Source organism: Gymnodraco acuticeps, unplaced genomic scaffold (genome assembly GCF_902827175.1).
Source record: "Gymnodraco acuticeps unplaced genomic scaffold, fGymAcu1.1, whole genome shotgun sequence".
Classification (NCBI taxonomy): domain Eukaryota; kingdom Metazoa; phylum Chordata; class Actinopteri; order Perciformes; family Bathydraconidae; genus Gymnodraco; species Gymnodraco acuticeps.
In genome coordinates, this window is record NW_022989835.1 from 726,526 (window position 1) to 833,611 (window position 107,086).

A 107,086-nucleotide genomic window follows, 5' to 3' on the forward strand; every position below is an offset into this window, starting at 1 on the left:
TGCCATTATAGCCAATGTAAACACAATACAAAAAAAAGACTTGTCTGATAGGGAGAATTCTGGAATGTTTCTGGGGGTTATTGATGATGCTGAATCGATTTCTGGCATTTAACAACATTTCAGTTTCAACCAGAAAGTGGCCGTATATTTACTTTCTGTGGGCTGATTTTGACTACCATGAGTACTTGCGACCATTGGATATAGAGCACGAGATGAAAATGATTACCTTTACTGTTGACTAATATTTTTCAAATAAATAGGCAATCTATCCAATCAAAATCATCCCCTAAATCTTCAAAATCGAATTAAAATAAATATGGGGGAATAAAAAGATGTTGACTCTTAAATGTAGCAGAAAAAATACCCCAAAAATGACAAATATCAAAAAGTAGGCTAGATACAATAGTTGATTACATAGGCTACTCAGTTACTTTCTATAATGACCTCAGTTCGATATTATATTATTTTTGGGATATGAAACAGTTTTTGAAAAACTTCGACACGTTTATATCAACGCCGTGAATCGATATTTGCTCACGTGTGCATAACCGATCTGATTTCTGGTACATCCATGGTAGTAGTGAGTGACTGTGACAATGCCTTCGTCTGCAGGTTACACGTTTATATTATACATCCATGGATTAGACGTTATTCACACGTTTGAGGTGAATGTGATTGACAGGTGGATCCGACCAATCGCGGAGACGCATTGGTAGCTTTGATTGGTTTACATTTCTGTCTGTTAATGACACGTTCGTAATCAGCCAATAGATATTCGAGTTGAGGAGAGAATGGGCGGGCCTAGTTGTTGTATAAATCCGAGGTAGGAGCCGATGAGCTGCACTCTGCACATTGAGAAAGGCGCAGTCGTACATTCAGACTTTTACCCCACATCGAGAAAAAAAAATGAGGGAAATTGTGCATCTTCAAGCCGGCCAGTGCGGCAACCAGATCGGTGCTAAGGTAAGTCCACTTGTATTCGCCCTGAGTGAGTAATTTTCATTCAAAAATATCGTGTTCTCTCCTCTGGGAGCCGGTGCTTTGTGCTCTTTCGGGTGGGGCGCCGCAAGGGGGTGAAACGATTCTAAGGGCCCGTGACTGACAGGGGCCCAAACTATTTTAGAACATTAAGAAATGTTTAAGTAACCAATGTGATATCTTTTCATGGGGCCCAAAATTCCTGGCGGCGCGCCATGACCACGCCCTTGCAACATCAAATTGGGCCTGCTTGTGAAAATTGCAATTAGATTTTTAGCAAACACTTACAATTGTCAAGGGTTACCGTTATAATTACAATTGTTCGTTCAGCAGCGGTTACGCCTACATCAGATGGAGCGTACTTGTGAACATTGCAATTAAATGTTTAATAGAACGAATCAAGGGCGGTAAAAGGTCAGCTTCTTGACTAATAAAATGATTTTCGCCATTTGATAAAACATGTTTTGACATAAATATGGATTCTGTCCGTCCGCTTGTTGCTTGCAAACACCGCTTTATCACTATTGTTCCTTCGGCAGCCGTTACTGCAATGCGTAAAAAGGAAGTGAGTAGGCTACTGAAAAAAAGAAAAGCACTACAAACTAGTAACTTTGTATTAAAACTACAATGACGTTGGTAGTTAAAACGTAATTTTCTTCTTTTCTTTTTTACAACAGGCACGTCTAAATCAGGCTTACTGGGTTATGCCATACCGAGCTGCGTCGTGCTTTTGCATGAAGCAGGCTTGGTGGTACAGTGTCGAGTGGAATTTTTCAAATTCATAACCCGTGAGTTAATATAAGGGATTAGGGCGCGCGTGTCTAAATCGGCACAGGCGGGACAAATAGGTTCATCCCCGACAATTTATCAACGTTTAGAACAGGCTGATAAATACACAAACTGTAAATAAAATGGACGAATCAGAAACCGGTTTATTCCCAAGTGGGTTAACACATACGAGGAATGTGTCTTGATGTTATGGTGCATACATTTACATGCATGAAAATAAAACAAACATTGGAACTGGGTGTTGAAAGTCATTTTGGTTGGAAGAAATAGCTAACTGTATTTGTTTGTGTCCTATAGTTTTGGGAGGTGATCAGTGATGAACACGGTATTGACCCAACTGGTACATACCACGGTGACAGTGACCTGCAGCTGGACAGGATCAATGTCTACTACAATGAGGCCTCGGGTAGGTTCTAAACAGCCATGCTTTCTTACTGGCTATCATGTAAAAAAACACATGTGAAAGAATCTTAATTTTAGCCATGTTCCCTTACTTCTAACCTGTGGTTTCTAGGTGGTAAATATGTGCCCCGTGCTGTGCTGGTTGATCTTGAGCCAGGCACCATGGACTCAGTAAGGTCTGGACCTTTTGGCCAGATCTTCAGACCAGACAACTTTGTGTTTGGTAAGTGATATTTATTAGGATTGTTCAGCGCATGGCAACTGATTGATCACACGGAATGCAGCATCTTCATTTATGATTCTTGTCTTGCAGGCCAGAGTGGTGCTGGCAACAACTGGGCCAAAGGTCACTACACAGAGGGTGCAGAGCTGGTGGACTCTGTCCTGGATGTTGTGAGGAAGGAGGCAGAGAGCTGTGACTGCCTTCAGGGCTTCCAGCTTACACACTCCCTGGGTGGTGGTACGGGCTCTGGTATGGGAACCCTGATGATCAGCAAGATCCGTGAAGAGTACCCTGACCGCATCATGAACACTTTCAGCGTGGTGCCTTCCCCCAAAGTATCAGACACTGTTGTTGAGCCCTACAACGCCACACTATCAGTCCACCAGCTTGTAGAAAACACAGATGAGACCTTCTGCATTGACAACGAGGCCCTGTATGACATCTGTTTCCGCACACTCAAGCTCACAACCCCTTCTTACGGTGACCTGAATCACTTGGTCTCTGCAACCATGAGCGGCGTCACCACATGCCTCAGGTTCCCTGGACAGCTCAACGCTGACCTGCGTAAGCTTGCTGTAAACATGGTGCCATTCCCCCGTCTGCACTTCTTCATGCCAGGCTTCGCCCCCCTCACAAGCAGAGGCAGCCAGCAGTACAGATCCCTTACTGTGCCCGAGCTCACCCAGCAAATGTTTGACTCCAAGAACATGATGGCTGCCTGCGATCCACGTCACGGCCGCTACCTGACAGTGGCTGCCATCTTCCGTGGCCGCATGTCAATGAAGGAGGTTGACGAGCAGATGCTGAACGTGCAGAACAAGAACAGCAGCTACTTCGTTGAATGGATCCCCAACAACGTGAAGACCGCTGTCTGCGACATTCCTCCCCGTGGCCTCAAGATGGCTGCTACCTTTATTGGAAACAGCACTGCCATCCAGGAGCTGTTCAAGCGCATCTCTGAGCAGTTCACAGCTATGTTCAGGAGGAAGGCCTTCCTCCACTGGTACACCGGTGAAGGTATGGATGAGATGGAGTTCACTGAGGCTGAGAGCAACATGAATGACTTGGTGTCAGAGTACCAGCAGTACCAGGATGCCACTGCTGAGGAGGAGGGAGAGTTTGAAGAGGAGGGGGAGGAAGATCTGGCCTAAAATCCCTTTTCAAAAATCTAAATGTAAGATTTGAAGTTCTTGCCACATTCAGTGTTCTGTCTGATAATGTTGGCTTAAGATGGAATGTTGTCTCAGTGTTCTGTCTGAATAAAATGTAATGTTCCAAGATCTTTCAGTGTTCTGGCTGCTGTTCCAGTTAATATATTAATCTGCAAGTGTAGCTGCTTACTATTTTCTCCCGAAATTAACAAATGCACTCAAATGTAGGTTCAAAGATATCAACTGTGTATATATGACAATACCATACATGAGCTCATTTTTAAATAATTCCTTACATTTATTATACAAATATGTTTAATAAAGGAAATACACAAGCAGAACATGACAGGAGAACAATGCTGCAGCATAAACAATGGCTTCCTCGTGACCATTCCAAAGGCTGAAATTATCCTTACACAACGTATCATAGTTGTCAGTAGTCATGTGAATAATACAGATTTCTATAGTTAATTACCGATCCGACACGTTTCTACCAGGTTTCTACACACTTTAAAAAGATATATGAAGTCATTTACATATTGCAGGCAGCTCACTCCTGCAGGTAGTGGCAAAGGTCACTAGATGGCAGTGTTGGCTAAGTAGGTTGATGCTGAGGGCCAGCGCCAGCAGAGTCCAGCCGCATCCTTTCTTCACCTGGCCCACCAAGCCCTGCTTGTCTCCAAAGCGTGATATAAAACCATTCTGTCAGAAGCAAAAGAGTAGATGAAAGTTTACAATTAAAAGTTTAAATTTCACTACAATCTTTACTGTGATATTTAGATTTCCTGTTCAAAGGATACACCATTAGGATCCCATCAAAAACAGTATTTAGGGAGGATTTGCTTCATGGAGTAAGAGAGCAATCACATAACGTTCAGCGTTGTCGTTGGGCGTGAACTTATTTGGATCAGTTGTTCTGTAAAAGTGCAAATGGTGGCTCATTACAAACCACACAGTGTGTCGATGTCCTCCATCGAACACTATGGAAGTACAGTGGAGGAAATAAGTATTTGATCCCTTGCAGATTTTGTATGTTTGCCCACTTACAAATAAATTAACAGTCCAGAAATTGACATTATATAAAAAAAACAAATTGATTTGCATTTAACTGTGGGAAATATGTATTTGATGCTCTTGCAAAACATGTCTTAGTATTTGGTAGAGAAACCCTTGTTGGACAGCACAGAGGTCAGACGCTTCTTGTAGTTGGTCACCAGGTCTGTGCACATCTCAGGAAGGATTTTTGTCCACTCCTCTGAAGAGCCTCTCCAAAACCTGAAGGTTTTGAGCAGGGGCGTCGCCTGGACCTGAAAACATTCGGGGCTTAGCCCACAGTGGCGGCGGCCGCGGCGCTACAGTGGAATTTTCTACTGCAACACTCCCCACACGCACACACAGTACACCCGCGACTATTACAATGAAGGCTCGATAATCAGCTCACGGCATATAGGCACGGATAAAACGCTACTTTTTATGAGTGGGGGGCGGACCTCACCTCCTCTATGGGGGTCCGGGGGCATGCTCCCCCGGGAGGATTTTTTAAAATATTGAAGTTAAAAGCATCAATCTGGTGCACTTTGAGAGCAACATTAAGAGATCGATGGATACATCTCTCAACACCCATATGAAACAGAACTGGAAACAGATTTTCTTTTTCTTTATGGATATTTTACAAATCACTCCCCTTTTAAACTCTATTCTTGTTTTACTGTCATATAGTATTTCATAACTGTTTTTCCTTTATTCTCTTATTGTTTTTATAACTATAATGATCATATGGTGTGCCGCGGAAATAATATTTTGAATAATTTGTGACCAAACCGTTTGAGACCCACTGAGATAACTTAGACTAAAGTTAACTATCTAAACACTCAGAGAGTCCTTTAGCTCACCTGAGCCTCTCAGTCTGAGAGGAGAGGACTCCCCTCCAGCTTGTTGTGGAACAAACAGCTCCTTATGTCCGTTAGTGCAGCTAGCTAACCAGATGCTAACAACACGGTCCCTGCTGGCACCGGTCCCTCCCTCCCTCTCCCTCGAGCTTGAATGACACTAGAGAGGTTTCTCAATTCTTAAATGTCCCCTCCTCGACTCCCCTCCTCGAGACTTACGGCCCCTACACACGGCGGCGTGCGTTGCCGCTTGGCGGTGGGCGTGTCTTGAGCTTGGGGAGTCAACGCGACCAACAACCAATCACATGAATGTCCCGCCCCGGACATACAAAGCAAAGCATTCATGCTACATCCATGCTGGCTAAATATACTGTCTATGTGATGTGATGTGTGTGGTTATAAAGAATGTCCTTTTGTATCAAGCAAATAAAAAAAACAATTTTTACAACCAATTATATTTATATATATATATATATATGCAATTTTCGACAGATACAGCCCACTCAAAAATATATTGTTTTATATCAAATTAATTTATATATATATATATTAGCTGTACACTTTACGAATATAATAGTTTTTTATGGACAACTTTACCATTCAATCTCGTCCAACTGATATTGCTGCCGTCACTCCTCGGCTCTTGGTAGTTCAGGCATTTATCAAACCTGGCAACTCCGGGTTTCCTGGCAGCTGTCAATCAAAGTCCAGTGGCTCCGCCCCAAAGTGCCAGAAACTTTTCACGCGCGCGTAGACAGACTCCGCGAGGCTGATACTCCCGCGAGCAAGCAAGAGGGCTGTCTCTCTCGCGTTTAATCTGCGCGCGAGGGTCATTTTATGCGCATGTAAAAGCACATTTTCCGCTCGTGAGTAGCTTGTTTTACGGGCTAGAATATTGACCCAAATCTGACTCCATATACATTGGTCTCTATCTGCAGCCTGAGAATAAATGAGTGCTCAGGGACCGTCTGCAAAGTGCAACTCCGAAAAAAGAGAATACAATAATATTCAATCACTTCACTATTATACAGTATATTTCTACCAAACTCACTACACACATCAATAGTCTCATGTTGCTCATAGTACAGCAGAGAGTTTGGAAGAATGTGCTATTGAATAATTTTGGTGAATATTTATAGTGTAAAATCTTCAATAAATATGGCATCATCTTCAATAACGACTATTATACAGTATACATATTCACCAAAAGTATTCCAAACCATATTCTTCCAAACTTTCTGTAATGAGTTTGGTAGTAATCAGTGGCGTTTCTATATGTACAAAAGTGGTGGGGCACAAAAAACGTAGATGTCTATATACAAGCTTCTGCAGTGAGGTTCATGGCTGGCGAGGCACTGGCACTGACTCTTCAGGTTTACAAATATTATATTTTGACCTAAATCAAAATATGATATTATTTTCAAAAGCCTCTTTAGTCTGATGCTTCAATTAATTTTAAACAGACAGTTCAACAGAAGGATACCCAAAAAAATTGAATTTTATCATTTAAATATTGAATTGTTCTCTCTTAGTAAGATCCCATTTTCAATAAAATTGTGGTCTTACCTTGACTTGAAGATGAAGTCCATTTGCCTATCCTTCTGGACAAAAATCTCTATTACTTTTTTGTAAAAGTCCTCCTTATCTTCTTGTAGTTTCAAAAGTCTATCATAAATCTAAATGATGGATTTATGATTCGAAAATTATAAAAGTAGGGTAGACATGTGGATATTATCCAGCTGAACAAAACGTACATTTATCTAACAGGTACGTTTCCCACAGATCTTATTTGGAGCTATTTTCTAAAATTCTATGGAGAAATCTCATTGCTTTTTTGTGGAGGGAAGCCATGCGCAGCTTACTTCCTGGTTTTAGGATGCGTCTCTCTCCTCCTCTTCACACCACTCTTTTCACGGCACACGTACTTACAGCCAATCAGCTCTGAATGATGTGAGATGACGTATGGTGGGGATGGCAGCTCTATGCCCCTATGGTCATTATTTTTTGCCACACACATTAAATAGGAAAATACTCTGAGCATGCGCAGTGTAGTTTTTATAGTCACCGTTCACTTAGACCAGGGGTGCCCAACCTTTTTTGAACCGAGAGCTACTTTTAAAGTTGCCAGTCTGCCGAGATCTACCAGTCCAAATAGAGAGGCGTAGCCATTACTGACAGCCTACAACCAGGTAAATACACACTACTTGTATAAAAGTGACCTTTGTACGATTAATACTTCATAAAATACTGCAGATCCTTTATCTTACCTCTTTCTAATCTACACACATACAAGTATTTAACTGAAGTTACACAACAGTGTTGTTGATACATAGTTGGAGTTTATTCACACGTCACATACTACAGTGGGTAATGTTTTCAAGAAACATTGAACAGTGCTGCCACATATGACACAGGGAAAAAAGAAAAGACGCTGAACCCTTTCTTTGCCATTATATAAAAATAGTGTTGCTACAAAAATATAAATTAGGCTTACTAATAAGACAACTCAGATCTGAAGCTACACAGGAATCTGCTGCCAAAGTGCAATAAAAAAGACAAAATTAATAGAATCAAACCCTTTTTTGTAGCATTTTAGTAGATTATAAAAATAAATGCCTTTAAAATAGGATGCAAGCAACACTAGTTTCTAAACCTGAATTGATAATAGACTATAATCAATTTAAACAGAACAGATCTGAATGTTTGCATTCTTATACCATTTTGTACAATAATTATAATGAATAAGTTCAAACAAACTAAAACTTACAGCTGATTAATAACGGTATCTAACTTGAGTTTTTATTATATCAAAAACCTGTTGAAATGCTTCTGTTATTTTTACTGTCCCGAAAAAGCGCGTCGGCAGCCTCCAGGAATGCTTCTTACACAACTTCACCGTCTTTGAGAGACTTCATGTGTTTCGCAAGAACGTGACTGACACGATAAGATGCTATGGTAACAGCCTTGCTCTTGTTGTTGGGCCTGGTGAAAATTGACTGCTGTGTAGGGAGGGAATTCCATCTCGTAGCGTTTGTGCACTGTTTTGAAATGCCGCTCCTAAATTACCCTTCTTCGATAAAGCCACGCTCGCATTGCAGATGAGACAGATGGACTTTGAATTGGAATAGATACAAAAATAATCATCCTCCCACTCGGAGTGAAAATTATATATTTTGGGCTTTTTTGCTTCTGCCGTAATTGCGGTCTTGTGTGTGTGCGGACTGTCACTCCTGTTGACACGGACAACGTCAGCGAAATAATGCCCACTGCCCACCAGCCACGCCCCGACACATGGGGTCACGCCGGCCAATCACAAAGCTTTGATGCGTTCAAGTGCATTATTCTGGCACAGGAAGATTATGTTACAGGACATTAACGATAAAACAGAATGTTGTTGTTCTAATTTTAGACATATCTCTCGATCGACTGGGAATCTCCCCGCGATCGACCGGTTGATCGCGATCGACTGGTTGGGCACCCCTGACTTAGACAGTGAGAAGGAGGGGCAGGATCGGGTATTGTCCCACATGGCTCTAAACAGCTAAATAGGCACACACTAATTAGAAAAACACATACTAAAACAGCAATGTACAGACGAATCAGATGATTAAACATGATCTTAAAATATATTTTAATTTATTTTTGCATTTTGTTGTAATCATTATTTTCATACTTTCTGCTGACACTAGGTGGGGCTGTGCCCCTAATGACCAGTCCCCACTGGTAGTAATATACTGTAGAATAGCGAAGTGATTGAATATTATTATATTCTCTTTTTTCGGAGTTGCACTTTGCACACGGTCCCTGAGCACTCGTTTCTTCTCCGGCTGCAGATAGAGGCCCCGTCTCTGGCCGGTTAAATTAAATCCTTGCGTCCCTCACTTGCGTCGTTTCCCTGTGACTAGTCCCTCCCACCAGTCCCTCCCACCAGGGAAGCATGGAGGGACGCAAGGAAACCACGAGAAGCAGGGAAATTAGTTTTAAGAGCAATGGGACGTCCTTTCCTCCGGAGCATCACGTGAAGCGACGTCCGTTTGTGATGACGCCGCACAGCTGTTCGTCTGACAGCAGGGTTGCGTTCCAATAGTCCATTTAGCTTAGGAACCTTCCTAACGGAGTTTAATGACCCGGAAGTCCCTCAGTGGCAGCCATGATAAGTGCCGTTCCAATTCTCTAAATGAAAGGAAAGGAGGTTTCAAACTTCCTTTATAACCTCCTTTAGCTTAGGAACCACTGGACCTCCCTTGACGAAAGGAGAGGAGAAAATGCTGCCCCACAATGCCTTGCGGCCGCAGCATTTGCCGTCACACAACAGTCGGCCGTTCACGGAAACAACCGATTATGACCGAGAAATGATATCATGAAAGTTACGGTGCTTATTAAGCATTTTAAAACGTATGTGGTAAGTTGCCAAAGTGCTTTGTTTTGAACGTTCATCAGTATTATAATCAAAAAGAGAAATATGAACGTTAGTTTTGACTGAAATTATCAAATAAAGTCAGCATTTCACAGTCTACTGAGCTGTGTGGGGTTTGTTCAACTTTGAAAAGATGTTTGAATGGTGATATGCACACTCATAGATTTTAAGGACTTACGTTTATAATAAATACATCTGTATATTTTCATAGTTCATACAATCATACGTATTGGGATCATTTGTAGGCCTATTAATGTGGACCGGAGGGAGAGGGTGACGAGCATAAGTTTCACTTTCCTTTTTTATTTAAATTCCAACTTTGGTCATGAAGAATATGTTTCTCTGTTGTCCACGTTCATAAAGCATAAAACAACAGCATCAGAGCACGGTGCAGAGTCTCTAGATGAGTTTACAGTAGTGACTAGTCCCTCGTTCTTATTATACATCCATGTTGTACATCAAATACTTATTTCCCACAGTTAAATGCAAATCAATTTGTATATTTTATATAATGTCAATTTCTGGACTGTTAATTTATTTGTAAGTGGGAAAAATCTGCAAGGGATCAAATACTTATTTCCTCCACTGTACTTCCATAGTGTTCGACGGAGGACATCGACGCACAAAAAAACCATTAGTGTAATATGTCGAAGTAATGCAATAAAAATATATATTTTAGTATGTCGAAAATCTCTTAAAAACCACATATGTTGTATAGTATGTCGAAAAAATGCAAAAGTAAGTCGTATTATAGAATGTCGATTTAAAAAAAAAAAACGTCATAGTATTATGTAAAAAATAGGCAAAAAAAAAAACACAGGATAGTAGCCTACATCGAAAATAACAGAAAAAACGACAGTTCAATATGAACAAAAAAAACTGTGTCCACTCCTGTCCCTTAAGTACAGTACTTGAGTAAATCTACTTCACACCACTGCAAGTAAATGTCATTTTTACATTACACCCCTGCTTTTAACACATGTAACATCATGGAAGCCTGGGATTATCACGTGAAAAGAAAGACACATATCAGGTCTGTTTTCCAGAATATGGCAATGAAGTGTTTTAATATGTATTTTTTTGACAAAGAAAGAAACTTTACAAAGTAACAATTCAACACTAGACTCAAACTATTTGTATACTGTCTGTTATCAAAGACTGCAGAAATCTGACAATGGGGCGAACTTCAACATGTTAAGAAGTTCAGCGGTTTGGGGGGGGTGCTACATTATCATGTTAACAGGCTCCCAAAGTATTCGGGAGGGGGTTGGGGCAATTACTACAGTTTCAGTTGTTTTTCCAACCATATAATTAAGTTTGAGGGTTCAATAAAGACAAAGCAGCAGTTTGACAAAACATTTCTCAGCACAAAGTCAACTTGAAATGTTCCAGGGCTTTCAGCCTCACCTTATGGTCTTCTTAGTTACTCAGAGCAAGGCTAATACTGGAATTAGAAGGAAATACTGATATCTATACAATAACTCATCGACCAATATTCATTTTACACCAAGATTATGGATCCCTTACAATTAGGTGACCAAATATGTAAAGAGTTTGACATGTTACAGTTGAACACCTGTCAACACTTTCTAAATGATATAGATAAATTTAAATTTCCTTTAAAATGTGTATATGAATCTCCTGTTATTAAGAATTCCAAATGTTAGGAATACATTTTTATTTTTGAACATTTGGTGATATACAGTTGGGAAAGAAATACTGCAGAAGGATATTTGATGAATTCCAAAGATCCAATGTTTGGCCAATTCCTTTAAACATATGTTGATATTTCAATAACACATTTGCTTGTTCCTGGTTTGCAGCCTCAAACAAAACACCAACATCAGATGATCATATGATATGAGCGATCTCCATTTGCAGATGGAGGCAACTGAAATGTGGACACTTTTTGATAAATATTTTATAGAGTTTCCTTGAATAATTGCGACCTGGATATGTGCAAGTAGGATATTTTGCAGCGCTATCTGGTGGACAAGGAGTGCACCAGCAGCCCTGTGTCCTAATGACTTTAAGATTATGCCTTTCTAGATTCACATTGTTCTCCATCTATCAGCCAATACTGATGTGTGAGTCAAAGAAAAACACATTTTGATACAATGTCGTACTGCTGAAAGTAATGGAAAACCAGATTATTGAGCAGAGGAGTCAGCACCGTTGACATGTGACAACATCATGCTATTCAGTAAAGCGAAGCCACTGTGTACCAGCTGTCAGCATGCGCATGGAAACTAGATGGGAACTACATCATTTTTGTCCACATACGTATTTGTAGGCAAGGCCATGCAGATTGAAGGCTAGAAAAGGTTTCAGGTGCAGTGGGTGGATTGGCCTCAGCATGTTGTGCCTTGATGATAAAGGACACGCTCATGTTCATTCTGCTGGAGAACAGGAAGTCAGCTTTGTATGCATTTCCTATGAAGTGAGATGAACCCTGCAGCTCGGTGCATGTGGCCCAAAGCTTTAGTTGAACACGTCCCACTGGCAGTCACAGTGGATTATTACACATCACATCCTATGACTCAACAGATTTCACACTCTTGACTTGATATGATTCAAATAAAAAGGGACAAAACATGTGTAATCTCAGAATGTAAAGTGAAAAGGAAAAAACGAAAGGCACAAAGAAATACTGCAAAATGGAATACGGCTGTCTCGTGGTGAACAGAGCATCTGCACGGTATACATACTTTTAGATTTTAGACAGTCATGTGATAAAAAGGGCTGCGGACACTTTTCAGAGCCAGGATAAACAGACTCTTCAGTAAACTGATGTCACACACATTAATTCCATGTCAGAAATTGTCATCTGGACCAGTTTTGGATTGCAGATCCATGAGGAGAATGGAACGCAGCGTGATGTAAAGCTACATGCTCACATTTACTCTTTGTGATGTAACACACAGGTAGCCTGTGTACTTATCTACTGTCGCTTCTGGTGTTAAAGAAACCAAGAGCCATGAATATAATGTGTTCTCCATAATCTTCCTGCCATATTTATAGAATGGCTAGTGACCATTAAGAGGGACTATACCTTCCCTCATGCAAGAGTGTGGTACTAAGATACGAAAGGAAAAGCACTCCTTTAGCACCACTTTAGACCGACGCTGACTGAGCGCTCTTCTGTAGTCCTGTCCACCTGCAATCAATACTATGGCCACTAATTGTTTACTGAGGTTCAACTGCATCTGGTAACATGTAAAAGCTGCTGTGACCATCGCTGCTGCAAGGGCTTCTGGGAGATGGGTAGGATGCATGTGAAGTTGTGATTAACTTTCTGCCAATCAAAAATGTATGTTGTCTTTAACAAATCTATCTCGGGACAAAAACAATTAAGTTGCTTCTGGAGCTTCACATGATCTTCATCAGCAGCCATATTTAAAAAATGTCCCAACAGATACATAAAGCACACAGCTAATGTTCATAATGTGTTTTTAATACTAATGGTTTGCTTTGTAGACGTGGCGGGGTCGCTGCAGCTATCTTTGGTCACTAAAGCTCTAAATCAATCCCACAGTTAAATGCAGGACTGAAGGTGTTACAAACACCCGATGGGACAATAAGCGAGGCATCATAAAGAACATCAAACAGTCCCATGGGACAGGAAATGGCCAGAATTGTGTTTACACACCTCAGGACAAAATCCAAACAAACAACTACTCATAATCAAAACCTCAAGATGTGGAGAAGAATCTAACAGTGAACATCTGGTCAAAAATAATCTGCCGACTCCTTTTCTCTGCGTCTCCATAGTGCTCAAAGCTTTAAGAAGTTAAACTTTTCACAGCGTGTGCCATTCAAGAACAGCAGGAGGTTCAGCGGCGACGCTGACTCTGAGGTTCTCTCATTCTGGCCCCTCTGCCTGACACCAGCATCCCGCCCACCCAGGCTTCAGCATGGTACAGTACAGTGACAAGCTTTATCACATGGTCCAGCACTAAATCACTAAAGTACAAATCATAAAAAAAAAGTCTAAAAAATAAGAACAAATCCGAGACAAAAAATATACACTCTCACATGAAACCAGGAAGTACCGTAAAGCACGTTGTGTGTCAGGACACACTCGTGCTGTTTGATGGACCCGGCCTCCAGTCTTTATTCACACAGTGCACCTCAAAGGAAAAAAAGCTCAACAAAGGCAGAATTAAGAATATACACATCTCTAACTGATGAAATCATTTATGTTTGAAAAGAACAAAATATGGTAAACAAAATAAATTAAGGCATGCAAAAGGTATAAGGTCAAATCTTAACATTTGGATACTTTTTTTTTTTTAAGCCAAACATCCTATATTGTTAGAAGATCTTCCTGTTTGGAAGAAACCACTCACTCCTATTAAATCCTTAGAACAAAGGTAGCTGCCAAAATAAAATTCAAACCCACTGGAATATCACTGTTATATGCCCGAGCATTTAAAAGCCCATATTTACATATTTGCGTTCTGTGTTGGAGCTTCTAGAGGCCGATATTTACATACATGTTCATGCGGATTCAGCAGCAGTGCAGCAAAACAAACAGCGAAGAGTGAGACAGACAGGAGTGCTTCTTCGAGCATCCTGAATTAGAGAAAATAAATACCACGTATCAAAATAAAAAAATGTACATCACAAACATTAATGTCGACCTCGATCAGATCCCTCCTTTAAAAAAGGAAAACTGAGGCCGAAACAAAACGATATGTAGAAAAACTAAAGATAGTAGAAAGTGAGACGTAACTTGTCTGTTGGCTTGTAAGGTGACGGTGACCATGAGAAGTGAAGCAGTGCGGAGCAGAGGGAGCTGTGGGTCTGCCACAGTAAGGCTGTGCACTCAACACCGAGCTGAGATGCTGCTGCTCCCTCCAACGTACCAACTCATGTCCACTCCAGGAGAGAAGCCGGCACGGACACAGAGAAGACATGCAGCGACTCACCCATCACACACACACGGACACAGGCACACACACACTTACACACTGGCACAAACAATCAACAGTTCACTTTGAGAGACTTGCCACTGCCTCTTCGTTTTCTGCTCTTTTTTTGTCGATTTGGATTTTCATTTTTTTTCCCCTCACTAAGTTTTCTTGGCAGCATTACATGGTGCGCCTCTTCAACCCTCCCGGGTCCGAGCCCCCTCCTCTCCTCCGCTGCTGAGCAGGAGGCCAGGCTGGAGGGGAGCTGGGGTGTGGTGGGGGGGAGCTGGGGGTTGGTTGGGGCAGATCAGTAGTCTGAGATGGGGGCGAGCTCGGGATCCAGGTCCACTGTGATGTTCTTGTAGAGGCTGCTGAGGGAGAAGTGGGGGCTGTAGTGGAGGTTGTTGAGGCCGTCGAGGTGTTGCCGCTCTTTGGAATACCTAAGCAGTTTATACCTACAGACAGACAGACAGACAGATGTCAATATGCATCCTGTCATGCATCTCCTGCTGCTTCCATCTGCAGACTATAGGTGCAACACACAAGGTGTACATTAACAACTAAACCATGCCATGTAGCCTTCGGACTGACACTATGTACCCTTTGGTGTTTTCTACCATTAGCTACAGTTGGCCAAGTAGCTGCAGCTTTCATACAGAGGTAAACATTTGGAATATCTCAATTGTATATTTTATGAAACAGAATGGGAAAATATTCTGTTCTCTCTTTTTCTTAGATTTTCAGGAAATTAATAAATCAAATTCCATGTTTTTCCATGATGTGGCTTTTTCTTTCAATATGTATGTCTCCATTACTAAAAAGTTATTTTCTTAAAAAAAGCTGTTATTGCAATTTTTAGTCTAACTCAAAATGGACAGAACAGTGCACTGGTTGGGAACTAGTTTATTCTGTGGATGAATACACATTTCAGGGCTCGACATTATAAATGGCCCGCTGGCCCGGAAGCACTATTTAGACACCCCGGGCCAGCATAACGTACTTTCCACTTACCCGCTCGGGCCACTAAAAATATTGCTTTAAAAAAAAAAAAAATGGTCCTGTGGTATTGCTATTTTGACTAGCAATTGGGTTAAATTGTTTCGTTTATTAATGCTACAACATAGCGTTTCGTGAGGCGGTTGTGGTTGTTGGGTGAAAAGCAAACAGCTGTTTGCTGCAGAGTGAGCAGGCTCCCGTGAGCGTGAGCGCGCTCGCTCACTACAGACTTTCTCGCCACCTAACCATTCTCCAAAATGTTTTTAATACCAGCGGTACCGGCCAAGCGCCGGGCAAAAAACAATCTTCAAATAAAAGAATATCACCGGAAGAGTTAAAGGAGAGTGACAGGGAGCATGAGAAGAAGAGGGAGAGAAAGTTTCAGCCAGCTTGATCGATGGAGTTGGCTTTGATATGATGCCAATATAAACAAGATCTTTTGTCGGCTCTGTACATCAATGCCAACCTATTCTGAAAAGTGAAGAGTAGAAAATATAAAGGTATTGGCTATAGGGAAGTGTCCCAGCAGTTTAGGATAATGAAGGTTCTAATCAAATCAATTACATAGCCATTACATTTCTAACTCCTAATGAGGAAGGCAGAAAGTGCATTATACAAATAATAATATACTCATAATAATAATAATAATAATAATAATAGCAGACATTTTTTTCCTAATATAATTATTTTAATAAACCAAATATGAACAATTGAGGAAAATGAGGAAGAACTGATGATTCAAATGTTGTAGTACAAGTAGTAATGTAGTTTGTGCATAAATTACTATTGCAACAAATGTGTTCATTTTCTTCATTATTAGTGGTCTTTTGGATGAATGCTCTTGGGCCAGTGGTTACAATGGTGGGGCCAGTGATAATACAATTACACTGGCCCTCCCTTAATGTCTACCCCTGCATTTGGTGCACTATTTGTGGCTGCAGGACTGACCTTCAATCCCACAAACAAAGTAGTGTGTGCGTGTGTGTGTTCATGTTGATTAAGGAACATGTCAGACCGAGCAACAGGGACGCTTACTAATGAGTGATTACCCGGTATGCCAGGGCAGGTTTGCCTTCACTAACTGTACGGAGGCTCAGTCATTGGTACATATTTATCTATAAAGCCATGTTGGGTAAACTACCAACTTATATCTGCTCTTTGATCTCACAGAGAGTGGCAAGTAGCTATTGCCTGAGATCCCAGGATGTGTTTTTATTAGGGCTGTCAAACGATTACAATTTTGAATCAGATTAATCACAGCTTTAAAATGAATTAATCATGATTAATCACCATTCGAACTATGTCCAAAATATGCCATTTATTTATGTATATTGTTGTGGGAATGAAAAGATAAATGAAAGAAGGCGGATATATCCATTTAACATACAGTATCTATGTTTATTAAAACATTTTTCTGCGTGTCAAAATGAAAGACAACCCACACACCTATCAATCATCAAACCGTGGGGTCTTCATTCATTACGTGTTGATTTCTATCAACGGGGGAGTACTTCAGGAAAGTCGACAGAGGGGGGGGGGGGGGCTAGTGGAGTACTTCGTGACCACAGTGTGAACGTTGTGATCAGCTGTTTTAGCGCAGTTCTCCAGTGAAGGAGGGGAGTCTCCCTCCGCAGCCGGTTGGCGTAGTTTTGGCACAATTCCGTTGTACAGACCGACGTTAACAGCAGCCCTGTCTGCACACGGAGACCGACTCTGTCGTCCGGTGATCTAACCGCCTTCTGGAAAAGCTTCACAAGTACGTCGGTACGCAAATGCGCTTTGTGACACAAGTGACGGTACGCATTTCAGATTACGCACATAACCTGCGTACCAGTTATGTGTTACTCGTACTACAGCAAAAAGTATTCTCCGTCGGGACTTCCTGCAACAACACCACGCCGTTATCAAAGATGTTCTATTGAGAAGACGATCACTACGTGACAAAAGTTTTCAAAACCGTGGCTACTGAAATCAATCTTACTAACTGCTGTCTGTGCAATTTACTCTGCGCGAGTTGGCAGACTTTATTTTGCTTACTTTAACATCATTTTTCATGGTGGGGCTAAGCCATTTCTGGTGTAGCCTACCCCAGCCATACCCTGGCGCTGCCACTGGTGGCACGTATGGGGCGGGCCATTCTGCACATGCGTTAAATGCGTTAAATATTTTAACGCAATTAATTCAAAAAAGTAATTACCGCCGTTAACGCGATAATTTTGACAGCACTAGTTTTTATTACATGTGCCAAGTGCTAGGACTGTTTTAGGTACAAAAGCTTTTATGTGCGCTGCTCCTCTAGCTTGGAACACTATGCAATTAGTTTTTAAACTGAGCATTTTGTTATTTGATACCTGTCATTGTGAATAGGTTGTAATTTGTACCCCTGTAATTATGGTGTATGATGTCCTTTTTGTTTTTATGTGTAACCAATGTGCTGCAGGTCTTCCTTGAAAAAGAGATCGTTGATCTCAATGGGATTTTACCTGGTTAAATAAAGGCTACAAACAAATATCAAGCTTTTAAATGATTTCATGCCAATAAGAAAAAGGAAAAAAAGGAATATCACAAGCCTAATTTTAGGTAGGCTTACAGTGCTGAACTATACAAAGCTAATTTGCTTTAAACTAAGTTACCATTAATTCATTTAAAGTCAATTTGAGACCGAGACATAAATCTGTCTTACCTCCCGAGAAACTGCACCTCTCCTCTGTGGTGGTGATGAATGGACTTGTACTTGCCGATCTCTCCCTCTGGTCGAGTCACATTCAGTCCAGCATAGTGAACCCTGAGGAGAAACAACGCTGAATTACTGTACAGCTTGAGTCGGCAATAGGCGGCTCGCGGGCCATTGGTGGCCCGCCAGCAATAATATTTGGGCCGGAAAATTATTTTGAGAATACAAATAAAAAAAAAAAAGATATATATATTTTTACAATATCGGACCGACAGTCGCACATATTGGCTATAATGTCCGAATAGAGAATCTACCTACACCGGAAGAATGCTTATTGTACTTTTATCCATGTTGAGAATGAATGACACACAGCACAGGCACAATCTGGTAGCGGGGTGCACTGACGCTGATAGTGGATCAATAAATAGGTGGACAGCGCGTGGTGCTGAAATAGCCAACATGCGGTTTGTGGTTTGAAAAAAATAACACCAGCTCATTAAATCATTCAAACGTAATGTTTACTTATATGTGAATAGTAACAAAGTTTAGTCAAAACATTGACAACAACATCGGCCGCCTGATCGTGGAGGGCGAGGGGTGGTGGTGCATATGCTGCCACCCCAGTTGGCAGCTTTGTTTTGAAAGAAAGGTTGTGGCTCATCGGACATTTATGAGAGAAAATCCCTAATGTCCGAGAGCAAGTGAAAGCAGCACAAGACGCGAGCCTTGTAACCCCTCCCCCGGCCCTGGAAATGTGATTGTCATTTGAACGGGACGGCGCAAAACGAGAAGCATTGGGTCTACAATAGAGATGTTAAGATTCACCGATTCGCATCGGTGCACCGGCATAAACGTTCAAGATGCGAGTGCACCGGTTGAAAGAGTGCACATCGGCTACAGTTTGGGTTGAACTGGGTTGAACTCGCGATGCATCGATTGCGTAGCGTCTTTGCATCGGTAAAAAAACGATTCATTCATATAAAATCCCCTCATCTTGTCAACGCTCAGCAGAGACGATCTTTGATATTTGCTTCGCCACTACGGAGGCCGAGAGTCTCAGTTATCAACACACACGGAAGTTGAGGAGAAAGAGAAACACAGCGCACCGAGAAATACCTACAAATCAAACGTTTGCCAAGACTTCGGATTGTTCAAGAAAGACGGTGTAATAGTCCTTTATGCTACATAGTTGACCGCAGGTCATGGAGAGTAATAAGGTATCCGTAGACCTTTGTATGAGGTATCTTTATTACTTAACAGGTCTACAGCCATGATACATAGATCCGTCCTAGATGCGGGCTTGCATACACACAGTATCACTCCGCAGCCGCACCCCATCAGTAACGTCCTGATGGTATATGTGCGCGGCACTATATACTACAGACGGTCAACTTGAAAAATCGCTCGCAAATTGTAAACGATGCCGAGCCGCTTTAAAGTACACAAGTAGTACGAGGAACTTAGCGACGCACATAAAGAGGCGACATGGGGTCTGCGGCTGAAAAGAGAAACCTGAAAGTTAGACATATGAGTTAAATCACTCAGTGAGGTGTTCTGTCAGAGAGAGTGGTGTTTAGTTTACAGCAGCCTGTGACGGCCAATAATAGTTTAAATGTCTTCCTTACTGTAAGCAGTTATGAAATACCTGTTTGTGAAAGGTTATTTGTATTCTTTATTGTTCTGCTCACTGATGAGTTAGCCTATGAATGAGTGTTAAGCACATCAGGCTGGCAGCTGGATGGGCATTGCACTATGGTAGCTGTTATTTGCACATTGTTAATCATGAGCAATACATCCTTACATTGTTTAACTGTGAGGTGTTATACAATTGTACTCTGGAGAGCTTTTAAAGGTAAAAAAATAAACGGCATGATGGGATGTGCAGTACCAAATAGGTAAAGCACTTTTTTGTTAATGTATGATTTGCTGCATATAAGGAATAAAACAAAAATCCTCTGTCGTACCATATTGAAGTATCATTATTTTTGCATCGTGTTGAATCGCATCGTATCGCACCGAATCGCATAATGTTGAATCAAATCGTATCGAACTGTATCGCAGCAGGGGTGAATCGTATCGTATCGCATCGCCTGGTCTTTCAAATGTATCGTTAATGTATCGTATCGTGGCAACGTATCGAGATGCGCATCGCATCGGCCTCAGTGATGGAGATGCACATCCCATAGTCTACAATGACAGAGAAGAGACTGTCAAGTTTGGCTGTACTCAGCATTGATTCAAAAACGCACTAAAGGATCTTCATAAGCTTGTGAGCAGTGGCGGACTGGCCATCTGTAGAATCTGGAGAATCATAGAACGGCACCGCCGTGAGGCTCCCCGCCATCTAGTGGCTCAGAAAAAAATTGGCCCAAAGCCAAACTTATTTGCCGACCCCTGCTGTACAGCAATAAATCAACATTTAGTTATTTGCTATATTTCAATATAGTGATATAGAACAAATGTGAAAACAATGTAGGCTATTGGTCTGTTGAAACTGACCATGGAGCTCATAATGTTCTTTCTTTTCAGACGTACAAAGAAAATGGCAGTAATATCATTGTTTAGAGCCTCCGGCCGCATACGGTCCGCGAGACCATTTGGTACGGCCCTCGAGGTAATTTATAAACACACGCAAAAAAGAAAAAAATTAAAGAAATCTAGAGCGCAAAAGAATTAAACAAGCGAGTGCCTGTTTTTCCTGGCCAAGGTCAGGGTCCTTGAACACAGCACGAGCCTAACGTGTCATCACGTGGTATATGTCTCGTCTGACAGGGGTGGAGTTCTGACGGAGAGCAACAGAACGCCACTGTCAGTACCAGATATGTTCGGGTGTATTTCCGTCGCATCCGTCATCCGTCATATCCGTCTACTCACCTCCCTCTGCTCCCAGCGCTCTGCTGCCACACACCGGCCGTCTGCGGAACTGCAGCCGGAGGAACTCGGTACAGCTTGTTATGTGTGTGTACTTGTGCACATAAATAATGTTTCTAATTATTTACAATTAAAAAATATATATATTCTGCGTTACTTTAGCCAACACTTTTATAATATATAAGCCTGATCATGTCGTTGAAAGCAAGTACAGATGTTCTCCCTTTTCCACAGTTCTGTGTGAACTTCATCTAGGCAGATGCTTTGCTTCTGCACCAGTTTAGCAGAAGTCTGTTTTGTAAGACTGGTTTTGTTGCAGTCTGTTCATGCTATGTGTTTCTTGCGTAAGACTATATACACACGGAACACATGTATTACAGGGCTGTACCCAGTGTGCTTCATAAAACATTTTTGAAGCTTATTTTTTTAAATTAAGCCGTTTCCATGTTATAACAGCATCTCGTTAAATCAATATCGGAAACAATAATTGTTTTTTTGTGGTTGTTTAAATGTAATTTATGGTGCTGTTAGAATGCTTATAGACTGACCCGTTAATACAGATGCCCGCCCCCCCCCCCCCCCCCCCTCCCTTTGTGTGCGGTGAGCTGGAGAGAAGGCAGTCTATTTATTGTGGTGAAAATGTTGTTTAAAAAATATACATACATATATGGATTGAATCAGAATATTGTGTTGGATCAAAACATATTGTACATTTTGAGAATTCTTACATCTATTACAATACATTTTGAGCTTTGGACAATGTTTGGATCAAACGAGCCAGAAACAACCTTAAGCAGCCACCACTGGAATATTATTGCAGTAATATTATAATACTAGTAGCCTTATATTAGTGTAGCCTAATATTGATCGACAAATATTTAGAAATACATCTGGTTCTGCCTGCCTGCCTCATCGCACTCTGCCCTGCTGCATTACCATGTATAGTATTTACATTCATAATGATCCTTTTTTGTTGCAGAGCTTTAGAGGCTTTAAGAGATGAACTGTCAATGATATAAAATATTACATACTACCTATGGCACGAACATTTCGCGGTCATTATGGGGAAGCGGAGGGATCTAGATCGTTCACACATAACAAGCTGTACCGAGTTCCTCCGGCCGAGCAGAGGGAGGTGAGTTGACGGATATGTCGGATGACAGATGCGACGGAAATACACCCGAACATATCTGGTAGCCCGAACATATCTGGTACTGACACCGGCACTTCAGAAATTGCAGTACCCATAAGGAGCCGTACACATGCCGCAGTTTTTGCGCGAATGTGGGCCCTTCTCACTTCTCTTATTTTTCATTTCCTCGCTCCTCGATCTCGGTCTCACCGGAAGTTGATTTTTCTGCGCCATCTTGAGTAGCGTCCCAATGACCTTATTTTTGCCGGAGGAGCGAGGAGTGATAATGGAGGAGCTATAACCGAGGAACCACCAGACCATCCTTCGATGAAATCCTCAAACACTCGCCCCGCCCCCTTACTGTGTATCGCTCACTGATTGGACGATGCAGTGCATGCACTGATCTGATGCTTCTTGACATGAGAGCAGTTTCCCAGCGGAGTGAAGAAAACACATGAACCTCACGGGACTCACTCCTCAGTTTATACCGTGTTTTGTTTCAATTAATGTATCATTGTTACAAATATGTGATATATCTGAACAACAAAGTGGTCAAAAATCATTTAATTCATTTTTTGGAAACATTTTCATGATCGCTTTTTTCGTTTTACATTTTCATTTATTGTCATTTCCATTCAGTCAGTCATTAAGTGCTATTCAAATGTTAATGTGCTACATATACAAACAAACAAACAAAGTGTGCAATCCAATGAATGTTAATCTAACTGGGTTTTGATAGATAACATATCTCTTTTTCTTCTCTCAATTATTTTATTTCTATCGTGCACTCTAATCAATATTAATCCAACTAATGTTCGTTTATACATTTTAAGAATGGCGTTTATCTTTTTTGAGAATGAGTTCTTATTTTATGTTATTTATTGGAGTCTACAACAGATGATACAAATGTTTGTGTCAGTAAATGTGTGGCGGGGGTGTTTGTGAAAATAACGGGGACAGAGCTGCTGTCAGACGATCAGCTGTGCAGCGTCATCCCTGCTTCTCGTGGTTTCCTTGCGTCCCTCCATGCTTCCCTGGTGGGAGGGACTAGTCGCAGGGAAACAACGCAAGTGAGGGACGCAAGGAATCCATTTAACCGAAGTGAGAAGGGCCCTGTGTCTTTAGTTGAAAGCCCAGTGGCGATCTGTTCATCTGTCATACTAATCATACAGTCAATAACTTTGTTGTTATTAGCATCTGGTTAGCTAGCTATGCTAACGAATAAAAGAAGCTTTTAACAACCAGTGAGGTAAATGCACATCTTTATGATCATTATAGTTATAAAAAAATAAGAGAATAAAGTAAACACGTATAAAATACTATATGACAGTAAAAAAAAGTTGTTATTAATAAACAAGAATACAGTTTGAAAGGGGAGTGATTTGTAAAATATTCATAAAGAAAAAATTAAATCTGTTTACAGTTCTGTTTCATATGTGTTGAGAGATGTATCCATAGATCTCTTCATTTTGAAAAGCTATTGACAAATCAGTATCAAACACTATGTTAGACTATCAACCTCTGAAGACTGAAGCTGACATTTTGAAGTCTCCCGACACCCTTCTCCTCATCCTGACTCTGATGATGAAATATTTGCATAAATACCTTTTGTTTTGTTTTATTATTTTGTTCCGATAGTTCCTGGGATTTTGCGTTTGCACCAAAAAGAGAACTTAGTTCATGAGAACTTTTCCCCCCTTTTCAGTCCCTGCTAGAGAGCAGGTACTTTCCTGGGGAGAAAAAAGTTCCAATTTCTGATTGGCTGGGCGAATTGCAAACCACGCCCCGTAAAACTCTGAAAAGTTTTGTGAAGCCGCCATTGTATTTGCTGGCATTAGCATTATTAGCATTAGCCCAGCGCACCAATGGAGAGAGACTAACTTATGGCAACTCAAAAAAAAACATGGGAGCGGTGGAATGATGAGGAGGTGTCGGCGTTCTGGCGATTTACTCGGAAGGCTTCAGTAGAAGCCAGTCCCCAACTCCGGGGACTTCCGGCCGGGAACTTCGGGTGGCAGTATACGCCATGAAGTTGTTTGCGGCCTGCCAGTAAACCCAAAGCAGAAGAAGAAGTAGTGATGTCAGTGGCTTCATTTGCGTAATCTTCCCTCAGGGACTTATTCCGGTGTGAACGCGATCTGCTCTTTAGTTCCATGGGGGAACTAAGTGCTGGGAACTAAGTAGGGCAAAGTACTTGGTGTGAAAGCGGCTATTGAATCCTTTTGAAATTGTAATGCTGATGAAGGTAGAAACTTGTATGATAAAATGTATATAACTTCTATATTTGTGATCAATATGATCAGAAGTGTGGAGTGTAATGGAAAATGATATCATGTTGAGGGAGCAAGTAATTTCCAACACAATGATTGACAGGTAGCAGTAAAATATCCTAACCTAAATGAGTCGTTAATAATGTTAGAGCTATTCTAAGGTTAATGGTCTTGTCCTTTTATGGAGTGTAGACACGATAGGAGCTTTCACACTTGAGTACTTTTCCCCGTACTTTTCCCTTTTAGTTCCGATGCTTCCTGGGATTTTGCGTTCACACCAAAAAGAGAACTTAGTTCATGAGAACTTTTCCCCCCTTTTCAGTCCCTGCTAGAGAGCAGGTACTTTCCTAGGGAGAAAAAAGTACTAAGTGCTGGGAACTAAGTACGGCAAAGTACTTGGTGTGAAAGCGGCTAATTATTTGCAAGCATGTGTGTTTGAAAGAATCGTATATATGGTATGTTTATCTTTTTTGTTCCGTCTTAGCACCTCCTCTTCTATTCTTGGTGTGAAAATGTGAATATAAGACCCTCTGCAGACCTCCTGACTTTTGTACTCCGCTGCAGACTGCTTGACAATCTGTAATGATTTACCTTCTTGCAAGAATAAACTCCCTAAAAGACTGTTTACTTCAAGACTCTTCATCTCGGTATAATGGAAAGGTTTACCCACCATTTTATTATTATTTGTTAGTTTGTCTAACAACATTTCCACCACACCATATCCTAACGTTAGCTTTTTACCTCTGCCGATTGCATTATGCTTCCAAAATCATAAAAGTGGTGTTTAATATGTAGAGATTATCCAGCTAAACAAATGTATGTATGCCACGGATCTTTTTCTGCAATATTCTAAAATCCCTTTTTTCTTTCTTTCGCGATGCTCACTTCCGGGTCAACCTACAAAAACACATCATTATTGCACCATTCTATGGGGCAATGGTATATGAGAACAGTGGTAATGACCACAACCATAGCACATCCAACAATATCAGACCAGGACATAAAACTACTCAGTATCAGACATTACTGAAGTGGTAAAAACATCAAATTCAAACTGGAAGGTTTGGGGAGCAGATGAATATCATAGCAGCAGCTCCAACCCCTCTCAGCTGTCAGAAGTCCCAGTTGAACTCTCAGCAGGATTACTGGGAAGAGAGACGCTTGATAAACACAGGTCCAGGTCTTTTACCACAAAGACATTCATGCTGCCTATATGGGTGAATACATTACAACTGGTATCTAAAAAGGTATCATCTACTCCTCTGGAGATATCTACACTAGGTTAACTATGGTACTGTGCAGATACCTTCAGTAGTAACCATGGACACCACAGGGAGCCTGTGTCAGGGTCTGCTGTTGTACTTTCAAAAGAAAAGAAGAACACCAGAAGTGTATCATAAAGTGAACCACATTTCTGCTATGGTCCTGCACCAAAGATGCTGCACACACACTGCTGCAAACATCTTTCTAATCTTTCTCCTAATATTATTTAGAAAAGAGAGGATTGATGAAGCTGCATCACAAGACTTCCAATTGTCTCAACCATGGCAAAACAGCTTACAGCTCTTTTCTTGGCTTAAGGTTGATTAATGCTTAAAATGGCAACCATAATTACGGAGTAAATACGTTACCTTTAAAGTATGTTCTAGGAAACATGGTGCCACTTTCTAAGGCAGAGGAACATATTCAGCTCATTTTTCAGGTTCATATTTGTATTTTGGGGGGAGGATCCTTTGCAGATCATTTCGTTTGATAAATGTAGATGGAAGATGCTAAAACAATTAGCCTCTTGGTCCGCAAGGTATTTGTCATCCTACGACGATGGTTGCCTGTGTGTGTGTAATGTGAGCGATATCGAGTTTCGATTATCTATCAAACCTCTGGAAGGAAAGACTTAACATCTAAGCTTTCCTGAGGACCGAGGGGAGTGTTTTAGTGCCACGCATCATGTCATAATAGATTTGTGGTTCTAACAAAAACGGTATGCTTGGCCGGACTTTGGTTAGCGCATCTAAAATCCACACTAACGGACTTAAAGGTAGGTCTCTGCATGCTGTATGTTTTCTGTCTCAATACACCCCTTATTACAGATCACCCGTTGTGTTTCTCTTTATGTGAAAGCACAGAAGAGAAAAGCAGTCCGATGACCAAACAAGAACACAAGCACTGCTGAGTAACTAAATGAAGGGGTCTGATTACTTTGAAAAAACCTTGTTTGTAGACTAACCTGTTCCACAAGTCGTCATCCTCTCCTCCCCAGCCCCAGAATGCATTGGGAAAGCCATTAATCTTCCGAAACTGCTCCACAGTGAGTTCCCACTGACACCACCAAAGACTCGCTATATGGGAAAGACTGGAAACAAAAACCAACAAAGTGTTAAAATCAAACATGATCTGGATAGTTTCATAGCCTGTCCAACACTTTGAAATCTATTGGTCATTGCCACCGAAGGAAATCAATACTTAACTTAAGCAGGACAAACAGTTTATGTTCCTTTAAAAGATATCTGATGACACACTCACATGTACATGTATTTGTCCAGCTTGGCAGCAAAGTGGCGTGGCATCTGACCGCAGCCGTAGTAGTTTCGGTCATTCTCAGGGATGTGGTCGACGTCATGGAAGATCAAGCAGTCCCAGTCCAAGTCCTTCATGGCCTCCAGGAATCCCACGTTAAATAGCATGGCTCTGTTGAAGGGCTGGCTGCCACTCTACACGCCATGAGTTGTGTACACGTTAATAAAGCTGTCTTGTAATGCACAACGTGTTCATACAGCAGCATGCAGTGCGGGCCACACACCTGTTCGATGACGTAGAAGGCAAACTGCAGCCGCTGTCTCTGCAGCATGGGGATAAGATGTTGGAAGAGGATGGGGAGATGCTCGTGACGGTTTCTAAACGGAATCAGGATGGCCACCTAAAAGGAAAATATTAGAGCAAGAAATAAGAGCCAACCTTCGACTAAATTCATCTGCTTTCTTGTTGTTTTTCCCCTAGAGGAAACTATTTGCATCACTGGTTTAAAAAAAGTTTGAAGAACATATATTATTTATACACTTCTAAAAGGCCTACCTTCCAGCGAGGTCTGCAGTCTTTTGGTTTCCAGTGGCCTCCAAACTCAATGTCAAAATACTTGGAGGACCTCAGTTCTATCTCCTCCATGGGGATCTCTGTCATGTTTACTTCAATAAGGCCCTCTGTGGAGAGAGTTTTGTGTGTGTGTGGGGGGGGGGGGGGGGGTACATAAATCAGCTTCACATTAAAACAAATAACAACTTTCTACAGAGTAAAACATAGGGCTTTGTTTTTCTCTCATTCCTGTGCTAATTAGCTCATTGGTCTGACCGCTATTAGCTCATTCTCATTTATTTTATATTTGTGTTGTATTTTTACAACAGAACAATTAAGCAGCAAAGCTTGAAGTGCAGTAGATTTAAATTATGGCTTTCCTGAAACGACATGTTAGAGCCCGTCTTTCAATTTGTAAAAAAGGTCAAATATTGTCACCGAATCGTGACCTCAGTAGTCATGGAAGTATAAAAGACTACATTTCCCACGGCGCAAGCCTCTTAAGAGACACAGAGATAGGCAATCTGTGCGAAAGATACAGTGAGGAACAGTTTTATACCGTTTTAGTAATATTATCCTACACAAGTAAGGAAGAAAGACGATCTAAGTTGTTTTATGGGAGTTTTGCCTCTTTTGTTTTGATTTGTTTGACTATTTTAAAAGGCCAATTTTCTTTGTTGAACATGTGAAAAGTTTGGCATTTTTCCTTTTGACTACATGCAGGTTGCAAAATATCAATCGGAAGTCAAACAAGTAAAAACAAATGAATGAAAGATAACGCCATTAAAACTGTCTGTTTAAAGCGTCTACTTGCTTAATGGAAACAAAGGGAGGAAGCTGCGACAACCCTTTCCTGTTTCCTGTCAGGTAAAAGGTCTGTACTCACTCATAGAAGGTAATCGCTCCGGACATGGCAGGTGTCTGGGCGTAGGTGAAGTTCTCGGGGAGGTACGTGGTCGGCTGCACCAGGTATTCACTGGAGTTTGCTGCCATCAGGATAGTCTGCAGAAAAATCAACCAACATCTAGTATAACAGCAGGACTACTCCAAACCACATCATTGACATCAAATGATGATGACAGGGCTTTCAATATGGACCCCCATTTCTCATGATTGTGTCAAATGAAAACATTTTAGGAAATTGGTACCGCCCTGGAGCAGAAGACGCGCTTAACAGCCTGCAAGGTAATCCTATATAAAGGCCCTGCCCTGTCAATGACTTTTCACCTTAAGTGCCCGTTCTTTCCACTGACAATCTCAGATTGATATTTTAAACCTACACACATTATGGAAAGGAACCTACAGACAATTCAAGAGTTGTTTTCTTCATCCTTAACTTGATCCCCAGCCGTTTGCATGTGACTTGTTCGTTTGTGAAAACAGAAGGTGGAAACACGAGTGACAATCATAGAGAGGAATGGCTGTTTTCACGGTTTGGAGTACAGATAGCGTTGAGAAATAAAAATATTAAAAAATATAAAAATATTAACTGAATGGCTGAATATTAATGCGATTTTCACAATTTGAATATGACCATAAGTTGAGAAGGAGAATTCTCTTTGAGCAAGACGTAGTCAGACACAACAAAAAAAAGAAAGAAAATCAATAAAAACCTTTTTAATTCTTTTGTAGGCCCCTTTCCATAATTACAACACCACAGCCTTCCAATCTGCACTCTAACCCTTGGTATGTCATTTTTAGAGATCTGCACCTTAGATTTTCTTTGTAAAATGTATTTATATATTCATTACTTCTATATAGGCTATCACAACTGTGTAATAGGGATCGTGTTGAAAAAACTCTTTACTTGGTACGCGTGCTCCAAAGAACAAACAGCGCCTAAGTAGCCTAACTGAGGTATGTGAAACCTGGGACATACATATTCAATGGGGTTTCTTCTTTATTGAGGCCATGCCATTTTTATTTTTTTAATGCTGAAATTGTTAACGTGAAATAGTAGGGAAGCACCCAGTTGCAAATGTATCAGCCAATACTTGATGTTTAGAATAACAATATGACCAATGCATTTTTGTTTAATTTTTGTTGTCTGGTTGCCCACAAGCAACTTTCGAGCAGGCGCTGAACTTGTACACATTAACAAAGCCATAATGATCAAAAAGATTTAAACTTAAAAAAGCCAAAAATATCCCTAGTGAGGCACAAGGTTGAACTAATTTGAGTATCTAGGAAGTGAGCTCTATAAATACAACATTAACATGGTCACTGTAAATGTGCCAACTTATAAGTCATACCATTGGACGATGGTTGTTGTGATGACATATTTGACATATTAACAGCAGCTTTTCCATAGGCTTTTAATCTCATGTACAATGCATATATGTAGGCAGTGTGGCCATTCTCTTTGGTACATTTCACTTAATGGATACATACTCCTCCATCTGGTCAGCACCTACTTTAAATGTTAATTCTGCATGCAGACTCATTAAATGTAGCGATGATAGACTGCTAAACAATCAGCCGTATGGTGAAAATGTATTGCTTTACTTACCTGTCCCGTTGAGTGTGCTGTTCTTGTTAGTGTACAATCGAATCATCTGGCCAATGGTCCTCACATTGTCCCTCAACATGATGCCCTGGGCCTGCACCATGAAGAAATATGTGTTGGGCTGAAGGACAGACAAAAACAAAAAGTGGGAATTACTTTTGGCTTATATTTGTCTACGTTTGCTTTGTGTGGCAATATTGCAACAACTTTTATATGACAAAACTTGTTTTACAACACAACTTGTGAACCATATGAAGGTTAAAACACTTATCTATCACAACACAGCAGCAACCCACACGTTATAGAATCCGCTCTATATCTTTTTTTGTTTGTCTTGCCTACTTATTTACTGAAATGAATGCCTACACTGACTCAAGGCAGTATAAACACGTTCACTACTAAAGGTTCTGAAATGTGTCCATTTGGTTTACATCAATGTTGCAACCACAATGATCTTTCTACAATATTTTACTGGCGATTATTTCATTATACCATTTTGTCAAAAGGTTTGCACTTAGTGAAAAGAAAAGATGGTAAGAAGGCAGACATTATTTAAATTATATTCATTTTAAGTTTGGTAAAGTATGATAATGATAATATTCCAATAATTCCATTGAGAAAATAACATGACAGTTGCTACAGTGCTGTCATCAGGGCTGCATATTGCGGTTATTCAGATGGATGGTAATTTTTGAAACTTTATTCATGTTATATGAAAAACATTTAAAATGATCATGTAGTATTTCTTTAAGAGGATATTTTTACAGACTGGGATTTCTCTGCAGCACCTAAATACTTACTTCAGATATTTGAGCATATTTTGCCTTAACAAAATATTGCACTTAAAGCAATTTGGATTACTACACTTGTCCATATTGTAATTTCTGTAAAATATCAATAGAGCAGCCGTAGCTGTCATAACATTTTAAGATTACCATAAATCTGCCGGTTGATTTATAATATTAAATACACTGTTCTTATAGAGGCACAGCATTTAAAATAACAGCTACCATGGTAAACTTATTTTCTCTTCGGGTTAACACATTAACAACATCATTCTATGATACCGTCGTCTAGGGCTGCTCAATTAATCGTATTTTAATCGCAATTACGATTTTGGCTTGCAACGATTATGAAAACCACATAATCGAAATAAAACGATTATTTTTTTATTTTCAATAAATGGATGTTTTCAAAGTAAATGGATAATTGTTTTTAATAATCGTGATATCAATTATTGACCCAAATAATCGAGATTATGATTTTTGCCATAATGGAGCAGCCCTACCGTCGTCACATTAGATCACCCTAGTGTCAGTCTTCCTATTGGCCAGAACACTAAATTCAGTTTGTGTGTAAGCGGTAAACAGCAGTGTTCGGGGATGATAAGTCTTATCACATAATCCAGGCCCCATTGGTTGATGAGCAGGTGACGGGGTTAAAATAACAAACCGTTCAAAGATGGACAGTTAGCTGCTGGATACAGAAACAAAGTTTGCCACAATACCAAAAAAAGTATCATCCTCTGTTTAGGGTTTACAAATGCTTTTAAAGCTAAACACTCCCTCTATATCTGGTGCCAGGCGTAACTCAAATCAATATGTTCTGCGCTTCCGTGCTTGAAAATTGGTCACAGGGAAGGCAGAACAAGCAAAGCATGAAATGACTGTCCTGCATGACTGGGCTGCACAATATTGAAAAAATAACTACTTGCAATTATATTGACTGATATTGCCTTTGCGATATGATTTGTTAGATCTAACTGTATGATCATTATGTAATTTATTTTAGAGGATTAAACTATTTTTGTATTAAATCTGTATAATACCATTTGTAGGCTAGGATTTCTCTGCAGCACCACAATACTTTAGATATTTTTACAATTTTGAATCTTGCACTAGTCATTTTTGCAATTTTGATAACATGTCGGTAAACTAAGCAGCCCTAGTCCTGAGTTCTCTAATGTAATCTCAGCTGGATGTTGAGTAGAGGGTGGAATCCAAACAGCATTACCGGATGACCCAGGAAGAGCCCAAGCACATTAACTTTATCAGAAACATACAGTAGGCGACATCACATTCTGTAAAAAAGCAAACATTCACACCACTGCTGCCTTCACACATAGCTCAAGCCAGATACTATAGGATCATATTCTCCTCTTAACTTGGTGAATTGCAAACATTACTTACACCCGTAACTATCTACAGCAATGAACTGCAGATGTATGAGAAAAAAAATACACCACAAGTACTGTGCCTCTTCGTCATTGATTTACAACATGCGTTATGCTCAGTCTCAACATTACACAGAGGAGCAGTAAATGATTTATATTTGTGAAGAGATGCGTTTGTCTCACGGTTACTTCACTCAAGTTTTTCTGTTGTACAGTAATACATCTAAGGCTAAATATAGTGATAGAAATTATTCTCAATACACCAGTAAACATTGTGCTTTTCGTATTTGGAACGAGATGCAGCCTGTGGCCTCTAAAGCAATAACTAAAGTGTCAAATCTTAAAACCCAATGGATCCTACTATTAGCGTAGATGTGTAAGAGTTAAAACACATCAGGGATTGTGTATTTGTGGGAACAGTACTTCAGTAGCATGTTGAATATATTTCCAATATGGTGTTGGCAATGAACAATATAGCTTTATTAAAGCGAAGAGAAGATGTTTTTGTTGCTTCCACCTTGGTCAATAAACACCAATACAAAACTGGGGAAATCCCTCTCACACATGATAGTTGCCTTGCTTGATTCATGGAAATCACAATAACCAGTTCCCACAGAACACAAAAAAACCACCCGGTCTTGTCTTGTTATCTCTTCACATCGACAATCATGACATATGTCTTCAGTTAAATTTCCAATAACTGCCTCTCTTTCCAAGCATGACTAACAGTGACTGCCAGTAAAAGTCTGCACTATAATTATATAATTCCTGTCAACAAAATACACTTCCCGCGGCCATGTAATCACCAGAAGGCCAAAACAACCACATCGCTATCCACACCAAATGTTACAACTGAAACAAGCATCATCTAGCATCTGAATCCATGTAAAGATCCATAAAACATAGTTATCCTTACTTTTTTTTCTTCTTTTTAAAAAAATATATAAATGCAGTGGGATAGGTCAGGAGACCACCTGATTGGATAAACATCAAGAGTGCATTGTATTACTATATTGTCAATACATTGCTAATGGAGTGATCTTTACAACTAGTGCAACGTAAAAAGAGCAGATTGAGCAGAGATTAGTGTACAATAAGTGTAATTAACCATTAAATCAATACTCTGTGATAAACGCAGTCATTGGATAGTCAACACAACTACAGACATGTGGAGATGGGAAACTACTGACACATGGCACACACAATGTCATTCAGCGGACAGGCGGTGTGGATGCTGGGTTCACAACCTGAGAGTAACACCGACGTTGGCAGTGTTGCCAAAGGTTTAATTAATTCAAAATGGCAACACTGCAACGCTAGCTAAAGCTCATATCCTCCATATATCAAACACAAGGGGACACTATATAGAGAATATTTTCTACCGCTTGCCGTTGAAGAGGCAGGCAATTTGCTCTTTGACATCGCAAAATAGCGAGGGCCAGCCTGGGCATCATGGCCTGGGGTTGGGGTGTTTAAGCAGCTGGATAGTTAGCCGTTAGCTAGGCATCCATCCAGTGGTGTTAACATGGGCTGAGACAGCAGCTGGAGCGTGTTAGGCTGCGGAGGATAACGGTAATCCAGACATAATCACATTAACTGATGCCCTGTAAAGCGTTTAGTGTAAACCTCTGTGTACTGACCTATTCCCGGCGCCACATAAATAAAGTAGAGACAAGTGGTGGACATGGAAAAGAAGAATATGAAGGCCAGAAATGATCGGTTGGACATTCGCAGCAGCCGCCTCCAGTTCACCATTTTGGCTTAGGGCCCGCTTCCCATTCGCCGATATGAATCCCATAAAAAATGTTTTGGAGTTAAAAAGTCTTCGAATTGATAGACAACAATGTCAATAGTGTGGTCGTGGAAAATTCTGCACCGTCGAAGCCAAGAGCTGCAGCGGGGAGAAGGGCAAACGTTAGCGATGCTAGCCGGCCTGCTTTCCCCTGCCAAGAAATTTCCAGATGGAAAAAGCAGGCCTGTATCGTTAATATCAGGCCACTGAGAGCCGCATGGAGCACCGCCGGTCGGGCATGTTGAAACCGTTAACTACGGGCTGAGACAGTAAACTACTTAAGGGTACTTTGTGGTAGCCTTCCATGGTTGCGGTGTCGGCAGCGAACCCTTATCGCTAGCGCTGCAGGTTGGTCATTGAAGGGGGCAGGACCGCTGAGCCTTCACCCACAGTCTACTCTCGGCCGAAGCTGTGTGGTCCAACACAGTCGGCGCACTACTTCATCAAACCGCGCGCACGGGAGTTCCTGTCATGCCACCGGGTGCCTCCACACTGTTTCTGCACGACCGTGGAATTCATTTAAAAACCGTAAATGCAGAATATTGTATGAAAAAGGCAATCAAAGAGATATCAGGTCGGACTCCTTTTCATTTTCTGCTGGCACTGCAGAGACCGTTTCCGGTGGGTGTAACAACACGTCCCCCTCCTCCTTTGTCGCCATGGAAACGTGTGTGCGGTGCGGTGCGGTGCGGCTGTGTCTTCCTGTAGTGCACATTGTTTTTCTTCACGTTATTTGCGCCCATATTCAATCATAGCCTACATATTAAAAAATATTTAGCTTTTACAATTCTTGCAGTATGTATGTCCTATGTCCATGTCCTATTTATCCAGTTGTATGCACACTATTTACCAAGCACATGCTTGTTTGCTAAAACTTTGTAATTAAAAAAGTGTTTTAGTGGGCAGCTTCCGCTGGAAAAGGGGCAGATACGTTTTCACAGGGATAAAAGCAGTGGCGGAGCCAGGACATTTCAGTGGGGTGGCCAGGATGGAACCAGTGATCATTTGGGGTGGCATTGAAATCACTATTATATGAACATAAAAATACATCTCACTATAAAATAAGGGGTTATTTAAGGCACCAACAACACACCTCTACATTATTTGGGATTAAGTGGTGGAATAGATAAAATAATATTCAGTATATCTAACTATTTTTTTCGTATTCCCGCAGGCAAAGTATCAACGAAGCTTACATTATACAAATGTAATGCAATATACAGACTGTTTAGCTTATGGTGATCAGCAGCCCTATGAGCTCATTCTCTCAGTGTATCAGGATCAGGAATACAGAGACACACACACATAATTTAAATAAGAGTTATTAAATTAAATGATAGGTTAAAAATGAACATCTTAAAGTAAATAACAATAAACAATAGCCCTTAACCTTGTAAGGCCCCCGGTTGTAATTTTACAACATTACTTGTGTTGTGTCCCGTCAATTATGTTAGTTTGTTATGTATTTGTCACGTTCATGTTTGCTTTGTTTGTTTCACTTCCTGTTTTATTTTGTACTCCTTGTCTCATTCCAGGTGCCTTTACTTCCTTGGTTCTTGTTTCCCGCCATCGTCAGCGTCTGCCCCGTCCCTGATTGTTTCCACCTGTTCCCACTTGCCTCTTGTATATTGTCCTGTCTCCCCTTGTCTGTTGTCAGTTCGTCTTGTTCGTCATGCCAAGAAGTCAGATCCAAGCAGCCATAGAGAGACCAAGTACCTTTTGTGATATCCTCCATGAGAGCGTTTTGTTTTGTGACCGTTTTGTCACTCCCTCTGTAAAGAGTGTTTCTTTGTTTTTTGATCCATTAAAGTTTATTTTTCTTCAAACCTTTTTCTCCGGGTTGTGCAATTGAGTCCTCATATCAGTGAGTCACGGTTCCTAACAGAACGAACTGACCAAAATATGGACTCAGCCAACCCCAAGACACTGAGACCGCCCTGTCCGTACAGGGTAACGTCATCCATCAACACCAGAGCAGCTAAAGAATATTAGCCAAGGAGCTTTCAGATCGCCAGGAGGGTTTCCAGACCTCCGTCACTTCACAGGTGAACCATCTGGCAACACAGCTCCACAGGCTCTCTCATCTGGAGCAGCTCCCACAGCTCCGATTCCTGCTACTCCACCTGATGCCAATCCTGCTGTGAATCATGCCTTCCTGTTCCACTGCGGTTGGCAGCACCGGAGAAATACTCAGGAGAATCGAGCAACTGCAGAGCCTTCTTAGTCCAGTGTGATTTACATTACCAACTTAATCCAGCAGCTTTTGTATCTGATGAGGCTAAGATAGCGTTTATGATCTCCCACTTAATGGCAGAGCTGCCGCATGGGCCACTGCGGAGTGGTCTAGAAATTCCAATATCTGTAGATCCTTCATAGCGTTCAAAACACTATGAGCCGCATATTTGATATTACCTCACCTACCGGTGACGCCACTCGGGCTCTTATGCAGCTCAAACAGCACTCAAGGCCCGTAGTAGATTATGCCATAGAGTTCCGTACCTTAGCCATAGACAGTGGCTGGAACACTCCAGCATTAATAGATGCCTTCCGCAATGGACTCTCAGAGACGATTAAAGATCACCTGGCTCCATTAGAGTTACCACAAGACCTCGAATCACTCATTTCCACGTCTCTCCGAATTGACAATCGCATCAGGGAAAGAGAGAGAGAACGACGCCGAGTCGCAACAAGACCTCCCAGCCACCAGGGGCGCTCTCTGGGTAGGCAGTCCTCATGGGATTCCTTGTTCGCCTCTTCATCAGGCCCAGCAGTGACAGCGCCACCACAGGCACCGGAGGAACCTATGCAGCTCGGGAGAACGAGGATTTCTCCAGAGGAACGACGGCGCCGCCTGCAGGAGGGATGCTGCTTCTACTGTGGTCATGGGACACCAGCAGGCGACATGTCCGGGAAAAGGGCATGCTCACCAACCATGAGGAGGGCGTTGGTGAGCAAAATTTCATCTGATTATCCTCCTCGCACACTCACCCAGGTAGATATCACTGCCAATAGTCAGACACACACTATGGGGGCCTTAATTGACTCGGGGGAAAGTCTAGCGCGAAACGTCTTAATATTAAGACTGTTCCGCTCAAACATCCCGTCAATGCCAGTGCCCTAGACGGCAGACTTATGTGTAGAGTCACTGACTGTACAGAACCCATGCAAGTGACTATTGACAATAATCATGTGGAAATGATGCAATTTCATCTGTTCGATTCTGCACAGCATCCGCTGATTTTGGGGTTTCCCTTTAAAAACACACAACCCACATATAGACTGGTGTTCAGGACAAATTAAGGGATGGGGAGAGAATTGTGAACAGTCATGTAAAGCTCCACGTACTGTTGCAGTGGCTGATAGTAGCTCAGACTTTCCTGACCTTTCCAAGGTCCCCTCTTGCTACAATGACATTAAAGAGGTTTTTAACAAAACCAAAGCACTATCATTGCCTCCTCATCGTCCGTTTGACTGTGCCATCGACCTGTTACCTGGCGCACCCATCCCTAGGGGGCGCTTATATTCTATCTCAGGACCAGAGGGGCGGCCATGGATGACTACATCTCCTCCTCTCTGAAAGCGGGGATAATCCGTCCCTCTTCATCACCTGCGGGCGCAGGATTCTTCTTTGTGGGGAAGAAGGATGGGTCTCTAAGACCATGCATTGACTACAGCCCATTAAATGACATTACGGTGAAAAACCGCCTCCCGCTGATGTCTTCAGCTTTTGAACTACTTCAGTCAGCTAAGGTGTTCACCAAGCTCGATCTGAGAAATGCCTACCACCTCGTCAGGATTAGAGAGGGTGACGAGTGGAAAACGGGGTTCAACACACCTAGCGGACATTACGAATACAGGGTTATGCCTTTTGGACTATGCAATGCTCCTGCTGTTTTTCAAACTATGGTCAATGACATTTTGAGAGAATTTTTGAATGTGTCTGTTTTCGTGTATTTGGACGATATTCTGATTTTCTCTCCAGATATTCAGTCTCATGTCAGGCATGTCCGCCAAGTCCTCCAGAAGCTTCTGGAGAATCAGTTGTATGTGAAAGCTGAGAAGTGCGATTTCCATGCAACCACTGTCTCTTTCCTGGGCTACATTATCACCGCCAATCAGTCCAGATGGATCCGTCCAAGGTCAGTGCGGTGACCGACTGGCCTACTCCAGATAGCCGCAAGAGAGTCCAACAGTTCCTGGGGTTTGCCAACTTTTACCGAAAGTTTATACGCAACTTCAGTTCTGTAGCCGCTCCTCTACATGCTCTCACCTCTTCCAAAGTTTCCTTTCAGTGGACCCCCCAGGCCGAGTCTGCTTTCCAGTGCCTCAAGAAAGGATTCACCACGGCTCCCGTACTCACTGTTCCGGATCCCCAGAGACAGTTTATAGTTGAGGTCGACGCGTCCAACGAGGGCATAGGGGCTGTGTTGTCCCAGAGGTCCTCCAAGGATAACCGGATGCACCCCTGCGCTTATCTATCGCGCAAGTTGACCTCAGCTGAAAATAACTATGATGTGGGGAACAAGGAGTTACTAGCTGTCAAAGCAGCTTTGGAGGAGTGGCGACACTGGCTCGAAGGGGCGGAGCAACCGTTTGTTGTGGACAGACCACAAGAACTTAGAGTATGTCAGAAAAGCCAAGAGACTCAATTCACGTCAGGCCCGGTGGTCTCTGTTCTTTAGTAGGTTTAACTTTACGTTATCCTTTAGACCCGGTACGCAAAACCGTAAGCCAGACGCACTGTCTCGTCTCTTTGAGCCTGTCCCTAATGCCAAGAAACCTGAATCAATCCTTCCACTAAACTGTGTGGTTGGGTCGGTAACTTGGCAGATAGAAACTGATGTGAAGCAGGCTAATGTTGTGAGCCCGGCACCTAGTGAGTGTCCAGACAACCGTTTGTTTGTCCCTGTGTCTTTACGCTCTCAGGTAATCCACTGGGCTCACACGTCCAAGCTCACATGCCATCCGGGGGTCCGGCGAACTATGTTTGCCATAAAGCAGCGGTTCTGGTGGCCGGCCATGAGAAAAGAGGTCTCTGAATATGTGGCGGCCTGTCCAGCGTGCGCCCGGAATAAGACTTCTTCCCAGGCCCAGGTGGGTCTGCTCCAGCCTTGCCTCAACGACCATGGTCGCATATCTCCATGGACTTTGTGACTGGATTCCCACCTTCCAAAGGTAACACTACCGTCCTTACAGTGGTGGATCGGTTCTCAAAGATGGTACATTTCATTCCTCTGCTCAAACTTCCCTCTGCCAAGAAAACGGCAGAGGTCATGCTTACTCATGTGTTCAGAATTCATGGTTTTCCCAGCGACATAGTTTCAGACAGAGGTCCTCAGTTCACTTCCATCTTCTGGAAGGAGTTTTGCCAGCTCCTGCGCCACCGTCAGCTTGTCCTCCGGTTATCAACCGCAAGTCCAACGGTCAGACAGAACGCCTGAATCAGGACCTCGAAACCTGCCTCAGGTGTCTTGTGTCCCAGAAGCAATCCACTCTTGGAGCGATTATCTGACCTGGGTAGAGTAGCCCACAACACTCTTCTATCGGCTCGCCACTGGTCTCTCCCCCGTTCCAGTGTGCGAACGGATATCAGCCCCCTCTCTGTCCCTGCCAATGAAGAAGAAGTCAATGGTGCCATCCGCGCACGCTATGTTCGACGCGGTCAGCAGGTCTGGGCCGGTGCTTCGGGCAGGCGCCTACTCCGGACCTCGACCCGGAATGAAGTCCAGCTGGCGGATCGTCACAGACGTGCGGCCCCCCTCTACAAGCCGGGACAGAAAGTCTGGCACTCTACCAAGGACCTACCTCTTTATGTTCATTTCCAAGAAGTTGGCACCGAGGTTTGTGGGTCCTTTCCCAGTCTCAAAAATCATTAACCCTGTCTCTGTGCGCCTCAAACTCCCAGGTCCTTGAAGGTTCATCCTAGCTTCCATGTTAACAAACTCAAGCCAGTTTAAAGAGAGCACTCTGGTTCCCCCGTCCAAACCCCCCCCTCCACCCGGATCGTTGATGGTGGCCCGGTGTACACGGTCCAGGAAACTTCTGTCGGTCCCGCAAAACGGGGGCCGAGGACGCCAATTCTTGGGTCGATTGGGAGGGCATACGGGCCTGAGGAACGTTGCTGGGTCGCCTATCGACTTTCGTGGTGGATACAAGACTCATAAATGACTTCTATGATCGCCACCCTGAGCAGCCTGGGCCGCCGGGAGTCGGCCCTAGAAGGGGGGGTACTGTTGTGTCCCGTCAATTATGTTAGTTTGTTATGTATTTGTCAACGTTCATGTTTGTTTTGTTTGTTTCACTTCCTGTTTTATTTTGTACTCCTTTTCTCATTCCAGGTGCCTTTACTTTCTTGTTTCCCCGCCATCGTCAGCGTCTGCCCCGCCCCTGATTGTTTCCACCTGTTCCCACTTACCTCTTGTATATATTGTCCTGTCTCCCCTTGTCTGTTGTCAGTTTGTTTTGTTTGTCATGCAAGAAGTCAGATCCAAGCAGCCATAGAGAGACCAAGTACCTTTTGTGGATATCCTCCATGAGAGCGTTTGTTTTGTGACCGTTTTGTCACTCCCTCTGTAAAGAGTGTTTCTTTGTTTTTTGATATATTAAAGTTTATTTTCTTCAAACCTTTTCGTCTCTGGGTTGTGCAATTGATTCCTCATATCAGTGAGTCACGGTTCCTAACAACTTGAAGCTATCCTAAAAAGTCAGTAAATGTTTTGTTTTTTAAAAGACTACATTTACAATAGTCAAAAGGTCCTTTTGTTCAGCCTCACAATGCTATTGGGTAGTAATGTGTTATAGGTCCTGCCCTCTGGCCATACACGCCAGGGATTTTGGGCCCCATGAAAATGTATCACATTGGGCCCCACCACCAGGGCCCAGGCCACGCCAACAAAGCACAATGCTGCACCACCACCTCCAGAACCCAACCAACTCATTTATTGCTTTAAATAACTCTACCTGTACAGGCTTGCATCTATCTTGTAGTCCAATACTAACTGCACAATATTTTATTTACTGACACTGAGCTGTGAAAATATAACACTTATCGGGGGACAGGGCTGCTAAGTCGAGAGATGGATCTGTTGGTCCTGGTACCAGGGGGAGGGACAACTGATTTAGTATGAATAGCTGCTAAAAATGTACCTGCATTTACTAAATGTCAGCTATAAGAGGAGTGAAATTAAAAACATGTAACAGTACTTAATATATATTAACAGTACTTAATGTCAGCCTAGTAAAAAAAAAAACATTATTTACAACAGACACATTTCCACCACTCATAGACCACACCCACCTTTTCTTTGAAAAACTGGGTGACATACTGTCACCCTTTAGTCCCTCTATCTTCTCTTTCTCTCCTTTCTTTTCTCTTTGAAAGCCTGACTTTGTTAGTCGTTGAGACATGGTTCACAACGTAAGTATGGTAAGTACTAGCATCCCTGCTCCTAACATGCTCTCACTCTCTGCTAGAAAGTGCTGGCGGTGCTGCACCGCGTTTGGAGGCAGGACCAAACTATTACATGTAAATAGAAGGGGGTGTACAGAGGCTTTGGATAATTAACTTTTGGAAGAAAAATAAGTAAATGAATTGTAAGTGTAGTGAGTATGTACCCGGACTGTAAAATATGAGGCATGTAATGCTTAAGTTACATAAAAGGCAGACACCCTACTATTTAATCTTGTTATTTACATTGGTTGTGTCTGCAGGCTTAGAAACTGAAGGGTGGGCAGACTAGCTTGGTTCTGCCTTGCATCATCAGGAGGCTTTAACCATCTTCTCCAGGTTTTTAGCAAGAGCTGAAACCTGAGCAGTCCAGTTCCATGATAGCTGTGCGGTTGGCTTGGACCTCCCCCTCAACTTTTGTCGGTAAAAACTCACTATTGGAAACCACTGTTCTCCTGTGTCTGAGCTACGTTTACAGTCAGTGGTTTAGGTCTGGGTACAAAACCTAACCGTCGCTGTAGTGTACCGGACTGTAAAATATGAGGCATGTAATGCTTAACTTACATTCTTTCACACACACATACGGGTATTGGGCCGAGGGCGACACCGTACTTCCGGTATCCGCCGTGTTAACGCGAGGTGCAAGCAGCAGCCGTACACCGTCTAGGTGTTGCTAAGCTTCCTGTACTGAATATCATAGTCTATTGCCTTAATCAATATCTAGTCAACTCTAAAATAATGATAATATTATTGTGACAAGTGGGGTATTCACCTGGTGTTTTCCAGAAATTAGACGTAGATGATGCAGCCAAAATCGACGAAGGCCACTTTCGAGGGTCGTTTTTTCCATACATCTGCAGGCAGTCTGTAAGGGCAATCCGACAACCCACACAGCTCTAGTTTACGCTGGTAACGACCTAGAGCACACCCCTCAAGTCCCAGAATGTAATCCGAAGACATGCAGCGATTTCTTCAGTCTTTAACTCAGAAAAAAAACCTAGTGCGCTCTGCATGGCTACGTTAGCTAGCTGTTTATATTTGCACTTCCAGGATATTTGCACCTCCAGGAAAATGGCGTATATATATATGGCGCGTGTTGCATTGTGGGTAGCTCATGACGTCACTTGTGTGAAAGAATAAAAGCAGACACCCTACTATTTAATCTTGTTATTTACAATTTCATGTTCACCAAGCTTCGTTACAAGTATCTACTGATATTTAGTTTTGTACTGGTTATACAGTTAACCTGTAGATTGGTGCTCTACACTTACATTGGTAGAGGTCTGACGTTCTGGTTTGGGATAAGAGCAAAGAAGTCAAGGGGATTGCCAGAACATTCCATACGCTAACGTGTGTGACTTCTTGTCATTGTTCTCAGGTGGGTAAACTGTCTAAAAATGCATAAATAATCAGTAAATGTTATAAAATGTTAACGGATCAACTCAGTAACAGTTTGGGAAAACTCGACACGGTTAATGAGCAATTAAATGTAATTTGAGGTATTTATGATAAGAATTGCCAACTCCGGTTAGCATGTAGCTTAGCTCGCTTACGAGTTAGCCGTTAGCTTGGTATTCTTTTCAATATTGTAGCTGGTTAGCGATACACAGTTGTGACGCAATGATATAATGCCTTTCGTTGTAATTTAATGTGGGCTTTAGAGAAATGTTGGTAGATGAAATAGAAGAGTTATCCAATGTTAATAGAGAAGTTTATTACCCATGAATTCATTACAGAAGTGGCCTAGCCATGCTAGTAGTGTGTTGTATTCATGTGGAAATTGCTATTGGTGGTTAACTAAGCACCTTGCTAAGGCCCATTGTAAAGTTTCATAAGTTATGAAGAACACTTATTGTGTTTTGTTAATATGTGTAAGCTTTTAAAGAATGAGTTTGTAATAGTTAACATGTGAATGACACACTCAGAGTATGTGTAGTAACATCCATCCATCCATCCATCTTCTCCCGCTTATTCCGTGGTCGGGGTCGCGGGGGTAGCAGTTCCAGCAGAGAGCCCCAAACTTTCTTTTCCCTGGCGACATCAACCAGCTCTGACTGGGGGATCCCAAGGGCGTTCCCAGGCCAGCGAAGAGATATAATCCCTCCACCTGGTCCTAGGTCTACCCCTTGGTCTCTTCCCAGCTGGACGTGCCTGGAACACCTCCCTAGGGAGGCGCCCAGGTGGCATCCTAACTAGGTGCCCCGAACCACCTCAACTGGCTCCTTTCGACGCGCGAAGGAGAGCGGCTCAACTCCGAGTCCCTCCCTGATGACCGAACTTCTTCTCACCTTATCCCTAAGGGAGACACCAGCCACCCTGCGGAGAAAAACCCATCTCGGCCGCTTGTATCCGCGATCCTCGTTCTTTCGGTCATGACCCATCCTTCATGACCATAGGTGAGGGTAGGAACGAAAATGGCCCGGTAGACAGAGAGCTTTGCCTTCTGGCTCAGCTCCCTTTTTCGTCACAACGGTGCGGTAAAGCGACTGCAGTACCCCGCTCCCGCTGCTCAGATTCTCTCCGGCCCATCTCACGCTCCATTGTTCCCTCACTCGAGAACAAGACCCCGAGATACTTGACACTCCTTCACTTGGGGTAAGGACTCATTCCCTACTTGAAGTGGACAGTCCATCGGTTTTCCTGCTGAGAACCATGGCCTCAGATTTGGAGGTGCTGATCCTCATCCCAGCCGCTTCACACACTCGGTTGCGAAACCGATCCAGTGAGTGCTGAAGGTCGCAGACCGATGAAGCCATTAGAACCACATCATCTGCAAAAAGCAGTGGTGCAATCCTTAGTCCACCGAACTGCAGACCCCCTCCCCCACGACTACGCCTCGAAATCCGATCCATGTATATTACAAAACAGGATTGGTGACAAAGCGCAGCCCTGGCGGAGGCCAACCCTCACCGGAAATGTGTCCGACTTACTGCCGAGGACCCGGACACAAGCTCTCGCTTTGGGAGTACAGAGATTGGATGGCCCTGAGTAGAGACCCCCTCACCCCATACTCCCGCAGCACCTCCCACAGTAACTCCCTGGGAACTCGGTCATACGCCTTCTCCAAGTCTACAAAACACATGTAGACCGGATAAGCGTACTCCCAGGCCCCCTCCAGGATCCTTGCGAGAGTAAAAGCTGATCCGTCGTTCCACGACCAGGACGGAATCCGCATTGTTCCTCCTCAATCTGAGGTTCGACAATCGGCCTGACCCTCCTTTCGAGTACCTTAGAGTAAACTTTCCCGGGGAGGCTGAGTAGTGTGATGCCTCTGTAATTGGCACACCACCCTCTGATCCCCCTTTTTAAAAAGGGGCACCACCACCCCGGTCCTGCCACTCCTTCGGTACTGTTTCGTTCCGACTTCCACGCAACGTTGATGAGACGTGTCAACCATGACAGTCCCTCAACACCCAGAGCCTTCAGCATTTCCGGTCGGGATCTCATCCACCCCCGGGGCTTTGCCACTGTGGAGTTGTTTGACGACCTCAGTGACCTCCCCCCGGGAGATTGGTGTTGATCCCCGTCATACTCCAGCTCTGCCTCTAACATAGAGGGCGGAGTTGTCGGGTTCAGGAGTTCCTCAAAGTGTTCCTCTTCCAACGCCCTAACACTCCATCAGTTGAGGTCATCAACGTCCCATCCTTACTGTACACAGCTTGGATGGTTCCCCCCCTGCTTCCCCCTCCTGAGGTGTCGGACAGTTTTCCAGAACAACTTTGGTGCCGCCCGAAAGAGTCCTTCTCCATGTCTTCTCCGAACTTCTCCCACACCCCGCTGCTTTTGCCTCGGCCACGGATGAGGCTGCTGCCCTTCGGGCCTGTCCGGTACCGTTGCAAACTGCCTCGGGAGTCCCCCGGGATAACAAATCCCTGAAGGCCTCCTTCTTCAGTCGGACGGCTTCCCTGACCACCGGTGTCCACCAGGAGGTTCGAGGGTTACCGCCCCTTGAGGCACCTAGGACCTTGAGACCACAGCTCCCCGCCGCGGCTTCGGCAATAGAGGCTTTGAACACCGACCACTCTGGTTTCAATGTCCCCAACCTCCACAGGAATGCCCGAAAAGCTCCGCCGGAGGTGTGAGTTGAAGGCCTCCTGAACTTGGGCCTCCTCCAGGACGTTCCCAGTTCACCTGAACTACACGTTTGGGCTTACCAGGTCTATCCAGAGGCTTCCCCCGCCCCACTCGACCCCAACTCACCACCAGATGGTGATCAGTTGACAACTCCGCCCCTCTCTTTACCCGAGTGTCCAAAACATACGGCCTCAGGTCCGATGATACGATAACGAAATCGATCATGGACCTTCTGCCTAGGGTGCTCTGGTACCACGTACACTTATGAGCATCCTTATGTTCGAACATGGTGTTTGTTATGGCCAATCCATGACTAGCACAGAAGTCCAGTAACAAAGCACCACTCCGGTTCAGATCAGGGGGGCCGTTCCTCCCAATCACGCCCCTCCAAGTGTCTCCATCATTGCCCACATGTGCGTTGAAGTCTCCCAGCAAGATTAAAGAGTCCCCTTCAGGAGCCCCATACAGGACTCTTTCCAGGGTCTCCAAGAAGGCTGTATACTCTGAACTGCTGTTGGGTGCATAAGCACACACAACAGTCAGAGTTTTCCCCCCCATAACCCGCAGGCGTAGGGAGGCGACCCTCTCGTCCACTGGGGTAAACTCCAACAACGAAGCACCTAACCGGGGACTTGTGAGTATCCCCACACCCGCCCGGCGCCTCACACCTTGAGCAACTCCGGAGAAGAATAGAGTCCAACCCCTATCCAGAAGTAAGGTTCCAGAGCCGACGCTGTGCGTAGAGGTGAGCCCAACCAGATCCAACTGGTAACGCTCCACCTCCCGCACAAGCTCCGGCTCCTTCCCCCCCAGAGAGGTGACGTTCCACGTCCCCAAAGCCAGCTTCTGTCGCCCGGGGTCTGGTCCGTCGAGACCCTCCGCTTTCACTGCCACCCTTCTGATAGCGCACCCGACCCCATCGATGTTTCCCGTAGGTGGTGGGCCCGCGGGACGGAGAAGCGGAGGTGTTGCCCACGTTGCCTTTTCGGGCTGGGCCCGGCCGGGCTTCGTGGCAAGCCCGGCCACCAGACGCTCGCCGACGAGTCCTCCTTCTGGGCCTGGCTCCAGAAGGGGACCCCGGGCTTCCTCCGGGCCGGGTATCCTCACTTCTTGTGTCGTCTTTCATGAGGTCTTTTGAACCAATCTTAGTCTGGCCCCTTGCCTGAGACCAATAGTAGTAGTGTAGTAACATATATGCACAATATACAGATAATTCACTTATTGTGTAAAGAAAAGGGAATATTACACATGTATTTAAGTTGATTTATTTCAATTCAGAGTTTATTGTTTTAATTAATTATATATGTGCTTGAGAAACATAAAGAACTATGTTATTTTGAGATATATATATATATTTTATGATTTCGAATAAAGCAGAACATTCCATACGCTAACGTGTGTGACTTCTTGTCATTGTTCTCAGTCGTCTCAGATCCCAATCCTGAGACCGGTAACAAGTACATTATCAATATAACATCCTATTAATGTTAATTCTTGATGAACGATGAAAGGTTACTTAAACATTTTTTTTCTTAATGTTCTAAATAGTTTGGGCCCCCGTGGTCAGGGTGTTGGGGGTGGCCAATAGGGTGGCCAGGATTCAGCTGGGGGTGGCCATGGCCACCCCCCAGCTCCGCCACTGCGCACAAGCCCTATCCTACGTTCTGGGCATATGGTGCATTGATGCATGTTAGCAGACTGGCTGTGAGGGCAGGGCAGGATATCGTTTTCCTGTTAGGTCTGTTTGACATAGGTCAAGCTGTGCCCGCCTGGGGATGTTTTGTGGCAGCAATTGAGAGTTCCTAACTCTTTACCGTCAGGAGAGAGTGTTGTGAAACACTTCCAACAGGGGTTTCCTGACTCCACGCGTCGCCATGTTCCTATAGTCGCTGTCAAGTTCTGATTGGGTTTGGTTGATCGACTCCTGCCTAAACTTGAAAATGGCATGTTCACTAAAAAAGGACACACGGGACAACTCAAATCTTGACTCTTTTCTTTTTATTTGAGATCATGTATAGTTATTTTAGCTTCATGCAGCTTCATTTAGCTTGTTGCATCGTTTAGACGTTTTAGGTTGAAAACCTTTAAAAAACACAAAACACACTTTCATTAACTTAGGCAAATAAAACATTTAAATAAAAATCATGCCATATATACTTAAACATACACTTTAATTTCTGCTTTATGGTTTTAAACAGTGGCGTCGCCTGTAGCCACGGACAATTCTCCCTCAATAATATATTAACCGTGCTTTACCTGAACCTCATCATGACACTAGAGAGGACGGCAGGATTGTAATTTCCTGTGTTCAGTGAATGCAATTATTATGTAAAAGATTATTTCCACGGCACACCATCATATGATCATTATAGTTATAAAAAATAAAAGAGAATAAACGAAAAATAGGTATGAAATACTATAAAACAAGAATACAGTTTAAAAAGGGAGTGATTTGTAAAATATCCATAAAGAAAAAGTAAATCTGTTTACAGTTCTGTTTCATATGGGTGTTGAGAGATGTATCCATAGATCTCTTCATTTTGCTCTCCAAGTGCACCAGATTGATGCATTTAACTTCAATATTTAAAAATAATTCTTCCCGAATCCATTCCATGTCGGGGTTTCCCCATCTCCGTCCCAGAGCCTTTCCACGGAGAGATGGAGAAATGCAGGGGATTTATTTTTCAATGCAACAAGGTATTTCGCCAGCGCCCCTTGTCCTTTTCTTCTGATGTGACTAAAATGAACTATGTGTTGAGTTTGCTTCGTGGCAAAGCATTAACCTGGGCCGAAGCATTGAGTTCTTCTGTGGATTACTACACTCTTTCCTTTGGAGTTTTTTCTGAACATTTGTCCACTGTTTTTGATCACCCTGATTACTCTGGCTCAGCTACTAGTCGTCTGCTAAATTTACAACAGGGGACTCGAACCGTTGCAGACTACTCAATCGAGTTTCACACACTGGCGGCAGAAGCCCGATGGGACGAGGCGGCTTTAAGGGCAGTGTTTGTTAGGGGGTTGAAGGATCAACTGAAGGATGCGCTGGCTGCACGAGATGAGCCTGCCGACCTCCAATCCTTAATCTCCTTGGTGTCTCGTCTTGACAGCCGGCTACGGGAACGCTTTGCGGAGCGAACGCTGCGTTCTCCTTTTTCTCTGCCTAGTAAAAACAACCCACCCAATTATGCTCCCTCTGTATCCAGACCGTCTGGCTTCACCTCGCGTGCCCACCTTTGCTAAGGAGGAAGCGATGCAGTTGGGACGTGCCAGACTATCTCCTGAGGAGTGCCTTCGACGTCTGAGGTCTGGAGAGTGCCTGTATTGTGGCAAATTGGGGCATTTCCTTGCTGGCTGTCCTGTCCGCCCAAACGCAGGAGCTCGTCAGTGAATTTGGGGGTGCTGACGAGCCCACATCCTACACCAATTGTAGCCCCAACCTTGCACCGTTTTCTCATTCCTGCCAGACTTTGTGCTAACACTCAGACCTTGCCCCTCTCTGCCCTCATTGACTCCGGAGCAGAGGACAGTTTTGTGGACCTAGAACTAATCAACCAGCTGGGTCTCAAGTTGGAAACCTTACTGGATCCTATGACCTAAATCAGGGGTCGGCACCAGGCGGACCGCGGTCCGGACCCAGACGCCGACCTATGCGGACCCGGACCTATAATCAATACATTAATAGGGGATTTACATTTTTGACGGGGCAATTCTATTTTAACAGCCGCCAACAGGGGGCGAAAGAGACGAGTGAGCGATACAGGGAGAGAAACACAGAAGAAGAGATGAGAGCGCGATACAGTGAGAGAAACACAGAAGAAGAGACGAGAGAGCGGGAGACAGTGAGTGAAGAGAAGAGTTAGCGATACAGTGAGAGAAGGGGAAAGTGAGTCAAGAGAAGAGTTAGCGATACAGTGAGACAAGACGGGCGGCAGACAGGGAGAGGAGACTGAGTGAAGAGCAGCGATACAGGGAGAGAAGCGGAGAGGAGAGTGAACAGTTGTGTTAGCGGCAGACAGGGAGATATTTACACATATTTACACATGGCGCTCTCTAAGAAGAGGAAAGTGGACAGTGAGAACAGAGCTTTTAACCCTGAGTGGACGGACTCATTCATGTTCATCCTGCCCACTGGGAGCACAGAACCAGTGTGTCTCATCTGTTCAGAGACCGTGGCGCTCATTAAAAGTGCCAACGTGAAACGCCACTATGAGACCAAACATAAAGTGTTTGACCAAACATTCCCTCTCAACTCAGAACTGAGGTCACAAAAAATAAGCAGTCTGAGAGCCCAATATGATCATTCCACCAGGATCCTGACCCATTAATTCACTGCCCAACAACGTGCTAATGAATGTTCCCTCAGAGTGGCTTGGATTTTGGGTCAAAACAAAAAACCATTTACTGATGGAGAGGTTGTCAAGGAGTGCATGAGTGCAGTAGCTCAAACCTTGCTTGAGGGAAAACAAAAAGAAGAGCTTTGTGAACAAATTAAGCAAATACCTTTGTCAGCATCATCAGCCACAAAGAGGAGTGAAGTATTAACCCAGGATGTGCTAGCCCAGCTGGATGAAGCCCTTCATAAGGCACCCTGTGTAAGCTTAGCTGTAGATGAGTCCACTGATGTTTCTGACAATGCTCAGCTCTTAATTTATGTAAGGTTCTTCAACAAAGACAAGAAAGCGTTCTGTGAAGACATGTTAGGTGTAACTCCCCTTCAGACCAGTACAAGAGGAGAGGACATCTACCTGGCCATTAAGGAGATGTTAACGAAGCGAGGAATAGAGCCAAAACAAGTGGTTTTAATAACCACAGATGGAGCCCCTGCCATGATAGGGAGAGAGAAAGGAGCTGTGTCAAGAATGAAAGAGGATAATCTTGAGCTCATCTCTTACCATTGCATCATCCATCAATCTGTCCTGTGCTCCTCCCTGTCAGATGAGCATGCTGAGGTGATGAACACAATGATGAAAATGATCAATTTTCTCAGGGCGTCCTCTTCCTATCAGCATCGCATGCTCAGGGAATTCCTCAGAGAAGTTGATGCAAACGCTGATGATCTTTTGCTGCACAACAATGTGAGATGGCTCAGCAAAGGCAGGGTGTTGGAGCGCTTTTGGTCCATCAGAAGGGAAGTAGCAGCTTTCTTGGCAGAGATGGGAAGTCAGAAGGCAACACAGTTTTCTCTCTTTTTAGAAGATGAGAAAAAGATGGATAATGTGGCCTTTTTGGTTGACATCACTTTGCATCTGAATGAACTGAATTTGAAGCTACAGGGCAAGGACAATTCAATTTGTGAATTGATGACAGCTGTCCGCTCCTTTCAGAGGAAACTTGAAGTGTTCAAGGAAGATCTGCAGGGAGACTGTGCACACTTCCCAGCAGTGCAGGAACAGGTTCAGAGAAATGTGTCTTATTTTGTTGGCTTTGTAGATAAGCTGATTGTAAACTTCAGCAAACGTTTTGACAGCTTCAGCTTTGGACGGCAGCTCACCATGTTCATTCAGAATCAGAACCCATTTCTTATCACAGATGTCAGGGAGTTCTCAAAGGAAGTCACACAGCACTTCAAGTGGGCAAATGCTGGGCCTCTCCAGATGCAACTGGTTGATCTCCAAGCAGACGTGGCCCTGAAAGAGCAATTTGGAAGAACTGACCCTGTCACTTTCTGGCTCAAAACAGTCTCTGAGACAGCTTTCCCAGGTCTGAGGAAAGTAGCTCTATATATATTCACCATGTTTGGTTCCACATACAGCTGCGAGGCAGCTTTCTCCACAATGAACATTATTAAAACAAAATATCGTTCCAGGCTAACCAATGAGAACCTGCATGTGTGTATGAGAATGGCCCTGACATCATTTCAACCCAGATTTAAAATCCTGGCAGGACAAGCTCGAGCTCAATTCTCGCACTGAACAAAAAAAAAGCTAGTGAGGGACTGCAATATATGAGGGAAAGAAAGAGAAACTGTTCAATTGTTATGATGTGTAAAGAAAGACTGATATGTTCTATAATCGTCTGAAACTGTTAAGTCATTATGTGAAACGGTTAACAAAGAGAAACGCAAGCTGCTGCTACACTTTATTTTATGTATCTAAACTTAAGCACTTTTAAGATGCACATATTTTCATTTGATTTATTTTCTCTATTTTATTTTTAAATGCAAAGAAAAAGAGAAACGCAAGCTGCTGCTACACTTTACACATTTACACTTTTTGTCAACTAAAATATGCGTCACATCCTGCGCCTTTTCTTGGAGGCGAGTAACCTGACCCCCGGCTCGATGGGCGAGCTATGGATACATCAAAGAAAAGTACCGGAGGAACACAGGATTTAATTCTGCGTGGACAGAGTTATATGCTTTCACAGCAAACGATGCTGGTTTACCGGTCTGTTTGATATGTAGAGAGAAGTTGTTAACGGTGGTGCAGCCTTTACGTATCGAGGAACAACAAGGGAGAGCTGACGATCTTCAGTCATAATTCAATGGGGTATGTCATTTATTTCAGAAAACACTTGTTATATTCCATGGAATGCTCTTAACGTCCCGATAGCAATGAATATATTAAATGCTTTGACAATAAATACATACAAAAATTCATCTGTGGAAGCCGTAGCGCTGTAAAAAGCACGACCAATCATCTGAGCCGGCCCGGCTAAAGTAACTGGATGGCCTACCTGCCTGTCAGCCTTCCATCTGTGCACAAACTTATCTCGTGCCCTCATTGGTCATGTGCACGTTCGTGTGTGTTGGAGGAGGGAGAGTCCCTCCTCCGTAAGAAAGTCTGAAGGAAGAGCTGAGGAAGAGCTGGTTTCTCTATTCTTACCATACAGTCTATAATTCTTACCTACCCTACCTTTAACTCTTTTTAGGGTGCAGCTATATGTTTTATTTATTTCAAAGTGGGCCCATTTTAATATTTTTTTCCTTCAAATGTGCAGAGGACTCCCCAAGTGCTGTGTTTAATTTATTTTAAAGTAGGCCTGTGTATTATTTGTAATTCTCCTTATAGGAGTTCTTTGTTTCTTATTAGAGGTTAACAGTTGTATATCATGTAATAAATAGCCTAATAAATGCAAAAAAAATAGTTTTTGTCTGATACAACAATAAAAAACTATGAAATATGTTTTGCGGCTCCAGACAAAAAAATGTTTTGGAAAAAGGAGCAAAATGGCTCTTTTGGTCAAAAAGGTTGCAGACCCCTGGGTTAGGTGTTTATATGTTTTTGTAACATTTTATTTTGTACGCTCCGCAGTCTTTGCTTTGTCTTTTATTTTAATTATCAGGCATTTGCTAACATGTTCAGACATACTGCCATAATGGCGATCTGTGTGAAGGCTGTAAAGCCACGCCCTAGCCGATAACACAAGTATTTATTCTCCTATTTATTAGTATTTTGTATCCTCTAAAATCATATTGAGTAAGTTATAATCACAAACGTAATCTTCTGTAGGTAAGTGCCGTTTTTTCCAGCGTTATATGTAAAAGCTTTTGTGATTGTAGTCTGTAAGAACGATCAGATATCATCGATCTGTAAGCTAAGCTAAGCTACGCTAATGAGACATGCCGTTTTTTGCAGCGTTATATGTAAAAGCTTTTGTGTGTTTACTTGTTTGCGCACATGAATATAAATGGGGGTGTGTTAGGATACAACACTGTGTGTATGTATGCAAGGGGACACACACACCACGAGTAAAACAGAACTAAAGCCCCGTTGGTATGTTGTTGTTGACGAGGCCTTACCTAGCAACAGGCTAATTAGTGGCTAGCACTCATTACAGCCAGTCTACTGAGCTCAGCCCCTCTCCAACACATCATCTGTATTGAGTCAGAAACACAGCATGCACGTTACGGTTCAAAACTAACTCAGATTGGAAAAGGCTAAGCAAAGAGCTTTGCTAAATAGAGAGTTTTAGCCCCCATCTTTTGGGATTTCAGACTATATTTATCCAAATAGTATTTTCTCATCCTGAATACTAAATTGAGATGATTTTGTTCTAACTATGTTTTCTTCTTTACAGGCCAGCACCTCACATACTTACTAATTAGTGACAATTTGTACATCCTTTGCTATTATTTACATTTGTTTTTATCATGGCGGAAATGAAAGACTGTACCTGGCAGTCCTGCACTACAATGAAAACGCTGAGCGTGCACAAGCCACTACATCCACTGGAAACCCTCTGTATAAACTGCAGTTCCCAAAGGCCAGGAAGGGAGAATGCAGAGCAAAACCAGTAAAGACTGACCCCACATTCCGCAAGTGTTTAAAATATTTATTATACAACTATTTACAAATATATAAATAAAAAAATTAGAAAGAACTTTCAGTTTTTTACATGCATATACTAATCTAAACCACAATTTTTGTTGTGCTTTTTTTAACATTGCACAGGCTACGTGGCCAACTTGATGGACCTCATCTTCGACCAAGTCTTTGTTGACCCTGCACCATTATGAGCGACCTGACAGGGAGGAGGTCATCGCCGGGTATGCTACACGGTTCAATTTGGCTGCTGTCTGAACCCAACATCGACATTTTGCGGATCAGGAAACTCCTGCCTCCCTGAGGACAACGCAGGCCGGAATCACCACTCTGATCCTGCGTCCAAGGAAGCCCCAGCACCAGCTCACAAAGCTTCTGTAGGCTAGATACCTGTGACGCCTGAAATCATTAAAAAAAATATTTAGTGTCATTTATACAAAATACAAGTACATTTAGTTTTTTTTAATGGGTTCAAAGAACCGTTGATTTTGACAATAAAGTTCCGAGTTGATATCAAATGTGTCGTGATTATTCATGTTTGGATGGGTAAAGAATATTCTGATTTCAAAAGCATAAGGTTGTGTGTGGACTTTTGTTGTCGTACACATGGGTGTGTTATGCCATTGCTGTGTAGTATATAATATAATAGTACATGTACAATGACAGAATGAAAGATTGCATAAAGCCATATACACCAGTATTTATTTCCATGAACAATATTAGCATTCGTTTTACTTTTAATTTAATTTCAGTCAAAACAAACAAACCACTCACTGCTCTATTTGCCTCAACTGTAGTCCACCATGTTCAGCTCTGTAAATATTCAATGCATTCTGCAGGGAGAACACATTCAGGCACACAGGCTCCAATCCAGGATGGTCCACCATACAAGTTACAGAGTCCTCAAGTTCCTGCATCCGTCTTGACACCTAGTGTGATAAACATATATTGAATGACATGTTAAAAATGTATTCTCTAAACGGACAACTTAGTGAAGCTATCAAAAATGTTACCTGTGGTATCTCCATGCAGCACACATTCTCCGTTCAGAAGGCATCGTGGCGCAATTTGCACATGTACACCTGTAGAAAGAAGTCAATAACTGAGCTTTTAAAAACACATGAAACTGCACACATTGCTGACAACTGAGGTGTTGATGGAGTTATAGTTTTTATCCCCCTAAGTTCAGGGCTGCCAAGTTTCAGTAACAAGTAGGAGTGAGACTTTCGGGGGAAGATGCGTTTCGATTTTTTTTGTTGCCTTTTTTAACGTCGATTTAGAGGAATATCTCAATTTAAATGAACATTAAGACTGTTGTGATGTCTTCACCCCCATGCCAGCTGCCCTCCCTGCACTGTCGGCCTCCTCATGCTTATATAGTGTTAATAATTGACCAGCACAAGTAAAAATGAAAACAATTGTAACAAGAAAAGGTTTGACAAATAAAATACATTTATTTATAAAATGTCAATATAAAAAAAACATAGCAGCCTTTTAAGAAATAATAGCAGCCTTTTAAGAACCAATAGCAGCCTTTTCCTTTGGTGCATTTTTTTTTTAAGAGTAACAAAATTAGAACCAGAATAATATATATATATATAATATATATTATAAATAAATTAAGTGCATGTCTTTGTTTGTGTGTTTTGGTTTACATGACATGTCTCATGTTGTAGGTGTTTGTGGCAGATTTTGATGCCTTGATGACAGAGGGAGGGGGCTCCCATTTGAAACACTGTGGCTCAAGGTTTGCCATCTTCACAGTCATGATGGATGATAGAGTTCCATCAAGAGCCAAACAGTTTTTCGGGTTTTGTTCAGTCCCACCACAGAGAACACTCGTTCAGCATCAGCATTTGAATGTGGAAGTACCAACACCAACTTGGCAATACGAGAGAGCCTCCCAAATCTGCTCATACCGGTCACCTTTGAAAAATGTAGGAAGCCTAATTACTCTCAAGTATTTTTGTATAGAATTAAGTTGATTACGTCAATGGGTATTTCAAAGGGTGCAGAATAATTCTTACCTTATTCTTCATTGATGCCATGTTCCCCCAAAAGCTCTCAATGTCGAACGTGGCTGGGTCTTCGGGCATGGCAATGTCCATGGACTGGTAGTCCAGAAACTCCTCACTCAGTTTGTCACGCTCGTCAGGTCCGTTGTATGGGAGAAGTTCAGGAAACCTAAAAAGAACACAATGTGCACTGATCTGGTAAAGTAATGTAGCTGAAACGGGTTGTTTTTCAGATGTGGTCATTAAACTTTACAATCTATTAAGAACATGTTAAGAAAATGTGACAAGAGCCAAGAGTCTTTAACCTGCTCTACTTAAGCATATTGAGATAATTTGTGTTATGATTTGGCACTATAAATAAATGTACTTGACTTGATACCCCAACTAACCTGTCGACAAAGTACAAGGTGTCTTCCACTCCACACTCTACCCTCTGCTGGACATCCAGAAACATGGCATGTTTTATCTGGGGCTCTCTCATGGGGAGTTTCTTCATGGCATACTCCACAGCCCTCACCAGAAACGCCACTGCTGCCTGCTGGAACCTCTGCACTTGCTGCGGTGTAATATCTCCTGCATCAAGGAGCCTGTTGAGTGTAGCTCGAGTAGTGAAGCCGATCACCAGCTTTTCTCCTACGAGAGACACAATAAATCAACAACGTCACAGAGGTCATTAAGGTGCTGTATGCGATTCTGGAGAAAGATTGATGCAATATGTTCTCATTCCCAACACCAACATGTCAGTATGAGACTGGGAATAAGACCGGTGTTGAGTCACTTTAGCAATCATCAACAACCACAATAGCTAACTTGAAAGCACCCCTTTAAGTATCTTCATCACATCAGTGATTGATTGATTGAATACTTTATTAGACAGAAATGCAAACAGCACAAGGTTCAGTCACACATTTGTGCTAAAAGGATAACATAAAAAAGTCCTGTGGACTTGTTTCCATTGTGGTCCTATGTGTGTGATGAGATGACATTATCAAACTCATAACTTGTCTGCACAAGCAGCCCTCTAACAAACACAAACAGTATTATGTGAGTGAGATCAGTGAGTGGATAGTGTATGTGCATCTGCTGATGTGAAACTTGGAGGATTACCTGGCAATTGGTTTGATGGGTCCTTATAGAGGATTTCATGCAATTCCCGGTGCTGCGGGCTTCAGAAACTTCGAGAGAAACTTGCGGATGATGAAAAAAGGAACAAACATAGTACATTATTACTAGCATACTGTATTACTAGCATACTGTATCCCAACCTTCCCAATTTACCTCATCATGTAGAAGGAAGATGGAGGACTTCTCTCTCTGGAGGAGGAGGTTGAAGGTGGAGAAGACTGGCAACGTTGCTTGATAGAAGAGCAGGTACACCTCTGTCATTGGGTTAGAGAATGCTTCCAACAGCCTCCTGAACCTTGGTTGTTTCTCATCTGTGAATAAAAAAAACACAGGTTGTGCATACTACATACATTTACTTTTCAGTCTGTTATAATAATCGTTCGTTCATTTGGATCATTGAAATATGATGCCTACCTGATGACTTGAAGTAGCTGGCCAGTGGTTCATACTGCTGCAGGGTATTAGTCAAACACCTCTCCAGGCTCAACCATCGAATGGAAACGTGCATAAGTATTTCCAAATACTCGCTTCCATGGAGCTCACAGAATTCTATGACAAGAATGGAACATCTTAATTTCAATTTAATTTAACTCTTCTGAATTTCATTTGGACTGCACATACCTGTCAGGTAACCTTTACGATTGGTGCTTCCTTTAAACCAGTATCCCACATCCACAGTCAGATCCTCTGGATCAAAAGATAGCTACATGTTACTGTTTGATTGATTGAATATTTTATTAGACAGAAATGCAAACAGCACAGGTAGAGTACTGTACATTTCCTTAGCTCATAGTAAGTATCCATTAGATCACACAAGCAAATACGTGATGATTTAGCTAACACTGCTATTAGTCACGGTTGTTGTTAAACCCACCGCAGCAACCTGCCACACTGCTCACCAGCAGCCTGTGTAACGTTAAGTCTCACGTAGTCAGACCCACCGTTGACTTCATCAAAATAAAAATATTTGTACAAATAATGTGGTTACCTACCGTTTGACCTCCCGCTTCAGATGAAAATGTCAGTCACGGCATTATTGAGGCGCTGACACAGACGTTTCACGTTTACTTTTCGATTTCTCCGCCATAGAGTTATGTTGTTCTTCATAGGATAGAGAAACAATGACCCGCCCTAAGCTGCCTCTGATTGGTTTGTATACGTGGTACCTTTCGTTGGGTTGGTTGGATTTAGCCTCGAGGGCTGATGATTGGTTATCACATATCTCGGTCAGCCAATCGGGGGCAGAATAGGGCGGACTCACCCTGTCCCTGACTCGAACTACGGCAAGCCTCAAGCAACAAGTTATGGAAATATATCATTAAATTAAAAAATAATTATAAAGTAGTGAGAGGGGGAAAAGCGTGTGAAATGGCAAGTGTGGCGTGAGGCGTGTGAAGAGGTTACATTGCGTGACTCTCACTCTCAACATGCCCGGCGCCGTGGGAGGGCCAGGGAGGGCCAGGCCCTCCCATTTGACATTCCTGCCCTCCCCCAATAAACACGTTTTTTTATTATTTATAAAAATTAAAGAATATATATATTTCATTTTTTAAATTATAAACTGTGAACTTTTATGCTACGATGTATGTGATGTCAGAACAACAACAACACATCGCAGGCTACGTCAAATAAATGCATGTGTCTGTTGTGATTTGTGATTCGTCCCCATTTAGACCACTGTAGACAGTTTAAAGTCAATACGTCTTCATCTGATGCAGCTTTTACTGTCAAAGGTTTTTGCAGACTGATAAAAGACTGCTAATGCATGCCGCATCAAAAGAACACATTTCATGTGAGAGAGAGAGAGAGAGAGAGAGAGAGAGAGAGAGAGAGAGAAGAGAGAGAGATAGAGAGAGCTAGAGAGGAGAGAGAGAGAGAGAGAGAGAGAGAGAGAGAGAGAGAGAGAGAGAGAGAGAGAGAGAAGAGAGAGAGAGAGAGAGAGAGAGAGAGAGAGATACGCGAGGAAACAAATAAGGAAATTAGAACTTTGGTGCAGATCAGCTGCACTAAACCATTATTACGTGTCAGCTGTCGTTGATATTATAGCTTTTTTAGCTGTCAACCAACTCCCTCTCAGAGGTGACTCGATTCACTCCACAGCATGTCCGAGTGCAGTGCATAGGAACATAAACCATGCCCAAGGCGGGCTAAACAGTTCATCGTCTCCGTCTCTACTATTTCTCTCCGAGTGCAGCGATGAGGAAGCTGCCATCCGTAACCAGTGTGCCTTGCTCGTGATTTACCAGTGCCACGCACACAATGTTTCAAAGTGGTTGCTATGTTGCCCTTTATTTGTGTATGTTTGCGATAAGTGTGCGTCTTTACGCAATGCTGTTGGCCTTGCTGTTTGATATTGTGCCGCAGGCCCGCAGCACGTGACGGTTTTGTGTGCCTTCCCATGAAAATCATATGCCCTCCCTTTAGATTTGTTCTGGCGTCGGGTCTGACTCTCAAAAGGTGAGACTTGGCAGCTCTGCTAAGTTATTGAACTTTCCAACGGTTGTTGCACGATGTTGGAAGAAAAGGACTGTAAACTATTAATAAACGCAATGAGGCCATTGTATATATGCTGAAAATATGAATGTCTCCCTTTATAAATATATATATATGTATTGCTGTTTTTGTATTACAAGCTCTAAGTCAGGCCCGGACTGGCCATCGGGAGCACCGGGAGGTTTCCCGATGGCCTGGCCTGCTAAGTGGCCTGCTGGCCTGAGGATTTTTTAAATGTATGTATTGTGAACGCAACGCTGCGCAAATGTGGGTCTGACTCTGCCTCACAGAGGGTGACTGGCTGTACATGATGTGGCCTGCCGACATGGCCACTTTCATACAGACCATAATGCCCTCGATTGGTCTCTGTGTGTCATTCAAGCTCGGGAGGGTGTGTGTATGTGTGGCGCGAGCGAGTGAGAGAGAGAAAGCGCGCGCACCGGTTACGTGTAGGCTATTGTTGTTGTTAGCATCTGGTACTAGCTAGCTGCGCTAACGGATATAAGGAGCTGTTTCAACAACAAGGTGGAGGAGAGTCCTCTCCTGTCAGACTGAGAGACTGATAACTACAGCTCAGGTGAGGTAAAGGACTCTGCTGAGTGTTTAGATAGTTAACTTAGTTCTCAGTGGGTCTCAAACGGTTCGGTCACCATTCATGTAAACACCTATTTCCATTTGAGGGGGGAGTGATTAGTAAAATATAGATGAATAATAATAAAAAAACGTTAACTAGGTGAAAAAATGTAAGATAAACTTTAAAAACTTGTTGAGATCTAAAACTAGTCTTTGCTGCTGCCTCAAAGAGGAGCAGGGGGGAGAGGAGGGAGACAGGAGAGGCTGATTCAGGAGCACAGGCACACCCACAACTATAAATGAACCAAAAACAAATAAATAAACAAGTTTCAATGTTTTTTCATATTGGATATGGTATGTTATTGGTTATGGCCATGTTCTTATGATTTTATGATTATTTAAATGTATACAGTTCTGTTTCATATAGGTGTAGTCTCTCTCTTTATTTCTCCCTCAAAATGCACCAGATTGATGCATTTAAGTCCAACTTTTAAAAAAAAATCTTACCGGGGGAGAATGCCCCCGGACCCCCCTATAGGATTTGAGGTCCACCCCCACTTAAAATATGTTCACATGAATAAGTTCCTAAATAGATTTGCACATTTTTTTAAATAGTAACCCATCTCCATATGTTTATTTTTTGGTAGTAGATTTAGAGGGCTATCACTATGGGCAGCAACGCTATAAATATTGACAAATAAATCCAGCAAAATGCCACAAAAAACTGGTACCTGGCTGGGTGTATAATTCCCGGCCTGACTTATTGTCCTAGTCCGGGCCCTGCTCTAAGTTATAAACTGTACACATTGCATTCTTGCTAATTAGTCAACATATGAACGGAATAAGTAGCAAGCATCGTAACAAACCGAGTAAAAATAAATAGGGACAACAGCTTGTCAACTAACCATTCAGAAACGTCCTGCTGCAACCGAGATGTTTGCACCTCCACCAAAACCAGTCGGTCAGTCTCTGGATCAAATTGATAATATGCTTGAACACATGCATTGCTCTGAGATGACATGTTTATTCCACACGTAATCACAGCAAGCATGGTAACGTGACTCTCGCCGGCTCATGCCCCGCTCTTCTGCAGGGGGGCGTGGTCAGCTGCTGCTCAGAATTTTCAAAGACAGGCTTGGAATAGAGCGAAAATGAGCGAAACGAAAAAATGATCTGTTTGGTATTTTGAAAAATAAAATGTATAAATATACCTTATATAGGTATGGTCATACACTATATCATTTAAATATAGCATGATAGGTCTCCTTTAAATAATTTAAATATCTGTCAGGAGAGAGCTCCCCTCCACCTTTGTTGTAGAAACATCTTCTTCTTATATCCGTTAGCGCAGCTAGCACCAGGTGCTAATAACAACAGCGCCGGTATCCCCCACTTTCATCACTTACAGCGCCCATCGTACAGGGCAAATGAAAAGTGTAACCGGGGTGAAAAGGGTGTTACCTTTACTTAATTATGAATGTTGTTACATCAAGGCCAACAATTAGGATGAGCACCAACGGTCCAAAATGCTGATCTGGCACCCTAGGCGAACATCTATAACTGCAATGCTAAAGACAGGCCCTGATTCCCCAGGGTAAAGACCCTGGTGGTCCGATTGAACAGAAGGATGACTGTGGCCCTTTCTTATTTCACTAATTACCCCTCCTCGACTCTTCGAATCCTCGGTCCTCCGGTAGTGACCCGGAAATGGATTTCAGCGCGCCATGTTGAAGGACATCTAATTTCTCTAAATACACTTCGAGGATCGAGCATCGAGGAGGCTCTCTGGAGGAGCTATAATCGAGGATACACTGATGGGTCCTCCGCGCCAGTCCGTGGATCCTCCGCGGATCTATTTCCGGCAACAGCGATGTTTCAAAGAGTCGTGCCGCACAGCCAGACTTATCTCAGCCAATGACAGCTCTGCATGCATCCCCTGGATATTATTTTATTAACTGCTTTCATCGCGACCTGATCGTGACCCGATGTTTTCAGTGAGAACAGCTGTGAGGTCCGTGCAGAAAGCAGAGCAATGTGTATAATATATATCACTCATTATAACAGGCCTACATTACTTTCTTTATTTGTATGCTTCAGTTTAGTAGATATCTACAGACAAAGAGTCGATATTTTAACTAAAACCATCACATAATAAAATACACAACGGCTCCTGTATCTTGATTAGATTAGAGAATCTTTAATGACCACACAGCCAGGCTGGTGGAATTCGTGTTCAGTGCAGAGTATTACAGCTTGTTCCATACAATTCAACATACAATAAACAGACAATAAAAAGTACAACACACAGCACAGGGCAAAGACATATCATAACATAAAGTTCAAGGTGTGGTGGATTGTTATTGTTCATTGGGGTTATTTAGAGTCCATTTAGTGTCCGTATTCCAAAGGGGAAAAAGCTGTTTTTGAAGCGAGCGGTTTTGGCGGACAGTGACCTGTAGCGCCTCCCTGAGGGCAGAAGTTGGAAGACATGGTGACCTGGGTGGGAGGGGTCAGAAATGATTTTCTTTGCCCTTGTGACAGTTCGTTGGTGGTGAAGTGATTCAAGTGATGGAAGGGGACTGCAGGTGATTTTTGATGCTTTATTGATGATACGTTGAAGTTTATTCCGGGAGAGGTTGTCTGAACTGCTGTACCAGACTGTGATGGATGATGTGAGGATGCTTTGGATGATGGCTGTGTAGAACTGGATTAGGAGATGTTTCCTCACTCTGTATTTCTTGAGCTGCCGCAGAAAGAATAGCCTTTGGTTGGCTTTTTTGTAGATGTGGTCTGTGTTGGTCTTTCCATTTGAGGTTATTGCTTATGTGAGTGCCAAGAAATTTGAGTGATTCTGTGGTGGAAATGAGTTTGCCGGAGATAGATAGAGGTGATTTGGGCTGTGGCTTTCGCCTGAAGTCGATGATTATTTCTTGGGTTTTTGCTGTGTTAAGTAGGAGGTTGTTTTCTTTAAGCAAAATAAATGGTGATGGCGCCGGAGCCACGAACTTAATCGGCCATCTTCCTCGACGTCCACTCCTCCCCGGAAACTGCAAAGTTAAATGCACATTAAATAATTTAGAAGAAGAAAAAAAAGTGTTCTATACACTTCTTTAAAAGTATAAATATGTTTTATTCTTAGATCTTATTAAGGCTAAAACTTAATACAATGCATATTATTTTATGTTTATTATTTCGTAATTGTATGTATACTGTATGTTCAAATGTAATGTTTAAATGTTAAAACATCTCACTTCTGCACACTACTGTACTGAAGCTGCATTTCCACCACATGCTACGGCTAGACTTGTCTCGACTTGACTCACTTTTAGTACCAGGTGCTTTCCACTGCTTTTCCTCTTTCAACTGTGGAAAGTAGGCTACCTTGTCAGTGCAGGAGTTGACAATCAGCTATCAGAAGCAACAGCAGTTGAATGTTACATGTAAACTGGGATTCGCTGAAACATTTCATAGGCAAACCCTTTAAATGTTGCTGTTGCCCACTTACTTTTGTAAAAAATCTTGTTTGAGTGAGAAAAAAAGACAATGATGGCAGTTAAAAGGTTTAAATATCAAATGGATAATTCAAAAATATATTTTTTTAATGTCTTTTTTGTTTAGTTTGTCAGCTAGCCTTAATGAGTGAGGAAATGCAGGAAAAGGTTTCAGATGACACATCATCTGATTCCAGTTGTCTTTTCAAGCACTAGATGGTAGCACACAACACACTAGAAGACAGCAGAGCAAAGTATCTGTTTTTAAAATGTTTAAATGCTTGAACTGATGAGGTTAATGTATTCCATGATGTGGAGGGTATATGGACGCAGGAAACAGGTTTGTAGTCACAGTCAAGTTTAAAAGGTCTGGTGGAGTGTAATTACTGGAAATTATACATTAAAACCAATGTCCTAGGTTGTAGCTGTACAATCTGTACTGTAACCCAACATTGGGCAATCTTTTTGGTAAGTTCATTATGTAGATTTTGAGTCATTACTGGTGCTATTTTGGAAATGTTCTGTTTCAGTCAGTGTTGAAGACGGTTTATTGTAAAGAGTTGTGCTGATAAACTATTCCTGTGATTGGTTTGAACTTGTCTTTGTGCCACCTTACATAATGTTTCTGACAGATGCTCTGGCATTTTACTCCACCCTTCCTAAATCCCCTCCTGTTTCTTTAAAAAAACGAATTATCAACTGTATTCAACTGGCAAACTAGCTCATATTCAGGATATTTATTTATTTATTGAATTCATAAAATAAACCTCTACTCCGGGAGATCGGGAAGAAAGCCCACAGGATTATCAGACACCCCCCACCCCAGTAACAAACTGTTCTGTCTGCTGCCGAGGCAAGGCGGTACCACAGTATCAGGACAACACTAGATTCAGGAACAGTTTCATGCCACAGGCAATAAGACTGATAAACTCCCAAGCTTACGCTATTTGTATTGTTTTTATTTGTTTTATGTCTTGTTTTTATATGTGTTGCTTTGTTGGAGGGGCCTGTGACTTAAGTTTTTCGTTGGATACCACACTGTAGCTGTGCATATCACAATAGATCCTTTGAAGCCTTCGAACCTGTAATGTTCAAGGGCGATGATCAGCCTAGCTGATGGGTGGTGTGTGCAACACACCTGCAACAGTGCAATCAAACTTAATTAAACAAAATTAAATGTGGACTCTTTAACGTAAGATCTCTATTACCTGAAGCGCTAAATTACTTATTATCAGGCACAGGCCCCGGAGGTGGAGTCGCAGCCATCATCGACTCAAGAACGCTACACTGAAACTGAATTATAACCAGGGGTGCATGTAACTTTTTTGCCCTGGTTCTCCAAGGAGCACCTGGAGATGTTGCTTGGTGCTCATCCTTAAAATGAAATAAATAAACCGGTCTTTATTTGTCAGACACGGCACAGAACACACAGAGGTGAACACAGAACACACATGCAGAGGCGAACACAAGACAACATTAGCACGACCAGTAATCCTACAAGCTGTCATCACTACCCTCCTGACTGTTCTCCTCACTGTCTTCCTCTCTGTCAGACATGGTAGCTGATGATGTAGGCCTACTACTTTCTCTCTGGTTGAGTCTGCGATTAGCTGCTTGCATCCACAAGTCAACAGCATGGTTTTGGGTTGAAAGTCCAGTTTTAAAAGGATATGTTGGGTTACTGTCCTATAGTATACATTGGAATGATTTCAAACCTGTTTATCCCAATAATTATAAAGGAGTGCCTTGAAAATATGTGTTTACATACATTGTGACCAAACCATTTGAACTTAGACTAAAGTGAACTATCTAAACACTCAGAGTCCTTTACCTCACTGAGCTGTAGTTATCAGCCTCTCGGTCTGACTGGAGAGGACTCTCCCTCCACATCATTGTAGAAACATCTTCTTCTTATATCCGCAGCTAGCACCAGATTCTAATAACAACAGCGCCGGTACCGGTGCACCCTCCCTCTCTCCCTCGCTCACTCGCATTTTGGCTGTGAGCTGCGGGCGCCAGACAAGCCAACATCCCCCATTTTCATCACTTACAGCGCCCATCGTACAGGGCAAATGAAACGTGTAACCGGGGTGAAAAGGGTGTTACATTTACTTGATTATGAATGTTGTTACATCAAGGCCGAAAATTAGGATGAGCACCAACAGTCAAAAATATTTTTTTCCCTCCCAGAACTACCAGCGCAGCGCCTCCACAGATCTGGCGCCCTAGGCGAAAATCAACGCCAGTGCGACGGGCCGGCCCTGAGTTCATATGCAACTCGCAAATATCTTTCTCTCTCTCTTCTCTCTCCTCTCTTCTCTCTTTTATCTTCTCCCTTCTCTCTCCCTCTCTCTCAATGTTGGTACGCAAATGCGCCTTTTTTCAAATGACCCGGTGCTCTTTTTTTGGCCGAGGTGCGCATGCGCACCTGCGCACCAGTTATGTGCAGCCCTGATTATAACTCTTTTGGAAGCCTTGTTCTTAGTCTCCAGTTTTTTGTTGTTACGGTGTACCAGGTAAATTGAGCACTGAGCTCAGTCTGTTCATATATTCCGCTTTATCTGGAAATGTTTAATAACTTTTAATGTCCTGTTACTGGACCACAAGCAATAAGGCAAACATTAGTCTACCCACCTGGAAAGTGCTATAGGAAAGAGACATACATAACTCTAGTTTTATTAGTCAGGAAAGAATGCATAAGAAAGGGGGTGGAGTTGCTATTCTGTTCAATGATTCCCTTCAATGCAGGAAGACATCTTATGGGAACTTTGCTTCTTTTGAATATGTGGCCCTTCAGCTGAAATGCTCCTCTCGAGCTCTGTTCCTAAATATCTATAGACCACCCAAATACTGTGCAAGCTTTTTTGATGACTTTACTGAACTGCTGTCTATAGTGTGTATTGACCTTGACCGTCTAGTCATTGTTGGTGATTTTAACATCCATGTTGACAACCCCCAGGACAGAGGGGCTAAATAACTGTTTTGTGTTCTTGATAACTATGGACTGACTCAGCATGTGACGGAGCCCACACACAATAAGGGACACACTCTGGACTTAATTATCTCAAAGGGTCTGAATATCTCTAAGGTTGTGGTGACTGATTTTGCACTCTCTGACCATTCCTGTGTTTTCTTTGAGAGCTCTATTTCTGTTCACAAACATTTTCAAAAAGAGGTAACCACAAAGCGATATTTAACTGAAAAACACTAGGGAAATGTTTACTCAGAATTTTTCTTCCACACTTGCCCCTGCTAACATCTCAGTAAATGAGCTAGTAGATCATTTTAATTCAAAAATTAAAAATGTTATAGATGCCATTGCTCCAACTAAGGTAAAGGAAGTGATTGGCAAGAAAATATCTCCATGGAGAAAGGCCATGACCGTGAGAACAGAGAAAAAAGAGTGTCGAAAAGCTGAACGCAGGTGGCGAAAAACAAATCTCCAGGTTCATTTTGAAATCTATGAAGAGAGACTTGGCCTTTATAATTTGGAATTGAAAAACTTTATTTGGAAGCCCCTCTTTAGTTTTGTACCTGCTAGGCCCAAAGTAAAATGTTTTTGTGAGCACAAACTAGAGGGGAACAGCAAGCACCAGTGTGATTTTGGTGAGTCTGTGACTATCCTGGAGAAAGATATAGGGGGGGTTCCAAATCCGCCAGGAGAAATACCTGATCTGCCGGATTTTGAAGCCCCTCTTTAGTTTTTCACCTGCAGGGCTCAGAGTAAAATGCTTTTGTGAGCACAAACTAGAGGGGGACAGCAAACACCATGTTGTGATTTTGGTGAAGTTGTGACTATCCTGGAGAAAGATATAGGGGGGGTTCCGAATCCGGCAGGAGAAATACCTGCTCTGAACATATTATGTAGAGAACAGTGCAGATCTTCCCTATTGACACCAGGATTAACCTAGTCTAAAATAAGGAACATTAATAGTGTGATAGAAAATGAAATGTAATGTAATAGAGGCACAGATATAAGATCAATAATACACTTTATTTTAGGGCACCTTTCAAAGCATTCAATGTCACCTTACAATACAATTAAAAAAAATATGAGTGGCATTACAATGCAAACATGTGTTGAGTAGGAATATATAAAAATGATATTCAAAGGAGCAATTCAAGCGAGTGAGGCCAGTTTGAACACATTATCTTTTAGGCTTGATTGAAAATAACACAGTGTCTGACATGATCATATATGTGATATCATTACTGTTATATCATTGCTTACTATTCGTGGTTATCAGACACTTAAACAACAGAGAAGGTTTTAAGAAATAGGACTATACTGACAAATCACATATTATCTTGTCATTGTCTGTTCTGTAGGAAGGAGGAAAATAACCAGGGGTGCACATCACTTTTTTGCCCTGGTTCTCAAAGGAGCACCTGATGTTGCTTGGTGCTCATCCTTAAAATGAAATAAACCGTAACTTTTGAGGGGGTCTTGACTTTATTTGCCAGACACACGGCACTGAACACACATGCAGAGGTGAACACTGAACACACATGCAGAGGTGAACACAAGACAACATTAGCACGACCAGTAATCCTACAAGCTGTCATCATACCCTCCTGACTGTTCTCCTCACTGTCTTCCTCTCTGTCAGACATGGTAGCTGATGATGTAGGCCTACTTCTTTCTCTCTGGTTGAGTCTGCGATTAGCTGTTGCTTTTGGGTCGAAAGTCTCTGTTGTCATCTTAGACAAGTTGATGTAATCAAATAAGTATGTGAACATAACCAATAACCTACCATAGCCAATAACAAATTAAACTTATTTTATTTGTGTTGTTCATTCATATCTTATTTTACCTTAACATTTATTTATTTATTTATGTATGCATCTTTTTTTTATCTCTCCAGTTTTAAAGGATATTTTCGGTTATGCATTGGAATGATTTCAAACCTGTTTATCCCAATAATTATAAAGGAGTGCCTTGGAAATGTGTGTTTACATAAATTGTGATCAAACCATTTGAACTTAGACTAAAGTGAACTATCTAAACACTCAAGAGTCCTTTACCTCACTGAGCTGTAGTATCAGCCTCTCAGTCTGACTGGAGAGGACTCTCCCTCCACATTATTGTAGAAACATCTTCTCCTTCCGTTAGAGCAGCTAGCACCAGATTCTAATAACAACAGCCCTAACAACCCTCCGTCTCTCCCACGCTCACTCGCATTGTGGCTGTGAGCTGCGGGCGCCAGATAAGCCAACATCCCCCATTTTCATCACTTACTGCGCCCATCGTACAGGGCAAATGAAACGTGTAACCGGGGGGAAAAGGGTGTGTTACATTTACTTAATTATGAATATTGTTACATCAAGGCCGAAAATTAGGATGAGCCCCAACGGTCAAAAATGTTTTTTTCCCTCCCAGAGCTGTCAGCTCAGCGCCTCCACAGATCTGGCGCCCTAGGCGAACATTTATAACGCCAGTGCTACGGGCCGGCCCTGAGTTAATATGCAACTCGCAAATATCTTTCTCTCTCTCTGCGAGAGAGACCGGAGAGATAGGAGGAGAGAGAAGGAGGAAGAGCTGAGTAGAGAGAGAGAGAGAAGACAAGCGATGAGAGATAGATTATATTCATCTCTATCTCTCTCTATCTCTAGTCTCTCTCGATCTCTCTCTATCCTCATCTCTCATCTCTCTCTCTCTCTCTCTCTCTCTCTCTCTCTCTCTCTCTCTGTGTGTTGGTGCGCCTTTTTTCAAATGACCCGGTGCTCTTTTTTTGGCGGAGGTGCACCTGCGCACCAGTTATGTGCAGCCCTGAATATAACAGTGGGACTATACACTCAAAAACGGAAGTTTATTCCAATACGAAGATTGTGACAGATCTGAAAAAGGTGTCCTTAAAACGAGCGTCCTCGCAATTGTATGCACATTATTTATTCAGCCGTTTGCTGTTTAATCTGATATATCATTCAAAAGAGAGAAAAAGGCGTTTGCGCGTCCCCGCCAAGCGGCAAACTGTGGGGTAGAGCCGGGAAGCCAATACGGAAGTGCCACAAACTGCAGTTCATATATTGGCCGATAGGCGATGGCTGCAGAAAGGAGCAATTTCCATAGACCCCCATGTTAAAATGCCCAACTTTACAGCAGAAAAAAACATGTTTCTACCCCTGGCTCCATACATTTTTTTATTATCGATATAGTTAGATTCCACCTTCATGATTATGGATCTGTGAGTGAATTGTTTTCTAACGCGACCCTTTTATTTATATTAGGTCTTAAAGTTTGTGCATAAATTAGGGCGTGGTCACATTGAGTGACGGCTCTGTCAAGTGCCTGCCGCTGTTAGCTTCTTGTCTCTCTGCTAGCTGCTCCGTGAAGCTAGCTACAGGGACTCTGCCTGCTCAGCTCATCCAGGAAACACAACTTGTAGCCGGCCGTGGTTGTTTGTTCTTCATGCTTATATATCGGACTATTGTGACTCGCTCTGCGGTTAAAACAGACGGTGCATGAATGCGGTAAGTGAAATTCTAGTGCTTTATTTATGTATTAAGGATTTTAATCAGCTACGTAATGAATGGTAAGGCTTGGGTTAGCATGTAAGCTAGTGGTAGCTACATCGGTGCTAACGATTGTAATCGTAGCCTCCAAGTTAAAATCTTAGACTGTATATATAAAGGTTACAACGAAATAGACAAGTGTTAAGTGGGATAATACTGTTGAACAAACGGCTTCTACAAAGCTTGTTTTATCCATACAGAATATTCATTATTGGTGGTAGACTGAAAACCAACTTTACTATTAACATTATACAGAATACTTCATATACTGTATGCCAACACTTCCCATATCATAAATGCTATTTTAGTCGTTGACTTTTTCTTACTGTTTTCTAGTTATTTTGAGGTTGAGGTGAGGTTGATTTCATCAACCTCACAATAAGATGTGTGTATATTACAATTATTAATGTCATATTTCAAGATGATTACTTAGATATTACAATATGGTTGGTTGAGCTGGAGTTCATTATTGAGCTTACACGTTAACGTCACAGTCATCTGAAGAACGAACCCAAACCTTGTTGTTTTTATTAATTGCATTACCAAATGGGTATCAAATAAACAGTAAGCATTGGTAACACAACTTCCAAAGTTACAGTAAAATAAAAAGGCCCTTGACTCGGACAATACACAATCCAACATGTTCAACAGAAGAGAATCAGTTATATTGTTTGTACACATGGTACTTTACATATATATATATATATATTTATATATATCTGTTTGTTTAAGGTGTCCAGGTGATGCACAGGCTGGACCAGAGAGTGAGAGACAGAACTGGACTCCTCACAGCAGTGAACTTCAGCACAGGTACAAAGACTCTTTTGTCATACTGTACAAAGAATCAAGAAAGATATTGGTTTAAATTAATGAAGTATTGACTTGAATACACTGATATACATTCCATTAAACAATACTAAATACTAGATCACCTACACATCAGTGAAGTTGAGGGTTTTTTCCATGCAAAAAGTTACATTTAGATGATAACAAGCAATATGACTTTGTCAGCTTTCTAATTTAATGTATTGAAGGCAAAGATATTTAACACATAGTGAGAACTGCTACTATTTATCTCTCAATATTGTCTGTAAAAAACGTGGTAAAAGTTATTCTTTCAGTGAGACAACAGAGCAAGCTTCTACAGTTGCACTACGTTTTGATAAGTTAAATATTATTTTGATAATAACATATATTTCAATGTTGATGAACTTCATACTGTTCATTCATAATCTGATTGTCTTTGTAGCTCATTGTTGAAATTAAAAAAAACATTACAATTACAAAATAATTATATCTACAGCCCCTAAACACACAAACACACCGCTTTCATAAATAACACACTTGTTCTGCAATAATATGTTTTATGTTTCCTGTCATTTTTGTTAGGAAAGGACATGCCTGAAAGACAGGACATTTTCTCCTTCTCTGAGGGTCAAGAAGAACATCCAAGAGGAACATTAAAAGCTGATGTTATGAGATTTTAAGACCAGTACAGGACATTCACTAAGAAACTACTTTTATCGTAAAAACAGTCAGCTGATCGAATGTAGCTATTTCCACATCTACACTCCATCAGCTGATTATTTCTATTTGCCTCACTTTATGAGCTTCACAACATGTACCTTGTTTTGCAAAGTCACAAATAAATGGGGCCAATCTTCAGTCAGATGTGAATGTGTAATCTAACATTTTCAGTAAGAATAATGGACAAAAGGAGTGCAAATACAAATACAATTTATTGAAATGTGAACCAAAAGTTAATCAAATGTTTTAAATATAAAGCACATATGGACAGAAGGTGTAAACCTATTAAATGTATTAAACACATTTAGTCAAATAAAGTGACCGACTAGGCCTGTGCAGTTGGTATCAGCTTTGCCCAGCATGGGCTCCTTCATCAGCCCTGGTCCTCCTCGCTGAGGAAAGACCCTCAGTCCTCTCCAAACCAACAGACAGGACGTCCATCACACGGAGGTTTCTCCCTGAAGTCTCTGCAGCTCTCTGGACACCATGCTGTCTCAATCCGTCCACACTGAATATGAGAGGGGGAAAATGAAAATAATAAATGCTTTAGACAATAAGAAACATAAAGTTGACTGTTGAGTTGCTCAGTTTTTTTAGATTGTCAATACTATTACTGTATAACTAATATCTCAGGTTAAGAGGCTCATTCAAATAAAGATTGGTCTTTAAATACATTTTGTCTTCTGAATTGTTTGTCTAAAGTCAAGGATCTATAACTGGTACACTTAGTTTTAATGATACAGTCTGGTTATTATGCTGTTTGGAGGAGGCCTCACAGGTAAGAGCGCTAACTAGCTACCATCACATGTACCTTAGCTTGACTTAAATGTATTAAACGTATAGTTAAGTGATATCAAAATATAAATAACTAATGTCATGCAAACATATTAATATTTGCTTGATTCCAGTGTTGAATTTAGTACAATTGCATACAAACGTTAAGGGGTTTTAAGATTCTGAAGTATTATGCTAAAAGCTCAATAACTTAGATTATTATTTATAGTTTTGCTGTATAGTTTCATGTCCGCTTACCTTAGAAACGTAAAATGCGACGGCAGCGTGCAGATGGGGAGCATGTTAGCTTAGCTTGGTAGCTTCAGCTAGCTCTGGAACTTCCAGCTCGGTGGCAGCAGGTCCCGCCTCGGCTCCGCCTCTTTGCCCTTATTTGGAGAAGGCGGGAGTTGAACTCTGGCGTCACTGTCGAGCCGTTAGTGGCCGACTCCGCCTACTAAGGGCTTCACGGCAACTCTGCAGAATCCTATGGGTGACGTCACAGACCCTACGTCCATTTATATATACAGTCTATGGTCCCCGCGAACAGGGCTTCAATCCACTGCAAGGCTTCAACCTACGGCATAACACCGGTTTCCTGCCATGGCGTTGGGAGGCCAGGTGAAACAGGTAATATTTCCTTCGGGAAAGACGTAGATGACTCCAAAACTGAGTTGAGTAGGTCCCAGCGGGTGTATTGGATAACACATGAAACTTTACACACATATAGGGCAGACAAAAGTACGACAGACATGAACATAGCTATATATAGTAGGCCTATATATGCTTTAGGAGCTGTAGGTGTGTGTTGTAGTGTGTGCATGTGGTACAGTGTGTGTATGTGTGTGTAGATGGGGCGGACAGACGGGTCTCAGTTGGTTTGGTGTCCTATGCTTACTTTTAATACTTGTAAATACAACTTTTGGCCCGTAATTAGTTTTCCTCATTGTAGCGACCAGAGAGGGGGGGGGGGATATATCCAGTCTCTGATAGTGTTACGTTATTATGAGAGTGCTCTCATACTTGTTTGAATCTGAAATTGTATATATTTATATAAATATATATATAAATATATGTGTGTATGTCCGCATCTGTAGCCTGTTATTGTCTCATTATACCGCACTGTCAATTAATTAAAAGTAAATATTAGTGCTGTCAAAATTATCGCGTTAACAGTGGTAATTCATTTTTTGAATTAATTGCGTTAAAATATTTAACGCATTTAACGCATGTGCAGAATGGCCCGCCCCATACGTGCCACCAGTGGCAGCGCCAGGGTATGGCTGGGGTAGGCTACACCCATACCAAGAAATGGCTTAGCCCTACCATGAAAAATGATGTTAAAGTAAGCAAAATAAAGTCTGTCAACTCGCACGGAGTAAATTGCACAGACAGCAGTTAGTGAGATTGATTTCAGTAGCCACGGTTTTGAAAACTTTTGTCACGTAGTGATCGTCTTCTCAATAGAACATCTTTGATAATGTCTTCTGGCCAATCAGAATCAAGATAACGGCGTGGTGTTGTTGCAGGAAGTCCCGACGGAGAATACTTTTGCTGTAGTACAGGGGTGCACATAACTGGTACGCAGGTTATGTGCGTAATCTGAAATGCGTACCGTCACTTGTGTCACAAAGCGCATTTGCGTACCGACGTACTTGTGAAGCTTTTCCCGAAGGCGGTTAGATCACCGGACGACAGAGTCGGTCTCCGTGTGCACAGACAGGGCTGCTGTTAACGTCGGTCTGTACCAGGGGCGTTGCCTGGACCTGGAAACATTCAGGGCTTAGCCCACAGTGGCGGCGCTACAGTCGAATTTTCTACTGCAGTCCCTAAATCAGTTACCCATTGACTCTTGTCTGTTCTGATGTTCCTGTTCATTGTTGTTCTTATCTGTTGTATCTCCTTCTTGTGTGTCCCTTTCTCCTGTTCTCCTTTCTTCATCCTCTACTCTGTTTGGCTCATCTGTGATGACTGTGTAGGTAAAGACAAACAGGTATTTTAAGTCAATCAGTTTCCAGCTCTGTCAAATAAATGAATTTCAAGATACACAAATGTGTCTTCATTAAAATGAGTGTCAAAACCAGGCCCGGACTGGCCATCGGGAGGACCGGGAGGTTTCCCGATGGCCTGGCCTGTTAAGTGGCCTGCTGGCCACTTAATGTATGTATTGTGAACGCAACGCTGCGCAAATGTGGGTCTGACTCTGCCTCACAGAGGGTGACTGGCTGTCTACATGATGTGGCCTGCCGACATGGCCACTTTCATACAGATCATACACTAAAGCCCTCGATTGGTCTCTCATTCAAGCTCGGGAGGGTGTGTATGTGTGGCGGGCGCGAGCGTGCGAGAGAGAAAGCGCGCGCACCGGTTACGTGTTTTGTTGTTGTTAGCATCTGGTGCTAGCTAGCGGCGCTAATGGATATAATGAGCTGACTGTCAACAAGGTGGAGGAGAGTCCTCTCCTGTCAGACTGAGAGACTGATAACTACAGCTCAGGTGAGGTAAAGGACTCTTGAGTGTTTAGATAGTTAACTTAGTCTGAGTTATCTCAGTGGGTCTCAAACGGTTTGGTCACCATTTATGTGAACACATATTTCCATTTGAAGGGGGAGTGATTAGTAAAATATGCATGAATAATATATATTTTTTTAAATAACTAGGTGACTGGCTGTCTACATGATGTGGCCTGCCGACATGGCCACTTTCATACAGATTATACACTAAAGCCCTCGATTGGTCTCTCATTCAAGCTCGGGAGGGTGTGTATGTGTGGCGGGCGCGAGCGTGCGAGAGAGAAAGCGCGCGCACCGGTTACGTGTATTGTTGTTGTTAGCATCTGGTGCTAGCTTGCGGCGCTAATGGATATAATGAGCTGACTGTCAACAAGGTGGAGGAGAGTCCTCTCCTGTCAGACTGAGAGACTGATAACTACAGCTCAGGTGAGGTAAAGGACTCTTGAGTGTTTAGATAGTTAACTTAGTCTGAGTTATCTCAGTGGGTCTCAAACGGTTTGGTCACCATTTATGTAAACACATATTTCCATTTGAAAGGGGAGTGATGAGTAAAATATGCATGAATAATAATTAAAAAAAATTAACTAGGTGAAAAAAGGTAAGATAAACTTTAAAAACTTGTTGAGAGCTAAAACTAGTCTTTGCTGCTGCCTCAAAGAGGAGCAGGGGGGAGACGAGTGAGGCTGGTTTAGGAGGCCAGACACACTCACAACTATAAATGAACCAAAAACAAATAAATAAACAAGTTTCAATGTTTTTTCATATTGGATATGGTATGTTATTGGTTATGGCCATGTTCTTATGATTTTATGATTATTTAAATGTATACAGTTCTGTTTCATATGGGTGTAGTCAGGCGCTGGTGTAGTCTCTTTATTTCCCCCTCAAAGTGCACCAGATTGATGCATTTAAGTCCAACATTTATAAAAAAAAAAATCTTACGGGCGGGGGGCATGCCCCCGGACCCCCCTAGAGGAATTGAGGTCCACCTCCACTTAAAATATGTTCACATGGATAGGTTCCTAAATAGATTTGCAATTTTTTTTTAAATAGTAACCCATGTCCATATGTTTATTCTGGGGTAGTAGATTTAAAGTTTAGGGCTATCACTATGGGCAGCAATGCTGTAAATATTGACAAATAAATCCAGGAAAATGGCATAAAAGAAAACTGGTAGTGGCCTGGCTGGGTGTATAATTCCCGGCCTGACTTATTGTCTCAGTCCGGCCCTGGTCAAAACACTGTCACAAAATGTAATACTAACCAATTGAAAATAGTTAAATTTACATTGGAAACCTCTTGTAGATATCACTGTTAAGAGTAGTTATCTGCCAATAGGACAGAATCAATCCTATACAAATGCAGTTTGAGTAATTTACTTAATATATTCACATAACACTTTAATATAGTCATTTTCACTTAATACTCTAATATAGTCATCTTTCTGCATTCAAAACTAAGGAAAGCTGTACAATTTGACATGATAATGAGGAAAAAAGGCCTCCGACAATGCAGATCATTTTTTGATCATATCAATTTTAAGGCTTAATATTTGTGAGCATAGTGTCCCTTCCCTAGGACTCATGAATCAGGATCAACTGTGTATTACTGTAAGGTAGCTTCTAGCTTCATGTCGAACACTGACAGTAAGTCAACATTTCCCAGAGAGCTTTCTTTGAAATCACCAAGTACCCCTAAAAAACACAACATTTATATTGTATGACAAAGTGTTTATTTAATATATCTGGCTAGCTATAGCTACTTGCTAACGGTTTAGCTTACCCGCGCGATTCAAAGTAATAATAATAATAATAAATTATATTTATATAGCGCCTTTCAAGGGACCCAAGGTCACTGTACATGGGGACAAACAAAACAAACAGACAATCAACGGGCAAACCAAAGAAATAAATAAAGGAAGCCAGGTAAGTAATGTCAACGTAGCTGTAATTTATGCTTTGCTTACATGTTCGCATAACTTTTACGTTTACTGACAGATACATACCTTGTTCACCTGGCTCAGGTGGTGGCTCTGGGGTTGTTGTGTGAGCCACCACTTTAGAATTGCCGTCTTTTTTATTAACAAAATGTCTTATGTCCATCTTCAGAATCTCCGCGTCCGGGGCTGACAGTTTAAAGTTTAAACATTGTCACAGAGGAGAGGTACGTACCTGTCAGCCAATAAAACACGTTTATTTCCATGCAACTCTCTGATTGGTCTGGTGGCGTCGTCTTGCCTCTGTGTTGCATTCACCGAACATGGGAAATTACAATTCTGCCGTCCGTCCTGTAGGTAAAGTAGGTTAATGTATTATATTATTGAGGGAGAATTTGTCCGGGGCTAAAGAAAAAACATCCGGGGCTAAAGAAAAAACATCCGGGGCTAAAGCCCCGGATGCCTACCCCAGACGACGCCCCTGGTCTGTACAACGGATTTGTGCCAAAACTACGCCAACCGGCTGCGGAGGGAGACTCTCCCCCCCCCCCCCCCCCCTTCAATGGAGAACTGCGCTAAAACAGCTGATCACAACGTTCACACTCTGTGGTCACGAAGTACTCCACTAGCCGCCGCCGCCGCCCCCCCCCCCCTCTCCCCCCTCCTCTCCCCCTCTCTGTCGACTTTCCTGAAGTACTCCCCCGTTGATAGAAATCAACACGTAATGAATTAAGACCCCACGGTTTGATGATTGATAGGTGTGTGGGCTGTCTTTCATTTTGACACACAGAAAAATGTTATAATAAACATACATACTATATGTTAAATGGATATATCCGCCTTCTTTCATTTATCTTTCCATTCTCACAACAATATATATTGCATATTTTGGACATAGTTCGAATGGTGATTAATCATGATTAATTAATTTTTAAGCTGTGATTAATCTGATTAAAAATGTTAATCGTTTGACAGCCCTAGTAAATACATAAGTCATCATGAAGACATCTGTCCATCCAACCTGATCTCACCAGAATGCGTGACTCCACCACGACTCCTTAACACCGCATTGCGTGGTGGAGTCACGCATTCTGTTACATTTACGTGTCGGCACCACGCAAAAAACCCCAATGTAAAGTGAATGAGGCTCTTTTGTCGTGGTGCACACACGCATTTCTACAACGAGCTTTTATTCTATAAAACGTTTTTAAAATCTACTTTATAGCTTGTAGAAACTCACGGGAGGCTTCTTTTATTTTATTTGTATTCATAATAATGTTTATTTGTCGTCAGAATGTATTATGGTGCATTAGTTACGAATTTTTGTTCTCAAAAAACAGTGCATTGTGTGTAATACAACTATGATTTTTATTAAATTAGTTAGTTTTTAAGGAAGGCCAGAGCTTCAGCTGTGTCAATAGATTGTTCCCTTTAATTAACGTTATTTAAAAGATAATGATCATGTCCCCTTTATTGTATTACGAGTGTCCATTCCCATTGGATAACGGAGAATTTTACACCCGGAAGTGAGTATTCTCCTTACTGTCGATTGATTTTACAGTGATATCTGCACTACTCATCAACTCAAAAACACCAGATTATCCTTGTTAATTACACAACATTGATTGATTTAAATTGTGTACAATGCTTTTGTATTTTTCCCCTTCGATTCGGAGAAACGAATATTTGTTCGGAGTTTTTGGATGGCAGAAGACACTACACTACCCAGAATCCTCAGCTATCGTTTGGGACTACACCATGTGCTTAGCTTGACAAATCCCGTGATCAGTCCTCAAGCTCTGTGATTGGATGTTGGAGTGGCAGTGCGCGAAGTTTACACGGAGCGTCAAAAAGCACCTTGAAATGGATTGAAACCCATCGACGGCACACTATTCAAAACAGGAATCGAACGTGTCCTATCCCCCCCCCCCCCTTAGGTCGCAGGCTCCTCCAACAGTGCAACACAATAAAACAGATACACAGAAAAAATAGTGAAATAGTGCAATAAGAGTCTATATACAAGTGATTGGAATCTGTCCGGTTAGGATGTATTGTCCGGTTAGGATGTATTAGAACGAAATCTAAAATGAAAATTGTAAATAAGCAATCTGTATGTAAAAAAACCACCTGTATGTAAATTGTAAATAAGCCATCTGTATGTCAAATATGTCTTATATGTCTTAAATGACATGATGAATTGGAAATGGGGGACCCTGATGTAAACAAGACGAAAGTCTTTCTCTGGTCTGCATCCCCTTAACAATTGTATGTTTTGAGCTGTACTGTACTGTACCCAATATACAAGCTGTTAATAAACTTTTCAATCAATCAATCAATCAATCTTTTATTTTTTTTATTTAACCTTTATTTAACCAGATAAAAGCATTGAGATACAATCTCATTTTCAATGCTGACCTGGCCAAGAAGTTAGCAACGTTACACATAACACATAACACACACATATAAAAGAGAACATAACTAAGAAAACAAAAGACAAAAAAGCAGTCACTACATTGTGAATATGATATATTAGATAAATAATTTATATGTAGCAGCCAGATGAATGTTATGGATGTTGTTTCAAATATCAGGTGTTTAATAGTCTTATGGCCTGTGGGATGAAGCTGTCCCTGAGTCTGGTGGTTTTAGTCCGGATGCTGCGGTACCGCCTGCCAGACGGCAGCAGACAGAACAGTTTGTGGCTGGGGTGATGGGGGTCTTTTATAATCCTGAGGGCTTTCTTTAAGGTTAACGTGGTGTTTTTACTGCACTACATTTATTTTAGTTACTTTACAGATTTGGATTAATGATGTGAAATATAAACAACCCTTAAATCAGACTTTAGTTACACCTGAGTAAAATTCAGTGAAGGTGATTGTCAAGTGCCAACAATCAGGAGAGATATTTGATAGTTGGTGCTTGAGAAGACTAAACATTTATCTGCAGATCCGTATAAAGCATATTCATTACTCGTTATTCTCTAATCGTTCATTAAAGACTGTATATAATTGATATTTTGCACATCCCTTTCAAGATTTTCAAAGGTGTATTGACATATCATATACACAACTACGGTGTAGTTATGCAATGAATGCAAAACTTGGGTCACAGGTTCCTCAACAGTGCATTACAAGACATCTATCAATATGTGTATACCTCCACCATTAAACTGTCATATTCTGCACATTTATTATTCTATCTAACATCTTATAAGAATATAATAAATATGTATAATATCGGTTAAAATAAGTGCTTCAACATAGTTAACATTGCAGGAAAGTTGATTGTCAAGTTCCAAAACAAACCATGCAATATATTAGACGTTAAGTACTTTGTCAGGCTTAATAAGTATCTGTAGATAGATACCCCCAAAGCTTTTTTCTTATTTAAAAGAAGACCTTAGTCTAAAGTATTCTTTAATGTTTAAATAAAGCCTTATTAGTTTGTCTGTTTTGCACATCCTCCTATCAGGCACTAAACTGTTTTATTGTAGATATTATTTACAGTATCTTCTTGATATTTTCTATTCTATATTTATATCATTGACCTTCTACTTTCCCACTATTTTGTATGTACTCTTAATATTTAAATGTTTTCATCAAATATAACACATTCAAAAGTGCTTTACAAAAATGAAAGACATTAAGAAAAAGGCATTTTAAACAGTCATTAAAAAGCAACATAATCTACCTGCATTGCAATTACTCCAAACGTGTAATAACGTGCTTTAACCAGTAGGTGGTTTGGGTTAAAAAGCTGTCAAGTTTACAGTGTTAACAAAATAAAATATACTGCTGTTTCCGGTTTAGTTTACGACGGATATATTTTGTTATTGTTTTGATATTTGTAACACAAAAGCGATGGAAAAACCCCACAGCAACACAGAAAAGATGGTCTTAACAGTGCGACCCAGCGGTCTAGTAGTTAATAAAAAACAATAATATCAAAACAGATTATTACTACTAACTTTATTGTGAAATTAAAACAGAATGGTAAAAGAATAGTTTCCGGTCTATTCTGATGCCCGATCTCTGTAGATAAATAAAGAACTACGATAGATGTGTAATATTTAATGCAGCCAAACCATTTATTACAATGCATTCATGTGATGACTTTCAAAGAGTAAAGCAAGCACTGCTGAATAAAGTATGATTGTATCTTTTACGAAACGTTTTTTTTCATATGGAATGCAGTTGGAGGTCAACCAATCACAGAGCTTGAGGACTGATCACGGGGTTTGTCAAGCTAAGCACATGGTGTAGTCCCAAACGATAGCTGAGGATTCTGGGTAATGTAGTGTCTTCTGCCATCCAAAAACTCCGAAAAAATATTTGTTTCTCCGAATCGAAGGGGGAAAATACAAAAGAATTGTAGACAATTTAAATCAATCAATGTTGTGTAATTAACAAGGATAATCTGGTGTTTTTGAGTTGATGAGTAGTGCAGATATCACTGTAAAATCAATCGACAGTAAGGAGAATACTTACTTCCGGGTGTAAAGTTCTCCGTTATCCAATGGGAATGGACGCTCGTGATACAATAAAGGGGACATGATCATTATCTTTTAAATAACGTTAACTAAAGGGAACAATCTATTGGAGCCAGCTGAAGCTCTGGCCTTCCTTAAAAACTAACTAATTTAATAAAAATCACAGTTGTATTACACACAATGCACTGTTTTTTGAGAACAAAAATTCGTAACTAATACACCATAATACATTCTGACGAAAAATAAAAATTATTATGAATACAAATAAAATAAAAGAAGCCTCCTGTGAGTTATAATGTAGATTTTAAAAACGTTTTATAGAATAAAAGCTCACTGCAGGACGTTGTAGAAATGCGTGTGTGCACCACGACAAAAGAGCCTCATTCACTTTACATTGGGGTTTTTTGCGTGGTGCCGACACGTAAATGTAACAGAATGCGTGACTCCACCATGCAATGCGGTGTTAAGGAGTCGTGGTGGAGTCACGCATTCTGGTGAGATCAGGTTGGTCCATCAGCCATGGCAACCATGAATGCTCGTGAAGTATTCTTCGCTGCTTTTGGTGTATTTTGTGGCGGAAGTACAGCGCCACTTACAGGCCCGGCATATGTACTACAGCGTCTCCAGCGGGTCGAGCGGTCTCGTGTGGACGGACACGTTTCTGGTGCCGATTGCGTGTTGACGGAAGACTTTTTTGATATCAAATTTGTTCGTTTTCGTTATCGTCTCTGTGTGGCTAGGGCCTTATTCTCAGATACATGCAGACTGACTCCTGCTGTGCTGTTGAGTGTTAATTGACATAACAACCGAAACCAGCCACGTGTACGTATGCGTGCCTCATAGATGTGCTCCGGTTATTATGCATGGCACCACCTGTTGTCGGCTTTGCTGGATCTGAGGTCAGGGGCCTCATTTATAAAGGGATATACGCTCAGAAAATGGCGTACGCCAGTTTCTACGCAATGTTTGCGATTTATAAAATACTAACTTGACGGGAAAATGTGCGGTCCTCCACGCAAACTCTAACCCATGCGTACGCCAGGGGCGTCGCCTGGACCTGGAAACATTCGGGGCTTAGCCCACAGTGGCGGCGCTACAGTCAAATTTTCTACTGCAAGACTCCCCACACGCACATACACAATTGCGCCATCTGGTGTCACAAACGTGTGTCTGCATTAGCTTTGTTACGGCAAAGGATTGTGGGAGATTCTCATAGCACGTGAGGATCTCTTGAGGGTAAGGTGCCTGTATTATCTCGGGGGACAAAATGTATGTTTTTATTTTATAAGGACAATAACGTACTGTTGTGTTTGTTTAGTTTAATGTTAATTGTTTAATGCTCACAGTCACAGCAACATGTTTTTTGTGTGATTGGCTATTTGTTTTATATGATTTATCAACGTGATCATCAATAGCTAATCTGAGCAACAGAACCCAGGTCACGTATCCTTTTATGCTGTCCATTGAAATGCAGGTATGTGAGTTTTGTACACCAGTTTATTTATGTTTAATGTTTCACATTGCTCCACATGATGCCTTGACTACAAAGTCTTCCATGTTTCTACGTTTCTTCCTCTGTGTCACAGTTTTGGGAATATCAAGATCATTGCACAGGGCCTTGGTCTTGTCATAGACCTCATGTGCTTTCTCGTTACTTCGGTAACTTTTCAGTGTGTTCTCAACTGCTGTTTTGTAATCTGCCTGCACCAAGTCAATTGTTTCTTTCTGCAGGTATTTGTGCAGGCCCTGAGTGGTTGAGAGCAGTGTCTGGAACATGACAGCATGTAGATGGTACTGAATTTTCAAAGCTTGCTTTCCAGTCCCTTTACTAGAGGGGCTGAAAGGCTCCCTAAAGTCTTGATCAAAGCAGGGAGGTTTTTGACATGCCCAGCGGACAAGTTGTTTGTCCCCTACCTCTAGCTGTTTCTGAAATGTTTGCAATCTCTGATGGTGGACAAGAGATGTGGTGAAGAAAGAGTAGAGACACTCCAGGAGATCAACGCAGGTATGTGAGTTTTGTACACCAGTTTGTATAAGTTTAATGTTTCACATTGCTTGTGAGAAATATACTACCACTATTACTGTACGATCACTGATGTTTTGTTGTTGACTGGACACTTATTTTGTAAAAGAGATAGCATGAGAGGATCTCTTAAGCAATGCAGCTCACGTGTCCTTTTTATATGCTGTCTATGAAATGCAGGAAAGTAATCACCAGCTCTGAGTGATCTGTTGTCGAGGGGACACTACACCGGAGTTACATAAGCAGAGATAGTGCTATTTTGGGGGGGAACTCACCTCATTTTCCAATTAAATCATAAACTATGTCAAATTATTAGAAGTTGTTAGTCAGATTAAACAGAAAAAAGGCCCTGTATCTGCAGTCCCTAAATCAGTCATGTTACCCATTGACTCTTGTCTGTTCTGGTGTTCCTGTTCATTGTTATCTCCATTGTCGTTCTTGTCTGTTGTATCTCCTTCTTGTGTGTCCCTTTCTCCTGTTCTCCTTTCTTCATCCTCTACTCTGTTTGGCTCATCTGTGATGAATGTGTAGGTAAACACAAACAAGTATGTAAGTCAATCAGTTTCCAGCTCTGTCAAATAAATGAATTTCAAGATACACACATTTGTCTTCATTAAAATGAGTGTCACCACACTATCACAAAATGTAATACTAACCAATTGAAAATAGTTACATTTACATTGGAAACCTCTTGTAGATATCACTGTTAAGAGTAGTTATCTGCCAATAGGACAGAATCATTCCTATACAAATGCAGTTTGAGTAATTCACTTAATATATTCACTTAACACTTTAATATAGTCATTTTCACTTAATACTCTAATATAGTCATCTTTCTGCATTCAAAACTAAGGAAACCTGTACAATTTGACATGATAAGGAGGAAAAAAGGCCTCCGACAATGCAGATCATTTTTTTATCATATCAATTTTAAGATGGGGGTCAAGGCTTAATATTTGGGAGCATAGTCTCCCTTGGCCCCTTTCAGGAGCCCCACTGGATTAGCTTTGATCTGAAGTATTTGTATAAAAAGCTTGTTAGCTGACTGTCCATCTCATAATGTTCACATAGAAACTAGCTGTCAATAGGAAATATCAATCAGAAGAATTATAATTTCATGCAAAAATCTGTCACAAAAAGAGGTTGCACATTTAAATTCAGGTGTTGTTATGGCAACGTCAGTGGCCACACAGCCACATGTACTGCTGCAAATACGTTCAAACATGCTGTCAACACGTAAAGCAGTGGCAACTATGCCACCATTTCAGCTGACTTTTTCTCAGAAACACTGTCACATAACATCCAGATATTTCAGTGCTAGGTTGATGCTTAGCTAAGCTAACTATGAAACACTGACAGGACTCAGGATCAACTGTGCTTCTAGCTTCATGTCGAACACTGACAGTAATGGCGCGTTTCCACTGCAGCGGGGTAGCCCCGTTTAAGCGTCCCTAAGCATCCTCGCTCTGGCCTCGGGCTGCCTCGCTGGCCGGCCCAGGCCGTGGCGCATTTCCATTACAGTTTAGGACCTGGGGTAGCAACGCAGTGTAGGCGGGGCGATCGGCTTTGTTTTTGTTCACATTTCGAGTTGTTCCGTCGAGCTCCCGCTGGATTTGATCATCCCCAATGAGATATAGGAACGTCGTCACCTCCTCCGTCGACCACGGTGTGCTTTTCTTATTAGACGTAGCCATTTTTGTAGCTCATCCGTTTACAAAATGCTGTTTATAAAAATGCTGCAAGCTTGCTTCTAGATATATATGCGACGCTAGGGATGAACTCGCGCGCAATCTTGTGACGATTCTCTCTGACCAATCAGCAGTCGAGAGTGTTGACGTCACTAGTTCAGCCCTGGCCCTGGTCTGAGGGAACCACGATTTTATGAGGCCGGAAAAAGAGGGAAAAAGTACCCGCTGGCCGGTACTAGGCTATATGGAAACGCCACCAAAAACCGGCCTGGCCGCTTGAGGACGGTTAAGGACGCTTAAACGGGGCTACCCGCTGCAGTGGAAACGCGCCATTAGTCAACATTTCCCAGAGAGCTTTCTTTGAAATCACCAGGTAACGCTAAAAAACACAACATTTAGATTGTATGACAAAGTGTTTATTTAATATATCTGGCTAGCTATAGCTACTTGCCAACGGTTTAGCTTACCCGCGCGATTCAAAGTAACGTCAACATAGCTATAATGTATGCTTTGCTTACATGTTCGCATAACTTGTAAGTTTACTGACATTTACATACCTTGTTCACCTGGCTCAGGTGGTGGCTCTGGGGTTGTTGTGTGAGCCACCACTTGAGAAACCTTTCTCTACCTCCTTAAATGGCGGAGAAACCATGTATATCAACTTTTATCTTACCCGTTATCTGTGGTCACTGGTCCGGTTGGATTCCGTCAATCGTGCCGAGGATGAGGGAGGTTGGACATATAAGCACCGGCCCGGCCACGAATTCTGCGTCCCGGGTCTTTCTCGGGGTCGGCTGATGATCCCGGCTGTCGACAGACTTGCGGCGTGTCTTTTCCCTCCTCCTTCCCGTCACGATGTGTTGGAATCCGGCTCGAAGGACCAATTAATGTGGGGTATTTCTATTACTTTGTAAGAGTAAACCCCAGCTCGGTTCAATAACCAGAACCCAGTGAACAAAGATAACAGTACTCATGTTTCAAGTTTACTTGCTGCAAGGAAAATCAGCGAGTGACATGCCATGTCAACTCCATAACCAACTCCCAGCTAGGAGAATCGGCGAGTGACATATGCCATGTCCACTCCCTAACCAACTCTCAGCTAGGAGAACCAACTCTCACCCGCCTTCTCTCAGTGCAGTCTTTTTATTTCAACAAACAGTAACATGAGACAATCATGTGGTCTTGACCAACGCCTTATTTGTTAGTGTGGATCTTGTGACTGTCAGTCATGTGAATCTGTGTGTGTGTGTATGTGTGCCATTTGACAGAGAACAGACTGTTCTCTGTTGCTACATAACACATTTTATGAGAACACATTTTATGAGAATACATTAATGAAAACACATTAATGAAAATAGTATATACATTATGAAAACACTTTTATCCTTCAATAAACTCTAACAAATTGTGTCATGGTGTTTGAATTGATGTTAGGTGGACATAGGGACAACACATTTGCTGTTCCTGATGCAGAGGCACTGACTGCTTGTCTGATTTTCTGAATTTTGTCAGTGAAAAAGGAGGCGAAATCATTGCACGCCCTGGTGGATAGAAATTCAGAGGCTACTGACACTGGGGGGTTAGTTAGTCTGTCGACGGTAGCAAACAAGGCACGTGCGTTGTTTTTGGTAATGATGTCAGAGAAGAACGATTGTCGTGCGTTTTTCAATTCCAAATTATAAAAGCCAAGTCTCTCTTTATAAATGTCAAAGTGAACCTGGAGATTTGTTTTTCGCCACCTGCGTTCAGCTTTTCGACATTCTCTTTTTTCTGTTTTCACGGTCATGGCCTTTCTCCATGGAGATATTTTCTTGCCAGACACTTCCTTTACCTTAGTTGGAGCAATGGCATCTATAACATTTTTAATTTTTGAATTAAAATGATCTACTAGCTCATTTACTGAGATGTTAGCAGGGGCAAGTGTGGTAGAAAAATTATGAGTAAACATTTCCCTAGTATTTTCAGTTAAATATCGCTTTGTGGTTATCACATTTTTGTGAACAGAAATAGAGCTCTCAAAGAAAACACAGGAATGGTCAGACAGTGCAAAATCAGTCACCACAACCTTAGAGATATTCAGACCCTTTGAGATAATTAAGTCCAGAGAGTGCCCCTTATTGTGCGTGGGCTCCGTCACATGCTGAGTCAGTCCATAGCTATCAAGAACACAAAACAGTTCTTTAGCCCCTCTGTCCTGGGGGTTGTCAACATGGATGTTAAAATCACCAACAATGACTAGACGGTCAAAGTCAATACACACTATAGACAGCAGTTCAGTAAAGTCATCAAAAAAGCTTTCACAGTATTTGGGTGGTCTATAGATATTTAGGAACAGAGCTCGAGAGGAGCATTTCAGCTGAAGGGCCACATATTCAAAAGAATCAAAGTTTCCATACGATGTCTTCCTGTATTGAAGGGAATCATTGAACAGAATAGCAACTCCACCTCCTTTCTTATGCATTCTTTCCTGACTCATGAAACTAAAGTTGGGAGGGGTTGATTCGATAAGAACAGCTGCACTGTTATTCTGTTCAATCCAAGTTTCTGTTAAAAACATAAAATCGAGATTGTGCTCAGTGATAAAATCATTGATTAAAAATGTTTTTCCTGCCAAAGACCTGACATTTAATAAAGCTAGTTTAAGTTTGTTAAACACACTATCAGTCATGTTTTTTGTAACAAGCTGTGGCTGACATGGAATCACTGCTAAATTAGATAAACTCACACAAACGTTTGAGCGCTTCCTGTTTCTAAGATGATTCACCGCTCTTAATCTATTACCTATCAACACAGATATCGGCAAAGCTACTGGCAGGCAGGGCCCCGACATGTCCTGGAAAGAGTTGAGAGTGCCATACGCCCTTGAGCCTGGACCCCACACATATCAGTAAGAGTTTGTTGTGTTTTGTACACACACATTCTTATCAGGCTTCGGAGACTGCAGGTGCTTTCTTGAAGGGAGGGGAGGTGGTTGACGTAGGCACGGTGATGGAGACGGGGGAGATGGTGCGGGGGTAGAGGACATGCTGCCAAGGGGGGGAAGTGGTTGACGTAGGCTCGGTGATGAAGACGAGGGAGGTGGTGCGCGTCTCTGCAGTGATTTTGGTGGGCGTCGTTGAGGAGCGGGGGTAAAGGACATGGTGCCAGCCCTGCGTATCGCCTTAGTTTGGTCTTTGAACTCCAGGAAGGAATCGGTGCCAACCCTCTGTATCTCCTTTGTGTGTTCAGCGATCTCCAGGAGGGTGGGCGAGGGTGAAAGGGTGAATGGAGTATCCTCAAAGGCAGGGGTGCCCACACTTTTTGGGCTGGTGAGCTACTTTTGAAATGACCAGCTCACCGAGGTCTACCAACCAAAAATAAAATCCCAAATTGCAAGGGTTGCTGAATAACAGGTTTTATTTATACATGGATAATAGGGCTGCAACAAACGACTAATTTGATAATCGATTAATGAAACGACTAATCGACTATTCAGACTATTACTGTATGCCTTGCACAATTTCTCAAACCCTCTTGTTTAGCCATCAACTTTTAGATTTAGCTTGAGGTTGTTTTAGGCATGTGGAAACTAACAATGAAGACAATAAAGATGAATACTTGATTCAAAAATACATATATTATTAAATTAACAAATTGTGAACAAAACTAACATTGCTTTTTATTTAAATTAAATAAATAATATTTCACATCAAAATAAACAACAATGTTTTAACAAATCGTATTAAATAATGTGATGACAGAACTGTAAACAGAATAGCTGAAACTTTAACAAAATAAAGAGTAACTCAGTTTCCTCTAATCATTAACCCATGTTTGTATAATGTAGTTAACTCTGTGTGTTGCTGCTAGCATACATAACATACCTGACGTGGAAACGTTACTCGTGGATGGGGCTACAGAGCTGCTAGAAAGACAGTCGAACCCGGTGCATTCCTCCGTCTGGATGTGGTGCACTTTTGCTAAATGTTTAGACACATTGCTCGTGTTACCGCCCTTACATGCTGAACTCTCTTGGCAAGGAGCATTGTCCACCTCAAGACGGGTAACATTTAACCACACCTTGGAGCGCTTCTCTCCGCCATCCCCTCCGTGTGTTGCTGCTTGTAGCAGCCGCGTGTGTGTAAACTGCCCCGCCCCCTCGCGCACAGACTGGGGAGAGAGATCTCGTCTCGATTGGAAAGATCGAAAATACACCAACATTTGTTTGTCTTTTTGCATGTTAGAAACGAGTTGGCGACACTAAGACTGCGAGATAATGTTTGTGTAGCAATAATACATGACCTTTCTCTTTCTCAACTCGCTACTCGGAGGGAAGTCGCTGTCATATGCCTTGTGAACACTCCGATAATGCCTCTCCACGTTACCTTTCTTTGGCAGAGCGACGCTTGCTTTACAAATAAGGCAAATAACCTTTGAAAGTGACATCACAAACAAATATTCTTCCTCCCATTCTGGGTGGAAGTGGTTTGTCTTTAGCTTCTTGCTCGGTCCCGCACTCATTTTGTTGTTTGTCTCTTGTTTGTCTCTTTAACTTAATTTGAGTTTTCCCGGCACTTGACTGATTTTGTATCGCTTTGCATTCTGGGTTAACAGACTGGAAAGCGATAGGTCGCTTTTTCTGTCAATCAAGTAAACTCCTGAATTAAGTGGCAGGGAGGCCAAGGGAGGAGGGATCAAAACCTGTTTTGTCTATTTTAACGGAACAGGATTTTTTTTTTATGAATGACTCGCGATCTACCAGCATTGCCCCCGCGGTCGACCGGTCGCCCGGTGTCGACGTACTGGGCACCTCTGCTCAAAGGCGTTGACAGGGGGAGGGGGGGGGGGGGGGGGGGGGTGACGGGCGGTGGAGACTCCTCCATGTGTCTCATATGTCTCCCATAATCAGAACATTCCTCAGGCGGGTGCAGTGATAATTCTTCAGGGTTTTCTGCGCGATGTGTTGTGTCTTTCTCCTGTTTTGATTCCTCTTGCTGCTTGTCCTTGGCAGAGGGAACAGATTGATGACGCAGGCAGTTGAATATGTTAGAGATAAACAATTTCACTCCTGACTTGTTCAGGCAAACTCCATTTCCCTTGAAAAGATGTCTGCGGTCCCAGAAAAAGTTAAAATTGTCAATAAAATGAACAGAATGGTCAGTACAGACAGTTGAAAGCCAGGTGTTCAGTGCAAACAATCTGCTGAATCTCTCCACTCCTCTTCTGACTGGTGGTAGAGGGCCACTGATGAACACATCTGCATTTAGAGAGCTGACAGTTTCCAACAGACATTTAACCTGTTAAGCCCGAAGGTCCCCGCCGGCGGGGACCCTGTTTTTTTTTTTCACGACACTGTGTCTCAGGGCATCTTAATATTTAAAAACCTATGAATGTGTTATACCAGATTAACGAGAAGAATCTCAGCTAACTGACTATATGAACCATTTTTACCGAAACAAAACACAAGTCTCACAAGAAGCGTTAGCATTAGCCCTTAGCTAAAACGGGCAGATGCTACTTCCGGTGCTAACTAGCAAAAACGATCTTTAAAACGTAATATTTTCTACACAAACTACATATCATCTGAATGCTGATACTCCACAGATTATTTTGTTATAACTATCATCACTGTAGGACACAAACTCACTGAGATATCAACCAGAACAGAGAAGAAAATAAACAACAGTTTTCAAAACCATAACAATAATTATGTCTTACCGTTGCTGTTTTGTGATCAAAGCTCGTGTTCAAGGGAATTCAAACGCTGCTTAAGGTTAATCCAATGTCTATTAGTCACTTTAGAATTGTTCCTGATAATCTATCATTACATTCATGGCAGCAGAGTAGGTATAAAGTTTCGCAGTCCCGAGCTAATGCTGTCTCACGTGCTGTTTACGCAAACCTCTCTCTACTTTACGTAAGTGTTTAGCGGGACTTACCAACTGTCACTCGATTATATTGGCTCTAACGGTTCAGAAAAGGTGTCAATCACCCAAATCGACCAATGGGTTCCAAAGATATGATCCTGCGTATTATAAACTACGCCCGCTCCGGCTCCATTACGCATTACGCAGCCAGAAGGGAGAGCTTCACCACCGAGGCGAGCAGGTGCTAGAGATGCTAGCTGACGATAGCTCATACCAGATGACTCTTCGTCAGATGATGAAGATCTCCTCCAGCCAGACCTGGATCCGGACAGTAGTGACTCGGATGTTGAACTTCCACCACGGGAAAGGTATGTAATCTCTCTGTTTTTATATATTACTTATGTGTTTGGTGGAACTGCGTCACAGTGCTAGCTTAGCCAAGAAGCTACAGGAATGATTAGCCAAGAAGCTACAGGAATGATTAGGCAAAATGCTAAATAGTGTTACTTGTCTTTTTGGAGTTACATGTTCTAAATGAATGGCCAGTGAATGAATATATACATGTGTTTACTTATTTATTTGGTGTAATATTATTCATTTATAGTCCAATATTATCCTTTTTATATATTACTTTTGTGTTTGGTGGAACTGCATCACAGTGTTAGCTTAGCCAACAGGAATGATTAGGCAAAATGCTAAATAGTGTTACTTGTCTTTTTGGAGTTACATTTTCTAAATGAATGGCCAGTGAATGAATATACATGTGTTTACTTATTATTATTATGTAATATTATTCATTTATAGTCCAATATTATCCTATAAGTATAAGCCAGTGAATTAATCTAATCTCTTTGTTTTTCCACATTTGTTAGATGAGGAGTGACCCCAGCAGGACAAAGCCACACACCCAGAAGACTTTCAGGGAGCAGCTTGCTGCAGAATTGTTGGAGTTTGCTGAAGGCCCTGCTGAAGGCCCTGCACCTCCACCACCCCCACCTCCTCCTCCATCACTCACATGCATGTCCGAGTATTATGGGGAAGATGCCACCAAGGTCAGGAAGAACTGCAGCAGGTGCCTAGATGCTGGACTCAAAAGGGTGAAGACACCTGTGTACTGCAGGAAGTGCCAGGTCCCTCTGTGCTTCACTGTCAAAAAGAACTGTTTCAGGGAGTGGCACAACCTAAATACTGGAACATTCAGGTAGGTATAAAGTTCAGGTAGGTATAACGTTTTGCGAGTGTTTATTTAAAAAAAAAATACTTGTTGTTTTTATATACCTAGTGTGATTTTATTGTATAGTGTGTTGGTAAAATATTTGTTGTTTTTACAAACCTACAGTGTGGTTTTATTGTATAGTACATTGGTAAAATGTTTGTTTTTACATGCCTATAGTGTGTTGGTAAAATGTTTGAAATAAATCTGCCCCAGTTGGAGTCAAATGTTACCTATGTTTCTGTTTTTTTTTTTTATTGTGCAAGTACACCTACACACAATGACCTACAGTGTGGTTTTATTGTATAGTACGTTGGTACAGTTACATACACACAGCTACACTTACACATACACACCTACACATACCCACACAGCTACACACACCTACACATACCCACACAGCTACACTTACACATACACACCTACACATACACACCTACACACACACACACACACACACACACACACACACACACACACACACACACACACACACACACACACACACACACACACACACACACACACACACACACACACACACACACACACACACACACACACACACACACACACACACACACACACACACACACACACACACACACCTACATTTACACACACCTAGTACACACACACACAAAAATATATTTAAAAAAAAATTATTTAAATTTTTTTTTTTGGGTGGAATGAATACCTATAGTGATGATTCAATGTAATACAATGATTTTTATAGTCTGGTACCTGAAAAAGGTCAAATGGCACTGATGGAACCAAATGTGCCCAAATGTGCCCAAAGCTTATTCCGCCTGGACTTTATTTTCATAAACCTCTCTAAAAAGGTCAAATGTCACTTGTTTTGCCTCAATCTTGATACAGGGTACAGGTTATACTTTGGATTCCTAAAGCTTTTAGGCTACTAACCCATCATTCAAGGTTGGTCTTCACTATAAGTAATGGGTTTTCTTTAGGCGGAGACAGGAATTTACATTTTTTTGCTATGTTCCATCTGAATTTACTCTGACACAGAAAAATCTATATTGATTCTGACACTTCTACATCCAACTCACAGATGTAACCTTGCTTTGATAACAACAATTATTCATATACACCTTTTAGAAGTGAAGTTATAGTCATTTGTTCTGGGAATGTCATTTTCGCGCCTGAAACCTGAAAAACAGGCTCGGGGTTTAACAGGTTAAAGTCTTTTTTCAGCACTTCTGACTGTTGTTTCACAACATCATTTGTTCCAATGTGTAGTACCACATTCTTCACAGTCAGATGTTCAGCCCCAATATGCAGGATCTTCTCAGCCAAGTCAGAGACCACATCCTTGGGAAAACAGAGTACTTTGGTGTTGTTCTTATTACACAGACCTTTTACATCTCTTACAGCAGAGTCACCCACAATCAGAGTTTCAGGCCCAGTCGTTAGCTTTCCCTCTAGCCTTTTACTTTTGGAGTAGCTATTGGTCCTTACCCTGCTGTGTGAAGAGGACAGGTTATCCAGGTCATCAGATCTCCGGTTCTCGGTCAGCGGAGCGTATCTGTTCTGGATTGGCACACTTGGTGGTTTAGGAGGATTGTTTGTAATTCTCCCTTTAGCAGCTGTCCACTGCTGTTTCCTAGTATGAATAGAGGTTGAAGAGGTGCTCCTCCTGGGTGATGACAATGCAGGCCAGCCGGTCGCATCACAGATTTCTGAGCGCTGGGCTCTGCCTTTTATCCGAGGAAGGCTATGTGTATTATTTTTGTCATTAACCCTTTTCGGACCACTTATTTATTTATTTTGGTGATGATCCGACCTCCATGCTGCTACTCTGGTTCAAACTGCATCCACCAAACAATATGATTTATCTCGACCTCCCCAAAATAACCAAAATCTGACACGGTGTGAGATGTCTTTTGTAGCTGTTCTGTCGTCATTTCCTGCAATCTTCTTCAGAAAGTCAGTCAAAATGAATGAATGAATGGGCGTTTCTTTGACTATTTATAGGCAAATATGGGCGTTACGTGAAGCCCGCAAAAGCTGCACCGCATTTCGAGTCGATTGTGATTTATAAAGTGTTGAGATCTCCATATGAAGTGAATACTTAAAACGAAAGTTAATTATAAATCATATATGATCAATCATATTCTTGTATAAACCCATAATGAGAATGCTTCTTGATGGTTTTTGAATATGTATGTATGCTTACAATTTTATCTGTTGCTATTTGATAACTTTGCGTTTTGAAAAGAGGGTGTTGAGAGTTTTCATAGTATGTTTAATACTTAAAACGAAAGTTAGTTATAATCAAATATAATCAATTATATTCTTGTATAACCCACAATGAAAATGCTTCATATTTTAGGTTTTTCTATAGTTACAGTATAAACAAAACCAAGTGGTTTGTTAAGTTGAGTGTAAGGCCTATAAGAGTTATGGGTGTCTCTGATAAGAGAGTATGCCGTTTTTTCCCTCTCCTCTGACAGCAGTTCACAGGGAGGGGGGCTCCTGACTGAAGGAGAAATACATTGAGGGCCTCAAAAAGGTGGCTATGTCATAGCCATAGAATATGTCTGTTCATGTCCTGTTTTCTACACAAACATGGGAAGGTGTGTCTTAGGCCATAGCCAATAGAAGATGTTGGTTGGGAATAGAGGAGGTGTTTGTTTTTTGGGGTTTCGATCCGGTTTTTTGAGCATAAAGAGACTGGTTTTTTTTTAGAGAGCGCGAGAGAGAGGGGGGTTTCCCCTGGTATACTCTCTCCAGGTAGACTGTCCTTCGGAGCTGGGTTAATAGCTCTCGGTAAGGTTCTCTCAAACTTGGTAAATATCTCTTGAATTTGTTGGTTGAAATGCTGAGTGAATTTGGTTGAAATGCTGAGTGAATTTCTTTGAATGCTGAGTGAATTTCTTGGTTGGAATGCTGAGTGGAATGATTTGATGGGAGATGTGTTTGTGAGATGTGTTTGTTTGTAGTAACCGCCACCGTGAGGATCTTCCTCCGAAATACCTGCGGGAGATAGGTATGTGTTTGTGGATGTTAGTACCCGCCATCTGTGTCGGATAGGAGTGTGTTCGTAATTAGTAACCGCCACCGTGAGGATCTTCCTCCGAAATACCTGCGGGAGATAGGTGTGTGTTTTTGAATGTTAGTACCCGCCGTCTGTGTCGGAAAAAAGGTATGAACCTGATGTGAATTGATTGGGTGAAAATGAAAGTTTGAATTCAGATTTTTATTTTTATTATTTTTATTGTCTTTTTATGAGGAAATACCTCTAAATTTTATCGGGAGATTTTTTAAATGTCACAACTGAATTGGGCAGTTGAAATTAAACATTTTGGTAATAAATGTAAGACTGTGAATTAAAGTTTCATATTTGAACATGATCACAGCACCATTTTTTTTAGTATGATTATAATGTTGTAAAGAGAGAAGGTAAAAACCCTGTATTAGTTTGGACCTATTTTTCTTCAAATAAACTGATCCCACCTTTTTGGACTGGGATAACTTAAAAGACACCTGTGCTCTCCTCTCCTGCTTAAAAGGTAAGACTGCACTCTGCCACACACACTTAGGTAGGAGCACACTCCATTTACTGATATCAAAATCCTTCGGGATCCCTTAAACAGATTAAAAAAGAGTTGTCTGAATTGAAACAGCAGTTAATTGAACCTGGTTCTTCGGGGAGTTAATAGAGGTGAGATCTTGCTGACGTTGGTGGATCTGAGCCAAGCAGTAAACTTACATAGACTCAATAACTTCGGTCAGGTCAATTAGTAGCTCAGAGTAATTTACCGGAATAAATTATCAGGACCTCGCCGACTCTAAACATGGCGCCCAACGTGGGGCTCTGTGAAAAGTAATACTTTTACAGAGTCAAAATACAAGAACCAAAACGACCTAGTGACAAAAGTCGATGAGTATAAATCAGCGAAATACAGGCTGAAAGTCTTGTTAAAATACCTACCCGAATCCTAGAATATATATTTTAACCTAAAAGTGTAGTAATTTAAGTTGATACTATTGCACCGGACTGAGGGTTATATTATATCGGATATTGCTGTCTGTTAAAGAAGCTAAAGTAGGTTCTTCTTCCCCTAGCCAAATTGGGAAGCCCCTGTGGTCCCTTTAAACACAGGTTTGGTGGCTAGTAGTGAAGTCAGTAGGAGCACTGCTCAGTACCTTTTTTATTACTTTGAAACTTATAGGTAGGACTTGACAAAGAGCTGCGGTTTGAACTTTTGCGTTAAAACATAACGTGGGGAAGAGTTAATGGGAGATTTAATAAAGATAAACATAGGTCTAAAGGTACCTATGCTGTTGAAACAGCTCGAAGCTCGGTACATAACACTCTTAACTGAGGTATCCGCATGTACTAGCTGAATCCAGAAAGAGTAACCTAGAACCAAGTGACGGTATAGTTGGAACTGATCCTCCGGTGTGAGTAATAGCCTAGGAACTTGCATGTGTATAAAAGAGTGAACGTAAACCCTTAAATAAAATAAAAAATGTAAAAAAAATAAATGGCGGACGAGGTTAGAACGCAGTTTTTAATGACTCGGAGCCAACCACACAGGGAGGGATACACAGAAGCAAAATCCGGAGCTTCTGCCCGCCCTGGTCAGCTTAGCCCAGACCCACGGGCGTACCGCGACCAAAATACGTTTCCTGTCAGACTACCGTTTGGACAGAGAGCAACAAGCAGGTGGTATAATGTCTGAAACCCTACCTCCACCATACAGGGATAAAAGCTAAAAAATGCCATTTAGGAGTATCTCATCTACGACTAGAAGAAAACACATTGTTAGACATGATATTCAGGGAAAAGGAATGTTGGAAATAATAATGTCAAATATTGAAAATCTTAAACTGGATCAACAAACCATGTTAGTGAACCCTGCTAATAGGAAGCTAAAACATGCAGGAAAAATAGCAGTAGCTCTGGCAAAGAGAATAGGTCCTAGCATGAAAGCACAGAGTGATAATATGATAAGGACTATTCAACTGTCAGAAGGCAATGTGGTGATCAGATGACCCACAAATACCGGTTGTTTTGCATGTACTTTTAAGAAAAAACCTATGTGGGAACTATCAGCAGATATCAAGCCCCAACAATATCTTCAAAACTAATATGAGAAAGTTTTTTGCGAAGCTAAAGCTCAAATACTTTACCAAAATCAACTAAACTATTTGCTTTTGACCCCTTTCTGGAAATGGGATTTTCCGTTACACAACAGAAAACTCAATTCAGGCCTAAAGAACGCTTTAAAGACAAGTCAGGGAGAGTAAAATGTGGTGCTATTTTACACTTTTGGGAAAAAAATCTCCTCCTTTCTATGCTCCCGAGGTGCTGCAGAAACACGCAGCACATGGGGTCAGAGACAGGCATGACCTCTGGAGGGGAAGAAAATCTGAGCAGACAACAGAGAGACCCATTAAAAAATTATATGGCCTCTACTCAGGGAGGAAGATCTGGAGATTGTAAAGGAACTCTCCCAGAGTAGGCTACCCATCCCCCACCCAGCACAAGGGGAAGAGTTCCTCTCACCAAAGAACAAATCAACTCTTAACCAAGTCAGATCTAAAATAGACATAGCTCCAGTTGTTAAGAAAAGAGGGAGATTCAAAAAATTATCTTAACACCAGAACAAAAATATCAATATCAAAAACCAAAAGAGTATGTTGAGACCCATTCTCAGAAACTAACAATGCGAGATATGAAGAAAGCTTGAGAAGTTCATCTAGCCACGAATGATTTAGGAGGAGGTGTGGAGATAAGGAACCAGGGTGATAGAAAATCTGTGTTATTCATGTCCATGACTTGATCAGGAACAGAGGAAAAATTCTCTCCTGAAGAGAAGCATCTTGCACTTGCATTCAGATTTTATCCAGCCCTGAGGGAAATGTCTCAAGGTACCAAAATGTGCATATACACTCTTTATTTTTCAATATCTGAAGCTACTAAACAAACTGTTCAGGGAGCAAAAGCAATGATAAGTGGATGGGGAAAATGGAAGATGATGATGTCTGATCCAGATGTGGTGTGTAAAGGACCTCAGGAAGTAAGCCACAAAGGGAAACAATGACACCTTTACAGGAAACCGCTGCTCCAAAGATAACACTGTTGACAGAGGGGAGTTTGCGAAAAGGTGACCAAACAGCCACTTGGGCCTTTATAATGAAAACGAATTCAGGTGAAGTACTTTGCAAGCAAAGGGGTGCTATACCAGGTACAGTACAGACTGCTGAGGAAAAGGCCATTGTTGAGGGACTTCTTTTTGCTAAAAAAGGTAAAATAACACATATCCGTATTGTTACTGATAGTGATTATTGTTACAAAGCGGGTAAAAAAGAGCTTAATAATTGGGAACAAAGGCAGTTCAAAAATGTGAAAGGTGAAGCGCTGACACATGCCTTATCTATTGAGGGTCTTATTGCAGAGTTAAAGGCAGGCATGTAGAGTGGAATCATGTCCGTAGCCATACAGATAAAATCGAATTTGACTATCAGGGTAATAGAGAAGTTTTACCTTGCTTAAAGCACGGGACGAGTTAACCACCTGACTGCCATATTCCCTAGAATATGGAAAAAGGGTGGAAGCATTCACGTACCACCTGAAGAAGCTCCTTAGGTTGTGTGTGAATTACACAGCAGTTTAGGCCATGTGGGCCTATTTCGGATGAGAAAATAGTGTCTCCACCATAAAATCCTCTTACCGAAACTGCGATTTGCACCTACAACACACATGGTCAACATATCTTCAATGTGTAGAGGTGGATGGAGTATAAAAACTGTAAAACAAATTGGGACATTCCAATCAATTTGACAAGGCTGAATATATTCCTATATGTATGGAAAAGCTACCTAGGGAAAAGGTCAGGTCATATCTAACTATCACACCTTTTCCATTTAAGTTCAGAAATCGTGTATGGGTGACCAGAAAGGGGCAAAGTCCAGAGAAGGGTTAGCTTAAAACTAAATCAGAAGGTTTGGATACAGTGAAGTCAATTTCTGGGAAAGTAGTTTCACTCCAGAAGAGAGGACCGGTTCACCCGAGACAACTGAGTTTAGAATCCAGATAGGAATATGACTGCGGCCTACCCATCCACTGTTGATGCTATCAGTCTCACATCACATGACATGTTTTGCACACACACGTGGCAGTTAATGTGCTTTCTTCCACAGGAGAGGATGGCTTTTTGTGGGATCTTCCCGCAATAAGTTAGAATTTGTCTTGGTAAATTCTGTACCAAGGGATATTCGATAGAGCAAAAGAGGGAATTTAAATCTGAGTAACAAGCAATAGCTCAAATGCAAAGGATTTAGCAGTAGAACTGTTAGAATCTTTAGTGAATTATGCAAAGAAAGATGGCAAGACGAAACTCTGTCTATTAGCATATGGATCATTAGAGCTTGAATGGAGAATACCTTAGTATCAAAGAGGAAATGGAAAATAACCTTTATATTATTTTTCTCATTGTTTTTTAACTTTACACTATTAGTTTTCTTTTCAGTTATTTTAATTGTTATACGCTTACACCCTAAAAGAGTATTCATTTAAATTCGATTTTTTTTGAGCACATCTCTCCTTCTTTTTTGCTGGTTCTCACACAGCATGAAGGTGTAGGGCTGTCAGGTCGTTAAACTGATAAGAGTAAATTATGGCCCAGTGCTTTCTGCCATTAGAGGCCAACTGAGTAAGAGGAGAAACAATCACCTTGCTGTATATAGAAATTCCAGAGCAATATGGAATACATGACCCTCTTGAGAAAACCCTTGGGGAAGTTGTTTATTTTTTATTATTTTTTTAACTGAAACAACTTTTTATGAATCAGAGAAATGATTTATACTTGATTTTAGCTATATTGTTGAGATTAATACCTCAGCAATCTACCAAGAGGATTTTAACCTGCCTAGCGGGGAAACTTCAGTCACAGTGCCTCAAGTGAAGCCAAGTCCTGGACCCAGGAAACCTGTGCAGCATGGATCAGCGGCTGAGTCACCTGTACCCCTGTGGAGGATGATGTTTCTTCCAGCTCTGTGGGACAGGCTGCATCTCTACCCGCTGAGCCACTCAGATCGCAGTGGATTTCCCAGAAAAGGATGACGACTACCTGATAACTGCATGGTCAGATATCAGACGCCAGGTAGCAGCAGCCCTACCTACCTCCTGCCACTGGTCCACTTCACCATCTCCAACCCGGCGACTTCGTGCTGGTCAAGGACTTCCGGAGAAAGAGCTGAAAATCCAACCGTTGGCAAGGTCCCTACCAGGTGCTCCTCATCACCCAGACAGCGGTCAAGGTCACCGAGAGAGCCACGTGGGTCCATGTCAGCCACTGCAAGGTCGTAGTCACAGGCCAGGAGAGACGGTAGAAACAGACGACAACAAGTGACGTGTCCTAGTCACCAACGGAAGACGACAACAAGTGACGTGTCCTAGTCACCAACGGAAGACGACAACAAGTGACGTGCCAAGTCATCACCAGCACCACACTCGCACCACATACACCTAATCTCACACTGCACACACAGGATGTCATGAGCGAGTGCCAGCTAAGCTGTTTCATATGCCTCTGGTTCCTCGTTTGTGCTATCATTGTGTGGGGCCTCATTGACGTTGTCACAAAGTCATGAGCGATTATTGACGAGGTCTAAAAAATCCATAAAAATGTCGACCGAGTTATCTGGCCTTTCGTTTGGAGATGTCGTCCAGCGAAAAACTGCAACCCCTCCATGGTCAGGGTCAAGGATTTACATCAGATAGCAACATGGATTTAGGAATCTACACCGGAACCACAGATAGGCCCCCGCTCGAGAACATTCCAGTGAGGTACCATGTTTTCGGTGTTTTTCACACCAGGGTCATCAAAAGGTCGTCCTGATTACACATACTGAAGAACTTTTCATGATATTGATGCTTGAAGTTTTACGGATGTGTTTTTACGATTTTATCTGTTGCTATTTGATAACTTTGCGTTTTGAAAAGAGGGTGTTGAGATCTCCATATGAAGTGAATACTTAAAACGAAAGTTAATTATAAATCATATATGATCAATCATATTCTTGTATAAACCCATAATGAGAATGCTTCTTGATGGTTTTTGAATATGTATGTATGCTTACAATTTTATCTGTTGCTATTTGATAACTTTGCGTTTTGAAAAGAGGGTGTTGAGAGTTTTCATAGTATGTTTAATACTTAAAACGAAAGTTAGTTATAATCAAATATAATCAATTATATTCTTGTATAACCCACAATGAAAATGCTTCATATTTTAGGTTTTTCTATAGTTACAGTATAAACAAAACCAAGTGGTTTGTTAAGTTGAGTGTAAGGCCTATAAGAGTTATGGGTGTCTCTGATAAGAGAGTATGTCGTTTTTTCCCTCTCCTCTGACAGCAGTTCACAGGGAGGGGGGCTCCTGACTGAAGGAGAAATACATTGAGGGCCTCAAAAAGGTGGCTATGTCATAGTCATAGAATATGTCTGTTCATGTCCTGTTTTCTACACAAACATGGGAAGGTGTGTCTTAGGCCATAGCCAATAGAAGATGTTGGTTGGGAATAGAGGAGGTGTTTGTTTTTTGGGGTTTCGATCCGGTTTTTTGAGCATAAAGAGACTGGTATTTTTTTAGAGAGCGCGAGAGAGAGGGGGGGTTTCCCCTGGTATACTCTCTCCAGGTAGACTGTCCTTCAGAGCTGGGTTAATAGCTCTCGGTAAGGTTCTCTCAAACTTGGTAAATATCTCTTGAATTTGTTGGTTGAAATGCTGAGTGAATTTGGTTGAAATGCTGAGTGAATTTCTTTGAATGCTGAGTGAATTTCTTGGTTGGAATGCTGAGTGGAATGATTTGATGGGAGATGTGTTTGTGAGATGTGTTTGTTTGTAGTAACCGCCACCGTGAGGATCTTCCTCCGAAATACCTGCGGGAGATAGGTATGTGTTTGTGGATGTTAGTACCCGCCATCTGTGTCGGATAGGAGTGTGTTCGTAATTAGTAACCGCCACCGTGAGGATCTTCCTCCGAAATACCTGCGGGAGATAGGTGTGTGTTTTTGAATGTTAGTACCCGCCGTCTGTGTCGGAAAAAAAGGTATGAACCTGATGTGAATTGATTGGGTGAAAATGAAAGTTTGAATTCAGATTTTTATTGACACCGGTCTTTTTATGAGGAAATACCTCTACATTTTATCGGGAGATTTTTAAAATATCACAACTGAATTGGGCAGTTGAAATTAAACATTTTGGTAATAAATGTAAGACTGTGAATTAAAGTTTCATATTTGAACATGATCACAGCACCATTTTTTTTAGTATGATTATAATGTTGTAAAGAGAGAAGGTAAAAACCCTGTATTAGTTTGGACCTATTTTTCTTCAAATAAACTGATCCCACCTTTTTGGACTGGGATAACTTAAAAGACACCTGTGCTCTCCTCTCCTGCTTAAAAGGTAAGACTGCACTCTGCCACACACACTTAGGTAGGAACACACTCCATTTACTGATATCAAAATCCTTCGGGATCCCTTAAACAGATTAAAAACGAGTTGTATGAATTGAAACAGCAGTTAATTGAACCTGGTTCTTCGGGGAGTTAATAGAGGTGAGATCTTGCTGACGTTGGTGGATCTGAGCCAAGCAGTAAACTTACATAGACTCAATAACTTCGGTCAGGTCAATTAGTAGGTCAGAGTAATTTACCGGAATAAATGATCAGGACCTCGCCGACTCTAAACAAAAGGGAAACCGGCGTAGGAAGTGCTGTACACACTTTCCTCACCGGTACGCAATGTTTGGTGAATCGGAAAATGTCGGAACATTTCTGTACCTATTTTTTGGATTTCTACTACGTAAGCAACCTTCCCACGTGAATCCTACACACGGCGTTATAAATGAGGCCCCTGAGCTTTGAAGAACAGATCTATGGTGTTATTTTACTTGCAAAAAGAAAACAAATTTAACTATCGGTCCTACTGAGTGAAACAACAAGCAAAACGACATCAAAACATGTTTTTTGTGTTCTAATGAAAAATAGTTTTCTTTCTGAGAACCTACACTCTGTATTTGCATCAGTTTAAGTGTCTAAACAGTACAGTCGGAAATATTGTTAACACCTGTGAGGCAGAAAGAGATGGAAATTTGCAAAATGAAATACTCCTGTTGAATGTTGCAGCTACAAGAATATAAGAGTTTTGAGAGAAGGAAGTCCCGCTGGTCATACTCTTTTCATTCTGAAGACATACACTGTCAAGTGAAACCAATATCAAAATCAAGTACCAAACATTTTGTAGCAAAACTCTATCTGACATATTCTTAATTTATCAGTCATTAGCCTACTTTAATGCACATTATGGTTTTAGCTCTTTTCTGGACAAATTCAACTTTAACATGCATTCTGAAGCCGGACATGTTAGGACTAATAAGTACCTGGCCTGCTTTTAAAGGGAGGCAATCCTCATGACACGCATTTTTAAATAATTATCATCCGATAAAACAGACCAGTCTCTGCCAGTCTTTTTTTCTTTTTTTTAATCCGATGACGTTATCAGTGATTTTAAGCTGATTAATTACTGAAATAACATCAACCCTGTGGGCGGCGCCATTTTGACGAGTCACATGACTTATTTTATCGGAAGTGACGTGAACTATGCGTTTGGTGTCGAGGACAAATTGGGTTGTGTGTGCCAGAGTTCCCGGTCAACAAAATGAGAAAAGTGCCGGTCAAAAGTCTTCTTTGTTATTTATTGTGCTTTAAAACAAATTGATATGATTCGATATTAAACAAACTAATCATAGTAGATTAACTATTCAAAAGTGTACAGTAACTTATAATAACACGGGAATAATAAACGGAGCGCTCTCTGCTTCTCCTGACAGCCCGTCAGTATCATGCAGCTCGCGGATCAGTAATGAGTGACCCGACAGTAAAACTAAACTTATCTAGTTTAGGTAGTTTGAGAGGTCATTAAAATAGCTATGTGTGATATTCTAACCTGAAGTTTGTGTTTTGTTCCGCTCACCGCTGCAGGTGATTATGCAGAGCTGCGTGTCGACTCGTCAGCAGCAGCTGATCTCTCTCTCCCGTCAGATTAGACTTCACTCGCGTTTATGTCCATATCGATCAGATCCAGCTAGTTCTAGCTAATGATAGGACTACCTGCTTATTAAAAGACACCTAAACAATAAGCGTCGCTATGCAACTGGGTGAGGCCACAAAGTATAGCGCAGCATTATGCATTTGTTTACATGCCCACCGGAACCCCGAGGCATTACCAACAGATCAACGCACAATCAACCCATCCACGACATCTCTTTCTCCACATTACGTGTTAGACATTATAATGGACTATTCTTGTCTGTCACATACTCTTTTGTCTGTCACATAAGTGGCGCAACTGAAGCGGTATTGCGCTAAGGGGAAATTATTTTGAACGAACACTTTGACTGTGCTGTTCTCAATACAGCTTTTTCTAACACCACAGTGTCGAATTCCCTGTGTAAACATATGCAATCCAAGTCATCTGTGAACAATTTATTTTCAAGCTCTTCAAGCTCATGACAACATATGTTCATAAGAGGATTGTCCATGGCTACACACCAATCGCAAGTACACCATTCATGTACAGGTCTCCCTACTCGCCCCCCGAAATCAATTGCACGAGTAAAGGGATCGTCTCCAGCAAGATCACCGTGCTGTTCATCCACATCGTCACTGTCCCTGGATTCCTGACGGTTCTCCTGACTTGGCTGTATGGCTGAATTCCCCCATCCAATCTCTCCACATTGCTCAAAACTTCTTCCTCGGCTGACGAGTCCGAACTCGAATACTCCGCCATGTTTTCGTCGAATGAGCTGTTCGTGTGTTTGCAAAGTGAACGCATAGATGACGTCACGACCTAATTTTTCGGATCATGTGACTACTGAAAATGGCCAAAATGGCAGCTGCCTGACGGAATATACAGGTTTTGATTAAAAAAAAAGAGCTATAAAATCATTATTTACCGGGGAATATCGCTGATTTCTTCAGGATATGGTTTAAACATAATGTTTCACTAAATACTGAAGTTTTTATGAACTATCTAATGACTGGAGCCTTCCTTTAACGTTTTTGTGTTTTTTGGGACCAGCTTTAATTTAGTTAGCTTTTTGTCCATTCTTTCATACCTGCCTCCCCTAATTTTATATTGCATTTGGGTAATTTTTGTTAACTCTGTGACAGTAAGGACCGACCAGAAATGGACCCAGCAATTTTTGATGATAAATGTTGTGATTTGTCATACACTCTTGTATGCATTTATAGACAGTGGAAGAGAGCCTCTTGTAGACAGGTCCAAGAGCTACTCTTTGTATGGCTTTGCCTGACTGACTAAGAGATTTTGCCAACACCCCTAAATGCAAGACTGCTAGCCTATCGCCTGCCTCTCACACCTTACTGCTCGGGATTTTGAGTTTGAAGCCTCCTCCATGAACCCTTTTAGCCTTGGTCATTCCCCAACGAATCCCTCCTCCAGACCCTCTGCGCCCACCCTGCTGGACTCTTTTGGGGATGTGGGATGATCCTTGTTTTTGTGTTTAAATTCCTATTCAATATTTAGAAAATGATTGTATGTTTGTGTCTTGTCTTACTTCCTGTCTTTGTGTTTTTTCCTACTAATTGTCTGGGTTCTTTCCACCTGTGTGTGAGTTCCATGCTTCTCTTGTGTTTACCTGCCCTCTCCAGCTGTGTCTTGTTAGTGTAATCAGATAGCTTGCACATCTTCCGGCGCAAACTGAAAACTCATCTCTTTCGACTCCACTTCGAGCGATAGAACTATTAACGAAGCACTTTTATACTAATAAAGGACTGGCTTATCTAAAGCCAGTTGTGTAGCACTTGAAATGTTTTTGCTCTATGAAGCCTGATGTACTTATATGATTCTGTTTTCTTCAAGTTGTATTTTGTTGGTCGAACGCACTTATTGTAAGTCGCTTTGGATAAAAGCGTCAGCTAAATGCAATGTAATGTAATGTAATGTAATGTAATGTAATCAGTCATGTCTCTATATACCTGTCTGTCTAAGTGTTCTTTTTCAGTCCGTTGTCATTGTACCCTGATCTGGTTCTTCTTGTCAAGGTTCCTGCCCATGTTTCTTGTCTGTGTTTGTTAACTGTCGATTTGCTCCTTGTTTTTGTTTTCCTTTTTTAAGCTGGATTTTGGAACCAGCTATACAGTAATTGTATTAAAGGTCACCTACTATTATCAGTGGTGGCTGATGGAAAATATTTGTGGTGGGGCTATGGAAATGGTGACCAAACCATACTAGGGTGATCCGGAAGAAAATGTTGAGAAATGACCCCTTAAATTATGACTTCTGGTGATGTTAGAGGGGGGGGGGGGGACAAATTGAGGCTTAAAAATATGAGATAATCCATAATCTTCAGTGTAGTTAGCTATGAATCTTCCAAAACTTCCAAATACCTTGTCCTGGACACAGTTTCTACTATAAACTGTGCAACAGTACAGTAGGCCCACACCAACTGCAGAACACTGGTGCTTTGGGAACACTCAAATGATTTAATTCCCATTTAAAATCAGGAGACTAAATACGAACTGTGTGTGTGTGTGTGTGTGTGTGTGTGTGTGTGTGTGTGTGTGTGTGTGTGTCATACTTGCCATACTTGCCAACCCTCCCGATCTGATTCTGACAAAATCAGATTTACTCACGACTGTTTCCACTCTGACTTTAATACAGCTACACCATTGTTTGGTTTCCATGGTAGCGCGTCTCTTTAGCAGCACGCGCAACTCAAATTCTGAGAGGGTGAGGAAGATGAAAACTGAACAAGAATCGACAACTCGACCCTCTG

At 41.8% G+C, this 107,086-nt stretch overlaps 1 protein-coding gene, 1 long non-coding RNA gene and 1 pseudogene across 4 annotated transcripts; 1 reads left to right on the top strand and 2 right to left on the bottom strand.

The window, feature by feature from the left end:
• The first annotated feature begins 822 nt into the window (after positions 1-822).
• LOC117558868 (tubulin beta-1 chain) lies at positions 823-3,674 on the top strand. The gene is made up of 4 exons (XM_034235336.1): positions 823-963; positions 2,065-2,173; positions 2,282-2,392; positions 2,483-3,674. Exons 1-4 carry the CDS (start codon positions 907-909, stop codon positions 3,541-3,543), a joined length of 1,338 nt encoding a protein of 445 aa, XP_034091227.1. The 5' UTR covers positions 823-906; the 3' UTR covers positions 3,544-3,674.
• A 7,209-nt stretch (positions 3,675-10,883) lies between these two features.
• On the bottom strand, positions 10,884-34,886 carry LOC117558875 (annotated as a pseudogene).
• Positions 34,887-54,920: 20,034 nt separating this feature from the next.
• LOC117558899 lies at positions 54,921-58,380 on the bottom strand. Of its 3 annotated transcripts, XR_004570886.1 has the most exons (9): positions 58,163-58,380; positions 57,792-57,857; positions 57,585-57,719; positions 57,324-57,481; positions 57,153-57,232; positions 56,435-56,678; positions 56,058-56,214; positions 55,044-55,112; positions 54,921-54,959 (listed from the first exon to the last, which is right to left on the bottom strand). It is a non-coding gene; the product is annotated as an uncharacterized LOC117558899 (long non-coding RNA). The 3 variants fall into 3 exon arrangements; XR_004570885.1 differs by lacking the exons at positions 54,921-54,959; positions 55,044-55,112 and adding an exon at positions 55,120-55,956 and having other exon boundaries at positions 58,159-58,340; XR_004570884.1 differs by lacking the exons at positions 54,921-54,959; positions 55,044-55,112 and adding an exon at positions 55,120-55,956 and having other exon boundaries at positions 58,163-58,336.
• Positions 58,381-107,086: the final 48,706 nt, after the last annotated feature.

Bases quoted from the DNA above. Each gene is read 5' to 3' on its own strand.
- LOC117558868 (XM_034235336.1), top strand. From the start codon at position 907: ATGAGGGAAATTGTGCATCTTCAAGCCGGCCAGTGCGGCAACCAGATC. The intron at 964-2,064 runs GTAAGTCCACTT...TGTGTCCTATAG, and splicing joins GCAACCAGATCGGTGCTAAG to TTTTGGGAGGTGATCAGTGA. The intron at 2,393-2,482 runs GTAAGTGATATT...CTTGTCTTGCAG, and splicing joins ACCAGACAACTTTGTGTTTG to GCCAGAGTGGTGCTGGCAAC.